Below are 132,858 nucleotides of genomic sequence, written 5' to 3'. Positions count from 1 at the left end.
AGACTAAGACAGGTCAAGTCCACTTCAATATTGATGCACCTGGATGCTGAATACCTGCATTTGAATCAGAAATGGTTGACATTAAGTACACTTTATCCAGAGTGACAGACGCCGTGTTGTGCATATTTTTTCAGGCCTGTGTCATAACTACATCACATTAACCTCACCCAATATGTAGCTACTAAAATATGGGACAAATTGCACACCATTAACAATTTTATTAAAAAAGTATTACAATAAAACCCATTAAAGCAAACATTGACTGTACAAAGCTGTTTCACATGGTACAGGTATAAATATTGAAGCCCCACACAGAGATGCAGTGCCAATCCAAACTTTTGCTTGGGACAGATACACATTTTAAATGTCTAAAAATGCCAGTGTTGTCAGGAAGATGTTGGAATGGCTTCAAACAAATGCCTTTCAATCTGCTGTTGATAACATGAAATATCAATGGGGATGCTGAATACTTCATTACAAAATAAGGCACCATTCTCCAACACATCTTCACACAGAACTCGACCTGCAAATGACACAAAACCAGAAACAAATGACTTCCAAAACTGAGTTTACCCCCCCCAACTCGATGGAGAAAACCTCAGTACGATGAAAAGCATGTCGACACAGGAATGAACTAAAGGCCGACCAAAAGTGGTTTCTGTACTGTAGTCCAGGATGAGGATTGTGCTCTAACAGACATGCATAGTGGAGGATAATCCATTATACTTATGACTGGTAGCACCACTTCTATAGGAAATTCAATTTGATGTTGTACAAAAACATTGCAGGAGGGAGGTGTTGATGGTTGCTTGGTTCCAATACAAACCATTCTATCCATGTGATATTTCCACAGCTACGGAATCACTTTTTTTGAGTGGGAGATTCATAACAATGAGTTATCCTTTTGGCAGCATACTACTGCTGTATATGGGAGCAATTTTAATTTCATATAATTTATCCAAAGCGGCTTACAGTTAAAATCCATTCTGTATGGGGTCCTTGCCCTATAAATCAGGTGTTGGAAATCATTTTGCCCCGGGCCAGATGGTCTTTGCCAAAGTCCGGATGACCATACAAAAAATGTGTTATTAGAATTGGCTGCTTGTTTGACTATGACTACATTAACTGTAGTGGGAGGAGAAAATATTAGATCATATTTTGAATCTAATAGTCAACATTTTTATAAATTATTGTTAGTTTCAAGGATTTACACTACATGCTGTTTGTTACCTTGGAAACACCTTTTCCCCAGAATAAAACCCATTCATGATGTTTATACAAACATCACATTTCAAATAGATTACTTATTATGCAAACATAACCTGCATATTATATTTACGTATACAAAACCACTTTCAAACGTTACTGGGCCAAATAGAAAAGTGAGGATATTTAGCATGATGTGTGAGGTGTGCTTGTAGGATTCATCCCTTTCAGAGGGAAATTGTCTATAGCCTGCTTATAGGAAGCAGAAGCTTCATGAAATCCTGACATTGACAGGGCCATGATATGTAATGGACCAATCTGGCGGTCACGCTGTGGAGAGCTCCACCCCACTGTCACACACTCCGCTGTCCTCCCATCCGTCCAGCTTCAGATCACACACACGTTCTGAGACACCCAGCAACACAAAGAGAGAGAGATAAGGGGGATTAAGAGCAGGGGACTTCTTATCCAAGATTATTCTATTGAAATCACATAAGGTATAACGGCGGTTGTTTTTGAGCTTACCTAGGAGTTTTGTGGTGCTTTGGGGAGCCTGTTCTGCTTCACACAGTGCCCCCTCAAGTACTGTCAAAGCAGAGCAGTTCCCTACAGTCCTGAGTCCCTCCAAAAGGTCCTTGACCTTTCCTCCAGACACCTACAGACGGTGGCATAGAAGTGTAACGTATCAAGTTGTCACGTGCACAACTATAGTTAAATGCCTTTCTTGCAAGAGCTTATCCCAACAATGGAGTAATCCATATCAGTAGTACTATAAAATAAAGTAGAACAAACGAGAAATAGAGAGCAAGAAAGTAAGTAAGCTATATACAGGGCCAGTTCCAACACCAATAAAATACATACAGATAGATAGATAGAGGTAGATATGTATGTATAGGGGTAAGGTGACTATGCATCAGGATATATGATACAGATTAACAGCAGTGTAAATTATGATTGTGAGTGTGTGTAGAGTCAGTATAAATGTGTGTACATGTTATGTGTGTGTGTTGGTGTGTCAGTGTGCGTGAGTGTGTACAGTCCTGTGAGTGTGTATAAAGACAGTGCAAAAATGTAAATAAAAAAGTGTCAACTCAGACAGTTAAAAGTGGCTACATGGACAATGTAGCAGTTTTATGGCTTGGGGATAGAAGCTGTTCAGGAGCTTGTTGGTGTCAGACTTCATGCACCGGTACCGCTTGCCGTGCAGAAGCAGAGAGAACATTATGGCTTGGGTGGCTGGATTCTAACGATTTTCTGGGCCTTCCTTTCACACTGCCTGATACCGAGGTCCTGTACAGCAGGGAGCTGAGCCCCAGTGATGTACTGGGCTGTCCGCTGTATCACACCCGCCGTGATTGAGAGTCCCAAAGGGCGGCGCACAATTGGCCCAACGTCGTAAGGGTTTGGCCGGGGTAGGCCGTCATTGTAAATAAGAATTCGTTCTTAACTGACTTGACTAGTTAAATGAAGGTTAAATAAATACAAAAGATTTTTCAAAGATTTGGACACCGAAAAACTTGAAGCTCTCGACCGGCTCAACTGCAGCCTCGTCGATGTGGATGGGGGCGTGCTCACCGCCAGTTTCCTGTAGTCCCCGATCAGCTTCTTGGTCTTACTGACGTTGAGGGAGAGGTTGTTGTCCCGGCCCCACAGATCACTGACCTCCTTCCTGTAGGCTGTCTCATCGTCGCCGGTGATCAGACCTACCACCGTCGTGTCGTCAGCAAACTTGATGATAGAGTTGGAGTTGTGCGTGGTCACCCAGTCGTGGATGAACAGGGAGTACAGGAGGGTACTAAGCACCACCCCTGTGGTCCCCATGTTGAGGGTCAGCGTGACAGAGGTGATGTTGCCTACCCTCACCACCCGTAAGGGTGGTGGTTTTAAATGCTAGTAAAACTAAGTGCATGCTTTCAACCGATTGCTGCCCACACCCTCCCGCCCGACTAGCATCACTACTCTGGACAGTTCTGACTTAGAATATGTGGACAATTACAAATACCTAGGTGTCTGGTTAGACTAAACTCTCCTTCCAGACTCACATTAAGCATCTCCAATCCAAAATTAAATCTAGAATTGGCTTCCTATTTCGCAACAAAGCATCCTTCACTCATGCTGCCAAACATACCCTCGTAAAACTGACCATCCTACCGATCCCTGACTTCGGCGATGTAATTTACAAAATAGCCTCAGACACTCTACTCAGCAAATTGGATGCAGTCTATCACAGTGCCATCGGTTTTGGTCACCAAAGCCCCATTTACTACCCACCACTGCGACCTGTATGCTCTCGTTGGCTGGCCCTCACTACATATTCGTCGCTAAACCCACTGGCTCCAGGTCATCTATAAGTCTTTGCTAGGTAAAGCCCCGCCTCAGCTCACTGGTCACCAAAGCAAAGCCCACCCGTAGCACTCGTTCCAGCAGGTATATTTCACTGGTCATCCCCTAAGCCAACACTTTCTATTGGCCGCCTTTCCTTCCAGTTCCCTGCTGCCAATGACTGGAATGAATTGCAAAAAATCACTGAAGCTGGAGACTTATATCTCCCTCTCTAACTTTAAGCATCAGCTGTCAGAGCAGCTTACCGATCACTGTACCTGTACACAGCCCATCTGTAAATAGCACACCCAACTACCTCATCCTCATATTATTACTTACCCTCTCGATCTTTTGCACCCCAGTATCTCTAATTGCACATCTATCACTCCAGTGTTAATGCTAAATTGTAATTATGTCGCCTCTATGGCCAATTTATTGCCTTACCTCCCTGCTCTTCTACATTTGCACACACTGTACATAGATTTTTCTATTGTGTTATTGACTGTATATGTTTGTTTGTGTGTAACTGGGTGTTATTGTTTGTGTCGCACTGCTTTGCTTTATCTTGGCCAGGTCGCAGTTGTAAAATGAGAACTTGTTCTAAACTGGCCTACCTGGTTAAATAAAGGTGAAATAAATCAAAATAAAAGGAAGTCCAGGATCCAGTTGCAGAGGAAGGTGCTCAGTCCCAGGGTTCTAAGCTTGGTGATGAGCTTGGATGGGACTATGGTGTTGAATGCTGAACTGTAGTGTATGAAAAGCATTTCCACATAGGTATTCCTCTTATTTAGGTGGGTGAGGGCAGTGTGGAATGGAATTGAGATTGCGTTGTCTATGGATCAGTTGGGGCGGGTCCAGGGTGTCTGGGATGATGGAGTTGATGTGTCCCATGACCAGCCTTTCAAAGCACTTCATGATTACAGATGTGAGTGCTATTGGGTGGTAATCATTGTGGCATGAAGCCTTACGAGTTCTGGAATGATGGCGGTCTCCTGAGACGTGGGGAATAAAGGCTGGGTCAAGGAGAGGTAGGACATGACCGTGAATATGCCTGCCAGCTGTTATGCGCATCCACTGAGTACGCGTCCTGGAATACCGTCCGGCCCCGCGGCCTTAAGTGTTGACCGGATTAAAGATCACGCCGGCCTCGGAGAGCGAGATCACCCAGTCCCCTGGCTCGCTGGAGGCTCTGACGCACGGCATCATTCAACAATTGAGTCAAAATTCAATCGAAGTGTTGAAAAAAAAAGTCCCCAAATTTCCATGAGAACATATTCATTCACTTTCTGTTCTGATTTTAATTTAAGGTGGGAGAAATCTGATCAAGAAAGAGGACAGACTATGAAAGTGAAATTTCAATCTTACAATGGCTGTGTGACTCACAAGCCCTTATATTTCCCCCTCATGTCTTTGCTTATGGTTGGGATAGTGTGTGTGTGTGACCTCGTAGCTGTCCAGCAGCGTGCTTGCGGGGGAGGAGCTGAGTCTGAAGGCGCTGTTGAGGATGCCCAGGCCCAGTATGTGTGCCAGGCTTTCCCAGCCACCCTCCGGGCACTCCAGGGCCTGGCATAGTGCCCGCTTTGTGTCTGAGCCCAGGCTCTGCATGTCACCTACAGAAATATGACATTGTTGTACTCCACAGTGGACAAGAACCAAGATGAGACAGCAGGAGAACCCTATGGCTTAAGCTGTAGAGACTACAATGAAGGGGCTTGTTTAAACTGAAGTGCGTGTGCCAACCTTGAGGGGGGACGAAGACGTCGGTCTCTGGCTTGTACTCTTTTCCATTCAGGATTTCCAACACCTAGAAGTACAAGGAAGAGAGAGAATATTTAGCGAACGTTCCAGTTGATCAAAGGTCAATTCTTCAACTTTTGAATTCATACACCAGTAGTTTCGAACAGTCATAAAATGACTTTCATAGTAAAACATTTAAGTGTGAGAAAGGACTGTAGCAATATTAGTCAGCTGAGTGATATGTGACCATAGAAGAACATTGAGGTTAATGACAAACACGGAACCCACCTCAGGAGTGGCAGCCATGTTGAGAGGAGTTGTCCCTGGGATGTAGCCTTCGTCCTCCTCTTCCTCATCCACACAGCAGTCATGCTCTCTGAAGAACAGGGGCTCAAAGTTTTCTTTGTGAGGATCGGCACCTAGACATGAAAAGATTGATGAAGTCATTTCTATCTTTGAGCTCGGACTATATTATAAAAAGGGTCAGTTACAGAGCAAACATCAAGACAGTCATCAAATTGAGACATTTGCAGAAAGGGGACAGTTTGAAGAAGCGTAGTCCCACCTGCAGCCATGAGGAGAGCGGTCAGCTTGACAGAGCCCCGCCCTGTGGCTGTATGGAGAGGGCTGGAACCGTTGTAGGTGCAGCAGTCCACATTAGCATTCCCCTAGGGAGAAAGAGAACACTGTCAACACACACATCTTACGCCCACGACCATCGACCCTCACAAGGAAAGGGCTACTTGGGTTGTGTTAGTTTGACTATACTAAACATACTCTAGGTCTCCCATCCAGGTATTGACCAGCCCCAACTCTGTTTATTCTCAAGATGCCAGCAGAAAGATGCAGGGTGGTAGGTATGGATGTAGGCAAGGCTTCTATGATATATACCTCCAGTAGCAGGCAGCCTGCCAGGGAGATGTTGTCCTGCTCAGTGGCCAGATGGAGCGCCGTGCGGCCGCAGCTCCTCTCCTGGACCTCCACACTGCCCCCGCTCACTAGGAGGTCCCTGAGGGAAGACAGGCTGTTGGCCAGCACAGCCAGGTGGAGGGAGCACAGTCCTGGAGGATAAAATCACTGTCATACTCCAGTGGACTCTTCACAATGTACTGTGTGTGTGTGTGTGTCTGTGTGTTGTACCTGCTGCGTTGGGGAGGTCCACTAGTTCCACTATCTCTCTGTGTCTCAGTAGAAATCCCACCATACCTCCCTCCTCCTGCTGGGCGGCCAGGTGAAGAGCTGTGTTTCCGTGGCGATCAGACAGAGTGACATCAGCCCCAGCCAATAAGAGGGCCTCAGCTGCCGCCTTCTGCTGTGTTATTACCGCTAGGTGCAAAGGAGTCTGGTATAGAGGGACAAATATGGGGTTCTGATTTTACTACCTCAGATCACCACAGAATATTTTTTTTATTTTACCTTTATTTAACTAGGCAAGTCAGTTAAGAACAAATTCTTGTCCGTGTGTGTTTGTTACCTGGTAGAGGTTGTTCCTCATGTTGAGGACCTCCTCTCCAGGCAGGGCAGAGAGGACCTGGGCTAGACTCCTGACTGCGTCTGTCTGGCTGTGGATCACCCCCAGATGGAGACCACTGGAGAAACAGAGGATAAGCCCAGATTGGCATGTGCTACTGGAGAAATTATGCCACATTTCAGGGCTAGATATCCTATTGGCATCAATGCAAAACTCAATGCAGATGGACACAAAATGGAGGCAAATGAATGCAGATAGAAAAGTTTGAAAAATGCATGGACAGTTATATTTCCATTAAAATTAGGTCTGAAGTGATAGGAGAGGGGACGTACGTGTCACCGTTCTCGTCCTGAGCAGTCATGAGCTGGCGCTGTGGAGCCAGCAGGTAGCTGACGTCACCAGTGACGGCGTACTGGAAGAGGGCTTCAGCCTGCCTCTCAGCAACATCCACCAGCCTGGCCTCCAGCACACACTCTGTACACAAACATAAAAACACTGTCATTGACTGGATACACAACACCCTGGCTTCCAACACACTGTCACACACAGACACCCTGCAGTGGTCTGCTCCCTGAGGCACTGACTCACTCTGGCTAATCACTTTACAAACGTCTCGGTTGACCTCACCTCCAGTCCTGTCCCCTGGTCCTAGCTCCACACCGGCCCCTCTCTCCTCACTCGTCTCCCCAGCAGAGGCATCCTCTGACTTGGCTCGGACCCCCACCACTGCCCCTGAGGCCGGGTCATCATCCATGTCGCTGTCATCACCACTGTCCTCCGCTCTGCCTTGTGGAGCTGTGTTGAGAGGGAACATGGGTTGAGCTTCATTCCTATCCTGAACTGAAACAGAATTGATCTCTAAAACCTGGAAAACAGACAAGCACACTCACCATGTTTAATTCCCGCCCCGCCACCACTCATGCCAGGGGAAAAGCCAGAGCTGTAGCTGGTGCCGTAATTACTGTAGGTGGAATAGCCCTGGAAGAAACCTAAAATATAATCAAAAGTTGTTATTTTAGCCTGAATAGACAATAAAGCTTTTGAAAATGGTACTTCATCTTGTGTTTAGGACTTTTATGAGACATTACCCATTTGAAGTTGACATGGCTTGTCTCGTTCACCTTAAAATAATATTTCATTACATTTATTCAGTTTTGTAAAAATGAATGATTTATAAGAAACATGTTTGTTGTACCTCCTCCTCCCCCTGTAGCGGGACCCCCCCCCCCTGGTCCACGGTACAGGCCCCCTGCGCCACCGTGGCCGCTGTAGTCCTGGAAGTTAGGCAGGGTCTTCTGTCTCTTCCTCTGAACCTCTTCCTTATCTGAGGATGAAGACCAGGGGCAAGACGGGCGGATTGACTTGACAGAATAATGGGTTATGTTCAATTTGAAGAATGGCACAAACTACAGTGGGTTGGGATGGAGGCCAGCATGCACACGGGGTCTCCAGGTAGTGGTCTGGGGGTGTTTCAGACCGGCTCACCTATGATCTGCGGGTGGTAGGTGAAGGGCTTGGGCTCGCTCGTCTCATTGTCCGATTTACGCTTCAGCTGCACAAACACCGAGGTGGGTTTCTGGAGGTTCAGGTCTCTGTATTTGGGGGTCTTGAAAACAATGGCAAACTGTGGAAGGGGAAGGGGGTGGAGATTTTACTCATGGTTAGGTTATTGTATTGTTACAGGGGAGGAAATGTAAAATACAGGAGAGGAAATGGACTTCATTGGCAACTTATGTGTCACTGACCTGTCGGTGGACATCGGTGGGGGAGAAGTCTCCAAAGGCCTCCCATGTCAGCCCTGTCTCGTCATCCTCATAGAAGCGCACCTGGATGTCATCTGTCGCGACAGGGGAAAGATACACTGTCACAACACCACCTTCAAACTAGGAGTAAAGTAATAAACAGGCGATGTGAAAGATATCGGAAGATAATACAAGTTCACTAGAAAAAAAATCACTTATTTTTTATCTAAACTAACAAGTATGTACATAAAGCCTTCAAGTGTTGCAGGGTATCTTTCACGTTTCATCGGTCATGGAACAAAAAGGATGTCAACGTCTTTCCAAGGAAACCAGGAAATGGTGACACACATCTCCAGACGGAAGTATTTGAATATCTCAGAGAAACGTTTTGACTGCACTGTACACTCTCTCGACAAGGAAACTCCGGTCTTAGGAAAGCTACTGTGTGCGCAGGCATCTGTTCCAACCCAACACTAATACACCTATTTCAAACAATCATTGAAAATCGTGGTCTTCAGTATGGATTGTTTGAATCAAGTGTGTTAGTGCTTGGCTGGAAGAAAAGCCTGAAGGACAGGAATAGGATATCACTGATTGAGTCTGATAAGCATGATGCACAGTGAGGTAGAATTATTGGAGACTGGAGATGAGGCTCTTTGTTTGGAAGTCAAACAGCAGAGCCCAACAGAGACATGAACTTCTGTCCCAAGAGAGGATCTTTCATTCCAGGGTTGTTGACATTCTGCCAACCGACCAACGCAGAATGTTTTTAAGAAAACATAGCGAGAACGACAATAGGCCACTACAACTCTCTTCCTCTTCCCACATTTGCATAACAGATGGGGAATTCCCTGAGGTTGGAAAAGCAGGCCGGAGGACTTCCTTCATGAGTAGTACAGTGTGATGAATGATGATGTCAGATAGAGACATGTACCGGGTTGATTTTAAGAGCCAGCTAGATAATGCTTCAGACAACACGTTGACAATTAGATCTTCATGATAAAGTTGTCTTGATAAATCACACTTGGGAGAATAGATGGTACAACCATGGCGCCTGCATCTTACACCGGTTTCACACTATCGTGCTGACCAAAACGGTACCGGCTCAGATATTTTCCTTTCCAGCAACTATGGTGGATGCGTAATCGTGCCAGCGCAGTACAGCTCGGCTCAAGGTTGACTCAGCTGTGGAGTGTGAAAAAGGAACTAGGGTACCTTTCTGAACCTTGTCACAGAGCAGGTAGACCTCCTCTCCTCCAGTCACACAGCCAGCTGTTCGATCCATCCGCACTATCTTCAGGTTAGACGCATTTGGAGCTTCTGCAGACAGGACAAGGGAATAGAGAGATGGTCAAAAGGGTCAACTCAGATCTTCTGTTTAGTGCAAGCAGAATTACATTTATATTTATTGACAGCTAATAGGTAACTAAAAAAAAAGGTATTCTTTGTGGTGCATCATCCCTATTGGATGCCTTGCAAATCCTTGAAATTGCCCTTTGTTAACAAATTTCAGACCACCATTTTGTTTGTTTCTTTTCAAAATCTTTTCTAATTTCAAGAAACCCCAGACACCCCAAATGTGAAGAAGAAAAGACTTGACATACACAAACTGTGTGGATGCTTTCACGCAGTAAAGGGCTGGCATCATGAAATGAAAAGTGGATGCCTAGTTTCAGCCTTGGAGAGGAAGCCGAGTGACAAATGTGATGTAGAGGAAGATACCCGCACAGAGCTACGCAAATGAAACCAGGGCACACAGATCTGGTTTAATTTCAATACATCTGTATAACTCTGAATAAAAACATGAATTCAGTGATACACTGCATAAAGGCACGAGAGCGGTTCTATTCATTTGTTCAAACAATAGTCCCTTCCGGAGTTTCATTAAAGCTGAGGCACTTGGTCTTATAGCTACTGGGTTGCATGTAGCCTGATATGGTGTGTTCCTATGGTGAGGTGAGGGATCTTTGTCCTAAGATGGACTTAGAGAAGGGTAATGGACCACCCTTCACTGGTAATGTAAAGAATAAACAACGGTGGACCACAGAGAGTTCTTATTGGGTCATGGCTAAAGACTGTTTTAGCTAGCTAGTTAGCTAGCTAGCTAGTCATTGTTTTGTTGGGGTCAGAGTGCACTGGAAAGCGCAGCACAAACGGCCAAATCCTAACTTGAGTTCAAACCACTTTAGCTAGACTTTTGCATTAATCATGCATTGACATCAATGGGAGAATTGAGTTGCATATGCAAATGTTAGAAACATTTGGTGGAATTGGCGCTAAGTGACTATGTGGCTGTTAGTGACTTACTGCTGTCGAAGATGGGGTCTGATATGACGGGGTCCAGTCTACGGGAGAAGCCCCCGTCACTGTCTGGGAGGAAGGCTGTGAACATGAGGCGCACCACGCTCAGGTCCATCTCTTTAGCCTGGTAGGACGCTGCGCTGCTGATCAGGTTTCTCTGGTGATCTGAACACACACAAAGGTTGAATGAAGCAGGCAATGCATAAATCCACATACAGTTCCTTCAGTAAGACTTTTTCCACATTTTGTTGTTACAAAGGGTTAAAATGGATGCCAACAATGTACACAAAATACTCTGTAATGTCAAAGTGGAAGGATTTTTTTTAACAAATAAAAATAAAACACTAAAGATATCTTAGATAAGTATTCACACCACCGGGTCAATACACGTTAGAAACACCTTTGGCAGTGATTACAGCAGTGAGTCTTTTTGGGTAAGTCTCTAAGAGCTTTCCACACCTGGATTGTGCAATATTTGCCCATTATTCTTTTAAAAATTCTTTAAGCTCTGTCAAGTTTGGTTGTTGATCATTGCTAGACCGCCATTTTCAGGTATTGCCATAGATTTTCAAGCAGATAAGTCAAAACTGTAACTTGGCCACTCAGGAACATTCAACGTCGTCTTGGTAAGTAACTGTAGATTTGGCTTTGTGTTTTAGTGTCATTGAAAAACTCCCAGTTCTTGCCGACGACAAGCATATCCATAGCATGATGCAGCCACCACCATGTTTGGAAAGATGAAGAGTGGTATTCATTGATGTGTTGTGTTGGATTTTCCCCAAATATAACACTTTGTATTCGGGACAAAAAGTAAATTCCTTTGCCACATTGTTTTACAGTATTACTTTAGTGCCTTGTTGCAAACAGGATGCATGTTTTGGAATATTTGTTTTATTCTGTATAGGCTTCCTTCTTTTCACTGTCAATTTAGGTTAGTATTTTGGAGTAACTACAATGTTGGTGATCCATCCTCAGTTTTCTCTGTATCTGTTTTAAAGTCACCATTGGCCTCAGTGAAATCCCTGAACGGTTTCCTTCCTCTCCGGCAACTGAGTTAGGAAGGGCGCCTGTATCTTTGTAGTGACTAGATGTATTGCTACACCATCCAAAGCCTAATTAACAGCTTCACCATGCGCAAAGAGATATTCAGTGTCTGCTATTTATTTTTTTAACCAATGCAGTGCCCTTCTTTGTGAGGCATTGGAAAACCTCCCTGGTCTTTGTGGTTGAATCTGTGCTTGAAATTCACTACTCGACTGAGGGACCTTACAGATAATTGTATGTGTGGGGTACAGAGATGGGGTAGTCATAATAAAAATCCCGTTAACCGCTATTATTGCACACAGAGTGAGTCCATGCAACTTATTATGTGATTTGTTAAGCAACTATTTTAGGCTTGCCATAACAAAGAGGTTATATACTTTTAACTCAAGACATTACAGCTTTTCATTTTGAATTAATTTGAAAACATTTCTAAAATCACAATTTCACTTTGACATTATAGGGTATTATGTGTGGATCAGTGACACAAAAATCACAATTTAATCAAATGTTATATTCAGACTGTCACACAACTAAATGTCAAAAAAGTCAAGGGGTGTGAATACTTTCTGAAAGCACTGTATGCAAAACAAAAAATATTCTTAGTGTTCTGCAGAAAGATAGTGATTCAGTCCATTGTCTTAAAAGGTGACTAACCAGTGAGCTCTCGGGGGATGCGGAACTCTCCCTGGAAGGCGTCCATCTCGGGGTGGATGACGATACCACAGTTGTAGCCCATTCTGTAAGCCTCAGACATACGGTCCTCCAGTGTCTTACTCACATTCTTCTTGGTCACATGGAGGATGCCCAAGTTGGGGAAACTGTCACATGGAGTTATTGATTAATATGTGGTATGTTTTTAACCTCTTACGCTTGTGGAAATTGGCCTATGGATATGGCCAAATTGAAATGTTTCTAATAGAACTATGAAAAGCATATTCATGACCATGGTAGCAATTGAAAAATAACAATTTGGAGATTATGGGGAAAATATTAGACCACAGGTGAGGACACAACAGTTCAGCTTACAATACTGAATCCAAACATTACACTGTTGATTTTATGTGCATTTTACATTTACTGTACTTTTCACAGCATTTGTCAATGATTACAAGGATTTGAGTGGAGGTCTAGCTGGCTTCTCCAAGTGGTCACACACCTCTCTAAACTGTGCACAGTTCCCAAGTCATTTCAAAGCACTTTTATGACTCAAGGAAAGAACCTTCAACTATAAGGTGCTTTTCCCCCCATTCTTTTCTTGCTCTCCTATCTTTGCCATTGAGGAACTGAAGCGAGCACACTTGTAGTTTTTTTATTTCGAACACTGCCGTGTCCCCACCATCACAAAATTACTGTTGTTGTTTACGCAATCCAAAAACATTCCATTATAAAAATCACAATTTGGGTCAGGTGGGCATCATTTGAAAGCGTATTATATTGCCAACATGGCTAGCTAAATTATAAAATAGGATCTTACAGTGTTAGGCTTTCAAAAGGCACTTCAGAAACATAGCAATTTTGGTGTGTATAGAAAGGAGTCATTAGTGCATTCAGGTGCTTGTACCCAATAAGACAAATATAGGCTCATTCTCTTCAGGACAACCCAGGCTATAAAGCATGTAATCTTTCTAACTGTGGATCAAACATAATTCTAAACGTTGATACTGTAAATGGCATGACTCCTCGATTTAAAGCATTTCCCTCAGTCAGACAACAACAAATGTGCAAAAGTTGCCCAATTTGCGGGAGGGATGGGGGCATTTCTTGTCACGCGCGGTGTTCAAGTTTATAATGGCTGTCAGTCAAAAGCTTTGACATCATGTATAGCATGTTACTGTACAGCCACTGCACTCTAATTTAGGCACTTATCAATGACAAAATCTGCCATTTCAACCTGTATACAGGTTGACACAGGCTGTTAATGGGAAGGGCTACGTAAACATGCAAGATAACACCACAACAACGTACCTTCAGGTTAGATGGGGAAACCCTAAGTCAGAAATCTCATCACTACATAGGATCTCAAAGGAAGGACCTATAATCAGTGTATAGGAAGTCCTGACATGTCTGCAATGTTGTCAATAAGTAAGCATATTAAAACCTGTTGAATGTACCGGTAAGCTAACTGGTATGTGTGCGTGTCAACTAGAGAGAGAATGGTGGAAACAAACACCTGATGCTGGAGTCTTTGGGCTGTAGGTCTGCGATGCAGATGCCCTTGTCACACTGCTTGCCCACCAGACTGTGGGCATGGAGGTGGGCATCTTTAGAGTTGGTCACCAGCTGTACCACCACACGTGCCAACCCCTGGTAGTTACAGATCTGCAAAGAGGGAGACAAACACTTTTTAGACCAGATATTAGAACTACAGCCCCGGGAGCCAGACTGATAGTGATTCTCACACACACCACACACACACACACACACACACACACACACACACACACACACACACACACACACACGCATCGAAAAAACTGTTGAAAATGCCAGTCCAAATGGTAAACAATATCTGACTGATGAATCGACCAAATGAAAACATGAAGGATGGATGAAAACAGTGTTCCACATGGCTCAAATTTTGACACTCGCGGTTAGGGTAGCTTGGGAACCTCAGTCTTTGCACACTTTTTAAATAAGTGACCAGAGTTATTTTTTATTAAACAACAGTGAAAGGTCGAGTTTTCAGCCAAAGATCCCATCCAATCCGAAACGCCATACCGTCACAGAAAACCCCTCAGTAAAATGGTTAATAAACATTACTTGGCACGAAAGGTCCCATAAGAATCTATTTTGTATTTTCCCAAATTCTGTTTTAAGTTTTTATTTTCATGGTTTGGGATTTTTTTCAGTTTTTTACTCTCAATATTACAATTATTCATAGAGAAACAACGAAAATTGATGTTGAGTCCATGTCGATGCTTAAATTACATCAGAAGACCATTTTTTAGGTCTGGAATTTTCTTAATTTTTTCCCGAATTCCCCTTTAATTGCACATCTAGAAACAAAGGAATGTGTTGGCCTAGCAAAATTTATACTGTTAGGCCTACTGCTGAAGCACATGTCATGACAGAGTTAGCAAAACAATCAGCACCCAATTGATAGAAATAATCCTGGATTAACATTTAATTGAGAATGTTTTTAGGGAAAGTCTGTCTACCCACAAGACGGTTATCATTAGCATCGCTAACTGGCTACATATAGAGTGGTAGACAAACGCGCAACCAAAGACAGAGGGGGGCAATATTGCTGAAATTAATTGGCAGATATTGTGTTTGGCTTTTTAAACCCACAGTGGCTAACCAGGGGTGGGATAATGTCACTGTGGCTTTGATTGGATAGCTCACGCGATCATTGGTTACTTTGTTTGACATTTTGCGATGGAACACGTGAAAAAAATGCATGTATTGCAGAACTGATTGGCGAGCTACTCGTAGGTGGGCTGCGAGCTACTGGTAGCTCTACCTGTTGGAGAATCCTGCTGTAGACGAATGCCACTGAACTAGGCCTCCACTTCGCCTCTTTCTGGTTCCCCGAGACAAAATTGGCCTACATACAAAACCAACACAATTCCTAGAAACAGCACGTGCCGTTAGACGCAGTAGCCAGCGGGTGAACCTGAAGAACACATTTTGAATTTGCCTAGGCCTACCTAGAAAAGTCTCTAGCTGCTCTTGAACTCAAATGTCTCTTTCCTCAACCCTGTCCTTAGCCACAGCACATACACTACCGTTCAAAAAGTTTGTGGTCACTTAGAAATTGCCTTGTTTTTGAAAGAAAAACATTTTTTTTTGGTCCATTAAAATAACATCAAATTGATCAGAAATACAGTGTAGACATTGTTAACGTTGTAAATGACTATTGTAGCTGGAAACCGCAGATTTTTTATGGAATATCTACATAGGCCCATTATCAGCAACCATCACTCCTGTTTTCCAATGGCACGTTGTTAGCTAATCCAAGTTTATCATTTTAAAAGGCTAATTGATCATTAGAAAACCCTTTTGCAATTATGTTAGCACAGCTGAAAACTGTCGTTCTGATTAAAGAATCAATAAAATTGGCCTTCTTTAGACTAGTTGAGTATCTGGAGCATAACCATTTGTGGGTTTGATTACAGGCTCAAAATGGCCAGAAACAAAGGACTTTCTAATGAAACTCGTCAGTTTATTCTTGTTCTGAGAAATTAAGGCTATTCCATGCAAGAAATTGCCAAGAAACTGAAGATCTCATACAACGCTGTGTCCTACTCCCTTCACAGAACAGTGCAAACTGTCTCTAACCAGAATAGAAAGAGGAGTGGGAGGCCCTGGTGCACAACTGAGCAAGAGGACAAGTACATTAAAGTGTCTAGTTTGAGAAACAAATGCCTCACACGTCCTCAACTGGCAGCTTCATTAAATAGAACCCGCAAAACACCAGTCTCAACGTCAACAGTGAAGAGGCGACTCCAGGATGCTGGCCTTCTAGGCAGAGTTCCTCTGTCCAGTGTCTGTGTTCTTTTGCCCATCTTAATCTTTTCTTTTTATTGGCCAGTCTGAGATATGGCTTTTTCTTTGCAACTCTGCCTAGAAGGCCAGCATCCCGGAGTCGCCTCTTCACTGTTGACGTTGAGACTGGTGTTTAAAAGGCGAATTGATCATTAGAGGACATTTCTAAGTGACCCCAAACTTTTGAACGGTAGTGTACATATACGGTTTTCTAGAATATAAGGACTAGAATACAACTCCTCCCTTGGTTACCTATTTGGGTTATAGCCAGACTGCTACGCGCTCTCCTGCTTACATAGTATGGTAGTGTGGTGTTTTGTGTAAGGAAATACAATTTTGTAAAATCTAAAATGTGCTCTCAGGGTTGACTCTTAGCCTGTGCAGCTAGTTCATTCATAACGACTTAATGACTAAATTACTGAAATGTAAAAGTAAGGATTTGACTGGCTGGCTGAGTAGGCTCAGTTAGGAGCTGGAGTGTGATGGTCACTGTGTTGTGTGTGTCATGTGGTTATTCAGACCCTTTCTCCACGGGGAAAATGAGTCTCTCTTGCGTCAACAAAAAACACACATACAATCACACGCAACAAGCAATCAAAATGGTTGAAGATGCCAGTTCAAATGGTCAACAATATCTGAGTGATGAATCGACCAAATGAAAACATGAAGGAAAGGACGGATGAAAACAGTGTTCCACATGGCTCAAGTTGACACTCAGGGTTAGGGTAGGTTGGGAACCTCAGTCTTTGCACACTTCTTCATACGCCACCAGATCTATTTTCAAACTATGGTAAAAGGTCAAGTTCAGCTAAAGATTCCCAACCAATCCAAAACTCTTCGGTTTACCCATCACGGGAAACCCCACAGCTTACCCATCAACAATTCTTCACAGAAAAGAGAATGTGCATTTCTCTTCAGTGATCAGATATGCATTTCATGCAGTTGAATCACTTTCTATGACACACAGACCAATGTCTCACAGAGTTCTGTTCTGACTAAAAGAAAGCCGACATAGATAGATCTAACAATAGAATGTAAACAACATGCTTGATCTGTCAAAGGCTGATAACATTAATTCAATACAGCAACAATGATGCATCAATTAAATGATTAACTCTGGGAGTGACTTATGTATGCTATGAGCTTATGGATATCAACACATGTAATGGACACAGGAGGAGGTAAAAGTATGCCATCTAACCACTTTGAAATCTTACACATGCTTCCTTGTCAAAATGAATAATACACTGTAGACCAGGGTTTCCCAAACTCAGTCCTGGGCCCCCTCCCCCCAACCCCCCGGGTGCACATTTTGGTTTTTGCCTTAGGACTACAGAGCTGATTCAAATAATGAAAGTTTGATGAGGAGTTGGTTATTTGAATCAACCGTGTAGCGCTAGGGAGAAAAGCAACACGTGTACCGGGGGGGGGCCCAGGACCGAGTTTGGGAAACCCGCTGTCGACGAATGCCACTGAACTAGGCCTCCACTTCGCCTCTTTCTGGTTCCCCGAGACAAAATTGGCCTACATACAAAACCAACCCAGTTCCTAAAAACAGCACATGCCGTTAGGTGCAGTAGCCAGAGGGTGAGACTGAAAAACACATTTTGAAGTTGTCTACCCAGAAAAGGCTCTCTAGCCTGCTCTTGCGCTCAAATTTATTTTTCCTCAAACCCGTCGAGAGCCACAGCATATACATATCCAGCTTTCTAGAATATAAGGACTAGAATATAACTCCTCCCTTGGTTACCTATTTGAGTTATCTTACAAGGTGAAAAGTGAGGCTGCAGTGAGAATGCTATTGTGTTGTCCTTGTCTTGCAGATCAGATTCAATTTAAAATTGCCCCTCTTGGGATGGATGCAAGCACTGACTTGTGGAGAACTCAGACATTCTGTACTGTCGCCTCATATGAAACATTTGATCTCAATCCCAAAGGCTAGAGTATAGAGTCATATTAAAAGCTTTAGCTTCACCGTCCAAATAAATACATAGGGGAGCATATATGTTGCACAGAAACAGAACTCATTTATCAATGTACTGTGTGTCTTCTTTGTACAGATGCACAACATAGACAGTGGGCTACATGTGCCTGCACAACCTCTAGAACAGGTTTGAGAGACAATACTTTCTTCGCTCTGAGGCAGTCGTTTCATGTCTGAGTCTGTCTGAGATCGTGGGGGCGAGCTGAAAATACTGTTTCCTGTCGGAGACGCCACTCAACAGTTCCTAGTAATTACCCCTATGACACAGGAGGAAATTCCCAAAAGGCTTGAAACAAAGTAAATGGCAGGTCAGATTTATATACCTGTTTTCAAACACCAAATTTTCAAAAATGTGCTCTCAGGGTTATTGGCTCTTAGCCTGTGCAGCTAGTTCATTCATAACGACTTAATGACCAAATTACTGAAACATAAAGGTAAGGACTTGACTGGCTGGCTGGCTGAGTGACAGGCTCAGTTAGGAGTTGGAGAGTTAGGAGTTGGAGTGTTACTATCACAAAGGTTCAAATGTATTTAAAGAAAAGCACTCTACGCAAACGAGAGGTTGGAGAAAGTGACAACAGTACTCCTGCTACTCGAAGAAAATATGTGGAGACACGAGAAGAGGGGATTTCCCAGAGTTTAGTCTGAACATTGTTCAAATTGTCTAAGATAAATTCATATTTGTGGTGTGTGAGTGAGAGAATGGATATATTTGCATGCCATGAACGGATTTCTCTCAGGGGCCTGTAAATGTTAGTTTGAAATACAAGCGGAACTGATCATAACTTTTTCCGTTTATACGCAACAACAAAAAATATTACATCTCAAACACATGAGACAGAAAATTCCAAGGAATCGCAAGCAGAATTCCTACTTCTGCTTGTTCAGTTGGAGGATCAAAGGAAGAGGTCCTCCCGAGTGGCGCAAGAACTGCATCGCAGTGCTAGCTACGTTACTACAGATCCTGGTTCGATCCCTGGCTGTGTCGCAGCCAGCCGTGACCGGGAGCCCATGAGGCAGCGCGCAATTGGCCGGCTGGGTTGTCTAGAAACTCCTGTGGCGGGCCGGGTGCAATGCACACTGACACGGTCGCCAGGTGGACGGTGTTTCCTCCGACACGTTGGTGCGGCTGGCTTCCGGGTTAAGTGGGCATTGTGTCAAGAAGCAGTGTGGCTTGGCGGGGTCGTGTTTCGGAGGACGCACGGCTCTTGACCTTCGTCTCTCCTGAGTCTGTAAGGGAGTTGCAGCAACGGGACAAGACTAACTACCAATTGGATACCATGAAATTTGGGAGAAAAAGGGGTAGAAAACATGATAATAAAGGATGGAAGGAAGGTGTGAAGGACAGACAGCAGACAATGAGAGAACAGAACGAATAAAATAAAGGAGGGGAGGAGAGAAATAACTAAGGAAAGAAAGGAAGAAGGTAGGATGGAAAGCATGAAGGAAGAAAGGAAGGAAATTATGACATAAGGAAGGACATGTTGGTGGAACTTACCTTGATATTGGGATAGGACTTTCTGTTCTTCTCACTAGAGGCCCCTGGTAGCCCGCCATGAGAGGGTCCCTCACAGCCATAACGAAACCTGAAGCCCCGCTAGAATAGACATAGAATACCTTTAATGACACTCAACTGAACACTTTTCAATACCACTTTGAAATGTGATTAAATTCCATTTTTGAGTCTAGCTTGTTTATGTAGCCTGTGGTGTAACTGAGAGAAGGAGCACAATGAAGAAAAGGGTTACCTGTTTAGGCTGTTCAATGATTTGGAGGTAGGGTCCATCTGCTGTAACTAAGAACAAATAAACAATGGTTTACGTTAGTTTTACAGCAGGACTGGCCAACCCTCCTCCTGGAGAGCTTCTGTACTGGGTGTGCATACAGGCTTTTGTTCCAGGCCTGCTCTAACATACCCGATTTTTCTAATTAATGAGCTGCCAGTGAGAACATTGATTAGCGGAATCAGGTGTTAGAGTGGCGCTGGAACAAAACCCTGCACAGCCAGTAGCCTAGCTCTCCAGGACCTTCCCTCTACTAAACAAACATATTACTTTTCCCCAGGTGCTGTGGTAGAGGATGTATTTTAAGTCAGATAAGAAGCAACACTGACAAAAGGTGTGAACCTTTTAGGAATGGGGGCCAGGTCTATCTTCCGTGTCAACAAAACACCTTCTGCTCTCTGTCTCAGAACATCTTCCTCCTCAAACAACTACGCCTCTTCCCCTTCCTGCCTAATGCAGGGCCCGCTGCCTAAGCCACATCCTCCTACTGACATAACCTCAATCAAGAACCTCATCTGCCAAATGATGTTCGCCTTCAGATCTCTATAGAACAGACAACCTTCACCCGGACATTAAAATGTGACATTTTCCTTCAGCTCTAAGAATGGAGCATGTCTTGATCCATACTTGTAAGATGAATGAAGTAGCTTATCGGGTATGTCCATTCATCTAGACTGCTCTTGAATATGCCAGTTCTGGGTACAGAGATGGGTATCCCCCAAGAAAGTAGTAATAAAAGAGATGTATTTTATATAGCTCTTTTCATTACAAACAACAATCTCAAAGTCGCTTTGAATACAAAAACAACTGTAGGGATCTTGCTGTTCACGGTTGACGGTCTTTCACAGCTTCATATGTCTGGGCAGTTCAAAAAGGCAGACAGCAGCATTAACTTGAACCTTATTTGCCCATTCCCACAACCACTAGTCTTGCATAAAGATCCACTACTAGTCTCACTTAAACCTTGGTTTTACAACAGCCCTCTTGAGACCAAAGGAGAAGTGAAAGCACAGAGAAGGAGAAGTACGCTTTATGTCTACATTACAACTCTGCAATATCATGACATCATGAAACTGAGTTTAGAAAAACAACTTTTTCCATAATAGAACAGAGGTGGCAAGGAAGAGCTTACTCTTGACAGTGAAAGCACTCTCCAATTTTAGGATACCACTGGCATTCATTAAATTACATCTTTAGTTAGGCCTATTTCACCTCTATTTGGGTATAAAGGCCTAAACCATGGGGCATATCTGAAGGGGACAGATGGGTACAGGTAATCAATATAGCTCATAATGGGTTTATAAAGGGGGTCATGACTTCTTACCTGTCCGGAGTGAGTTGGAGTGTGACATGGGAGAGAAATTCAGAGGATCCCATAGTGGATCTATGTCAAAGTTGTACTACAAGAAAAGACAAGAGAGAACAAGGACATTGAAATCTAATTTCACTGACAAATGTAGAAAGGTATGACTAACATCTATGAAAGAGATACTGGCAAACCTATGTCAGATGAAGAGACATCTTTAGCCACCGTGTTAACCTCTCCTTTAATATGTGCTATATGTTTATAGGGAAATCGATTTATGGTTAAAACTCGGTGACAAAAGATATAGCCTAGAATGAATATATGACAAATACAGAGATTCAGTGTCGACATAGCGTGGACATGAAACACCTAGCTTACCGGTTGGTGAGGTAGGTAAGGCTCCTCTTCTGCCATGGTGTCTGAGAGAGAAGACAAAGACCTTGAGAAAAGTCATGGCTTATAAAGCAATAGTGCACATATGGATATTACATACAGATATATCAAAATTAATTACCGGAATTAAAGAGGTCATTGATTTCCTGCATCTGACCCAATCTCAAATGTGGCCTGATTAAACAGTTCTCGTTACATTTGGATTTGCTACTGGTAATGCTCTGTGCATAAACCACTTAGCTAACTAGCCAGTTCAAGTTTAATAGCTAACTAAAACAAGTGTCAAGATAAGAGAGTACTGCTTTAGCTAATTTAAGTACATTTTCCAATAGCCCCATAATGACTAAATAAAGAAGAGCAAACTGGCTTTATTGGCTTTACTTAGCTAACTAGCTAGCTACTTCATTGTTTGATTGTGGCTAGCATACATGCTAGTTGATTAAACTATTTTAGTTGGCTAGCATACATGCTAGCTGGCTAATAAAGAGGAAGTGGACAAGGCTAGCTACCTAACTAACTTGGTAGCAAAGTTATACCAGCTAACGGTAGCTAAGCTAACTATCAATAAACTTTCTAAATTAGTTACTCATTAAATTCAAACATTGTAGCCAATGCTTACCTTAGGTCACAAATGCGATTCCTACATCAACATAAAAGTCCAAGGCAATGGCAGTCCCAATCCAATCAGTTGAGTCGAGTTTTGCACATTATTGCGCCATGCTTGCGACCTGAACTCATTTGACCTAATCAAACATTGATAGTATCTATGGTAAATTGTTCATATTACACACAACTTGTTTGCGTCAATAAACGAACATGAAATATGTCAGTACTAGCTAACAACAAAGGACATCGACTTATACAGTTGTTCAGACACTTGACTTCCCCACTAGAAATTTCACAGCGGTCAAGTGAGCCGACACTCTCACTCCTGAATTTTGATGCGCGAATACACAACACTTTAGGGTATCACGTGTTTTCTGAAACTGAGTAGGATGCACTTTCATGCACAGATGGAGACGATAGATAAAACAATTTAGAAAAAATAAATGGAGACGATAGCTACAAATCATTCCAAGCAAACCGTTTGAAGCACACTTATTCAATCTTCCATAATCAAAATGATCAAATTTCTCGCTTTATCAAAACTTTCTTTGATATCCCGTGTAGAGTAAGGCTGCAGAAGCTGCAGTAGCCCAGCGGGGGTGCTGTTTAAACAAATGTTCAATTGTGAAAGCAAAATGTGTTTACAGTCATGACGTACAAACACAGTGCATACACACACAGTTTCACAGCAAGATCTAAGTGAGCTTGATGTTTTTCTTTGTATTTCATTAAAGAGAGTTTAGAATTTTGTTTAAAGTGTTAAATAACTACATTTGTTTGATCTATCCTCAACAAAATTGTATCTTTATAAACCATACAATGCCAGCTACAAGATTGGAAAAATACATTTACTGTATATTACAGTGACATTTTTTTGAGTTTGTAATTCAATTTTAACACAGTAAAAATGGATGGTAAACATTTTGTGACGAGTGCCACTAGTATATCAGTAATACAGTGTGATTAACATGGCGCACCATTACTTCCTTGTGATGTTGGGGGAGAATTTGAAGAAGGTGAGAAGAAAGGAGGATGTACACCATTGTAGCCAATTAACAGAAGAGGAGCAGAAGAGACTCCAACCTGAAGAGAGAACCAACTCACTGTACAGGGTTAGATTTGTTTTCAAACTATAACATATATCATTTCATTAAATTAATACAAATTCTTTAAAAAGATTTAAATTAAGTCAGTCAAAAATTATTATTGATCAACTAGTAGCACACGTGACAACATTTTTACCATCCATTTTTACTGTGTTACAGTTGAATTAGAATCCCTCAAAGTTCATTATAATAGGACAAAACAAGTATTTTTCCCATGTTGGAACTGGCATAATATGAGCATGTTATGCTTTGCGATATTGATGACAATGGATGATTGATCTACTAGTGGCTCACATGTGACAAAACATCTTTAAACTGGCATAATATGGGCATCGTATGGTATGCAACAGTCATCACACTGGATTAATTATCTACTAGTGGCTCACATCTCAAAATATGTTTACCAGACATTTTGTCTGTGGAAAACTTGAGTTATATACCCTCAAAGTTCACTTTAATATACTGAGTATACAAAACATTTCCATGACATAGACTGACCAGGTGAATCCAGGTGAAAACTATAATCCCTTATTGATGTCACGTGTTAAATCCACTTCACTCAGTGTAGATGAAGGGCAGGAGACAGGTTAAAGAAGGATTTTTAAGGGATATGGATTGTGTATGTGTGCGGGGTGAATGGGCAAGACAAAAGATGTATGTGCCTTTGAACGGGATATGGTAGTAGGTGCCAGGCGCACCGGTTTGAGTGTGTCAAGAACTGCAGCGCTGCTGGGTTTTTCACTCTCAACAGTTTTCCGTGTGTATCAAGAATGGTCCACAACCCAAAGGACATCCAGCCAATTTGACACAACTGTGGGAAGCATTGGAGTCAACATTGGCCAGCATCCCTGTGGAACGCTTTCAACACCTTGTAGAGTCCATGCCACGACGGATGATTCTGAGGGCAATGTGGGTGCATCAATATTAGGAAGGTGTTCCTAATGTTTTGTACATTCAGTGTAGAATAACCAATTATTTTAAGCAATATTTTAAACTGGCATAAAATGGTCATCACCCTGGATTTATGATCTACTAGTGTCACACATAAAAAATTAAAAAAGTATACCAACCATTTTTACAGCTATTTTATATATATTTTTTACATAGGCGTCATCAAAGTTCACTGTAATATAACTATACTGAACAAAGATATAAATGCAACATGTAAAGTGTTGGTCCCATGTTTCATGAGCTGAAATAAAAGTTCCCAGAAATGTTCCATACGTCCAAAAATATTATTTATCTCAAATGTTGTGCACAAATGTATTTACATCCCTGTTAGTGAGCATTTCTCCTTTGCCAAGATAATCCATCCACCTGACAGGTGTAGCATATCAAGAAGCTGATTAAACAGCATGATCATTACACAGGTGCACCTTGTGCTGGGGGCAATAAAAGGCTACTCTAAAATCTGCACTTTTGTCACACAACACAATGTCACAGCAGTCTCAAGTTTTGAGGGAGCGTGCAATCGTCTGAGACCAGCCACCCGGACAGCTGATGAAACTGAGGAGTATTTCTGTCTGTAATAAAGCCCTTTTGTGGGGAAAAACTCATTCTGATTGTCTGGACATGACTCCTAAGTTTTATTTAATTTTATTTCACCTTTATTTAACTAGGCAAGTCAGTTAAGAACAAATTCTAAGTGGGTGGTCCTGTACCCTCCCAGGCCACCCATGGATGCACCCCTGCCCAGTCATGTGAAATCCATAGATTAGGGCCTAATACATTTATTCCAATTGACTGATTTCCTTATATGAACTGTAACTCAGTAAAATCGTTGAAAATGCTGCATGTTACATTTATATTTTTGTTCAATACTTTCAAAAATGATACAGATAAAGAATGTGGGACAGATCAACTAAATGTAGTTATTTAACACTAAACATAATTATATAATTCATCTTTAATGAAACACAAAGAAAACATATTAAGCTCAATTAGATCTTGCTCTGTGTGTGTGTGTGTGTGTGTGTGTGTGTGTGTGTGTGTGTGTGTGTGTGTGTGTGTGTGTGTGTGTGTGTGTGTGTGTGTGTGTGTGTGTATATATATATATTATGTCATGACTGTAAACACGTCTTGCTTTCACAATTGAACATTTTCTAAACAGCACGCTTGTTAGGCTACTGCAGCCTCTCGCTACCCGTGATATCAAAGTACATTTTCAAAAGGAGCAAAAGTGAAATAAACGATTTGGTATAATTTTGATTATGGAAGATTGAATATCTGTGCTTCAAACTGTTTGATTGGAATGATTTGTAGCTATTGTCTATCTGCTCTATCCTTACAAGAAAATACGCGATGCCGTAAAGTGTTGGGTATTCGCGCACCAAATTCAGGAGGAAGCTAAGCGCAGATAGCTTGACTGCTGCCGCGTTCAAAAAAACTTGGAGCTCGGAATTCAAAACGTGGAAATCTCAGAATTCCGTGCGTTCAAGATAACGGGAATCGCGAGAAAAAAACGAGCTCCGATTGGGGAAATTTGGTTTGAACGGTCATCCAACTCGAACTTCCAAGTCGGGAACTCGGGCCTCTTTCTAGAGCTCAGACTTTCCGACGTTAAGATCACTGACGTCATGATTTGACCTCGGTTTTCTTTCGAGTTCCCACTTGTGTTGAACGCACCATGCGTTTTTCGCGTGTCGGCTCACTTGACCGCAGTGAAATACCCAGTGACGTAGCAGTATATTCAACTTCTTTGCAATCTGTAATCATCAGTCCAAAACAGTTGCAACGAGTTTCCCTCCCGTTTCGTTCTGTTTAAGAAAGTTTTTGCAAAATAATCGGCGTAATGAATAACCCCCTGTTCTATATTTAAAAGGGGAGATAAGGATGCTCCTAACTGTTACAGGCCTATTTCTATTTTGTCCTGTTTATCAAAAGTGTTGGCAAAACTTGTCAATAATCAACTGACTGGCTTTCTTGATGTCTATAGTATTCTCTCGGGTATGCAATCTGGTTTCCGATCAGGTTATGGATGTGTCACTGAAAAAGGTCCTCAATGATGTCACCATTGCCCTTGATTCTAAGCAATGTTGTGCTGCTATTTTTATCGACTTGGCCAAAGCTTTTGATACGGTAGACCATTCCATTCTTGTGGGCCGGCTAAGGAGTATTGGTGTCTCTGAGGGGTCTTTGGCTTGGTTTGCGAACTACCTCTCTTAAATAGTGCAGTGTATAAAGTCAGAAAATCTGCTGTCTCAGTCACTGCCTGTCACCAAGGGAGTACCCCAAGGCTCAATCCTAGGCCCCACGCTCTTCCCTAATTTACATCAACAACATAGCTCAGGCAGTAGGCAGCTCTCTCATCCATTTATATGCAGATGATAGTCTTATACTCAGCTGGCACCTCCCCGGATGTTGTGTTAAATGCTCTACAACAAAGCTTTCTTAGTGTCCAACAAAGTTTCTCTACCCATAACCTTGTTCTGAACACCTCCAAAACAAAGGTCATGTGGTTTGGTAAGAAGAATGCCTCTGTCCCCACAGGTGTTTTTACTGCCTCTGAGGGTGTAGGGCTTGAGGTAGTCACCTCATACAAGTACTTGGGTGTATGGCTAGACGGTACACTGTCCTTCTCTCAGCACATATCAAAGCTGCAGGCTAAAGTTAAATCTAGACTTGGTTTCCTCTATCATAATCACTCTTCTTTCACCCCTGCTGCCAAACTAACCCTGATTCAGATGACCATCCTTCCCATGCTAGATTACGGAGACATAATTTATAGATCGGCAGGTAAGGGTGCTCTCGAGCGGCTAGATGTTCTTTACCATTCGGCCATCAGATTTGCCACCAATGCTCCTTATAGGACACATCACTGCACTCTATACTCCTCTGTAAACTGGTCATCTCTGTATACCCGTCACAAGACCCACTGGTTGATGCTTATTTATAAAACCCTCTTAGGCCTCACTCCCCCCTATCTGAGATATCTAGTGCAGCCCTCATCCTCCACATGCAACACTCGTTCTGCCAGTCACATTCTGTTAAAGGTTAAGCACACACATCCCTGGGTTGCTCCTCTTTTCAGTTCGCTGCAGCTAGCGACTGGAACGAGCTGCAACAACACTCAAACTGCACAGTTTTATCTCAATCTCTTCATTCAAAGACTCAATCACGGACACTCTTACTGACAGTTGTGGCTGCTTTGTGTGACGTATTATTGTCTCTACCTTCTTGCACTTTGTGCTGTTGTCTGTGCCCAATAATGTTTGTACCATGTTTTGTGCTACTACAATGTTGTTGCTACCATGTTGTTGTTATGTTGTGTTGCTGCCATGCTGTGTTGTCATGTGTTGCTGCCTTGCTATGTTGCTGTCTTAGGTCTCTCTTTATGTAGTGTTGTGTTGTTTCTTGTCGTGATGTGTGTTTTGTCCTATATATATATTTTATTTATTTTTAATACCAGCGCCGTCCCCGCAGGAGGCCTTTTGCCTTTTGGTAGGCCGTCATTGTAAATAAGAATTTGTTCTTAACTGACTTAAATTAAGGTTAAATAAAAAATGAAATACATATATCTATCGTAGCACCTGCCCCCTGGTGACCATTACGTAGTATGGTAAAGCTGGGATGTTAAGTAACAACATTTTACATTACATTTTAGTAATTTAGCAGACGCTCTTATCCAGAGCGACTTCCAGTTAGTAGTGAGTGCATACATTAGTGACAGAAGAGAGAAAAAATACATATTAGAATTCATTTCCTGCAATTCTACACATTTTGCCATGGGGCTTAGAGAATTTTTTAGCAATTCTACTTATTTTGCCATGGGATGGAGAGAAATGTTTGCCATTTTTAATATATGAGTGAGAGTGACTAACAAAATCAATGGAGGCCCCTGGTTGGTAATTGAAACATGATTACTACACATGTAGATAGATTGATAAAGTGGTCTAGACAGCTGAACATTTTTAGCTGACCTGGCTAATTGAGTGACTGTCAGTGACTGACATAACAAGAAACTAACTGCTGATGCGCAACCACATTTTGAAATTGCACCTTGTGTACTGTTCTAACTCTCAAAGTTGAGACCCTGACTGAGTTTGAGTTTTTTGGGGGCTAATTGATCTGCGCGCCTACAAAAGGGGGGCCTCGCCAGGCAGCCAGTTGCCCAACAAAGCCTGAGCAACATGACAAAGAAATGGCATTCACTTTCCAGCACTTATACGTTTGCTACTATCTGGTACCAAATTATTTTCTACTTGATGCAATGTAAAATACCTGGTGATTTCAGTACCGTAAAAAGTGCAACCCATTTCTCCCTTGTAGTATTCGACCCAGACATGACTTCCCAACTACAATAAAAACTCAGGTACAATAATACATAAGATGTCCCGTTTATTGATTTTATTTTAACTGGACACAATTGTTACACAGTATCTTTTCATATATCTTTAGTTATTTTCACATATATCTTTAGATTTAGTTTTTTAAACATCAGAGTAACCAAACTTAACACCTAAAAGCATCTGTAAAACAATACATTTAGTGCAATTTACAGTTCAAACTAAAAACAGCTTTTGTCTGCAAAAATATACATATTTATTCATTTAGCTTTTAACTCCCATTGAGACTTGGTAAAAGCGTAAAATACCTTCTATTACGGCAAATCAAATAAAAACACAGAATTGACAACATAAGTCATCTATAGGCACATTAGCTCAAAATGGTCTAAAAATGCCTAGATGAAGATATTCAATCACTGCACCAGCAGGAGTGGACCACACATGTTAAACACTTTGACACACAGGTAATACCACCAAGGTTCTAGAAGCACTTGAATGAGGCACCACGTGGAGTTTAGGTCTAATGACACCACAGAACGACACTTTGGCCTGAAGTTTCATCGCACAGCAACAGGCACAAATGATGCAGAAGCTGTAAACTTACTACGGTATACACATAAGCGACATTCAACACAAAACAGTACCTTGGGCATTGACGCAATGCTGTTATGGAGTTTTCAGTGCGGCAACATTGAGGAGAAATAAAAAATGTATTAAAATAATGGCACTTTTTAGGGCAAACACAAAAATGTTATGATTGATAGCCATCAAACTGTGTGCTGATGCATTTGCCAGCAATCAGTCATCACTTCTTCCATGTCTTTTCAAGTCATCCCTTGGTGTGGACATTCTTCCGTCTTATGAGAGGGGTGAAAGGGGCATTCCTATTGGAGCATTATCTTTGGAGTGGATTGCTTTTGGTGATGGAGTTATTGTGTGACTAAACCATCACAGCAATGGTTGTAAAAGACTGTCTATCCCAATGAGCACTGCAAAACAGAGATGACCACTGACACCAAAGACAGATACCAAAGACACTTATTGATCTAAAACCAATCCTTGTCTTCACATACTGTATACACAGAAACACTTTATGCCTCTAAATGGAATAAACATGGACAATCTCATATTACAGCTAAACAGCACTATGTTTACTCCCATTTTTCTTTTACACAGGATGTTGACTGTATATGCACTTCACAACACAATAGCTGTGTCCCCTCAGTCTAAAATGGGTTCATGTCCTTGTCATAAGTCTCTATGGTATATGGCAAGGAAAGGAAGGGGACACAAGGAAAGGAAGCCATTACGAGGATTGGAACAAGGTCAATGAGGAACCACAGGTGAAATCACCACAGTTGGTGTGTCTAATGGGACCCAACTGTCTAGGACCCTATTCATTCAAGCCCAGTTAGCTGTCAATGCACCTTGGAAATACTGTGCTTTCACAAATACTTTCACACTGCTTTAAAGGACTACAGATTCTGACTCACCCACAACACCAGCTTACCAGCTTTGATTGAATAGGGCCCGAAGCTGCTAGTGGAGTGAAAGATTCAAACGCTTTGCTACACACTAGCACCAAGTCACAAAAGTGAGTCAACTTAGAATCAATCAAATACTGTTCCGGCGACATCACGTGCTGGAGTATAAAAAATGAGATCCTCCTTCAAATGAAGGAGTCATTTCATGACTGCATTTCTTGTAAATTTTACATCACCAGGAATGCGGACTAAGTGCTGACAACAAGAGAACAAGCACTCAGGCGTACCATCTCTACTATGGATGAAACATGACCTCCAGGCCAAGCAAATGACTGGAGAAATCCAACAGAAGTCTCTCTAGTTTATAATGTAGATTTAGGGTTGGCTGGTGGTCTCCTCCCTGCATTCATTCCATCAGCTACAAAAAATGAGCAGCAACAGAGATATGTAGGACAACGAATGGAGTGCAACATTCATGATTCCATTCAAACCCAATGATACTTATGTTTGGAATACATTTGTGAGGCATTAAGTGAAGGTGAGTACTTGTTCTGCAGCGAGGGTGACTGCTACAGAGACAGGTTATAAACAATAGGAGGAACTTGGCTATAGACTTGAGTATGCACTAACTGAATGTTAAGATGGGAGTGTGTTTGTCTGTGCGGATGTACATATTTCTGAGGCTACTGTCGTAAGTCTCCACTTGGAATATCGATTTTCCTCAAAGTATTACAACTGAATGAAACATGTACGTATGAAATAACATGTAATGTCTCACATGCACTTCCTAGAATTGTTATTGAGTGGCCAGTGGGGTTTAGGCAAATAGTGAGTTTTTTTCACTCTAATATATTACACGTAAGCATTTTGACCTTGGTAAGTTGTTGTTTTACATTAATACTAGTACTTTGTAAAATCAAATACTAAACTATTTGTCAAGTACTAGACTATTTGTCAAGTAGTAAGAGACTATTTGTGAAGTAGTAGGCTATTTGTGAAGTAGTAGCCTATTTGTGAAGTAGTAGCCTATTTGTGAAGTTGTAGATCATTTGTCAAGTAGTAGACTATTTGACGTTAATCCAGCAAGCAGCTTGATGTCTGAACTTTAAAAAAGCAACAATTACACTTTATTTTACCGTCTGGTATTTACTTTGATATTACACGGTAACACAGTAATTACATGTTGTTCATAAACACCTCTCGGTTTCTTGGGGACTCATTGTAACCATCTGGTACCAAAAGCTATAGTACCAGATAATACCACGGCCAATTGTTACAATGTATTTGTCTCTGATAAAAACCAGGTCATACCAAATCTGAAGGACTGCAAAAATAAAACAAACTAACAAATCAGACAGGAAGCTAATCTGAATGATCTTAACTGGGGAAACCGAACCCAACAGCGGTGAAATGGATCAGCAGTAAGATGAGAATGAGAGGGACTGCTAAATGCTTGTGATATCTCCTCCTTTATCAATGTAACACTCCAGGAGCTGACAGTGCTAGCTACGCAAACCATCTGAGAGCCTATGGGGCACACGGGCCCCTGCCACAGCTGTTTAGAGCAGCCAACAGGCCACCATGCTCACATGGTGACACCAAGGAGCAGGTGTTAGGGGGGGGGACGTCAGTGTCCCCCATCGCTGGACGAAGGGCTTTCGGATCGCCTCTCTTTCAGGCTGGCAGGCTGCTTCTTCTGTTTGTGTTTGGACTTCCTCAGCATCCGTACCTGAACACAGCATCAAGGACACGATGGCTTAACAGCGCTTGACTTTATAGATAGGCATGGGAGATTTGCAACCATGGTGAAGGACACCACAGTAAAGTTGTAACTATTTGCCCCATTTAGTAGCAAAAAACGGTTACCTTTGGGCCTGCTGCAGATATGATGATATTTCCAGGGGCCTGGATCCAGGGCTCTCCATCCACCTGCACAGGGATGGGCTTGGTCACTGTGATACGCACGTAGTTGCCCTGGGCGAGACGGATCCCAGAGCGCATGCCGCCCTGCACCTGGCCCTGGACCACACAACACAGATATATCTGTATACAAACCGCATTCGTGGTATCCTGATGTTAACGCTGTACACTGGAGAAAAGGTTCTGAAACACTGGGATCATTTTTAGCACTGATCTCTCTCTTCTCTGTGGTATCAGGACATACATGGTACTCAACAGAGTAAGGGCAGTAGGTGATGAACTCACCATGTGCACTACCCCGGTCACCCCCACCACTTCCAGCATGCCATCATCAATGCGGGGTTTCCCGTAGCGCGAGTCACCCTCTGATCCCCACAGGTCTGCCCCAGAGCCCCAGCTGAACACACACACACACACACACACGCAGTTGTAAGTACTGACTGTGTTTCAGATCGTTATGTACTTTTAGGTTTGAGTGGGTAAGGGGACCGTGTGAGGTCATTCTTCTTCATGAGCATGCATCTTGAAGTGAATGTCATGCGTCATGAGTGTCTGACTGTCAGCCGCGTGTAGAGTTTAACCCTGTGTGTTTTTGTGTGTATTTCCTACCTGGGGATGTTTAGGAAGATGAGGCCTTCTATGCTGGGCAGTTCCACGTCTTGTTTGTCCACCTGCAGTTTAAGGTCCTTGTGAAGGTTCCGCGTGTGGCTCAGCTTCTGCAGACCCGCCTTCAGGTACACACCTTTGTTATGGAACCTACATACCACAGGAGGTTGGTGGCACCTTAATTGGGGAGGATGGGCTAGTGGTAATGGCTGGGGCGGAATTAGTGGAATGGTATCAAATAAATCAAACATGGTTTCCATGTGTTTGATGCCATTCCATTCGCGCCGTCCCAGACATTATTATGAGCCGTCCTCCCCTCAGCAGCCTCCACTGCTACACACACACACACAACAAGGATAAGTCGTTTTGGGGATGTTCTCTTTTTTGAGACATTTTAAAGCAACTTCTTACTGGAGGTGGTCTCCTACCTGCTGTTGAACTTTCCTGGTTCTTCTTCACGGGCATGGTGGAAGTCCAAACTGAGCTCAGCATCGATTCCCAGGCCAAAATAATTGTTCATCTGCACTATCTGCAACAAGGGAGACCACCAGTAAATGAATGATCATGACGACCAGCACGCCCATGCATCAACTGAATAGATCTCTTGGCATTATAGTTATGATTCAAATTATAACTATTGCCATTGTTATCTGCATTCATCTGATTGTACCTTTGGTGGTTCCAGGAAGCCGTTCTCCTTGCCATCCTCTGTGACTTCCTGTGCATCCAGCAGGATGGTCCAGCGGTCCATCTGCACCTCCTCTGCCTCGTCTACAGACACAAGGATGTGGTGGGGGTCCTCTCCGCTGTAGCCCGCCCCCCAGCGCAGTATCCGCGCCAGGTCATTACCTGATGGAAGGCATTGGGGGGGAGAAGATATTGGGGGAAATAAAATCAAATAATTAAACTACTGATGTACGCTGATTAAAGCTAATCTATGCACACTACAGTGATCAGAAGAGAAGGGTGTGTCCTCTCACCTGTGCCCAGTGGGACAATACCAATGGGGGGCTCGGGACAGACCAGCTTGTGTCGGACGGCCTCCAGGACCCCCAGGACCCAGCCCACCGTCCCATCTCCCCCACACACCAAAACCCTGAAGCGGGGTACCTCTCTAAACGTGTGCAGTCTGTGGAGGATAGAAAAAAAGAATATAAAAAAGAGATAAGGTGTTTATTTCATTGGTTAGAATTATAGCCTAGTAAGCTAGTTAGATATATCTCTTACATAAATAATAATTTTTCTATTATTTTCTACAACATATATATTTAAAGTCAATCATGTGTTCGCTGGTTGGCTAATTTCTTTGTTTCCGTGTCATGGCTAACAAACAATCATAGTAGAAAGAAAACTCCTTCCAAAGACCTTGTGGAAAAAAACATTGCACAACACAGACCCCCGTCTACAAACACAACAGCTCTGATGTCACACTGCTGAATGAGGCTAACCACCATTTGTCTCACCCAGGCAACGGTCCCCCGTTGGTCATGTCAAACACTTGGTGGGGGTTGAGAAGCTTCCGGAAGCCGTAGAGAAGCTCTTGGCCCTTCAGCCCGCCGCTCTTGGGGTTGACAAACACCAGTAGGGGCGAGCCACCTTTGGGCAACTTGTTGTGCTGCAGGGGAGTTACAACAGCAGCAATGTCAATGGAGTAAAGCAAGCCAGCTTCTTTAAAAAGTTCAGGTCACGTAAATGACACATTCAATTGGGATCTGGAATTGTTTACTTCAAATTGATGCAGAATTACCATGATCTCTGGTATGACTAGGGAGGTCAGCTGCTGGTTGCTGACAGACGTGTCTTTGGCTAACATGTAGATCCTCTCAGCCTCAGAGAAGCACGATATCTGCACCACTACTGCACCTACAACTCAGACAGAAAGCAAACCTCAGGATGTGATGTTGCATAACAAGCACTGTAAATAGGACCTCTCATATAGCCCAGACTGGCACACATTCAATGTTATGATGACATTTAGTACTTTGGATGTATTGCACCAAACATTCTCCACAAATAAATGGTTTATTATAATAAAGACATCACAAGATAAATGGCTGTGGGCCATACAGCAGGCTTTATATAAATGGCCCATTTAGCTCTAGGGAAGTGGCAGCTGCAGTGGGACACTCACAGTCAGTAAGAAAGAGGCTTATGTAACACTGAATGGGGCAGGATCCTGCTGCAGTGGCCTGCGGCAACAGAGGAGCGACTTGAGCAGTGTCAAGCAGGGACACACAACCCAGAACAGACCGTCTGTTTCAGAGCCAACTAAAGCTTGTGTGTCCTGAATGGGGATGATGTGGAATGAGGGCACAGGGAGGGGGACAGGGAGGGGATTGTGGGGAGAAAAGAGTGGGATGAGATGGAGGGGGGTGGAAAAGGGAAGGTGGTGCTCCACTGGCTGTTTCCATGGCGACATACCCACCTTGGCTCCCGTAAACATGTGTGATGGTGACCAAGTGACCTAAGGAGCAGATTCACATCTAGTTAGTTAACAGTCTTAATCACATTTCAATCAACTATACTCCATTTCAAGGGAAATGTTCAGGAGGATTTCTGGGGTATAGCTGAACAACACTGAATACTGTGGGATTCCGTCCGTTTTAATTCTAGAAAAGGAGCAGCATGGTGATGCGATGTGTGTAGACTCACTCTTGATAGCTAAGTGCTCCTGTAGCAGGTCGGTATATTCCTCCTTGCTCAGTTGTACAGGCAGTCCCTCTAGCAGCAGGTTGACCTGCACAACCTGCTTCCTGCTCTCCACTATGTAGAAACGGGTCTGGTTCATCTGCCTTAGGGAGATCTGTCAGAAACAAAAATACACAGATAAACACCCCTGTTCATAAACACCTACACACACATACGGTGCATTCGGAAAGTATTCAGACCCCTTGACCTTTTCCACATTTTGTAATGTTATGCACACCCAATCACCCATAAACTTAAATGTCAGGTTGAAGTTCCTCATACCTTCCTTATCTCCTGCAGTTTGTACAGCAGCAGCTCCTGGCCTGTCAGCCCTTGTCTCTGAACTGAATGTAGAGAGAGAAAGAACACAACCCGTCAGTGAACTTTGATAAGATACAGTAATGAAGGCATATAAACAGAGTATGACACTTGCTATGTAAAAACCCAGCCTTGGTGTATAGGTCTGCCACCTCCCTGTTTCCTGTTTCCTGACCTTGCTTACTGCCCATGTAAACCTCCACAAGGCTGAAGCTTGACGGGTCTTCGTCCTGGAGAAAAGAGCATCACCAAACAAGAGTATTGAACGAGGGTTGTCATTAACAGATACGTTTATACAGTCAGAGCAATGGAGTCTCTAGTACAACCATTAATTGCAACTTCCGTGAACAATATTAGTGCCAAGGTATGTGCCAAGCTGCAGTTAAGGTGGACTGGGTGTGTTATGTTGGAGACCTGCTGGTAAGCTGTACCTGTCTTCCCAGTTGAGTGAGGACCTCCTTAATGACAGAATCCACTGTGCTGTTCTTGGAGATGGAGATGGATATGTACGCCACACCAACCCTGTAAACAGAGCCAGGCAGTAGAGATGGGAGATAGAGGTATGGTATAAGGGCAACTTTTACCATGGGAACAACTCATTAGGCATCAGCAAAGGATTTGGTCAAAAAGTAATGCACTTTTAGGGAATAGTCATTTGAGATTTGCCCAATGACTAAGTATTGTCCCGCTGCAGTACTCACTTGAGCCAGCCAGCATAAACCTTGAGGACCTCTGTGTCCTGGGGTTTGGCCCTTAGAAGCCACACCTCGGGCACATTCTCCTTAAAGATGGCCTTTTCGTCAGGGGTGCCGTTACGGTTGAGGATGTCATTGCTGTGTAGAGCCTGCTGGCCGTTGTCTTGGAGCTCGTAGTCCAGCGAGTCATCTGGGATGTAGAAGGTCCTCAACGCTGACTCCTGCAGACAGGGATTAGATCAGTGATCATCCTCCTGGAGAGACCTACTGGGAGTGCAGGCTTTGACACACCTGACCTGATTCTAATGACCAGTAGTACTTAAACACTTCGCATAGTCAGTGGTGGAAAAAGTACCCAATTGTCAGTAAAGTAAAGATACCTTAATCGAAAACAACTCAAGTAAAAGTGAAAGTCACCCATTAAAATACTACTTGAGTAAAAGTCTAAAAGTATTTGGTATATACTTAAGTATCGAAAGCAAATGTAATTGCTAAAATATACTGAAGTATCAAAAGTAAAAGTATAAATCATTTAAAATTAAGCAAACCAGACAACATCATTTTCTTGTTTTTTAAATTTATGGATAGCCAGGGGCACATTCCAACACTCAGACCTCATTAACGAACAAAGATTTAGTGAGTCCGCCAGTTAAGAGGCCGTGGGGATGACCAGGGATGTTCTCTTGATACAGGCGTGAAAAGTACATTATATTCATTTGGATTGTAGTGAAGTAAAAGTTGTCAAAATTATAAATAGTAAAGTACAGATATGAAGAAAAAAAACTACTTAAGTAATACTTTAAAGTATTTTTACTTAAGTATTTAACACTACTGCTGACCAGCTGAACATCAGGACCTTGGCAATTTGTAAGTCGCTCTGGATAAGAGCGTCTGCTAAATGACTTAAATGTAAATGTAAATGAATCAGGTTTGACAGAGCAGGGCTAAAGGCTGCATACACAGAAGATATCCAGGAAGGAGTGGTGGGAGAAAATAAATGCACTCTAAAAACAATGAATCACTTGATGCCAGAAAAAAGCAGAAATAATCCAGTGTTAATCCGGTTTTAGGGAATGGGCAGAATCTCACCACCACCTCCTCATTCTTGGTTATCCGAGGAATGGAGACCAAACGAAAGTGGCTGCGCTTGACTGCATCATCCCCATCAAACACCTTGAGAACCTGCTTCCCTGCAGTTTGTAAAAAAACACTCTTTAGACAAACGTGGGAAATTCTACATGTATGGACCTGTATAATTAGGATTAGGATAGATTACTAAGCATTAGCAAATGCTGAACATTGGGAGCGTTAGGACCCGTTAGCTCAGTGTCATGCTCCAAATAGCGCACACAGGTAAAGCAACACAAAATACAGTACCAGTCAAACGTTTGGACACACCTACTCATTCAAGGGTTTTTCTTTATTTGTACTATTTTCTACATTGTAGAATAATAGTGAAGACATTAAATACTATGAAATAACACATATGGAATCATGTAGTAAGCAAAAAAGTGTTAAACAAATCAGAATAGATTTTAGATTCTTCAAAGTAGCCAGCCTTTGCCTTGATGACAGCTTTGCACACTCTTGGCATTCTCTCAACTAGCTTCACCTGGAATGCTTTTACAACAGTCTTGAAGGAGTTCCCACATATGCTGAGCACTTGTTGGCTGCTTTTCCTTCGCTCTGCGGTCCAACTCATGCCAAACCATCTCAATTGGGTTGAGGTCGGGTGATTGTGGAGACCAGGTCATCTGATGCAGCACTCCATCACTCTCTTTCTTGGTCAAATAGCCCTTACACAGCGGTTGGAACCAAAAATCTCAAATTTGGACTCATCAGACCAAAGGACAGATTTTTACTGGTCTAATGTCCATTGCTCGTGTTTCTTGGCCCAAACAAGTCTCTTCTTATTATGTGTGTCCTTTAGTAATGGTTTCTTTGCAGCAATTCGACCATGAACGTCTGATTCACGCAGTCTCCTCTGAACAGTTGATGTTGAGATGTGTCTGCTACTTGAACTGTGTGAAGCCTTTATTTGGGCTGCAATTTCTGAGGCTGGTAACTCTAATGAACTTCTCCTCTGCAGCAGAGGTAACTCTGGGTCTTCCTTTCCTGTGGCGGTCCTCATGAGAGCCAGTTTCATCATAGCGCTTGATAGTTTTTGCGACTGCACTTGAAGAAACGTTCAAAGTTCTTGACATTTTCCGGATTGACTGAACTTCATGTCTTAAAGTAATGATGGACTGTCGTTTCTCTTTGCTTATTTGAGCTGAGCTGTTCTTGCCATAAAATAGACTTGGTCTTTTACCAAATATAGCTATCTTCTGTATACCATCCCTACCTTATCACAACACAACTGACTGGCTCAAACACATTAAGGAAAGAAATTCCACAAATTAACTTCTAACAAGGCACACCTGTTAATTGAAATGCATTCCAGGTGACTACCTCATGAAGCTGGTTGAGAGAATGCCAAGAGTGTGCAAAGATGTTATCAAGGCAAAGGGTGGCTACTTAAACAAATCTAAATATATTTTAGATTCTTCTAACAATTCTTTGCTTACTACATGTTTCCATATGTGTTATTTCATAGTTTTGATGTCTTCACTACTATTCTGCAATGTAGAAAATAGTAAAAATATAGAAAAACATTGGAATGAGTACAGTTGAAGTCGGAAGTTTACATACACTTAGGTTGGAGTCATTGAATCTTGTTTTTCAACCACTCCACAAATTTCTTGTTAACAAACTATAGTTTTGGCAAGACATATACTTTGTGCATGACACAAGTAATTTTTCCAACAATTGTTTACAGACAGATTATTTCACTTATAATTCACTGTATCACAATTCCAGTGGGTCGGAAGTACACTAAGTTTACTGTGCTTTTAAACAGCTTGGAAAAGTCCAGAAAATTATGTCATGGCTTTAGAAGCTTCTGATGGGCTAATTGACATCATTTGAGTCAATTGGAGTGGAGGTGTACCTGTGGATGCATTTCAAGGCCTACCTTCAAACTCAGTGCCTCTTTGCTTGACATCATGGGAAAATCAAAAGAAATCAGCCAAGACCTCAGAAAAGAAATTGTAGACCTCCACAAGTCTGGTTCATCCTTGGGAGCAATTTTCAAATGCCTAAAGGTACCACGTTCATCTGTACAAATAATAGTACGCAAGTATAAACACCATGGTACCACGCAGCCATCATACCGCTCAGGAAGGAGATGCGTTCTGTCTCCTAGAGATGAACGTACTTTGGTGCGAAAAGTGCAAATCAATCCCAGAACAGCAAAGGACCTTGTGAAGATGCTGGAGGAAACAGGTACAAAAGTATCTATATCCACAGTAAAACGAGTCCTATATCGACATAACCTGAAAGGCCGCTCAGCAAGGAAGAAGCCACTGCTCCAAAACCGCCATAAAAAAGCCAGACTACGGTTTGCAACTGCACATGGGGACAAAGATCGTACTTTTTGGAAAAATGTCCTCTGGTCCGATGAAACAAAAACAGAACTGTTTGGCCATAATGACCATCATTATGTTTGGAGGAAAAAGGGGGAGGCTTGCAAGCCGAAGAACACCTTCCCAACCGTGAAGCACGGCGGTGGCAGCATCATGTTGTGGGGGTGCGTTGCTGCAGGAGGGACTGGTGCATTTCACAGTATAGATGGCATCATGAGGGAGGAAAATTATGTGGCTATATTGAAGCAACATCTCAAGACATCAGTCAGGAAGTTAAAGCTTGGTCGCAAATGGGTCTTCCTGTCGCGACTCCCGCCGAAGTCGGCTCCTCTCCTTTAATTTTGTCTTGTTTTTCCGCACACCTGTTTTACATCCCCTCATCACTCTACGTGTATATTATCCTCTGTTCCCCCCCATGTCTGTGTGTGTAATTGTTCGTTACGTGTCATGTGTGATGCTTCATGCTGTTTTTTCGGCAGGTCTTGTTTGGTACCCGTGGTATTGTATGCTGTACATTATTTGTGTGACGAGTGCGCTATTCGCTTTTGCCTTTGGCGGGAGTGTCGTTACGCAGTTGCGTCCGACTGTTTTCCTTCTGCCAAATAAAGTGTGCCTGTTCACTCATCTCTGCTCTCCTGCACCCGACTTCAGTTTACCAGTTGCGCACACTCTTGACACTTCCAAATGGACAATGACCCCAAGCATACTTCCAAAGTTGTGGCAAAATGGCTTAAGGACAACAAAGTCAAGGTATTGGAGTGGCCATCACAAAGCCCTGACCTCAATCTTATAGAAAATGAGTGGGCAGAACTGAAAAAGCATGTGCGAGCAAGGAGGCCTAGAAACCTGACTCAGTTACACCAGCTCTGTCAGGAGGAATGGGCCAAAATTCACCCAACTTATTGTGGGAAGTTGTGGAAGGCTACCCGAAATGTTTGACCCAAGTTAAACAATTTAAAGGCACTGCTACCAAATACTAATTGAGTGCATGTAAACTTCTGACCCACTGGGAATGTGATGAAAAAAATAAAAGCTGAAATAAATCATTCTCTCTACTATTATTCTGACATTTCACATTATTAAAATAAAGTGGTGATCCTAACTGACCTAAGACAGGGAATTTTTACCAGGATTAAATGTCAGGAATTGTGAAAAACTGAGTTTAAATGTATTTGGCTCAGGTGTATGTAAACTTCCGACTTCAACTGTAGGTGTGTCCAAACTTTTGACTGGTACAGTAACTTCTTACAGAAACGTTAGGGACTCTCTTATATAGATGAAACATGGGAATAATTGTAAAGGTTTTGATGTGACTTCAATGATCACAGGGAAACATTACTGGCCAAATACACAATGTGACAACTTATCCTGTACCTACCTGAATCCGCTGTGGTTGCCGGCTGGCTCTCCTTTGTAGTTGCTGGAATCTGGGTGTCAACTTCATCCAAGTTATCTGATGAAGCAAAAGTCTAAGTATAGGTACGTGAAGGCAAACAATGAGGAAATAGAATGAACGTTGCATTTGTTTTCCCACATAGTTTACACACGAGTGAAACATGGAATGCCTTTTTAATTTCAAAGTCAAGCAGTTTATCGTTGCTCATCTTGCTTGACAAATGACTAGTGCATCTTGTCTGACCTAGAACAAGAGACCAATGACAAGTTGACACTTGCTAAAAGGCAGACGTCATTCCTAACAGCCGAGATGCCAAAGTAAGAATGTTTACAAAGGGACAGAAAAGTTGACTGTGTGGTATTGTCAGAGAATGAATTAGGCCTAGTTCTCACATTTTCAGAACAGAAACTCAGCCATTCAGTTACAGTGCCTTTGGAAAGTATTCAGACCCCTTGACTTTTTCACATTGTTACATTACAGCCTTATTCTAAAATGGATTAAATCGTTTTTTCTCCCCTCATCAATCTACACACAATACCCCATAATGACAAAGCAAAAACAGAAATGTTTGCAAATATACAAAGACATTTTAAAAACTGTGATCAGACCCTTTACTCAGTACTTTATTGAAGCACTTTTGGCAGAGATTACAGCCTTGATTGAGTCTTGTTGGGTATGACGCTACAAGCTTGGCACACCTGTATTTGGAGATTCTTCTCTGCAGATCCTCTCAGGTTGGATGGGGATCGTCGCTGCACAGCTATTTTCAGGTCTATCCAGAGATCGGGTTCAAGTCCGGGCTCTGGCTGGGCCTCTCAAAGACATTCAGAGACTTGTTCCAAACCCCTCCTGCGTCATCTTGGCTGTGTTCTTAGGGTCGCTATCCTGTTGGAAGGTGAACCTGCTCAGACTGTGGCTTTTATCAAGGATCTCTGTGCTTTGCTCCGTTCATCTTTCCCTTGATCCGGACTAGTCTCCCAGTCCCTGCCGCTAAAAAACATCCCCACAGCATGATGCTGCCACCACCATGCTTCACTGTAGGGATGGTGCCAGGTTTCCTCCAGATGTGATGCTTGGCATTTAGGCCAAAGAGTTCAAGCTTGGTTTTATCAGACCAGAGAATCTTGTTTCGCATGTTCTGAGTGTCTTTAGGTGCCAACCGAAAGGCTGCTGGATCGAATCCCCGAGCTGACAAGGTAAGAATCTGTCATTCTGCCCCTGAGCAAGGCAGTTAACCCACTGTTCCCCGGGCGCCGAAGACGTGGATGTCGATTTTGGCAGCCCCCCGCACCTCTCTGATTCAGAGGGGTTGGGTTAAATGCGGAAGAAGCATTTAGTTGTACAACTGACTAGGTATCCCTTTAATTAAGGAGTGGCTTCCGTCTGGCCACTCTACCATAAAGCCCTGATTGGTAGAGTGCTGCAGAGATGGTTGTCCTTCTGGAAGTTTCTCCCATCTCCACAGAGGAACTCTGGAGCTCAGTCAGAGTGACCATCGGTTTCTTGGTGACCTCTCTGACCAAAGCCCTTCTCCCTCGATTGCTCAGTTTGGCCGGGCAGCCAGCTCTTGGAAGAGTCTTGGGGATTCCAAACTTCTTCCATTTAAGAATGATGGAGATCTATGTGTTTCCTAGGGGCCTTTCAAAGCTGCAGAAATGTTTTGGTACCCTCCCCCAGGTCTGTGCCTCAACACAATCCTGTCTTGGAGCTCTACAGATAATTCCTTCGACCTCATGGCTTGGTTTTTGCTCTGACATGCACTGTCAACTGTGGGACCTTATATAGACAGGTGTGTGCCTTTCCAAATCATGTCCAATCAATTGAATATACCACAGGTGGACTCCAAGTTGTAGAAACATCTCAAGGATGATCAATGGAAACAGGATTCAATTTCAAGTCTCATAGCAAAGGGTCTGAATACTTGTGTAAATAAGGTATGTTTTTATTTTTAATGAATTTTCAAAACTTTTGAAATACCAGTTTTTGCTTTGTTATTATTGGGTATTATGTGTAGATTGATGAGGATTTTATTTATTTATTTAAGCCATTTTAGAGAAGCTGTAACGTAACAAAATGTGGAAAAAGTCAAGGGGTCTTAATACTTTCCAAATGCACTGTATATCTTATTACTTTCTTAATTGGCTTTCCAATGTGTATATTTTGTGTGTACACTGTCTATATTCGTTTGTATGGTAATGTTTGAGTGTGAAACAGTTGCTTAGAGGATGTGGCTTTGGGTATGGGGTGGGGAGGGTCAATGGATGGTGGAGACCAATGTTCCCTCAAATTTTTTCAGCACTGAGCAAATTTCAGGTCTGCTGAGCGCAAAGTTGAAGGTTGTGAAAATTCTGTGCAACTTCCAGCGCGCGTTTACTGTTATCACTGAGGCTGTACCTGCTTTAAGTTACAGTTTTAACAGTGGCCAAGTAGCCTACTGTGGCTATTTGGTCATAATGTAGGTCTACCAGAGTGGCCTACCATCAAAACAATAGAGAAAATGTAAATCTGAAGCCATTCTTGTGATTGTGACTTTGCCATTGTAATTGTTTGTAAGCTTGTGTAGTCTAAAATGAATCTATGATCGTATGCTATCCATTTGTTTTTTGTATGCTGTTTGTATGCCATTTTAATATTTGAGAATTAACCAATGATATTAGGCCATTCTTGGCCATGATTACAGACACCTGTGTGTCTTTTGACACTATAAAAACGAGTCATCCCGCAGTGTTTGTGATCATACCCTGATGAAGACAGCTTGGCTGTCGAAACGTTGGTAATTCCATTTTTGCATCTGAGCTCCTAGAGTGTGCGGCTCTCCTTTATTTTCAAGTTTTCTACTCCGCTACCCAGCACCTCGCCTTTATAGGTGTGCGTTTATTTTTCTTCTAGATCATAATGTAGGACTACCAGAGTGGCCTACCATCAAAACAATAGAGAAAATGTATCCCACAACATTTTAACATTGAAATAGCTGTTCTATCGTTCAGCCTACAGTAGCAGCCAATGTGTTGTGTTCAATGTAGGCCTACATTCCATGAGACTTTGGAAAAATACATGCAGGGCTTGACATGAACCTGTTAATCCACTTGTCCTGAACATTTTGTTGTGTGATGCAAGAAACCACTTTACAAAATAAAATAAATCATTATTCCCATACCATTATTACAGAGAATCCGACAAATGATGCTACCCTCTGCCTATTGGCTCCTTTGCTTACTCAAGCCTGTCTGTCTTAAAAATACAACACTACCCCTTTAAGACAAACAAAAATCTCTTTACCTGACTCGCTTTCAAAGATGTCTAGAAATGTACACATTTAGTGCTCTTGTAGAACTATGCAAAATGTCTTGAATAGTTTGTTTTGTTTCGGTATGTTGCATTGAAAGCTGCTAATATTGCGTTGAGTCGATCACAATTGCCACAGTAAAGGGAAACGCTGATAGTGCTAGCAGGGAAAACTCTAGAACAGTGGCCACCAACCTTTAATGAGTCAAAACGCAAGCCGAGATTGACCGCTCAGATTGTTTTTTAACATGACTTAAAAAACGTAAGCCTATGCAACATTAACCAATTAAAAACAGTACTGTAGCAATGAAGTTTGTGCAGTAAGCTATAGGCCCAATACATTATCACCACATATTGGCTTTGCCAATGCATTGTTTTTTTGAAACTGGGGGCTGATGATCACCCGATGCAGTTCTTGTATTACTTGTGAAGCACAGCTGAGTGAGCATACATTTAAATAATTAGCTTTTTATTTTACTGGGCTGATGGTGGCTGCATCTGATAGTCAGTCTCAGTGGAGGGAGAGAGCAGAAGACTGAGGGTCCTCCACTGACACTGACCAAAAAGGGACACCGAAACTCGAGTCGGACCGCATTATTTCTGCTTCATGGACAAATTCATGTTGTTGCTCTTATGAACAGAGAAAGTGAAATATTCCTCGATATTAAAAAACACCCAAGCTGCTAATAATAACAACAATGCAAGCCTATAGATACACTTTCCTACTCATTCTAAAAGTTGTGACAGTGCTGAGTAAGAACTTAAACATGAACTCACTCACACACACAGCAGCTCTTTGCTGTATTCATTGACAGTCTCTCTCTAGTCATGGTTTTAAACATTTTGAAATCTCACAGTATCAACTTTGCTGTAGCTTTTTATTTATTTATTTATTTTATTTAACTAGGCAAGCCAGTTAAGAACAAATTCTTATTTACAATGACAGCCTACTGGGGAACAGTGGATTAACTGTCTTGTTCAGGAGTAGAACGACAGATTTTTACCTTGTCAGCTCGGGGATTCTATCCAGCAACCTTTCTGTTACTGGCCCAATGCTCTAACCACTAGGCTACCTGCCGCCCCAGGTATGCCTGCTACGTTACTGCAGACACAGTAATCTGAGCCATCTGATTGGCTAGCGGTAGGCCTGTAGTGCACTTGATTTGCTCTCCAGGCCTGTCGGGAAGGCAGAGTTTGTACCTTCAGACACATGAAATGGTCCAAAATGGCAACAGTTCGCCTAACCGGCGCGCAGCGCAGCTGAATCACATGCACCTACCGCCAACAGCCTGAGACGGAAAAAATATATAAATAGGAACACAGGACTTTATCATTGTTTTTTTACAGAAATGTTTGGTGATCAACTACAAAGGCCTTGGAGATCGACCGGTCGATCGCGACGACCGGTTGGTGACCACTGCTCTACAAAGTTGAGTGAAGTTCGCAGCTTAGAGGGAACATTGGTGGAGAACACCAGCTTACCCAGTTCATTCTGGCAGCTCTCAGAGATGCGGTAGCAGTGCATCTTGCTGAAGTTCCGTGAGCATATACGCACGCAAGCGGGGTGAAGGAGCATGCTACGTAGCCGTCCTAGGCCACACTCTGGAGGCACAATGACATAACAGGCAGCGTGTGTCTGCAAAGGATGAAACAAATGCATTATTAACTATAGTTGTTCTTTAGTGGCGGTACTTTTGTTGTCGTTTTGAGGCTTACCGTCATACCACACCACTCGCACCGCATCCCCGCCAGGACGTCCGAGGAGCCACAGGTGCGTCGGCAGACCTCACAGCGTGCACCTGAGGGGATGTTTCCCTCCCGCCAGTGGTGGTGAAGCGTATCCTAGGACAAGAAGAGTGAAAAGGAGACGGAGAGAGAGGTGGTTCAAAAAGCAATAAGTGAATTAGTCACCACATTGGAATACACTCATTATCCTGCTAGATTTGCTTTAATGTAGATCTGGCTGGACCAAACATATTTGATATTGCTCAGCACAGCAGTAATTTCTCTCACATCGTTTCAGTGTGCTTGCTCATGGAAAGCTTTGTCACAAGACGATTCCTCCCCTGACCGAGGCAGGTTATCAGTGTTAAAGCTGGCCACTCTACCATAAAGGCTTGATTGGTGGAGTGCTGCAGAGATGGTGGTCCTTCTGGAAGGTTCTCCCATCTCCACAAAGGAACTCTGGAGCTCTGTCAGAATGACCATCGGGTTCTTTGTCACCTCCCTGACCAAGGCCCTTCTCCCCTGATTGCTCAGTTTGGCTGGGCGGCCAGCTCTAAGAAGAGTCTTGGTGGTTCCAAACTTCTTCCATTTAAGAATGATGGAGGCCACTGTGTTCTCTGGGAACCTTTAAAGAACTCAGAACGGGCTGTTCTGTTAACATTCTTGCGACATCAAAGGATGTTTTGTGCACCCTGATACAAACATTATATGAATGTCAGCACAACTGATCAGTTTTAGTGTTTTGGGAACCTCTTTCTTGTCATATCCCCACAATGTTCCCACAACCTAAAGACAATTTTAAACATACAAATGTATTTCTGGGAACATTCTTGCACCATCAGGCCAATGTTTTTTTTTACCTATTAGAAACATTGTAATCATCAGCACAACTGGATTGTTGTTTGTGTTTTTGGAACATATATTTTGTTATGTCCCCACAATGTTCCCACCAGACTGCTCCTACAACCTAATGAAACATTCTGGGAACATTTAAAGAATAGACAAAATGTGTTCTGGGAATGTTCTTGCAACGTCAGGTTGCAAACATTGTATAATCATCAGCAGAACTGGACTGTTTTTGTGTTATGATAACATTTGCAGCAACTTAATAAATGTTCTGGGAACTTTCAAAAGAACCAATTTTGTTTTGCTGGATTAACTTTAAATGAAAAAGGTGTGAACACAATGCACCTTTAAGACAGAAGGCGTGGAATACTTACAAAGTCCTGACTCCCATCCTGGTGGCAGAGACGACAGTCACCACAACTGAATGCAGCACATTCCGAGTGGGCATGCAGCTCACAAACTGAAACCGAAAACAGAGGTTATATTACTTTTCACTACTACTAAGTCACTACTATGACTGATGGACCAGCTCCCAGTTAGATTTCCCCCAAGGAAGTTTAAATACAGTGTGAATGTCATGTACGAAAATGTATGCACTCACTACTTACTGTAAGTTGCTCTGGATAAGAGTGTCTGCTAAATGACTAAAATGTAAAAGTACATTCCCCTACTACTGCAGTTTGATTTGAGATAACATGTTAAATATGAGGTGACAGTACAGAATGTTACCTTTTATTTTAGGGTATTTTCATAAATATCTGATTTACTGTTTAGAAATTAAAGCACTTTATATATCTTTATAGACAAATTCACTTATAGTGTATTAAAGTAATCAAAAGTTGAGTATTTAGTCCCATATTCCTAGCATGCAATGACTACATCAAGCTTGTGACTTTACAAACTCATTGGATGCATTTGCAGTTTGTTTTGGATGTATTTTGGGTTATGTTTTGCCCCATAGGAACTGAATGATGGCTGGAGTAATTTTCTTTCTAAGTGAGTAGATAAGATGTTTCTGAACACTTCTAAATCAACCCTGATATTGCCATGATTAAGAAAAATCATGAATAATGACGAGTGAGAAAGTTACAGAGGCTACAACAAAGCATGCTAACCTCTCACCATTACCAAGGATGGGGGAGATAACATTTTTGGGAGGTATATGATCTTCGCCCCTCTAACTTTCTCACTCAGGCCTTCCGAGTGGCGCAGTGGTCGTAGTGCACTGCATCATAGCGCTTGAGCTGTCACTACAGCCCCGGGTTTGATCCCAGGCTGTGTTACAGCCGGCCGTGACCGGGAGACCCATGCTGCGGCGCACAATTGGCCCAGCGCCGCTCGGGTTAGGGGAGGGTCTAGCCGGCCGGGATTTCCTCGTCTCATCACGCTCTAGCGACTCCTTTTGGCGGGCCGGGCACCTGCAAGCTGATTTCGATCGCCAGGTAGACGGTGTTTCCTCCAACACATTGATGCGGCTGGCTTCTGGGTTAAGCAAGCAGTGTGTCAAGAAGCAGTGCGGCTTGGCAGGGTCGTGTTTCAGAGGACACATGGCTCTCGACCTTCGCCTGTTGTGGAGTTGCAATGGGACAAGACTAACTACCAATTTGATATCACGAGAATTGGGGAGAAAAAAAATGGATAAATGTACAAAAATAATGGTAGCATAATTATCCATAATCATGGTAGCAGTGGCGACCCGTTATTCAGGGCAGGTGGGTTTTGAGCCCAACCGGTTCAGTTTAGTATTTTTTGTTGTTGCCTGTTTTGCATGTTATTTTGGCATTCATTGATGTCACATATCAGCTTGCAAATAATGTTTAAAAAAATTATAATAGACTTAATAAAGCTGCATACAAACATGGTCTCTTTCTTGAGTAAGGCAGCTCCAAAATGCAGGTGTTTCAGCCCAGCTCAGTGCTTTTTGTGGTGGTGGGGCAGCCAGCGAAAATACAGAGCGTAGGGGTTGGTAATCTTCTTTAGTTGCGGCGTGATTGGCTCAGTGTTCTGTCACACACGGGGACTCTACAGGTAGAGCTAGGAAGTTCAAGCCCCCTTGGGTGCTGCCATAGATTTACATTAGAAGTCGCTGTCCAAGAAGGCTTAAGGACATTGGCCACAGATAAAATGACGTCAAATCACATTATATCTACCATAGCTTTGATTGGACTGATCATGTCAACATCATACTTTCACAATCTTACCTAGCTAGCTAGACAAGCAGTCATCATCATGAATCACGTTGACAATCTACAGGCAAATCGTTTTCAATCCTCGTCATATGAAGAGAAATTATAGATAAATCGTATTGGTGGTCATTTGCCATAAATATTACACAACAAGTCGGAAATTCAACAATGAGTGGTTTGGAAGGAATCAACGGCTAACTGCAAGCATTGCAAAACAATCACTATTTTGCTTCCCCTGCCTGCTATTTGGTGGAGAGGATGTGTGGTCCAAGTCTGGGTTTTAGGATTTAAAACATCTCTCTGAAAGGGTCTCTTTTCCAAGCTTAAAATGATAAACATTCACATTGGTCATGCTGTCAGTCCAGCATGACTTATGCCGCGTTCAAAACAACTGGAAACTTGGAACTGGGAAAGCTCATACTTCATTGCTTCACTCTGAAAAAAAACAAGCTCTGACTGGGAAAACACATTTTGAACGGTCATCCAACTCTGAATTCCATGTAGGGAACTCGGACCTCTTTCTAGAGCTCCGACGTCATGATTCAACCTTGTTTTTTTTCTCCAGAGTTCTCAGTTGTCTTGAAAGCACCATAAATCCAGAGAATGCCAGACTGTGACAAAGTTGGATGACAAAGTTTGCCCACAAGAAGGACCGCCGCACCAAGTTCAAGTGAGCACAGCACAATAACGGTGAGTCCAAAAATGTCTTGTATGTTGCTGCATAAATTAAGTAATTTGCCAGGGAGATATGTACAGTCGTGGCCAAAAGTTTTGAGAATGACACAAATATTAATTTTCCCAAAGTCTGCTGCCTCAGTTTGTATGATGGCAATTTGCATATACTCCAGAATGTTATGAAGAGTGATCAGATGAATTGCAAAGTCCCTCTTTACCATGCAAATGAACTGAATCCCCCCCAAAAACATTTCCACTGCATTTCAGCCCTGCCACAAAAGGACCAGCTGACATCATGTCAGTGATTCTCTCGTTAACACAGGTGTGAGTGTTGACGAGGACAAGGCTGGAGATCACTCTGTCATGCTGATTGAGTTCGAATAACAGACTGGAAGCTTCAAAAGGAGGGTGGTGCTTGGAATCATTGTTCTTCCTCTGTCAACCATGGTTACCTTCAAGGAAACACGTGCCGTCATCATTGCTTTGCACAAAAAGGGCTTCACAGGCAAGGATATTGCTGCCAGTAAGATTGCACCTAAATCAACCATTTATCGGATCATCAAGAACTTCAAGGAGAGCGGTTCAATTGTTGTGAAGAAGGCTTCAGGGCGCCCAAGAAAGTCCAACAAGCGCCAGGACCGTCTTCTAAAGTTTATTCAGCTGCGGGATCGGGGCACCACCAGTACAGAGCTTGCTCAGGAATGGCAGCAGGCAGGTGTGAGTGCATCTGCACATACAGTGAGGCGAAGACCTTTAGAGGATGGCCTGGTGTCAGGAAGGGCAGCAAAGAAGCCACTTCTCTCCAGGAAAAACATCAGGGACAGACTTGATATTCTGCAAAAGGTACAGGGATTGGACTGCTGAGGACTAGGGTAAAGTAATTTATTCTGACGAATTCCCTTTCCGATTGTTTGGGGCATCCGTAAAAAAGCTTGTCCGGAGAAGACAAGGGGAGCGCTACCATCAGTCCTGTGTCATGCCAACAGTAAAGCATCCTGAGACCATTCACGTGTGGGGTTGCTTCTCAGCCAAGGGAGTGGGCTCACTCACAATTTGGCCTAAGAACACAGCCATGAATAAAGAATGGTACCAACACATCCTCCGAGAGCAACTTCTCCCAACCATCCAGGAACAGTTTGGTGACGAACAATGCCTTTTCCAGCATGATGGAGTACCTTGCCATGAGGCAAAAGTGATAACTAAGTGGCTCGGGGAACAAAACATCAATATTTTGGGTCCATGGCCAGGAAACTCCCCAGACCTTAATCCCATTGAGAATTTGTGGTCAATCCTCAAGAGGTGGGTGTTGTATCTGTATTTTGAAATAGGCTACCACCACTACAACAGAAGCTGTGGTGTCACTTATTGTGCATACTGTTACCAACAACAACTGACAGACTCCAAGCATTGATTGTGCAAGAATGGATGTGGCCCAGAAGTTAATGACAGCATGCCAGGGCGGATTGCAGAGGTCTTGAAAAAGAAGGGTCAACACTACAAATATTGACTCTTTGCATCAACTTCATGTAATTGTCAATTACAGCTTGCCTCTTATCCGGTCATCGTGCCCTTATGCCATAGTTTGTACATCTCAATTGTTTTATTGCTTATATAGTTCTCTCTCATTAGTATCTTATTCATCATTTTAGGCAATGTTGGAATTATTTCATTGTTTTGCTTAGTTTGTGTACCATAATTAGCTCATGTGCTTTTCTTAAAACTTCTTATGGATACGTGGGACGGTAACGTCCCACCTGGCCAACATCCGGTGAAATGGCAGAGCGCCAAATTCAAATTAAATTACTATAAATATTAAACTTTCATGAAATCAAAAGTGTAATACATCAAAATAAAGCTTAACTTGTTGTTAATCCAGCCAAGGTGACAGATTTCAAAAAGGCTTTACGGCGAAAGCAAACCATGCGATTATCTGAGGACAGCGTCCAGCACACAAATGCATAACAAATCATTTTCAACCAGGGAGTTGCGACACAAAAGTCAGAAATAGCGATATAATATATGCCTTACCTTTGAAGATCTTCTTCTGTTGGCACTCCAAAATGTCCCAGTTACATTACAAATGGTCATTTTGTTCAATAATGTCCTTCTTTATATCCATAAAAACTCAGTTTAGCTGGCGCGCTTCAGTCAATAATCCACTCGCTTTCCCTCCTTCAAAATGCATACAAAATGAATCCCAAACGTTACCAATAAACTTATCCAAACAAGTCAATCAACGTTTATAATCAAACCTTAATACGCAAATTAAACAATAAAATGTAAGACGGAGAATCGTTATTGTCTTTAACGGAGATAAACAAAAAGAACGCACTCTCTCAGCCATGCGCTTGGAAACAATACAGCCAAAATGGGAGCCACTTAGAAAAACTACAACTTCTCCCTAATTTTCCCAAAAAACAGCCTGAAACTCTTTATAAAGACTGTTGACATCTAGTGGAAGCCCTAGGAACTGCAATCGGGGACGATTTCGCCCTATTATAAAAGTACCAGTCATTGAAATCAGTGGTATGCTGAATTCTTTATTATTTTGTCCTCTGGGTTTCACGTGCCATTTCAGTTCTGTTATACTCACAGACATTATTTTAACAGTTTTAGAAACTTTAGAGTGTTTACTATCCAAATCTACCAATTATATGCATATCCTAACTTCTGGGCCTGAGTAGCAGGCAGTTTACTTTGGGCACGCTTTTCATCCAGACGTCAAAATACCGCCCACATCCCAAAGAAGTTAAGGAGGAGGGGACACTATATAATGTTCTTGGGTCTGTAACCATGTTTGCCAGTGACAGTCTCTTCCCATTCAAATATCGTTTTTTCTCAAATATCGTTTTTTCAACAAAAAGTTCAGTAATATACCCATGTAATTCCAGTTGATTTTGCGAGGGTTGTTTTGTTTGCGCAATGTGCTGTCATTGCGTCAGTATATTGTCTATAAAAGTAGATCCTCGTGATTGTATTTTCCTTCCTTTTTAGACCACATAGGCCTATTCAAATAATACAATGTTGTGTAGTGGCTTTGCTGGCATGCATCTAAAAAAACATGGTTGAATTTGCCCCACCAAGATTTACATGCTAAAATCACCACTGGGTAGCATCCACATTCATGTAGATGTGTTCACAAACATCAATTCTTACTAGCAATAAAAATGACACAATACATTATTCTCCATTCACTTCCTATTGGACTAAACAATGCGAAACACAACCAAACAAGCTGTAAATGCATTCAACCAGTTTATAGAGTTACAAGCTTGATGCAGACATTGTGTGCAAGGTACATGTGACCAAATACTAAACTTTTGACTACTTTAATACCCTATAAGTGAAATGTGTCCAAATACTTATGTCATCTTCAAATAGAGGACTAAATATATTAAGTGCTTTAATTTCTAAACTGTAAATCAGATATGTATGAAGGTGACATTCTGTACTGTCGCCTCATATGAAACATTTGATTTCAAATCCAAAATGCTGGAGTATAGAGCCATATGTAATATTTTAGCATCACTCTTTAAATACATATGGAGGGGAGTGTTATTAAAATCTACTTTGGGTGTGTACATGTGTGTTTACTGTCCAATGTAGCTTATGTACACATACGTTGAGGTTTAGCTTCCATATGCAACATCATGACCTGCACACTTCTACGAAGTAAATATGCAACACCTTGGCCGTACGTTGCAAGTACATTGTGCCATTGGTCGCATATACACTGTCTGTTGTGAAAGCTCTTGAAAACCAACCTTCACAGCGAATGGCTGTGTTTCCCTCCAGATGTTTTCGACACACACAGCAGAATCTCTTTTTCTGCCCTGCTGGACCAAAGCAATGGGCGACAGGGACCTGGAGTTCACAAATGGACAAAAAAGGAATATGCACACTTCTACGAAATAAACATTCAACACTTTGGTCATACGTTGCAAGTACATTGTGCCATTGGTCGCATATACACTGTCTGTTGTGAAAGCTCTTGAAACCATGCATAGATTGTTGGGCAAGCATACACTAACCACAATCACAAGCAGCGATAGAGCAGTTTAACTTTCTGCTGTCACTCACCCGCACCAGCGTCGGGGCCATACATGAACACGCAGTCCTCACAGTCTTCAGGCACTTCTCATGGCACATAAAGTTACATACTAGGAGTGGGAGGAGACACCAGACAACAGAGTCAGTCAACTAGTCAATTCATCCTTGGAGCATCAGTAACTAGGCTTTCCAAAGTCCCATTCATTTCTTGTAATGAGATTTTGGTGTTACACTGTCTATAAACTACCTTTGTATTGGCTAATGTCTTGTAAATGCATTAGTAATGCCTTCACCCAATAATGCATTACAATATTTTCTAAGCATTCGTAATAGTCTTTATAGATTGGCAATTCTATGGTAACCAAGTGACACTGAGGCTCAGATTTTTTACTTTAAATTGTATGCCAAACAAAAACCAATTATTGCTCAATTTAAAAAATAAAAATAAATGAGTAAATGTGTTTTTGTATAATGTTCTGTGAAAATTGTTAAAAGTGGTCCTTGTGTATATAGTTGTATGCTTTGTTTAACTTTGCAATCATTGTTGTTGTTGTTTTTAAGTGAAAATCTGATTCTCGGTGTCACCCAGATGCAAACAGTCATGATGCATTACAATAGATCTACTCTAGAAAGTGCTACTGAAACGGGTTCCTGACAAGGTTTTGGCTCGGGCCTATATGTTGAAAGGAGCAGTGGTTCGTCACAACCGGGCACACACTGCTTGAACCAGGCAATAAGCAGCCCTATAGACCTGAGATATTATGGGCTTGGGCTAGATGGCATAGTAACAAGTGTTCTAATAAGACAAGCTGTCTAACAACAAGAGTGCATGATCGCATCCACCTTCACGGAGGCGACATGCAGTCTATGCTTCACATTTGACACATTAGCAAATAGGCTGTTACAGCATTTAAGAAGGCACATGAGTCTATAATCTAGCACCACTGTAGCATTATAAACATTTCTTATGCCATGTCTAGGGTGTTTAGCTTTTTTTTGCTCTCGCGCATCCAGTCCCCTGTTGCCATGCCGACCAGTTAAAGTGTATCACGATTTGACTGCAGCTAATTGCGCAACAGAGACTTTGCATTTCCCCTCGTTCGCTCTGCCTGGTAACACTGGGTGCTGTCCATCAGTCTTATGCAATGCTGCTGTGCTGTCCCCATGCTTCAGTGTAAGGCTAGGCATTGCTTTGTTTCCTATATGTTTTTTCACATGTTCATAGGACATACATTTTCAGATGTCAACCATGATGGACATCATGGAGTAAAGGAGAGGGACTTTACTGAATTGACATTCATTGATAGCATCCTAATGCCAGTCTGTGCATGATAATGGCATTGGTCTACAGGCTGCAGTTTAACATTTTTACACACACAAATGTATTGGACACAGCGACAAGGCCTCTTTCACACACACACACACACACACACACACGTTACTACACACATACAGCTCTTCCTCTCGCCTACGACACGCACACAAACTGCCATCTGGGTGAGTACTGCTCTATGACCATGCCATACTGTACATTGCGACAATATCTAGAACCTATAAGCATTACGTCAACCAAAATGCTTCACTTTGTGAATTCAACAATTCAAGGAAAATTCCCCAATGTCAAGCACATTTTACATTTCAGTTGAGCCGTTTCAACTCAACTGGTCTGGTCAAGTGAAGAAACAAAAACAAATGTCACGTCTCATGTAAACCAACCTACCTTCACAAATGAATCCGATAAGACCCCATATGAAATCACTGCAGTTGTGGCAGAACGTTGGTTTGGTGAGAGTCACTTTCCTAAAACAATGTCCGGGTGCACTGACATGGTACCTTGAGCGAGACCCAGGGGATTGTTGTGCCTTTTTCCTCCCGGACAGGGGGCTTGCGCTTGGGCTTTCCATGATGGAATTCTCATTCTTCGTTCGAGTGCTGTTTGCCATCGTAACTGTGCACCACAAGGGTCGTGTAAAATGAACACGTAGCTAGGGTGTTTGAGTGAAAATATGTTTCCGCTGCCAAGCGGCAAAACCAGCGAGCTCCAGCTACGTTATGCCCAACCGCCGTGTCATTACACTTTGGAGCCAGTGGTGCCAGCTGCTGCTGGAGCTATAGCGGTCATGAAGTTAGCTAACAACAATAGACATGGCATTGCAAAAATAAAAAAAATAAAAACATAAGTCTTGAATGATCCAGAAAGATGGTTAATTGACAAAACACTCAGTCTTGTGGCTCGTCACCAGGAAACATGAAAAATAAGCTTACTAGCTAACTTAACGTTAGCAAAACGCTACATTTGCTCGCAAAACAAATTAAAGGCAAGCAAGAAAGCAAGTTCAAAGAAAATCTATCAAAGCAACAAGTGTCAATCTAAATAATTAGCGACTTAAATTGCTAACTAAATTGGTTGTTTTTATCCTGCTCCGTTTTTCTTTTGCAGCTTTTACACATCAGCTGCTAGCTACTTCCGCCCGCAGTTTTCATAGTTGTTGCAGCGGTTTTCATCCGCCCTCACACGGTTGGCCCTTACAGCGCCCAGACATGATGAGTGAGTGACCAGCATCAGAGAATATTCAACGCAAATGAAGGACAGCACAAACAGAAAAGTCCTTGCGGGGCTCCTGCAGCCATCTCGACCTTAACGCGCCAGCAACCCTATTGCCCTAACAACTAATTGTGCAGTTCTCAAGATTATAAAAATTACATGTTTTACAACGCAATAAACTCTTGGCTGTTATTCACTAGCCTACTTGTATTGCCCATAATCTTTTGGCATGCGGCATTTCACCTACCACTGGTCACCAGTATTGTAATGACCTGACTAGATTATAAAGGAACAATTGTCCAGACAGAGGTTTATTAACCCAACTTCACACGCACTGTTTGGCCGTTGCCCACGCCAAATAAATGAAGGATACCCTATAAAACAACCGTGACCTTCTCTTGTGAAGGCCAGCCATAAGAGAGAGAACAATAGCTAAACCTGGTCTTAACTTCCAATGCTCCATCCCCCTGCCCAACCCCCCTCCACGCTACTCCGCTAACCACCAGGATGCCCTGCATCAGAACATTCCAGGCATTCTCGTGATTGGCAGATAGCAGGTTGATTGGCATGGCGGACCCCGCGAACACTGGGTACTGGTAAGTACAACACAACCAACTAATAGCATAACACATAACAACACACAGCTGTCTGTGCGGGTTGCTACAGTATTATACTTATCCGTGGTCAAACGAATTGGTGGAAACCTGACAAAATGTATAACCTATCAACTCAAAAGTAAAGTGCATGGGTGTCCTTCATCATAAACCCCAATGGGCCTCTTTCTGCCTTTCTTATCGTCCCTGGCATTCAATTCATCAGTCAACCAACTCTTGAACATAGGCCGGTTATTTTTATTTTTTTACCTTTATTTAACTAGGCAAGTCAGTTTAGAACAAATTCTTATTTTCATTGACGGCCTAGGAACAGTGGATTAACTGCCTTGTTCAGGGGCAGAACGACAGATTTTACCTTGTCAGGTCGGGGATTCGATCGGGGATTCGACCTATCGGTTACAAGTCCAACGCTCTAACCACTAGGCTACCTGCTGCCACCTAGTGGTATTTAGGTGAAAATACATGTGACAATTCACATTACATGAACACAGTGCAATTTATAAACCTTGGCTTGAAATTATGTCACTGGGGATAGCTAAGAGCATGCAGATCAAGAAGTGGAAATCCAGGGCCCAGATTTTCAAAACATTTACACTCAAAATTAAAGTGGAAAAACACACTACAGGCTGATCCAACTTTGATGTAATGTCCTTAAAACAAGTCAAAATGAGGCTCAGTAGTGTGTGTGGCCTCCACGTGCCTGTATGACCTCCCTACAACGCCTGGGCATGCTCCTGATGAGGTGGCGGATGGTCTCCTGAGGGATCTCCTCCCAGACCTGGACTAAAGCATCCGCCAACTCCTGGACAGTCTGTGGTGCAACGTGGCGTTGGTGGATGGAGCGAGACATGATGTCCCAGATGTGCTCAATTGGATTCAGGTCTGGGGAACGGGCGGGCCAGTCCATAGCATCAATGCCTTCCTCTTGCAGGAACTGCTGACACACTCCAGCCACATGAGGTCTAGCATAGTCTTGCATTAGGAGGAACCCAGGGCCAACCGCACCAGCATATGGTCTCACAAGGGGTCTGAGGATCTCATCTCGGTACCTAATGTCAGTCAAACTACATCTGACGAGCAAATGGAGGGCTGTGCGGCCCCCCAAAGAAATGCCACCCCACACCATGACTGACCCACCACCAAACCGGTCATGCTGGAGGATGTTGTAGGCAGCAGAACGTTCTCCACGGCATCTCCAGACTCTGTCACGTCTGTCACGTGCTCAGTGTGAACCTGCTTTCATCTGTGAAGAGCACAGGGCGCCAGTGGCGAATTTGCCAATCTTGGTGTTCTCTGGCAAATGCCAAACGTCTTGCACGGTGTTGGGCTGTAAGCACAACCCCCACCTGTGGACGTCGGGCCCTCATACCACCCTCATGGAGTCTGTTTCTGACCGTTTGAGCAGACACATGCACATTTGTGGCCTGCTGGAGGTCATTTTGCAGGGCTCTGGCAGTGCTCCTCCTGCTCCTCCTTGCACAAAGGCAGAGGTAGCGGTCCTGCTGCTGGGTTGTTGCCCTCCTACGACCTCCTCCACGTCTCCTGATGTACTGGCCTGTCTCCCGGTAGCACCTCCATGCTCTGGACACTACGCTGACAGACACAGCAAACCTTCTTGCCACAGCTCGCATTGATGTGCCATCCTGGATGAGCTGCACTACCTGAGCCACTTGTGTGGGTTGTAGACTCCGTGTCATGCTACCACTAGAGTGAACGCACCGCCAGCATTCAAAAGTGACCAAAACATCAGCCAGGAAGCATAGGAACTGAGAAGTGGTCTGTGGTCCCCACCTGCAGAACCACTCCTTTATTGGGGGTGTCTTGCTAATTGCCTATAATTTCCACCTGTTGTCTATTCCATTTGCACAACAGCATGTGAAATTTATTGTCAATCAGTGTTGCTTCCTAAGTGGACAATTTGATTTCACAGAAGTGTGATTGACTTGGAGTTACATTGTGTTGTTTAAGTGTTCCCTTTATTTTTTTGAGCAGTGTATACATTTCTAAACTGAAGGGGAACACAATTGAATGGGGGCTCAGGATTAAGACTAAGCCGTTCTGCCAGTCACATTCTGTTAAAGGTCTCCAAAGCACACACATCCCTGGGTCGCTCCTCTTTTCAGTTCGCTGCAGCTAGCAACTGGAACGGGCTGCAACAAACACTCAAACTGGACTGTTTTATCTCAATCTCTTCATTCAAAGACTCAATCGTGGACACTCTTACTGACAGTTGTGGCTGCTTTGTATGATGTATTGTTGTCTCTACCTTCTTGACCTTTGTGCTGTTGACTTTGCCCAATAATGTTTGTACCATGTCTTTGTGCTGCTACTATATTTATATTGTTTTTTTTTTTTTAATCCCAGGCCCCCGTCCCCGCAGGCCTTTTGGTAGGCCGTCATTGTAAATAATAATTTGTTCTTAACTGACTTGCCCAGTTAAATAAAGGCTAAATAAAAAAGACAACACATGATCATTTTAATCTGGATTAAATGTTTTCAAAAACTGGGCCCTGGTGACCAGTTTTGAGAGGAATATGAACTCATTTGTATTCTATTGTAGGCCTACCTGTACTAAACAAAAAATATAAATACATGTAAAGTGTTGGTACCATGTTTCATGAGCTGAAATAAAACATCCCAGAAATGTTCTATATAAGCACAAAAAGCTTTTGTGCACAAATGTATTTACATCCCTATTAGTGAGCATTTCTCCTTTGCAAAGATAATCCATCCACTTGACAGGTGTGGCATTTCAAGAAGCTGATTAAATAGCATGATCATTACACAGGTGCACCTTGTGCTGGGGACAATAAAAGGCCACTGAAATGTGCAGTTTTGTCACACAACACATTGCCACAGATGTCTCATGTTTTGAGGGAGCATGCAATTGGCATGCTGACTGCAGGAATGTCCACCAAAGCTGTTTCCAGATAATTTGTTTATTTCTCTACCATAAGCTGCCTACGTTGTTTTAGAGAATTTGGCAGTACATCCAACTGGCCTCACAACCGCAGACCACGTGTAACCACGCCAGTCCAGGTCCTCCACATCCGGCTTCTTCACCTGTGGAATTGTCTGAGACCAGCCACCCGGACAGCTGACGAAACTGTATTTCTGTCTGTAATAAAGCCATTCTGTGGGGAAAAACACATGGGTGGCTCAGGCCCACGCATGACTGCACCCCTGCCCAGTCGTGAAATCCATAGATTAGGGCCTAATGAATTTATTTCCTTATATGAACTGTAATTCAGTAAAATCATTGAAATTGTTGCAGGTTTTCGTCCAGTATACATACGGTTATACTAAACTGAGAAAATAGGTGAGGCATAGACCCAACAGGTCTCAACCAATGATTTATACTGTATATACAGGGAATTTGGAAAGTATTCAGACCCCTTCCTCCACATTTTGTTACATTACAGCCTTATTCTAAAATGGATTAATATATTCCCCCCCCCCCCCCATCTACACACAATACCACAATGACGAAGCAAAAACAGGTTGACATTTTTGCACATTTTAAAAACAGAAATACCTTATTTACATAAGTATGCAGACCCTTTGCTATAAAACTCAAAATTAAGCTCAAGTGCATCCTGTTTCCATTGATCATCCTTGATGTTTCTACAACTTGGGAGTCCACCTGTGGTAAATTTAATTGATTGGACATGATTTAGAAAGACACACTCCTGTCTATATAAGGTCTCACAGTTGACAGTGCATGTCAGAGCAGAAACCAAACCATGAGGTTGAAGGAATTTGTCAAGGCACAGATCTGGGGAAGGGTACCAAACAAGTTCTATAGCATTGAAGGTTCCCAACAACAGTGGCCTCCATCGTTCTTAAATGGAAGAAGTTTGGAACCCCCAAGACTTTTTGTAGAGCTGTCTGCCAGGAACATTTTGCAATCAGGGGAGAAGGGCCTTGGTCAGGGAGGTGACCAAGAACCTGATTGTCACCAGAGCTCCAGCCTTCCTCTGTGGAGATGGGAAAACCTTCAAGGACAACCATCTCTGCAGCACTCCACCAATCAGGCCTTTATGGTATAATGGCCAGACGAAAGCCACTCCTCAGTAAAAGGCACGACAGCCCGTTTGAAGTTTGCCACAAGGCACCTAAAGGACTCAGAACATGAAACAAGATTCTCTGGTCTGACAAAACCAAGATGTAACTCTTTGGCCTGAATGCCAAGTGTCACATCTGGAGGAAACCTGGCACCCTACAGTGAAGCATGGTGGCAGGATCATGCTGTGGGGATGTTTTTCAAGCAGCAGGGACTGCGAGACTACAGTCAAGATCAAAGGAAAGATGAATAGAGCAAAGTACAGAGATATCCTTGATAAACTGTTTCAGAGCACTCAAGACCTCAGACTGGGGACAAAGGTCACCTTCCAACAGAACAACCCTAAGCACACAGACAAGCATCGGGACAAGTCTTAACGTCCTTGAGTGGCCCAACCAGAGCCCAAGCTCCCCATCCAATCTGACAGAGCATGGGAGAAACTCCCCAAACACAGCTGTGCCAAGCTTGTAGCGTCATAACCAAGACTCAAGGCTATAATCATTGCTAAAGGTGCAGCAAAGTACTCAGTCAAGGGTCTGAATACCTACATAAATGTTTCTGGAATACATCGTCTCTAAACCTTTTTTTGCTTTGGGGTATTGTGCATTTTTTTTATTCAATTTTAGAAGGCTGTAAAGCAAGAAGTGAATAAAGTCCAGGGGTCTGAATACACATACCATTTGACCTCTAATCACCATTAAGTAATTTACATTTTAGTCATTTAGCAGATGCTCTTATCCAGAGCGACTTACAGTAGTGAATGCATACATTTTCCCCGTACTGGTCCCCCGTGGGAATCGAACCCACAACCCTGGCATTGCAAACACCATGCTCTACCAACTGAGCCACACGGGAGCAGATTTTTACCTTGTCGGCTCGGGGGTTCGATCTAGCAACCTTTTGGTTACTGGCCCAAAGTTCTAACCACTAGGCTACCTGCCACCCCCTTTACATTACCCATGTCTTATTGAATGACAAGCAAAATGGAAAAAAAAGTTGAACTACTTTTTTTTTTTTTATTGCAAGTGAACCAAACAAACAGGTACAGCTGAAGGTTGCCAGATACAGGAAATGTGAAGAAACTAGTCAGAGGTTTTAAAAGGAAAAAACAATTTAAGCCATCTCCTCTTCACCCAACTCCTCTTCAAACTCTCCCTCATCTTCTGCAGTGGCATCTTGGTACTGCTGGTACTCAGACACCAGATCATTCATGTTGCTCTCTGCCTCGGTGAACTCCATCTCATCCATGCCCTCTCCGGTGTACCAATGGAGGAAAGCTTTACGGCGGAACATAGCTGTGAACTGCTCAGAGATGCGCTTGAACAGCTCCTGGATGGCAGTGCTGTTGCCGATGAAGGTGGCGGCCATCTTGAGGCCACGGGGAGGAATGTCACAGACTGCTGTCTTGACGTTGTTTGGGATCCATTCAACGAAGTAGCTGCTGTTCTTGTTCTGTACGTTCAGCATCTGCTCGTCCACCTCTTTCATGGACATGCGCCCGCGGAAGACTGCGGCTACGGTAAGATAGCGTCCGTGGCGGGGATCGCAGGCTGCCATCATGTTCTTAGAGTCAAACATCTGCTGAGTGAGCTCTGGAACTGTCAGGGCTCTGTACTGCTGGCTTCCCCTGCTGGTGAGAGGTGCAAAGCCGGGCATGAAGAAGTGGAGACGGGGGAAAGGCACCATGTTGACTGCCAGTTTGCGCAGGTCGGCGTTGAGCTGGCCGGGGAAGCGGAGACAGGTGGTGACCCCACTCATGGTGGCAGACACCAGGTGGTTGAGGTCTCCGTAGGTGGGTGTGGTGAGTTTAAGGGTACGGAAGCAGATGTCGTAGAGCGCCTCGTTGTCGATGCAGTAGGTCTCGTCTGTGTTCTCTACCAGCTGGTGGACTGAGAGGGTGGCGTTGTAGGGCTCCACCACGGTGTCTGATACTTTAGGGGAGGGCACCACACTAAAAGTGTTCATGATGCGATCAGGGTACTCTTCACGGATCTTGCTGATGAGCAGGGTGCCCATGCCAGAGCCAGTTCCACCTCCCAGGGAGTGGGTGAGCTGGAAGCCCTGGAGGCAGTCACAGCTCTCAGCTTCCTTCCTCACTACATCCAAGACAGAGTCAACTAGCTCTGCACCCTCAGTGTAGTGGCCCTTTGCCCAGTTGTTACCAGCGCCACTCTGACCTGGAATGGACAAAAGTAGGACGTCACTGCAAAGATGAGATGTTATGGAAAAACTGAGCCCTGGTGATTGATTGTGCAAACACTAAAGTCAGGGATGACAAAGCAAATTAAGCGACATGGAAACCCTTTGTTTCACGTAACCAATGCCGACAGTTTGTCTCTGGTGACTGTAGTCAGGTAATTAAGGTGTACTGTAGTAACATGCAACGAATCCAGGCACAGATAACATCCAAGCTGATTTATAGTCAAACTGCCAAGAGTTTCTTACCGAAGACAAAGTTGTCAGGCCTGAAGATCTGACCAAATGGTCCAGATCTCACAGAGTCCATGGTCCCAGGCTCCAAGTCCACAAGCACTGCACGTGGCACATACTTTCCACCTGAAATGACAACACAAGAGCACTTAAAATAAATTGACATCCTTTCAAAACCCATTCTACCACAATTATAATAGTAACTAGGACATGAATTTTGTATAGCCAGAGTTGGACAATGGCCAGATTAAAAGACCAAATGTGGATCATTACATCACACAACCTAACTCACCTGAAGCTTCATTGTAGTACACATTAATCCTTTCCAGCTGAAGATCACTGTCCCCATGGTAACTTCCAGTGGGGTCAATGCCATGCTCATCACTGATCACCTCCCAGAACTAAAGACAAAGCATGCATTTTGATAAGTCTGAAAATGTATAGTCAATTCAGTTAAGATATTTACAATCTAATTAAATAAAAGCAAACACATTTTTGAAAAAAAATAAAAAGAGTAATCGGCTTTGTTGCTTCATTCAAGTACTACATCAAAAAACAAAATGGTTTCCAAAGTTGGCACCATTTTAAATCATCGATTTTTTTGCGGTGTCTTATTGTTAAAATGGACAAAAAAATTAAAAAAAAAAAAAAAAGGGGAAATAGTGCTCGATGTATTAGAAAAAACAAATATGCATATGTAAACCTAAACTATAATAGTTGCAGTGAGCGCGAGCAGGTTTTAGCGCACCAGGCTGAACAAGACAACCAGCCATATTACAACTGCGCGCGCTGATTCAACGCGGGGCGGCCAACACCCTTGAATTAGACTCCCTGCGTCGATCTGAAGGTTTGCCCCGTTAACAAGTTGATGCCTCTTCAAAAATCATTGGACTTGTTGGAACAAACGGGAAGGAAAATAATAAATTAAGGGGATGTGATATTTTCCGCCAAACAATAATTGAGCCAACCAAGAGCAAAAAGTGACCACATTGTTTTCAATCCAAGACATACCATTTTAAAAGTGCCCAATAGTTACATTTTCTCGGGCACAATTTGAAATATAATGAATACAATATAGCGTGGTCGTAGACTATTTTTAAACAAATCATACTTCTAAACCCAATCAAAAGACATGGATTTAAAAGCCTAAAGTGTACAAACCTTAGCGCCAATTTGATTACCGCACTGCCCAGCTTGTAAATGAACAATCTCCCTCATTTTGTTCGTAGAGTAAACTTAGTCTACTTTCAAGGAGTTCCTTCTTTGAGCGGCTACAATCGTCAAACTGTTGCTCCAGAGTAAATTTGTTAGGTCATGCTCTAAATTCGCGTCAATTTATAGCAATCCTATTGGTCCATTTGGTCGCAGTACCCGCGTTGTAAGCGACGTGATTGGTGGAATTCTGATCAGAAACGCTACGATATCACGTGTCTTAATAGAATGAATATTATAGGACCATAAAGAATGAAGTGGGAATAAAAGTAATGGCTACAGTAGAATACATCTTGGCCTCCAGATTGTAAATTGCATTAGGTTTAGCATATTATCAAAAGTCTAGCATGTCATCGCGACAGAATTCATTCGTTCAAGTGTGTAGCATTCAATCTGAATTTTTGTATCACGAAACATATCTCCACTAATAAGGGAGAAATAATCAATAGCCATATTTATATAATTTCACCTTTGATTTGGTCAATTTTCGTGGAGGCATAACGCAGGGAACGAGTTACGGTTATTTTACATTTTTGGACTCTTGCTGAAGTCTTTACATGCAATCTTCAAGACAGTCTTCTAATTTATAAGAGTTATAAATCACGTATCATTGTTCACGTTAAAAGGTTCCACATCATATCAGTTATTTTTTAAAGTCTGCAACATTACCCTAACCATTGTCAGGCTGAAATCTCAGATAGACCTACTTGTGGGTTGTGTTGGGTCCCTTCCCTCTACCTTGATTATGAGATACATACTGTACCAGTGAAAAGATTGGACACCTACCCATTCAAGGGTTTTTCTTTATTTTTACTATTTTCTACATAGAACAATAGTGAAGACATCAAAACTATGAAATAACACCATTTTTTTTTTACACAAAACAAAATATATTTTAGATTCTTGAAAGTTGCCACTCTACCTTGACAGCTTTGCACACTCTTGGCATTCTCTCAACCAGCTTCGCCTGAAATGCTTTTCCAACAGTCTTGAAGAGTTCCAACACATGCTGAGCACTTGTTGGCTGCTTTTCCTTCACTTTGCGGTCCAACTCATCACAAACCATCTCAATTGGGTTGAGGTCAGGTGATCGTGGAGGCCAGGTCATCTGATGCAGCACTCCATCACTCTTTCTTGGTCAAATAGCCTTTACACAGCCTGTGGGTTGTGTTGGGTCATTTTCCTGTTGAAAAACAAATTATAGTCCCACTAAGTGCAAACCAGATGAGATGGTGTATCTCTGCAGAATGCTGTGGTAGCCATGCTGGTTAAGTGTGCCTTGAATTCTAAATAAATCACTGAGTGTCACCAGCAAACCAGCACTACACCTCCTCCTACTACACATGTGGAGATCCTCCGTTCACCTACTCTGAGTCTCACAAAGACACAGCAGTTGGAACTAAAAATCTCAAATTTGGACTCATCAGACCAAAGGACAGATTTCCACCGGTCTAATGTCCATTGCTCGTGTTTCTTGGCTCAAGCAAATCTCTTCTTATTGTTGTCCTTTAGTAGTGGTTTCTTTGCAGCAATTCAACCATGAAGGCCTGATTCACGCAGTCTCCTCTGAACAGTTGATTTTGAGATGTGTCTGTTACTTGAACTGTGTGAAGCATTAATTTGGGCTGCAATTTCTGAGGCTGGTAACTCTAATGAACTTCTCCTCTACAGCAGAGGTAACTCTGGGTCTTCCTTTCCTGTGGCGGTCCTCACGAGAGACAGTTTCATCATAGAGCTTGATGGTTTTTGCGGCTGCACTTTCAAAGTTCCTGACATTTTACGCATTGACTGACCTTCTTGTCTTAAAGTAATGATGGACTGTCGTTTCTCTTTGCTTATTTGAGCTGTTCTTGCCATAATATGGACTTTGTCTTTTACCAAATAGGGTTATCTTCCGTTTCCCACCCCTACCTTGTCACAACACAACTGATTGGCTCAAATGCATTAAGGAAAGGAATTCCACACATGAACAAGGAACACCTGTTAATTGAAATGCATTCCAGGTGACTACCTCAAGAAGCTGGTTGAATAGAATGCCAAGAGTATGCAAAGCTGTTATCAAGACAAAGGGTGGCTACTTTAAATCTCAAATATATTTTGATTTGTTTAACACTTTTTTGGTTACTACATGATTCCATGTGTTACTTCATAGTTTTGACATCTTCACAATTATTCTACAACACTGACAAACACAAAAATAAAGAAAATCCCTTGAATGAGGAGGTGTGTCCAAACTTTTGACTGGTACTGTACATCCACGACATGATACTGCCACGGTGCCTGGCCCATAACGGAGCAGATGTCTGTTGGTGACGTATTGTGTTAGTGGCCTACTTCCCAAAGAACTGTAGGAGAGCGAATCAGAACAGCTGAAGGGGGTCTCGGCCCTATGATCCTGCTGTATAGACGCTAATGATACACTCCCTGCGCCACAAAACCCTGGGCCTCAGGGCAGGAGGAGGCCACGCCTACACAAGTATAACTCCTCTATCTCATATTGTTTCATCTGACTATTAAACATTTGTCAGCAACCCTTTATTTGTAGATGCTCTACAGACGATGAGTAACATTTCAACTATTCACTTACTCTAGCTCTAACCTTAACCCTTATTCTAAACTTCACCCTAAGCTTAGCAAGCAGTTGCTTAACAGATAGTTTGTTATAGTTGGGTTTCTGACTTGACAATCCCCAACAGTTATACACATGTATTTACTCTTTTGTAAAATTGGATTTTATGACTAATTGAGTCATGCCAGGGTAAATCCAAAGAGGAATTGTGATTCTAGCCAAGTCAATCTCCTGCATTTATAAATTATGAAATTTATTAACTTTAAAAGTTCATACTGCAGAAACAAGTACTGTCGAATCATAATGAACCTACGAGCTGATGTGGCTTCTCTGAAAGCAGAGCAAGATGGACTTTGTTATCATAACCTCGGCCATTATAAAAACGAATGAGATGTTTTATGGTCACTGGGTCTTAATACAAATTGTTATCAAAATAATATTTTTGCTGGGAGAAAGAATTAAAAATACACATGCATGATTTCCATGCAAGCAAATAAAAAATAAAGAAAATCCATTGAAGTCTTCAGAAGGTTTTCCTCCAGTACGTGTGGCTCAACAAAAACCCTCTGTTCAACTCTCCATACACTCTTGTACAATTATTGTCTGTACAATTATTTGATTTTAACAAACATCATTCCTAACACATTTCCCAGCGATCAGATCTTGTTCAGAGGTTGTCGTCCTGCTCCAGTCCATGCTTCTCGATGTAGCGTCTAGAGGAAAGGAAGGCGGGAACAACTAACAGAGTTGACAGGTGGACAATAACGACGAGTGTAAAATGTAAGGCCAAATGTGTCAATTTTATGGGTGGGTGAAATTAAAATCAATCCAAGACTGAATAGCAGCTTTGATCTCACCTTCTTGCAAACTCATACATGGCCTCCTTCCTCTCTTGTAGGGACATGTGTCGGTCTACTGGCGATTTCCCAAAAGACTTGGCAGCAGGCTATGGGTCAAAATCAACAAAATCTGACTATACAGCAAGCTCCTGATAAATAGAATAGTGTAGCAAGATGATACCTCAATTACTTTGCTGGCAAGGTAATAACCACTGAGGGTACAAAAACATTAGGAACACCTTCCCAATATTGAGTTGCACCCCCTTTTGCCCTCAGAACAGCCTCAATTCATCAGGACATGGACTCTACTTGGTGTTGAATGCATTCCACAGGGATGCTGGCCCATGTTGACTCCAATGCTTCCCACAGTTGTGTCAAGTTGGCTGGATGTCCTTTGGGTGGTGGACCATTCTTGATACACACAGGAAACTGTTGAGCGTGAAAAACCCAGGAGTGTTGCAGTTCTTGACACACTCAAACCGGTGCACCTGGCACCTACTACTATACACCATTTAAATGCATTTAAATATTTTGTCTTGCCCATTCACCCTTTGAATGGCACACATTCACAATCCATGTCTCAATTGTCTCAAGGCTTAAAAATCCTTCTTTAACCTGTCTCCTCCCCTTCATCTACATTGATTGAAGTGGATTTAACAAGTGACATCAATAAGGGATCATAGCTTTCACCTGTTCAGTCTGTCATGGAAAGAGCAGGTGTTCCTAATGTTTTGTACATTCAGTGTAGACTACCAGTAGACTTAAGACATCATTTAGATGATTGGCAAACCTTAATGGTGGGAGCAGGTGTAGCTGAAACGGAGAGGGACCTCCAGGATGGGCCTGGTGCAGATGTGGCTCCGCCTGTGGCCTCCAATGGAAACTCCTCAGTGCTCTCCAGCAGGTTAGTGATAGTGGTATCCACGCAGTTGGTTTGCACTGTACAAAGGGTAAGGGAAAAGGTTTGGGAAACGCTGCATGCTACTGTGCCTTTTTCTCCCATTGATCCTAATGCAAACTCCATTGGTAACACTTTACCTGAAACCCAGTGTCATAACACATTACGACAGTAGTAACCATGTCATAGCAGTTGACAACCTGTCATAATATGGTCATAACACTGTCATAACCCATATATTTACACCAGTTGTGACATATATTGCACTATTGTATGGCTGGTTATGACACCTACATAAGAATGTTTCATTTGAATAAAGCTTTCGGTTGAAAGTTTGTTTCTTAAATCCTTTGTTGTAATGAACTATTTACGGTCATGTTTTTTCATTTGATTTTAAATAACTTGTAGAAAACACTTTGACACTGTCAAGAAGCATTATGACCATCATAACTATATAAACCAGATAGGCCTATCACGTACATGCCCTTATATCAGTCATCAGTCAAAAAGAGGGTGTCTTGTCCTGCTCCTGAAATCTGCTCCTGTATTCGTCCCAGTCATCAGCAACAGAGCATTGGGGTAGGCGCATGTCTGACATCAACGTGTGCAGTTACAATGATAACTTAATATGGTTAAACAATTTTTTAAAGCATATAACATAAACATAATGTTGACAAGTAGGCTATGGTGTAATGGAATTGCCTTCTGTAGGTTTTTACACACTTATGTACTGACTTGCCTAGTTAAAGGTTAAATAAAAAATGTAGGTGTCATAACCAGCCATAAAATAACACAATATATGTCACAACAGGTCTAAATATGCATCATGATAGTGTTATGATCGTATTTTAAAACAGGTTGACCTTGTCATAACGCGTTATGGCACTGGTTTCAAGTCAAGTATTACCACTCCATTTCACAATGAAATGCACATGCGACTTGAATTGGTGCACTGCTCGTCACCATTTCAAATTCTCTGTCACTGCACTGGAAATGCAAAGCGGAAATGAAGGATTGGCGTACCCAGGTCTCTGGTGATGACGCCGAGGGGGATGTCAGGCAGAACCTCCTTCACCTGCTGGGCCATCCTGCTGATCCTGAGCTCCTCCACCCCAGAGCTGCGGACCATGAAGCCCATAGGAGGTGGTCTGGCACCCAAATCTGGACACAGACAGCAGCAAATACACACCATCACTGACGGTCCCAACCACCTCCAAGTGAGCATAACTTGCACCAAGACCATGCTGTAAGAGGAGCTTTGTCAGGGAAGGTTTCTCCAGGGCTCTTACTTGAGGTTGTAGTGTGTGGTGCAACGTGCCGTTTCCTTTTCACGTGCTCGGCTTTGTCTGCTTTGGTAATCTGTGTTGAGACCACGCCGAGCTCGGTGGCTAGGAGCTGAAAATGGACAGCACAAAGACCAATCAGAGGACAATCGAATAACCACTCGCTTAAGTGTTCCATATCATTGAGAATTTTGTAATATCACAAGCTCAGAGCCTGGAATTGGGTGCTTTGTGATAACTTGCAATATGCATTATCCTTCAATAAGATACATACTGGTTTTGTTGGATACAATGTGGGCATTAGGGAACAGAAGGCGTTGCAGAACAAGTGTGTAAGATTTTATACCCCTTGGATTTTGTTGGCAAACTCTTGAACGGATTCTTCGTCTTGTCTCGACACAGGGGGGAGCCATCTGTGAAAGTAAACGAAACAGGATCTCTACAAGCTTTGTGAGCAGTGATAGTAAACTTAAACTTACCCCTTGATGTAAACTTGCTTCTACCTCTAATCAAGCTGATTGAAAAGTTATGACAACACACAGTCGCTAGTGAAAGTCTACATACCGCTTGCATAGTCTTCACATTTTACTGCCTTAAAATGAAATAAAGGGATTCAATTGGATTCCTTTCCTACCGATCTACACAACCTACTCCACATTTTCAAAGTGAAAGAAAAATTATAGAAAATGGTTCTAATTAATAAAAAAAACCGAAATGTATTGATTGCGTTCGTCTTCACCTGCCCCAGAGTTAATACTTGGTGGAAGCACCTTTGGCAGCCATTACAGCTGTGAATCATTTTGAATCAGATTCTACCAACCTTGCACCACCTTTGGGCAACGTAAAGCCATTGTTTTTGTCAAAATTGCTCAAGCTAAGTAAATAAGGTTGGGGATCATTGATGGACAGTAATATTCCAACCTCGTCTCTGACTTTCAAGCAGATTTAAGTCAGGACTGAGAATGAACCATTCAAGAACACTGAACACATATTGGTCTATACCAGGGTTACGTTTTCAGAAGACCACAACAGGGTTTCCTTTAACTTTTTATTTGGGCTTTGCTCTTTTCATATTTATTTTGATCCTGACAAACTCCACAGTCCCTGCCGGTGACAAGCATACCCATAACATGATGCTGTCAATATTTTAAAATACAGAAGATTGCATTCACCCCACATTACTGGCCTTTAAAAAAAAAAAAAACACTTCAAATCATCCATTCTGTTTGCAACACGGCCATTAAGTAATACTGCAAGACAACACGGCAAAGAAATTTGCCATTTAGGGACTGGGGAGTTTGTCAGGATCAAAATAAATATGAAAGGAGCATACCAGTTTTATTTTTCCGTGGGACAATTACACGTTAATGCCAAAGACGCACCAGAATGGCTTCAAGAGATGTTGAGTGTTCCTGAGTGGTCAAGTCTCAGTCCTGACTTAAATGTGCATGCAAATCAGAGACAAGGTTTGAAAATTGCTTTCTATCAATGACTCCCAACCAAACTGAGCTCGAGACATTTCGACCAAAGTATTCATACCCCTTTACTTATTCCACATTTTGTTGTGTTACAGCCTGAATTCAAAATAGATACATTTATTTTTTTCTCTCAACCATCTACACACAATACCCCATGACAGTGAAAACATGCGTTTTTAGAAATGTTAGCGAAATTATTGACAATTAAATACAGTAATGTCTCTACATAGGTATTCACACCTCTGAGTCAATACATGTTAGAATCACCTTTGGCAGCGATTACAGCTGCGAGTCTTTCTGGGTAAGTCTCTAAGAGACTTGCACACCTGGATTGTATAATATTGGCACATTATTATTATTATTATTTCTGTCAAATTGGTTATTGATCATTGCTGGACAACCATTTTCAGGTCTTGCCATAGCTTTTCAAGGTGATTTAAGTCAAAACTAACCCGGCCACTCAGGAACAGTCACCGTTTTCTTGGTAAGCAACTCCAGTGTAGATTTGGCGTTGTGTTTTAGGTTATTGTCCTGCGGAAAGGTAAATTAATATCCCAGTGTCTGGTGGAAAGCAGACTGAAGTAGGTTTTCATCTAGGATTTTGCCTGTGCTTAGCTCCATTATGTTTATTTTTTTAACCTGAAAAACTACCTAGTCCATAATGACTACAAGCATACCCATAACATGATGCATCTACTGTACCATTATGCTTAAATATGGAGAGTGGTACTTTTTTTATTGGATTTTCCCCAAACATAACACTTTGAATTCAGGACAGAAAGTTACTTGCTTTGCCACATATGAAGGCAAAATTAGTTTAGTGTCTTGTTGCAAACAGGATGCATGTTTTGGAATATTTTTTTTATTCGGCACAGGCTTCCTTCTTTTCATTCTGTCAGTTAGGCTAGTATTATGGAGTAACTACAATGTTGTTGATCTATCCTCAGTTCTCCTATCAAAGCCATTAAAGTGTGTAACTGTTTAGTTACCGTCGGCCTCCCTGAGGGGTTTCCTTCGTCTCCGGAAACGGAGTTAGGAAGGACGCTTGTATCTTTGTAGTGACTGTGTACAGATCAATAAGAATTTGTTCGTAACTGACTTACCTAGTTAAATAAAGGTTAAAATTATTATTATTATTTAAATACACCATCCGAAGTGTAATTAATAACTTCACAATGGTCAAAGGGATATTCAATGTGTGCTTTGTTCATTTTTACCCATCTACCAATACATGCCCTTCTTAGCGAGACCTCCCTGGTCTTTGTGGTCGAATCTGTGTTTGAAATTCACTTCTTGACTGAGGGACCTTACAGATAATTGTATGTGTAGTGTACAGAGATGAGGTAGTCATTCAAAAATCATGTTAAATACATTTATTGCACACAGAATGAGTCCATGCAACTTATTATGTGACTTGTTATGCACAGTTTTACTCCTGAAATGATTTAGGCTTGCTATAACAAAGGGGTTGAATTCTTATTGACGCAAGCTAATTTCTTTTATACCCATCTACCAATAGGTGCCCTTCTTTGCGAGGCACACCTTGGTGTTCGAATCCGTGTTTGAAATTCACTGTTTGTCTGAGGGACCTTACAGATAATTGTATGTGTGTGGGTACAGAGATGAGGTAGTCATTCAAAAACTGTACTGTATGTTGACCTAAGGGTTGTGCATAGTTGGTAGAATCTTATTGAATATGATTCACAGCTATAATGGCTGCCAAAGGTGTTTCCACCAAGTATTAACTCTGGGGGGGTGAAGACATATCCAATTGTTTTTTATTATTAATTTGGAAAATGTTATATTATTTCATTTAGGAAATGTGGAGTAGGATGTTTAGATCTGTAGGAAAAAAATCCAATGTAATCCCTTAAGATTTCATTTTAAGGCAGCAAAATGTGAAGTGTGTTGACTTTCACTAGGAATTGTACTGCTGACGCTGACTAAACATTAACTCTGAAATGGCAAGAGCGTCACATATCTAGGACAAACCACTGCTAATTCTAAGGGGATTTTTTAATGAGTAATGGAGTGGACTTTAAGGACAAATAAAAGTTGTCAAATATCAATTCTACACTATTACAAGGTCCAACCAGAACCCGGAAAATGACAAGTAGTAAGAGACAGTAATTATTTAGTACCTTACATGGTACACTGTACATGGGACGAAAAAGGTCCACAACAGTTCTGTCAGCCAGAAGGAGTCTGGCGTGCTCTGGAGAAAGAGGAACAAACTGCATTAGCGCTTTCATTACAGGAAATCCTCTGCATGTGTCTGACAGAAATATGTTAAGACTGATAGTGACAAATCAACAACACAAAATCATATTTAGTCTACCAGCGGTGTGCAAAACAATTTTACAGGTCTTCCTATGGACTGTTGGACAAATTGATGGCTTGATCAACTCTAATATACGAGTGGTGTTTCAAAAAATAAAAACTATAAAGGAAATAATGTCACACTTTCTTAGAATTTCTATAAAAATGACGTTTAGTGTGGAACTTGCTCCTCCCATTTAAATGCACACCCACTTATCTACCATATATTACGAGTCTATTCAACAAGACTGAAGAAACAACAGTTGTCTTCCCTTGAAAGCCCAACTCTTTAAAACAAAAACTTTCACCAAATGTATATTGCTAAATATGCCACATTGCTTTTAAAATATGACAAAGAGGCAGTTTAGTTTTGATCGTATTACCAGAGCTAGAAAAGGTCTCTTCACTTGCAAGGCCATAGGCTGAATGGAATCAGTCAAGGAGAAAGGCCAGGAGCTGAGGGAGAGAAAACAGGTTGATTTGCTCAGTAGCTCTTAGCACCAGTAATACACGGGCAGTACAGAGGCAGCCTATAGCAGTGTTGGCATTCTGCTCAGGACAGATTCTCCTCTAATCACCTGCTAATAAATCACTAACCATTTAAGTTGCTAATAGCAATAGTTCTCTGTCCTACTGGTGAAAACTAGAAAATGTATTTGTGATGGCGAGAGTGGGGTAAGTAGTATATATATATAGCTCAAAAAAATAAAGGGAACACTAAAATAACACATCCTAGATCTGAGTGAATGAAATAATCTTATTAAATACTTTTTTCTTTACATAGTTGAATGTGCTGACAACAAAATCACACAAAAACAATCAATGGAAATCCAATTTATCAACCCATGGAGGTCTGGATTTGGAGTCACACTCAAAATTAAAGTGGAAAACAACACTACAGGCTGATCCAACTTTGATGTAATGTCCTTAAAACAAGTCAAAATGAGGCTCAGTAGTGCGTGTGGCCTCCACGTGCCTGTATGACCTCCCTACAACGCCTGGGCATGCTCCTGATGAGGTGGCGGATGGTTTCCTGAGGGATCTCCTCCCAGACCTGGACTAAAGCACCCGCCAACTCCTGGACAGTCTGTGGTGCAACGTGGCGTTGGTGGATGGAGCGAGACATGATGTCCCAGATGTGCGCAATTGGATTCAGTTCTGGGGAACGGGCGGGCCAGTCCATAGCATCAATGCCTTCCTCTTGCAGGAACTGCTGACACACTCCAGCAACATGAGGTCTAGCATTGTCTTGCATTAGGAGGAACCCAGGGCCAACCGCACCAGCATATGGTCTCACAAGGGGTCTGAGGATCTCATCTCGGTACCTAATGGCAGTTAGGCTACCTCTGGCGAGCACATGGAGGGCTGTGCGGCCCCCCAAAGAAATGCCACCCCACACCATGACTGACCCACCGCCAAACCGGTCAAGCTGGAGGATGTTGCAGGCAGCAGAACGTTCTCCACGGCGTCTCCAGACTCTGTCACATGTGCTCAGTGTGAACCTGCTTTCATCTGTGAAGAGCACTGGGCGCCAGTGGCGAATTTGCCAATCTTGGTGTTCTCTGGCAAATGCCAAACGTCCTGCACGGTGTTGGGCTGTAAGCACAACCCCCACCTGTGGACGTCGGGCCCTCATACCAGTCTCATGGAGTCTGTTTCTGACCGTTTGAGCAGACATGTACATTTGTGGCCTGCTGGAGGTCATTTTGCAGGGCTCTGGCAGTGCTCCTCCTTGCACAAAGGCGGAGGTAGCGGTCCCTGCTGCTGGGTTGTTGCCCTCCTACGGCCTCCTCCACGTCTCCTGATGTACTGGCCTGTCTCCTGGTAGCGCCTCCATGCTCTGGACACTATGCTGACAGACACAGCAAACCTTCTTGCCACAGCTCGCATTGATGTGCCATCCTGGATGAGCTGCACTACCTGAGCCACTTGTGTGGGTTGTAGACTCCGTCTCATGCTACCACTAGAGTGAAAGCACCGCCAGCATTCAAAAGTGACCAAAACATCAGCCAGGAAGCATAGGAACTGAGAAGTCGTCTGTGGTCACCACCTGCAGAACCACTCCTTTATTGGGGGTGTCTTGCTAATTGCCTATAATTTCCTATTCCATTGTCTATTTGTTGTCTATTCCATTTGCACAAAAGCATGTGAAACTTATTGTCAATCAGTGTTGCTTCCTAAGTGGACAGTTTGATTTCACAGAAGTGTGATTGACTTGGAGTTACATTGTGTTGTTTAAGTGTTCCCTTTATTTTTTTGAGCAGTGTGTGTGTTGTGTGTGTATATATATATATATATACACACACACACACTTTTTTTACATTCAGCATCACTATGTCAAGGGAAATGTAGTGTTCTTTGTAACAAAGATATCTACAAATATTTCAGGATGTTGTATCCCTGGAAATAATCATAATTAATGTAAACATAACAGTTTAAAAAAGTTATTCTCTTGGCACAACTTACCCCTGGTGTGGGGTAAGCTGAGCATAGGGACAGGGTATGTTGAGCCGCCTTGGGGTAAGTGGGTGGTTGTGTCCTTTGACAAAGGGTGATGGTGCTGGTTGGTCAAAGTTGAATTCATGGAATGGGGGTGTGGTATATCGTATATCTTAAATGTATGCCTACATTCAGATATAGAGCTCTCTGTTCAATATCACTTACCCTTCCATTTCTTGACAAGTTGTCTGGGACAGGTATGTGGTTTCGATGTGCCAATTTGTAGGCTAGTTCTTTGCATTTGAAGCTACTAAGACCATGAAACTGATCCGCAAGATTCTTGATATGTTTAGCAAGCTCAGACTCCATGTCATCAGATAAGACCTTGTGTGCCTCTGCTACTCTGTCATAGCCTCTCTTTCATACAGGTACATGTTTGTTTTCTTTTTTTTGTCAATGCATCTCTTTACTGTCAATTCAGTCTATTTGTTCATCCTTTGCTGCTGCTTGAATGGACATCTTCCCTTCTCTTACTTCCTTCCTTGGCTGCTCTCTCAAGAACCTCAAGGGGGGCTAGACTCCTGCTTGTTTTACATTTGTATACACGGGGCATGATGATGTCTGCTCTGTAACAATAAAAATACAATATCTTGAGTTCATATGCATGACACATTGCAAAAATATTATGCATATAACTGACAAAATGTAATCATAATTCTTATGGGGTACGGTAGCCATTGGCTCACTGTACCCCAAGGCAAAAATGTTGATTATATTAGCCCACAAAAAAGGTACAAGGATGTACTTTCATGCTAGGTTTAGGACCTCATATTGTAGTTTATAGAGACCCTAGGCCTTGATGACTCTCAGTTCCATTACACATAAAAGTAATTGGACGAAGGCGTCTTCTGCACAGGGAATTTTTGTTAAGAGCCCCGGCGCTCGGTCTGAACATTAACACGCATTGCTTGTGGTACGGTTTAAGAAGCATAAGGACCATATCTTTCATATAAGCGAGAACTAATTTTCTAAAAACAAAAAGGTTAAAATTTATACACACCTTTATAGGGTTAGTGTTCCCGCACGGCCATATCTCCATGTTACAGCGCTTGTTTACGGAAAACAGAGGAGAGCACCTGTGTTAATTAGCCATCTAGCGTGCTCCAAACGCCTGTGTGTAAGCTTAACTCTGGAAGTGTAGTGGAAGTGTAGTTGTCTGATGTATGTATAGCTGTATGGAGCAGTGCAAAACTGCTACAGTAAGTGTATATTTCTTATTTGAATGATCCTTCCTCGCTAATGAAAGATAAGGGTCATATGTTTAGAAAGCCGTATCGCAAGCGATGATTATTGACATTTCTAAACGTTAAAACACAGCGTGGGGATTGTAGTTTACATGAGCCAGTCGTGGGCGAAGCTAACCGCTGAGAACTGTAGGGAGAAGGCAGAATGCCACCTAGAGTTTGAATACTAGTAGAGACCCCAACTGATGTATAAATCAATCTTAAAATGATCTACTTTGGTTTAGATTAGGGGTGCATATCTGTCAATTTTGCTGCCGACTATACGACCCTCATTAACCGGCCAAATAACAGTAAATAAAAATTCCTAAACAGTAAAATTGCGTGACCAACAGAAATTATTATGTATGCATACAAGGAATTAACATGTTTCATTAAGTGCGCACCTAATGCGAGTGGTTCCATGTGACAGAGATTAAAATCTTGGCTACAAATTTAGAAAGAAGAGAATCTAATAGCAACAACTAGGATGAGTTGCTAATATGACTAGGACTGTTCGTTTGATTCCGGAGAATGAAGGAAAGTTGATATGAAAACCAACAGGAGAGAAATGCTGGTTTATGGCATGAGGAATTCTATTAAATAATTGCCTCCACGTTTCTACGGTTGGATTTTCACTAGGCTAATTTGAAGCAAGGTAAGACATGCCTCATTTACAGTAAAGTAAAACTTTCAGGATTTAAACAATTATACTGCCTCAAGCTCACAATACATTGTACTGCCTCAAGCTCACAATACAAAGTGGTGGCTGACGCGCTGATAGCCTGCCTACTGTTGACTATAGCCTTTGCACTCGAATGGTAAATGGGAGACGTGCTTTAATTACGAGTTGAGATTGAGAAATAAAAATAGCTCTTTAAATCGTGACCATCAAAACAGTTAACATGCGATTGCATTTAGAATAGTCATTTGTTGCACAATGACTGGGCTTCCAAAAACACGTTTCACTCCAGTAGTCTACAGGCTTTATGAGGAGCTACTCTCGTGCTGTCTGACAGATGGTAGGCTATTCCGCTCTTCAAACTAGGCTCTGTACGCATGTGATAAATAACATACATGATGACTAACGAAAACAGACGCCGATTTAATTCCACTAATGAAAATACACACGCCGATTTAATTCCACTAAATAATGCAAATGCACCTATAGACCGATAAGCATGACCGGTCAAATGTATTTTCGGCGGCTAACCAATGAACACAGCGTTTCCCAAACTTGATCTTTGGGACCCCATGGGGTTCATGGCTTTAGTTGTTTGTGCTAACACTACACAGCTGATTCACATCAACAAAGCTTGATGATTAGTTGATTATTTGAATCAGCTGTGTAGTGGTAGGGCAAAAACCAAAATGTGCACCCCTTGGGGTCCAGAGGACAGAGTTTGGGAAACCCCGAATTAACGGTTAACATCAATCACTTAAACACAAGCATCATGAAACCTATAACTTAAATTAATTGGACTTTATGAAAATCCGTTTTTTGGACCAAACTTGCTTACCACTTTTCCCATGTGGCTTCTTCCTTCACAGACTGAATGAAATGACCTCTTCCTAAATATTTGGTCACATTATTAATTTTGTGTATGGTTTCCTAGAAACAAAGGGTGGCTCAACTAACCCTTAGGCTCAACTTACCCCACTCTCCCCTATACAAAGAGGGCAGATAGATTCTTTGTTTTTGATTATTTGTCTTAAGCATAGGATAAACCCCATAGAAAGCATTGATATGCACATGATGCTTTAAGCATCGACCGATTATGATTTTTCAACGCCGATACCGATTATTGGAGAACCAAAAAAAAAACAGTTGATGCCGATTAATCGGCCGATTTTTGCAATTGTATTTATTTATTTGTAATAATGACATTTACAACAATACTGAATGAACACTTATTTTAACTTAATATAATACATCAATAAAATCAATTTAGCATCAAATAAATAATGAAACATGTTCAATTTGGTTTAAATAATGCAAAAACAAAGTGTTGGAGAAGAAAGTAAAAGTGCAATATGTGCCATGTAAAAAAGCTAACGTTTAAGTTCCTTGCTCAGAACATGAGAACATATGAAAGCTGGTGGTTCCTTTTAACATGAGTCTTCAATATTCCCAGGTAAGATGTTTTAGGTTGTAGTTATTATAGGACTATTTCTCTATATACGATTTGCATTTCATATACCTTTGACTATTGGATGTTCTTATAGGAACTTTAGTATTGCCAGTGTAGCAATATAGCTTCCGTCCCTCTCCTCGCTCCTACCTGGGCTCGAACCAGGAACACATCGACAACAGCCACCCTCGAAGCAGCGTTACCCATGTAGAGGAAGGGAAAAAACTACTCCAAGTCTCAGAGCGAGTGATGTTTGAAACGCTATTAGCGCGCACCCGGCTAACTAGCTAGCCATTTCATATCGGTTATACCAGCCTAATCTTGGGAGTTGACAGGCTTGAAGTCATAAACAGCGCAATGCATTGCGAAGGGCTGCTGGCAAAACGCACGAAAGTGCTATTTTGAATGAACGCTTACGAGCCTGCTGGTGCCTACCATCGCTCAGTCAGACTGCTCTATCAAATCATAGACTTAATTATAACATAATAACACAGAAACACGAGCCTTAGGTCATTAATATGGTCGAATCCGGAAACAATCATCTCGAAAACAAAACGTTATTCCTGTTACATTGCACAACCTTCAGTGTTATGTCATAATTACTTAAAATTCTGGCAAATTAGTTCGCAACGAGCCAGGCGGCCCAAACTGTTGCATATACTCTGACTGCGTGCAATGAACGCAAAATGACACCATTTCACCTGGTTAATATTGCCTGCTAACCTGGATTACTTTTAGCTAAATATGCAGGTTTAAAAATATATACTTCTGTGTATTGATTTTAAGAAAGGCATTGATGTTTATGGTTAGGTACAGTCGTGCAACGATTGTGCTTTTTTCGCAAATGCGCTTTTGTTAAATCATCCCCTGTTTGGCGAAGTCGGCTGTCTTTGTTAGGAAGAAATAGTCTTCACAGTTCGCAACGAGCCAGACGGCCCAAACTGCTGCATATACCCTGACTCTGTTTGCAAGAGAAGTGACACATTTTCCCTAGTTAAAAGAAATTCATGTTAGCAGGCAACATTAACTAAATATGCAGGTTTAAAAATATATACTTGTGTATTGATTTTAAGAAAGGCATTGATGTTTATGGTTGGAGCAACGTGAACCTAAGCGATTATATGCAACGCAGGACAGGCTAGATAAACTAGTAATATCATCAACCATGTGTAGTTAACTAGTGATTATGATTGATTGATTGTTTTTTTATAAGATAAGTTTAATGCTAGCTAGCAACTTACCTTAGCTTCTTACTGCATTCGCGTAACCTCGTGGAGTGCAATGTAAAGCAGGTGGTTAGAGCGTTGGACTAGTTAACCGTAAGGTTGCAAGATTGAATCCCTGAGCTGACAAGGTAAAAATCTGTCATTCTGCCCCTGAACAAGGCAGTTAACCCACCGTTCCTAGGCCGTCATTGAAAATAAGAATGTGTTCTTAACTGACTTGCCTAGTTAAATAAAGGTCTAAAAAAATAAATAATGTAATAATATATATATATTTTATTTTTTAATATTTTTATATATATATACATATATATATTTTTTTTAATCGGCCAAATCGGCATCCAAAAATACCGATTTCCGATTGTTATGAAAACTTGAAATCGGCCCTAATTAATCGGCCATTCCGATTAATCGGTCGACCTCTAGCAGTGATACTCTTGGTTTTAAGAAACCAACTTCAAAAACAAATAGAGTGACAGACAGAACTCAATACACTTGAGGACAGGAAAAATGCAGTGTATTGTGACTCACCTGAACTTGAGCAGGCCAGCGCGCCCATTGGTTGTGTCCTCCTCAGGGAAGAGGAGCAGGGGCAGAGTTCCTGGAGAGGAGCAGTATCTCCTGAGGGACTCCATCTCATCCTGGCCCGATATGGCACCCAGCTCCATAAAGCCTCTGGCCCAACACACGAAGCCCGCAGAGTCCTCCAGCATGGGCTGAGCAGAGGAGCACAGGTCACATGACAAGGTCAAAATAAATAAACACTGGTTGATGGCCAACGGTTGAGTCAATGCAGCTGCATCTCTAGACAGAGATCTTTGTTCGGTTGGGCAAGCACAACTCCAGGAGCTCAAAATGCAACACTATAAATAGCTTCACTTCATCAACCAAAATACTCACTGTATTGCACGAGGTCAGAAGATTGACAATGTTGTGGTCAAACTGGGTCACGTGATTGCAAATGTACAGTTTTGTGCTTTTGTCTCTTAAACGTGGGCTGTTCTGTCTCACGTGCATACCAAGGACTGAGGACATTACTCTCACAATGAATCTGGAACAGGAAGAAGGCTTTGAGTTATATTCCGTAAGCACGAAACAGGAGAATATGTTTTGAAACTGAGAAATACTACATGAACTCTAAGGCGGCAGGTAGCCTAGTGGTTGGAGCGTTGGACCAGTAACTGAAAGATTGCTGGATCGAATCCCCAAGCTGACATCTGTCATTCTGCCCCTGAACAAGGCAGTTAACCCACTGTTCCCCGGTAGGCCGTCATTGTAAATAAGATTTTTTTCTTAACTGACTTGCCTAGTTAAATAAAGGTTCCATTTAAAAAACTATTCCAAATCTGCCAATACTTCCCACAATTGGCTCCTCCAAATGTGCACTCTTCTTCCCATATTGGGAGAAGCCAATTGTTGCAGTCTAGTCAGATGTTGGTTTTATTATAAGCAGGAAGTCAGCCCAAGGTGTATGATGACATTATATTGCTGAGTCAACCTTCAACTGTTAGTCAATAATGCAAAACTACCCTTACCTTCTAGCAAGACTGTCTGGGAGTGCACAGCTCACCAAAAACACATGTGCACCTACGAAGATTCGTAGTAACATCAAACACAGGCCAACTGGAGAGTAAAGCAATACCAGCAACAGGACCAGTCCATCGTTTGGCAACCTGTTTAAAACACAGATTTTCAGTGTGGTCATGGTCAAGCAGAATATTCCGAGTCCAATCGGACAGATTAAAAATTAGCAAGATTATAAAACAGCTAATGTCAGTTGGCTAAACGTGTTAAGAATAACAGCTGCATCGTGTTGCTTAGATGGCTACTAACTAGCAAACTAATGTTACTTATTGATACTAATCAAGATACTAGCTAACTAGTTAGCTAACGTCGTTCATAACAATACTGATATATTTTGGGCTAATTTTGCTACCTAACAAGCTAAATGGAAGGCAAGAAGACTGTGACCTAGCTAGCTACTAGCCAGAGCCGATTATGATCAGCCAAGACTATGGAAAATGTTTGCTATGGGAGTACTGATAAGCTAATTTATCTAGCTGCTAGTTAGCTAACGTTAGATACTTGTCTTGACAACAACACATCTTGTTCTTACCGCTGGAAGTCAAACATCTGTTCTATTCCTTGAGATTCCATTATTTCACCTTATCTGTCGGTTGAGTAAGTTATTTACACGGGTTACGTTCCTGCATACTAGCTAGCTAATCAAACGTATACACTAATTCCAAACGATAAAAAGGTAAAACTGGCAACAGCTCGTTAGCTCATGTTGTAGCTGGCTAAAGTGTCCAGTTAGTCTACCTGGGGCGCCATGTTGAACGCTAGAAAGAGCAGAATAGTGACGTTTTCCCACCACTTCCGGTTCCTTCTTTTTCGTTAGCGTTTGACACACCAAAAATGGTCACCACAAGCTGGAAAGGGCTAAGGAAAACAGTCACCATATTCAACTTGCTCCTGTATCGTTATTTTCATGTTTTGTGATATCTCTGAGGAAAAATGGGTGGTACACCATCTCCAGTGGTGTAAAGTACTTAAGTAAAAATACTTTAAAGTACTACTTAAGTCGTTTTTTTTCTCTCAAAACAACTAGAAAATGATGCCCTCTGGTTTGCTTTATATAAAGAATTTGAAATTATAATATTTTACTTTTGATACTTAAGTCTATTTTAGCAATTACATTTACTTTTGATACTTAAGTGTATTTAAAACCAAATACTTTTACTCAAGTAGTATTTTACTGGGTGACTCACTTTTATTTTAGTCATTTTCTATTAAGGTATCTTAACTTTTACTCAAGAATGACAATTGGGTACGTTTTCCACCACTAACCATCTCTGAGGGTGCTACAACGTCATGCACAACAGTGCAGTTAGCTACCTAGCTATTCCAAATTTCTGGAAGCTAGCTATTCCCAATTTCTGGAAGCTAGCTGTTCCCAATTTCTGGAAGCTGGCTAAGCTAGCCTACTTTCTATTTGCATGTCTTGACTGGATGGCTTGTTTTTCTGCCTCTTCTGTTGCTAACTATGTATTTCCTGTGTAATGACCTTTACAAAGGAAACATTTGCAGGCACAAGGTGTCCTGAACCTGCATGCAAAAACACTGCTGGGACAGTGTCACTGCCAATCATACCATTCTGCCTACCCCAGCTTGATCTCCAAAGTCTCCAAAACAGAGTGTACCACTGGCAGCACATGGGAAACTGTGAGGATCCAGGTAATGGCAGCTATGAGGAGGATGCACAATGTCAAAGATTGTCTATTATATTGACAAGATATTAGTGCAGGGATGTGCAAATGGGCATTTGGCCCCCTTTTGTAGGACAGCAGACCAAAAAATGAAAGTGTCTTATTTTTTTAGGAACTCAGTTGAGTATCAACTTACTATTGAGAGTTAGAATAATAGAATATACAAGGTGTAATTTCGAAATTTGGTTGCGCATCAGCAGTCACTCAATTAGCCCATGTTAGTTGTACGCAGACCCACGAGCCCCTCATGATGAGTTTTGTTTTTTGTGGCCCCCACACACATCAAAGTTTCCCATCCCTGTATTAGAGTGACCGCTCTAACAATGGAAGTACATGTCCTCAAAGATGGAAGGCAGGTGGGAGGAAGCGAAATCAGGTGGGACCATTCTAGCCAAAGAGAGGGAATATGTATGCCAGCCATTTTTATATATATATATATATATATATATATATATATATATATATATATATATATATATATATATATATAGAGAGAGAGAGAGACTCATCTTTGTATCTGTACTATTATAGTGTCTGTGACAGCATGGGCAGAACCATTGAGGCTGTCTCCATTTTAAAGTAGTACATTTTCTTGTTCATTGGCTGATTGCTCCCAATTCATAGGAATCCCCACCCAGTTGACTACTTTAAAATGGTGGAAGCCCTTGATGACAATGTCCATGCTGAAACGTCTTATTGGATATCCATGATGAGACCTCTATCTATCTCTATGACAACAGGCAAAACTCCAATATCAAGTTGTTTTCAGGTAAGTTGCCAAAATGCCACGTGCGTCCACTTATGTCTGTGCATTTGTAACAACCTAACCATTACAAAACTTCTATTCAATCAAATAAGCCTCACGTAGCAAATTATAGTTTTTTTTGTTTGACCAAATTCGACAGTCTCTCATTAGCTAGGTAACAGTGTCTAGGTTTCCATCCACTTGGCGACAGATTTTCATGCAAATATTCTAAAATCTGCATAAAACTATATTCTCCCACCAGAGGGGTGTTTGCATCAAACTGACATTTATTGCGGAAAAAGGCTTTGCTTGGTGACATAGTGCACATAACAATAATTGTTGCGGTTAAATTCCCATGTAGCGAATAAAAAATAGAAGTTAAATGGGTTTCCATCGCATTTTCAACTCTACTGATATTTTTTTCTCGGTATACAGTGCAGTTGTAGCTTACATTATGAAATTATTATGGACAAAAGAGCAACATTTTTGGTTGTTTTTGTGATCAAGTTATTATTTTTTTGTTTGACAAACAAACAAAACACAAACCAAGAGACATTTCCCCCCCCCCCCTCATATGCACAAAAAGCTTATTTCTCTCAAATTGTGTGCAATTGTGTTTACATCCCTGTTAGTGAGCATTTCTTGTTTGCCAAGATAATCCATCCATCTGACAGGCTGTGGCATATCAACATGCTGATTAAACTGCATGATTATTACACAGGTGCACCTTGCGCTTGAGACAGTAAAAGGCCACTCTTAAATATGCAGTTTAGTCACACAAATGTGCCAGGTGTACCCTGGGTGCAGAGCATACAGACAGAGGTTGAGTTTATCTGGAAAAGTTGTTTAGGAGTTGCATAACTCATGTGGGCAAAATTGTAGTGAGTCATTTGGGTTCCTGATGAGAATATGATGTTGGACCAGACAGTACTCCAGTTAATATCTACTGCTGGTATATTTTTGTTCCATTTTTAATAGATTGGTAATATGTTGGTTTGAGTAGGAATAGGAATATATACCAGTCGAAAACAGCACGTTCGGGACAAGGTAGCGCGTCCTGTTCACCGGACGCGCTACCTTGTCTCGAACATGCTGTTTTTGACTCTCTCTCTCTACCGCACCTGCTGTCTCTAACTCTGAATGATCGGCTATGAAAAGCCAACTGAACATTTACTCCTGAGGTGCTGACCGTTGCACCCTCTACAGCTACTGTGATTATTATTATTTGACCCTGCTGGTCATCCATGAACGTTTGAACATCTTGGTCATGTTCTGTTATAATCTCCACCCGGCACAGCCAGAAGAGGACTGGCCTCCTCTCAGAGCCTGGTTCCTCTCTAGGATTCCTCCTAGGTTCCTGCCTTTCTAGGGAGTTTTTCCTAGCCACTGTGCATCTACATCTGCATTGCTTGCTGTTTGGGGTTTTAGGCTGGGTTTCTGTATAGCACTTTGTGACATCGGCTGATGTAAAAATGGCTTTATAAATACATTTGATTGATATATATAATTTGGAGACTGCCCTTACCCTAGCTATTATTATTTTGTGTATAGGATGAGATGATCAGATCCCCAACGTACTCCATAAGCACTTAGAGCAGAACGAAGCTGCAAATAAAATAAAAATTAAACCCAGGCAGATCGTATTGCCTTTTCATGTCTTGGAACGCATGTAGGTTTCAACTCTCCACAATGTCAGAGAGAGTATGAATTCCCCCCTCACTCCAAGCTGGAAAACATATAGGCTGGCCACCCAAAATGAGACTGTCATTATTAAACGATGGCATATTTTTTTTATTGAACCTTTATTTAACTAGGCAAGTCAGTTAAAAACAAATTCTTATTTACAATGACCAAAAGGCCTCCTGCGGGGACAGGGGCTGGGATTAAAAATAAATAATATGGGGGTGATTAATAATATATTTGCAATTGTTCCCCATTGAACGCCATACTGTAAGCATTTGCGTGATGATAGGGTCAAAGGTGAGTTTAGCTTTTTTGATTGAGATGTTGAAATATACCAGATCTTGGAGCCTGTACGGCTTTGATATATTCTCCTCCAGGGGGCGCCAGGCCACTGGGTCTAAACCACACACGTAGTGGGCGCAGAATAAATACACGTTTTATTTGTCAAACGGCAGCCAAGCGTCGATCATAATGTCACCAGAATAAGACACACGATATTTATTGAAAAGATGCATCAAGCTCATCATTGTTAGCCACCCTGTGAAGTTCATCACAACATATTTAATCTGTAGCCTAATAAACTGCATGCTTTCCTGAGTTCCTGGGAGGACCGCACAACATATCATTGGTAACTCCAAGTTTAGTTCGATATTATTGTTATTATATAAATAGTTGTGCATAAAGGCTTTCCACCGCCATTTCTCGCATACCTAATTTTACCGACAAAAAATATCCCACCTTATCTAGAATATTTTTGTTGTTGTCTACATTTGGAAAGTTCACTGACAAATTCGCTGTTTCTATCCGGATTGTCGTGACATTTTGTTTCCGACATGTTACTTTACTCAGATTTTGGGCGGAGTAATCAAATGAAATTATGTTGGGCATATACACATGTTTAGCAGATGTTAATGCGAGTGTAGTGAAATGCTTGTGCTTCAGGTTCCAACAGTGCAGAAATATCTAACAATTCCCCAACAACTACGTAATACACACAAATCTAAAAGGGTGAATGAGATATGTACATTTTAAATATATGGATGAGCGGCATAGGAAAGGTGCAACTAGATATCATATGCATATACTGTATTATATACTATGAGTAATGTAAGATATGTAAACATTATTAAAGTGAAATTGTTTAAAGTGACTAGTGATCCATTTGTTAAAGTGGCCAGTGATTGGGTCTCTATGTAGGCAGCAGCCTACATAGATTGCTGTTTAGCAGTCTGATGGCCTTGAGATAGAAGCTATTTTTCAGTCTCTCGGTCACAGCTTTAATGCGCCTGTACTGACCTCGCCTTTTGGATGGTAGCGGTGTGAACAGGCAGTGGCTCCAGTGGTTGTTGTCTTTGATAATCTTTTTTGCCTTCCTGTGACATCGGGTGCTATAGGTGTCATGGAGGGCAGTTAGTTTGCCCCCGGTGATGCGTTGTGCAGACCACACTACCCTCTGGAGAGCCTTCTGGTTGAGGGCAGAGCAGTTGCCATACCAGGCTATGATACAGCCTGACAGGATGCTCTCTCGACAGGATGTGGATCTGTAGAAGCCAAATTTCTTCAGCCTCCTGAGGTTGAAGAGGCGCTGTTGTGCCTTCTTCACCACACTGTCTGTGTGGGTGGACCATTTAAGTTTGTCATTGATGTGTACACCGAGGAACTTAAACTTTCCACTTTCTCCACTGCTTTCCCTTCGATGTAGATAGGGGGGTGCTCCCTTTGCTGTTTCCTGAAGTCCACGATCATCTCCTTTGTTTTGTTGACGTTGAGTGAGAGGTTGTTTTTCTGACACAACACTCCGAGTGCCCTCACCTCCTCCTTGTAGACTGTCTCGTCGTTGTTGGTAATCAAGCCCACTACTGTTGTGTCGTCTGCAAACTTGATTGAGTTGGAGGCGTGCATGGCCATGCAGTCGTGGGTGAACAGGGAGTACAGGAGGGGGCTGAGCACGCACCCTTGTGGGGCCCCAGTGTTGAGGGTCAGCGAGGTGGAGATGTTGTTTCCTACCTTCACCACCTGGTGGCGGCCTGTCAGAAAGTCCTGGACCCAATTGCACAGGGTGGGGTTGAGACCCAGGGCCTCCAGCTTGATGATGAGCTTGGAGGGTACTATGGTGTTGAATGCTGAGCTGTCAGTGAACAGCATTCTTACATAGGTATTCCTCTTATCCAGATGGGATAGGGCAGTGTGATGGCGGTTGCATCGTATGTGGACCTGTTAGGGCAGTATGCAAACTGAAGTGGGTCTAGGGTGCCTAGTAAGGTGGAGGTGATATGATCCTTGACTAGTCTCTCAAAGCACTTCATGATGACAGAAGTGAGTGCTACGGGGCAGTAGTCATTTACAATTGAAGTCGGAAGTTTACACACACTTAGGTTGAGGTCATTAAAATTCGTTTTTTCAACCACTCCACAAATTTCCTGTTAACAAACTATAGTTTTGGCAAGTCGGTTAGGACATCTACTTTGTGCATGACACAAGTAATTTTTCCAACAATTGTTTACAGACAGATTATTTCACTTACAATTCACTGTATCACAATTCCAGTGGGTCAGAAGTTTACATACACTAAGTTGACTGTGCCTTTAAACAGCTTGGAAAATTCCAGAAAATTATGTCATGGCTTTAGAAGCTTCTGATAGGCTAATTTACATCATTTGAGTCAATTGGAGGTGTACCTGTGGATGTATTTCAAGGCCTACCTTTAAACTCAGTGCCTCTTTGCTTGACATCATGGGAAAATCAAAAGAAATCAGCCAAGACCTCAGAAAACAAATTGTAGACCTCCACAAGTCTGGTTCATCCTTGGGAGCAATTTCCAAACGCCTGAAGGTACCACGCTCATCTGTACAAACAACAGTACGCAAGTATAAACACCATGGGACCACGCAGCTGTCATACCGCTCAGGAAGGAGACGAGTTCTGTCTCATAGAGATGAATGTACTTTGGTGCGAAAAGTGCAAATCAATCCCAGAACAACAGCAGACCTTGTGAAGATGCTGGAGGAAATTAGTACAACGGTATCTATATCCACAGTAAAACAAGTCCTATATCGACATAACCTGAAAGGCCGCTCAGCAAGGAAGAAGCCACTGCTCCAAAACCGCCATAAAAAAAGCCAGACTACGGTTTGCAACTGCACATGGGGACAAAGATCGTACTTTTTTGAGAAATGTCCTCTGGTCTGATGAAACAAAAATAGAACTGTTTGGCCATCATGTTGTGGGGGTCCTTTGCTGCAGGCGGGACTGGTGCACTTCACAAAATAGATGGCATCATGAGGGAGGAAAATTATGTGGATATATTGAAGCAACATCTCAAGACATCAGTCATAAAGTTGAAGCTTGGTCGCAAATGGGTCTTCCAAACGGACAATGACCACAAGCGTACTTCCAAAGTTGTGGCAAAATGGCTTAAGGACAAAGTCAAGGTATTGGAGTGGCCATCACAAAGCCCTGACGTCAATCCTATAGAAAATTTGTGGGCAGAACTGAAAAAGCGTGTGCGAGCAAGGAGGCCTACAAACCCGACTCGGTTACACCAGCTCTGTCAGGAGGAATGGGCCAAATTTCACCCAACTTATTGTGGGAAGCTTGTGAAAGGCTACCCGAAACGTTTGACCCGGGGTTAATCAATTTAAAGGCAATGTTACCAAATACTAATTGAGTGCATGTAAACTTCTGACCCACTGGGAATGTGATGAAATAAATAAAAGCTGAAATAAATCATTCTCTCTACTATTATTCTGACATTTCACATTCTTAAAATAAAGCGGTGATCCTAACTGACCTAAAAACAGGGAATTTTTACTAGGATTAAATGTCAGGAATTGTGAAAAACTGAGATTAAATGTATTTGGCTAAGGTGTATGTGAACTTCCGACTTCAACTGTAGTTCAGTTACCTTTGCCTTCTTGGGTACAGGAACAATTGTGGCCATCTTGAAGCATGTGGGGACAGCAGACTGGGATAGGGAGCGATTTGAATATATCCGTAAACACACCAGCCAGTAAAACCTATTACTTCCTTTCTGACAATGTCCAATATGTATGGGTGGTTCCATTTTTGTTTTTAGCACTTTTTGACCACACTCCTTTTGATTTCAACAAACTTTCCATACTCTTTCTTATCTTATATATAATATGTATGTTGTGTTTTAACCGATGGCGGTCACAAGACAAACACCTCAGATGATGTAAAATAGGGTCTAAGCTACAAGAAATGCGGAAGATGAAAACGAATCTGAGTTTGACCTTAAAGGTTAAATTACAATTCTTATTAAAAAACCTTTTTTTTCAACTCAACCGTTTTATATTTTCCAGTGATGCAGACATGGATTTCTCATCGTATGGTGGTGTATGCAAAATGGGTCAACTTTGGGCACCTTTATCTCCTGAATGTGTAGGGATTCAGGTTCAAAAAGTCACTTTCTGACCACTTCCACCATAGGCAAATATGTATGGAAAGTTTTGTTCAAATGAAAAGGGGTGCGATTCAAATCAAATGGAACAACCCATATGCATAGTCATAATCATCTACTGATCTCTAGCTTCATTGACTTTTTGGATTGAAATCTAACAATTTGCTGTAATTGTTCTGCTTTTCTCTATTCAACAGGCTCCTCTGCTGTCAAAGAGAGAGAGGAGGATCTCAAGCAGTGACAAGCTGGTGAATGTCTTATAGGACCTACTAGGATCCCATGGTGAGAGATGGACTGAGGATCTGAGAAGATATGCATCACAGTTGCCAGCGCCACAGAGACTTGGTGCTCTTAGGGGAAAAACACTTTTTCTCAGCCAGTATGGAAGAAAACAGGTATGCTATAGTATAGCATACAAACTGTTATCTGTAGATCATATTGATACAGGCCTAATTTTATGTTTTGTGTGGGTTTAGTGTGTGTTTATTCCAATGCATCTGTTACAGGTCCAGATTTGTGGCCAGCAGTGGCCCAAGCACTGGGTGCAGAACATTTGGCAAAGATAGCTTGAATATCCAAGGATGGATTCAGAACTCCGGTAGTGACCATGCTAGTTGGAGAGGACAGCTGGGTGACACATGTAGACAACAATATCAGGTAATGACTCCTTTAACCCTTTCAATGACATTACTACATTACTACCAGTATTCTTTAAAAAAAGAAATGGTACCAGAAGTGTTACTTTGTAGTCTCAAGGGAATAGTTGCATGTTATGTACTCCTTGTCCAATTGTTTTGTCATGGTTTACAACTTTCTTTGAGGGATGAGTTTGATGTGACCAGGTGCATGTTCTCTGCTGGCAACATCACAGAGAAGCTCAGGGTTGCCTCATTCAACTGCAGTGGGGAGACTGTGGTGGATTTATATGCAGGTAAGAAAATACATCTTGTATATATCTGTGTATATTGTCCATGAACTACAGAAAAGATTCATAATCTATGCATAATTTAGCACTATAGGATTACATTGTTATTCCTTATATTGTTATTTTTTATTAGGTATTGGCTACTTCACTATCCCATTCTTGGTGCATGCGGGGGCTAGCCATGTTCATGCTTGTGAGTGGAACCCAGATGCCGTGGAAGCCCTGCAGAGAAACTTGGGAGTTAAATGGAGTGTGGCATCACTGCACCGACCACAACAGAGACAACCGGCAAGTAAGGAACAACATCTTTATACTGGAGATCAGAAATCAACCAGTTTATGTGATCTGAGAATAATCGTTTTGGGTGTTTTTTCCAGCTCCCATTGTGTAACCTGGCTGACCGGGTGAATTTGGGTCTTATACCCAGCTCTGCAGATGGCTGGCCTGTTGCCTGTCGACTACTGAGGAAAAGGACCGGTGGCATGTTGCATATTCACCAGAATGTTACCGCACCACATCATATTACAGACTGTGACACTTCCTCTGTTCCTGTCATGGAGAGAGTGGACATTTCTGGAGGAGACATTACATTACATTACATTTACATTTAAGTCATTTAGCAGACGCTCTTATCCAGAGCGACTTACAAATTGGTGCATTCACCTTATGATATCCAGTGGAACAACCACTTTACAATAGTGCTTCTAAATCTTTTAAGGGGGGGTTAGAAGGATTACTTTATCCTATCCTAGGTATTCCTTAAAGAGGTGGGGTTTCAGGTGTCTCCGGAAGGTGGTGATTGACTCCGCTGTCCTGGCGTCGTGAGGGAGCTTGTTCCACCATTGGGGTGCCAGAGCAGCGAACAGTTTTGACTGGGCTGAGCGGGAACTGTGCTTCCTCAGAGGTAGGGGGGCCAGCAGGCCAGAGATGGATGAACGCAGTGCCCTTGTTTGGGTGTAGGGCCTGATCAGAGCCTGAAGGTATGGAGGTGCTGTTCCCTTCACAGTAGGCAATCACCATGGTCTTGTAGCAGATGCGAGCTTCAACTGGAAGCCAGTGGAGAGAGCGGAGGAGCGGGGTGACGTGAGAGAACTTGGGAAGGTTGAACACCAGACGGGCTGCGGCGTTCTGGATGAGTTGTAGGGGTTTAATGGCACAGGCAGGGAGCCCAGCCAACAGCGAGTTGCAGTAATCCAGACGGGAGATGACAAGTGCCTGGATTAGGACCTGCGCCGCTTCCTGTGTGAGGCAGGGTCGTACTCTGCGAATGTTGTAGAGCATGAACCTACAGGATCGGGTCACCGCCTTGATGTTAGTGGAGAACGACAGGGTGTTGTCCAGGATCACGCCAAGGTTCTTAACACTCTGGGAGGAGGACACAAGGGAGTTATCAACCGTGATGGCGAGATCATGGAACGGGCAGTCCTTCCCCGGGAGGAAGAGCAGTTCCGTCTTGCCGAGGTTCAGCTTGAGCTGGTGATCCGTCATCCACACTGATATGTCTGACAGACATGCAGAGATGCGATTCGCCGCCTGGTTATCAGAAGGGGGAAAGGAGAAGATTAATTGTGTGTCGTCTGCATAGCAATGATAGGAGAGACCATGTGAGGATATGACAGAGCCAAGTGACTTGGTGTATAGCGAGAATAGGAGAGGGCCTAGAACAGAGCCCTGGGGGACACCAGTGGTGAGAGCGCATGGTGCGGAGACAGATTCTCGCCACGCCACCTGGTAGGAGCGACCTGTCAGATAGGACGCAATCCAAGCGTGGGCCGCGCCGGAGATGCCCAACTCGGAGAGGGTGGAGAGGAGGATCTGATGGTTCACAGTATCAAAGGCAGCAGATAGATCTAGAAGGATGAGAGCAGAGGAGAGAGAGTTAGCTTTAGCAGTGCGGAGAGCCTCCGTGACACAGAGAAGAGCAGTCTCAGTTGAATGCCCAGTCTTGAAACCTGACTGATTAGGATCAAGAAGGTCATTCTGAGAGAGATAGCAGGAGAGCTGGCCAAGGACGGCACGTTCAAGAGTTTTGGAGAGAAAAGAAAGAAGGGATACTGGTCTGTAGTTGTTGACATCGGAGGGAGACCCAGAAGAGGTGTCTCCTAAGGGGAGTGACAGAGAAGTTTGGGGTGCCTGGACAAAGGACACAGCCATCCACATTGCCTCTCTACTGCAGGACATCACTGGGGGACCATGCAGGACTGGCGTCCAGCACATTGAGCATGTCAAGTCATACACACCCCACATTCACCATATAGTACTATTCTTAGAATGCAGGCCACTATGAGGAGACAAAAGACAGGACTGTAGCATGACTCTTATTTGTGTAGTCGTACCAGTGGCGGACTGGGACCAAAAATCGCCACTTTCTAACACCCTGGCCCATTTTTTCCCCCCCTTGAGGCCCCCATTATTAGCAAGATAATGAGAATCTTGCGCTAAAACCCCAAATTAGACAGGCCCACTAGGCTAAAAATGGACTAGTCCATCTGGTGTACTCTGCCATTTGTGGCTATTAATAAATTGTTGCACACTAATTTAAATGAATCATAATTGGTTTATACAATGTGAAAATGAAACTGTTGTTTACCGGTTGTTGTACAACTGATTTTACAAATGTTTATACATGCAATGACTGTGGTTGCTTTGTGTGATGTATTGTTGTCTCTACCTTCTTGCACTTTGTGCTGTTGTCTATGCTCAGTAATGTTTGTTCCATGTTTTGTGCTGCTGCCATGTTGTTGTCATGTTGTGTTGCTACCATGCTGTTGTCATGTGTTGCTGCCATACTATGTTGTTGTCTTTGGTCTCTCTTTAAGTTGTGTTGTCACTCTTGTGTGTGTTTTGTCCTATATTTGCATTTCTTACAAACATTTTTTATCCCAGCCCCATCCCCGCAGGAGGCCTTTTGGTAGACTGTCATTGTAAATAAAAATGTGTTCTTAACTGACTTGCCTAGTTAAATAAAAATGACTGACTTGCCAAATACAGTAGCCTGTATGATGCCTCTCCAGGGACACATTTGTAAAATGTCTTTATTAATATTGTAACCATAGGATTAAATATTACTGTATAATCACACACACAAAAATGTTTTTTTTCTTTAATAGCTAACTATTGAAATTCTCTTGATTTACTAAAGCCAAACATTTTGAATTGCTTGAGGTTAAAGCGAACATGTATAAGGACTCCCACATCACTGTAGTCGGCTGCTACAGACCGCCCTCGGCTTTGGGAGACGCACTAAACTCTCTTTCTGATGTCCTGCACAAGCTAAATGACTCTGAATTCATTCTTTTAGATTTGAACTGGGAAATGCTTACATCTGTATCGGACTCTTTTAAAGATCTGTGTGACTCTCTGAATCTTGCTCAATTAATGTGCCTACAAGACCGAATCCCAGAGCACCTAACAAATCAACGCTATTGGACATTATTCTAACAAATACCCCTCACAAATACACATCGACTGGGATATTCTGTAATTATGTCAGTAATCACTGTGAAATTGCTTGTGTTAAAAATACAAAAATGACCAAAGCCAAACCACGTTATATTTTTAAAAGAAATTTTAGACAGTTTGATGAGCAAGCGTTCTTACATGATCTGTACCATAATATGACAGAGTAAGTCTGATTCCCGATGTTGACACTGCCTGGGACTATTTTTATATGAAATTTGTGTCGATTTGTGATAAGCATGCCCCTGTGAAGAAATTTAGATTCGGTGGAAGGGACAATCCCTGGTTTTCAGATAACTTGGCAGAATTAATTAGAAAGAGAAATATCTCTTGGGCTCAAGCTAGACATACAAATGCTCCTGTTGCCTGGGCCTCCTTCAGAGCGATAAGAAACAAATGCATAGGATTGATCAGGAAGTCCAAATCATATTTCTATTTAAATGCAGTCACAGAGAACCTAAACAACCCTACCAAGTTCTGGAAGCTAATCAAATCAGTGTCAGGTTCTAATGTATCCTCTGGCCTTCCTGACCATTTAATGATGGATTCTAATGAAGTGAAGGATAAAGCAGATATTGTAGGGGTTTTCAACAAGCACTTCATATCTGCCAGTTCAGTTGTTGATAATGGTGGGGCCCAGGCCTCTAATGTAAGCTCTGTTAGTCAACTATGATATAGGCCCTCTGCCTTAGGCCTTTTCTCTCTGTAATTGATTATGGTGACTTGTTGTATATGCATGCAACCTCCTCCGTCTTACAGAGACTGGACTCTGTTTATCATGCATCCTTGCGCTTTATTACAAATGCGAAGTCACTCACCCACCATTGCACATTGTACCAAATGGTAGGTTGGACCTCACTTTATATGCGCATAAAGATACATTTGTATGTGTTTATCTACAAAGCCCTTTTGGGTAAACTCGCTCTTTACCTCTAGTCTAGTCTCCTTCACCACCAGTAGTTACCATACCCGGTCTGCTAGGTGGTTGCTACTTTTATAGTCCCCAGGACATTCACAGTATTAGGCAAGACTGTCTTCTCTTCTTGTGCACCAGAAGCATGGAATAGTCTACAATCCATGCTTCATCTAGATATGTTAGTGTCACTGAATGAATTTAAAATGTTGACGGGAGACTCTGTTACAGAGAAGTGTAAATGTTTTTTTTTAGGCTGGATCATGTTGTTGTATTGTTGTATGTTTTAATTATGTAATGTATTGATTGTTGCTGCCTTCAAGGTCTCCCTTGAAAAAGAGACTGGGTCTCAATGGGCTTTTCCTGGTTAAAGAAATAAAATTGTGCATTTTTGACACTCATTATTTCCATAGTACTCGACATAATACATTATTTACAAAATTATTTGAAAGGGGTTTGATTATTTACTTGTGGAAACTATTGGTAATAATAATAATGGAAATAATAATGAATTGGCACTGCTTCTGCCGTTCTCAGAGAATTAGGGAAATAGAGCAGAGGAAATGCACCTGTTGCGGAAAAATTGTGTACCTCTGCCGCACCACCGCTGTCACAACCGTTCCATATCTTCCGGGATTTTAGGTTTCTAACCACCAACGCTGAAAGTCAAGTTTCAGAATACAGGAAGGAGAGACGGGGAGGTAGACTGGGAAGGAGTCAAGACGACACATTGCTGCAAAGGGTAGAGAGGTACGTTGAGTTTGTCGTGATTCATTCTGATCTATAACATGCATTCAAACTGTTATATTTAATTACAGTTTAAATGAAAGTTATTTTACGCACAACAGTTAATTGCTGAAGACGTCTTCCTGATACGGGAAACCTCTCTTTGGAATTCTTTACTATACTCCATTCATCAACATTGCGCAGAAACTATATGCCACTTGTTTTGCCCGCTATCAGTCTGCTCTAAAACGCGCCTATAATCTCTTTTTTTTTTTACGTCCTCCCTTCCTGGATTGTGGAAATAAAGTGGTGAATTGATTCGGATCACAGTCGGAGTAAAGTTTGCGTTTTTTTTCAAGGTAATTAAACAATCTGGACTGTTGCTAAAATACCTTTTATCTAACATGAACTATATGTGCGTTCACTCATTCAGATGCATTTCTTATGTCGGGTTGTCTTCAGATCATGTGTGATGATAAACAACTCTCCTTTTTTCAAAACTGGATGTGTTGCCAACACTAAACATTAAATCCATTAAATTGTTTAAGCTACATTTTGTTTTGTTGTACCCTATAGCCCTACTTTATTTTTTAGATATTACAAGCCGAGCCAAATAACCATTTGCCCAATAAGGTGACGACAGATTTTGTTATACATTCCATATTGAGTAACTGTCCAGGAAATTGCACATACTATACTATTCTCATGGATTGTTCAATTGGAATTCATTTTTTTATATATAGCCTATAAACACAAAATTCCCCGAAAAAGCACTTTTAGTGGAGATTTTCCTACAACCACATAATTCCAACTAACGTTGCTATTCATACAATTTCCTTGACATAAACAGCCTTCTGAACTGAGCTGCCCTACAGGTATTGTACACTACTCAAGCGTGAGTCGATTAGCCTCAAGCGTTCAAACAATGACGAAGTTTCCTCCCCAACGAGTGACATAGCATAGCACAACAACCCTGTGCTAGTGACCTTTTGAATGCTAATGATTGAAATCAAGAAGTGTGTTTTTCCTGTTTCTTCAACTCATTCTCAACATTATTCAACGTCTTCTGAGGCGCTGGACTCAACTGGAGCTTGAAGCTCATGACTGGAACATGGCCGATGACAGGCTTGATGTCAGGATTAAACAAATGGTATAACCAGTGCTTTCCACCCGCCGTTCTGTGTCCTTAGAGGGTGGGACCCTGCGATAATGCTGAGCTCGTGTTGTTTTTTCCTTTCCTGTTCCCATTCCTCCAAGCAACCTTTCACCCGGACAGAGAGGTTCCCTATGGGGTTTAAAAACACAAGGATCCTATTAGTCCTACTTTATCATTCCCAATACTGTATATGTGTGTGCCAGTGTCTGTCAAAATAAGATTAGCTGGAGACTATTTTCCCACGTTCTTTGCTATTTTACCATAGGATGACATGATGAAATAAAAAGGCTATCTTTATGTAAAACATGTTGATTTATGTTTGTGTCAGACTCTAAAAGCACAAGATCTACTTTGAGAAATATGCCGGCCTGTTTTCTTTCCCTGCAAAAGATTTTCTACATTATGTCATTTTTATTTATTTAACCTGTATTTAACTAGGCAAGTCAGTTAAGAACAAATTCTTATTTACAATGACAGCCTACCCCGGCACTGCTGAGCCAATTGTGCGCCGCCCTATGGGACTCCCAATCACGGCCAGATAAGATTCAGCCTGGATTTGAACCAGGGACTGTAGTGACGCCTCTTGCACTGAGTGAGATGCAGTGCCTTAGACCGCTGCGCCACTCAGGCATAGTACAAAGTTATAGGCTTAGTTTGTTGTAGGTAGGTGTTATAGTTTGGTGTTTAATCCAGTGGGATTGACACAGTACTGTACGTCCTGGTGTGAAATGCTAGGGAGATTTATATCGTCCACTAGTCCACCTCTACCCTGTTCTGTCTGCAGCACGGTCATCTCAGGGTGTTGGCTCTAAGCTAGATCACTGTGCTGTCTGTCTGCTTGTCAGCTCCATCTCCCTTATTACCCAGCCAACTCCAGCAAGGCAGAGTCAGAGGCTTTTGACGGGCTGGCACTGTGGCAGCAGCAGCCTCTCTGCATGGAGGCTCGCTAGAGGAGGGGAAAGGTCACACCATCCATTAACACACTCCTTTGTCTGTCTGTCTGTCTATCACTTTATCCTATTGCCTGGTATGGCAACTGCTCGGCATCTGACCGTAAGGCGCTACAGAGGGTAGTGAGTACGGCCCAGTACATCACTGGGGCCAAGCTTCCTGCCATCCAGGACCTATATACTAAGCGATGTCAGAAGAAGGCCTCAAAAATTGTCAGAGACTCCAGTCACTCAAGTCATAGACTGTTTTTTCTGATACCGCACAGCAACCGGTACTGGAGCGCCAAGTCTAGGACCAAAAGGCTCCTTAACAGCTTCTACCCCCAAAACATGACTGCTGAACAATTAATCAAACAGTCCCAGGATTATTTGTTTTGTACGCTGCTGCTGTTTATCTATGCATAGTCACATCACTCCTACCTCCATGTACAAATTACCTCGACTAACCTGTACCCCGCACGTTGACTCGGTACCGGTACCCCCTTTATATAGCCTCTTTATTGTTACTTTTTAAAATAATTTGTCACTTTAGTTTATTTGGTACATATTTTCTTAACTCTTTCTTGAACTGCACTGTTGGTTAAGGGCTTGTAAGTACGCATTTCACGGTTAGGTCTGCACTTGTTGTATTCTGCGCATGTGATAAAGTTTGATTTGAGATACACTATATAGCGGTAACTCACCTAACTGTTCTAGCTTCGCCCTCGCGGGTGCTAGCAAGCATGTCAGGTAGGGCTACGTATCAGCAACCATTGTCAGCCAATCTAGTGGGGGCTGGAAGCTATGGTGAGCTTTGATTGGTTACTCGTGCAGCAACGTCGGAAAAGGTTTGCGTAAAGTTCAGGTTCCCCAACTTTAGTCCCGCCCTATTCAGCTCCCTGGCCCATACTTGCTTCGCCCAACAGTCCCTGCCCACTCCGCTTCTCACCACTTTCCTTCCATTGAAAATCATTTGTGAAGCCGTTGTTTCACCGTGCGATGGTGTCTAGTGTCACGTCCCGTCAGGCGTGAGCTTCATGTCGAAATCTGGAAAATAATAATTTTATGCTCGAGTAGCGCATGCCTCTCGTGGAGCCAGCGCGCTCATGCTCTGCAAAAGTTGCGTGTCTGATGTAGCAGGCCAGTAAAACATAATATCCTGCCTGTTTAAGTTCTGCGTGTAAACTATTTTCCCATTTTTTTCAGGCAACCAAAATATACGGTTGACTTGGCCAATGAGAAAGTGCCTTTCTGACTTTAAAGTCCATTTTTGTGAACGGTATCAAATAGTGATTAATCATTTGCAAAAAAAAACGGTTTTATATGGTCTACGAGAGTTTTTCTAATTGGGTCACAGAGTTTTAACTCCTGGAAAAATGTATTGCCTTGTAGGGAGGATGAACTGCTGCTCTTTAATTACTTGTTACTTTTATTTATTCTTCTTATCCGTATGTTTTTAAACTGCCTTGTTGGTTAGGGGCTCTAAGTAAGCATTTCACTCTAAGGTCTACACTTGTTGTATTCGGCATTTGTGACTAATAAAATTTGATTTGAAAACCCTGTCAAACTGCAGCAACCTTGTATTTGTTCATATGTATTCTATTTTAAAACTAGACTAACAGGGGAGACAAAGAGACAGCTGTGATTGGACAATATAACTAACAGGGCAGTGCTTGCTATATGCAGGGTTGCATCATGTAGGCCCAGCGATGGGAATGGGCGGTGCCCAATTAAAAAAAAATTATAACCCTGTGTAAGCCTATAATTAAAAAGTTACACAGGCTAGACTGTGTTAATGCACATGTCATCACTATTTGTTCATTTGATTAATTCCAGTCACAAATTTTCGGATTAAAAAGGTCTAGGTAGCTTAGCCGACAGAAGTTTTGAATATTCAAATGTTCTCTTAACAGAAATAAATTGGCGTAGGCTATACCGCTTCGTTTCGCTGGCCAGATGGGACCGGGCACATAGGCCTCCAGCTGATCAGACTGATTCAGCATGTCAGATCGCTTATGTTTAGGTGTAGGCTCTTACTGTAGAGAGTGTTTGCTTGTGTCTGTCGGAAGTGAGTTATTTTCCCGTTTGCTAAACGGAAGGAAAGTGTTCTGCTTTCTGTAGACATGCGCCAAGCCCGACCTTTGATTACTTTGAATCTGATTAGTCAAGACACACACGCATATCCAAGATGCTGTAGCAGTCAGACGTCTTTTGTCTTCGTCTTGTCGTGTCCCGTGTATATATATTCATGTATCTTTTTTCTTCGCATATATTTATTTTTATTAACCCCAACTTCAACATACTCTCCTGCAACCTGCCTCACCCAATGTGCTCTGAACCTATTCACCTGGATCATCGCAGCTAGCTAGATGCTATCCGATTGGCTTCTCCTGGCTAATGTCCCTGTCCCAAAGCAAGCACCAATTAGCCTGGAGCTAGCCTGTGCTAGGCCCATCTCCCGGCTAGCTGAAGAGGACCATCAGCCACTCATTGGGCTACAATACCTATTTTGCCAATTGGCCTGGACCCCTTTTATTGCCGATCCGGAGCCCCGCCGATCCATCACGACTGGACTACCGACATAATCTGCCCGAGGGTTTTTTCAACTGGCTCCTTCGTCACGACGTCCCCTGAATGCCCATCTGCTAGCCTGCTAGCCGTGGCCCGCTAGCTGACTAGAGAATACCGGACTTTTAGCTTAAGTGGTCCATCAGTCAATTTCTTGGGCTACTATACCTATTTTGCCGATTGGCCTGGACTCTTTTGCTACACGGACCCCTGCTGATCCATCACGACTGGTCTGCCAACATAACCGTATGAGGGGGCTACAACAACAGACCTCTTCCGTTGCGACGTCCCTCTAAGGCCCTTATGCTAGCCCTGGACCGCTAGCTGTCTGAATTGCCGTGTCTCCAGCCTGTCCAGCTACTCATTGGACCCTATGAACACTCGGCTATGCATGCCTCTCCCTAAAGCCAATATGCCTTGTCCATTACTGTTTTGTTAGAGATTGTCTTATTTCACTGTAGAGCCTCCAGCCCTGCTCAATATGCCTCAGCTAACCCTCTTGTCCCACCTCCCACACATGCGGTGACCTCACCTGGTTTAATTGATGTCTCTAGAGAAAATACCTCTCTCATCGTCCCTCAATGCCTAGGTCTACCGCAACTGTATTCACATCCTACCATACCTTTGTCTGTACATTATGCATTGAAGCTATTCTACCACACCCAGAAACCTTTTACTCTCTTTCCCAAACGTACTAGACGACCAGTTCTTATAGCCCTTAGCCGTACCCTTATCCTACTCCTCCGGTGATGTAGAGGTTCATCCAGGCCCTGCAGTGCCTAGCTCCATTCCCATTCCCCAGGCCCTCTCATTTGTTGACTTCTGTAACCGTAAAAGCCTTGGTTTCATGCATGTTAACATTAGAAGCCTCCTCCCTAAGCCAACCCGGATGTCCTAGCTGTGTCTGAATCCAGGCTTAGGAAGGCCACCAAAAACCCTGAAATGTTCATCCCTAACTATAACATTTTCCTACAAGATAGAACTGCCAAAGGGGGCGGAGTTAGACTGCAGAGTTCTGTCTTACTATCCAGGTCTGGGCCCAAACAATTTGAGCTTCTACTTTTAAAAATCCACCTTTCCAGAAACAAGTCTCACACTGTTGCTGCTTGCTATAGACCACCTTCTGCCCCCAGCTGTGCCCTGGACACCATATGTGAATTGATTGCCCCCCATCTATCTTTAGAGCTCATGCTGCTAGGTGACCTAAACTGGGACAAGTTTAACACCCCGGCCATCCTACAATCTAAGCTTGATGCCCTCAATCTCACATAAATTATCAATGACCCTACCAGGAACAACCCCAAATCTGTAAACACAGGCACCCTCATAGATATCATCCTAACCAACCTGCCCTCCAAATACACCTCTGCTGTCTTCAACCAGGATCTCAGCGATCACTGCTTCATTGCTTGCATCTGTAATGGGTCTGTAGTCAAACGACCACCCCCCCATCACTGTCAGATGCTCCCTAAAATACTTCAGCGAGCAGGCCTTTCTAATCGACCTGGCCCGGGTATCCTGGAAGGATATTGACCTCATTCCATCAGTAGAAGATGCCTTGTTATTCTTTAAAAGTGCTTTCCTCACAATCTTAAATAAGCATGCCCCTTTCAAAAAAATGTTGAACCAGGAACAGATATAGCCCATGGTTCACTCCAGACCTGACTGCCCTTGACCAGCACAAAAACCTCCTGTGGCGTACGGCATTAGCATCAAATAGCCCCCGCGATATGCAACTTTTCAGGGAAGTTAGGAACCAATATACACAGACAGTTAGGAAAGCAAAGGCTAGCTTTTTCAAACAGAAATTTGCATCCTGCAGCACAAACTCGAAAAGGTTCTGGGACACTTAAGTCCATGGAGAATAAGAGCACCTCCTCCCAGCTGCCCACTGCACTGAGGCTAGGAAACACTGTCACCACCAATAAATCCATGATAATTGAGAATTTCAATAAGCATTTTTCTACGGCTGGCCATGCTTTCCACCTGGCCACCCCTACCCTGGACAACAGCCCTGCACCCCCCACAGCAACTTGCCCAAGCCTCCCCCATTTCTCCTTTGCCCAAATCCAGATAGCTGATGTTCTGAAAGAGCTGCAAAATCTGGACCCCTACAAATTAGCAGGGCTAGACAATCTGGACCCTCTCTTCCTAAAATTATCTGCCAAAATTGTTGCAACCCCTATTACTAGCCTGTTCAACCTCTTTCGTATCGTCTGAGATCTCCAAAGATTGGAAAGCTGCAGCGGTCATCCCCCTCTTCAAAGGGGAAGACACCCTAGACCCAAACTGCTACAGTCCTATATCTATCCTACCCTGCCTTTCTAATATCTTTCAAAGCCAAGTTAACAAACAGATCACCGACCATTTTGAATCCCACCGTACCTTCTCCGCTATGCAGTCTGGTGTCCGAGCTGGTCATGGGTGCACCTCAGCCACACTCAAGGTTCTAAACGATATCATAACTGCCATCGATAAGAGACAATACTGTGCAGCTGTATTCGACCTGGCCAAGGCTTTCGACTCTGTCAATCACCACATTCTTATCGGCAGACTCAGTAGCCTTGGTTTCTCAAACGATTGCGTCGCCTGGTTCACCAACTACTTCTATGATAGAGTTCAGTGTGTCAAATCGGAGGGCCTGTTGTCCGAACCTCTGGCAGTCTCTATGGGGGTGCCACAGGATTCAATTCTCGGGCCGACTCTCTTCTCTGTGTATGCATCAATGTTGTTGCTCTTGCTGCTGGTGATTCTCTTATCCACCTCTACGCAGACGACACCATTCCAGACAAGCTTCAATGCCATACAACGCTCCTTCCGGGGCCTCGAACTGCTCTTAAATGCTAGTAAAACTAAATGCATGCTCTTCAACCGATCGCTGCTCGAACCTGCCTGCCCCTGCCTGCCCGTCCAGCATCACTACTCTGGGCAGTTCTGACTTAGAACATGTGGACAACTGCAAATACCTAGGTGTCTGGTTAGACTGTAAACTCTCCTGTCAGACTCACATTAAGCATCTCCAATCCAAAATGAAATCTAGAATCGGCTTCCTATTTCTCAATAAAGCATCCTTCACTCATGCTGCCAAACATACCCTCGTAAAACTGACTATCCTACCGATCCTTGCCTTCGGCGATGTCATTTACAAAATAGCCTCCCAACACTCTACTCAGCATATTGGATGCAGTCTATCGCAGTGCCATCCGCTTTGTCACCAAAGCCCCATATACTACCCACCACTACGACCTGTATGCTCTCGTTGGCTGGCCCTCGTTTCATATTCATCGCCAAACCCACTGGCTCCAGGTCATCTATAAGTCTTTGCTAGGTAAAGCCACACCTTATCTCAGCTCACTGGTCACCATAGCAGCACCCACTCGTAGCATGCGCTCCAGCAGGTATATTTCACGGGTCACCCCCAAAGCCAACATCTCCTTTGGCCGCCTTTCCTTACAGTTTTCTGCTGGAAGGAATTGCAAAAGTCACTGAAGCTGGAGACTCATATCTCCCTCACTAACTTTAAGCACCAGCTGTCAGAGCAGCTCACAGATCACTGCACCTGTACATAACCCATCTTTAAATAGCCCATCCAACTACCTCATCCCCATACTCTTATTATTATTATTTTTTTTTGCTCCTTTGCACCCCAGTATCTGTACTTGCACATTCATCTTCTGCACATCTATCACTCCAGTGCTTAATTGCTAAATTGTAATTATTTTGCCACCATGGCCTATTTATTGCCTACCTCCCTTATCTTACCTCATTTGCACACACTATGTATGTATGTATGTATGTATGTATGTATGTATGTATGTATGTATGTATGTATGTATGTATGTATGTATGTATGTATGTATGTATGTATGTATGTATGTATGTTGACTATGTGTAACTCTGTGTTGTTGTTAGATCAAAGCAGTGTGACCATCATGGCCAGGTCGCAGTTGTAAATGAGAACTTGTTCTCAACTAGACTACCTTGTTAAATTAAGGTAAAATAAAAAACACACAGACAAACTGCAGCACTCTGATAAGAAGCACATAGTCCCTGTTTTCAACGCTTTTGCGTACATTTTTTTATTACACCAAATCAAAAGTGCTGTGGTAAATGCCTGCTCGCCACCCGTTTGCCGGCGTTCCTGCCTGTACTGTTTACTGCTCTCTACCTGTCTCCGTCCTCTCCCCTCACAGCAAGCCCTCCGCTCATGGGTTCGCTACCTGTCTCCGTCCTCTCCCCTCACAGCAAGCCCTCCGCTCATGGGTTTGCTACCTGTCTCCGTCCTCTCCCCTCACAGCAAGCCCTCCGCTCATGGGTTCGCTACCTGTCTCCGTCCTCTCCCCTCATAGCAAGCCCTCCACTGTTTGAACACACTCTCTCTCCTGCAGGGGTCCACTGTCATGCTGTGTTCTGTCTGAGTAGCCTGCACCTTTAGGTGAGGTCGTGGCTTATGTACTGAAAGTGGCGCCTCCATCAAATGGACTTTAGCTGGGGATAAAGAAGCCTGTGTCAGTTTTACTCCATCTTCAGTGCTGCTGATGTTTGGGATTAGATGGGATTTAGACTGGTTTTCGCTGTGATCAAATCACATTTTATTGCTCACATACACGTGATTAGCAGATGTTATTGCGGGTGTAGCGAAATGCTTGTGCTTCTAGCTCCGAAAGTGCAGTAATATCTAACAAATTACACAACATATACACACAAATCTAAGTAGGAATGAATTAAGACTATATACAGTTGAAGTCGGAAGTTTACATACACTTAGGTTGGAGTCATTAAAACTAAGTTTTCAAACACTCCACAAATGTCTTGTTAACAAACTATAGTTTTGGCAAGTCAGTTAGGACATCTACTTTGTCCATGACACAAGTAATTTTTCCAACAATTGTTTACAGACAGATTATTTCACTTATAATTCACTGTATCACAATTCCAGTGGGTCAGATGTTTACATACACTAAATTGACTGTGCCTTTAAACAGCTTGGAAAATTCCAGAAAATGATGTCATGGCTTTAGATGCTTCTGGTAGGCTAATTGACATCATTTGAGTCAATTGGAGGTGTACCTGTGGATGCATTTCAAGGCCTATCTTCAAACTCAGTGCCTCTTTGCTTGACATCATGGGAAAATCAAAAGAAATCAGCCAAGACCTCAGGGAAAAAAATGGTAGACCTCCACAAGTCTGGTTCATCCTTGGGAGCAGTTTCCAAACGCCTGAAGGTACCAGGTTAATCTGTACAAACAATAGTACGCAAGTATAAACACCATGGGACGACGCAGCAATCATACCGCTTAGGAAGGAGACGCGTTCTGTCTCCTAGAGATGAACATAAAATGAGTCCTATATCGACATAACCTGATAGGCCGCTCAGCAAGGAAGAAGCCACTGCTCCAAACCCGCCATAAAAAAGCCAGACTACGGTTTGCAACTGCACATGGAGACCAAGATCGTACTTTTTGGAGATATGTGAATATGTTGAAGCAACATCTCAAGACCTCAGTCAGGAAGCTAAAGCATGGTCGCAAATGGGTCTTCCAAACGGACAATGACCCCAAGCATACTTCCAAAGTTGTCGCAAAATGGCTTAAGGACAACAAAGTCAAGGTATTGGAGTGGCCATCACAAAGCCCTGACCTCATCCTATAGAAAATTTGTGGGCAGAACTGAAAAAGCTTGTGCGAGCAAGGGGGCCTACAAACCTGACTCAGTTATACCAGCTCTGTCAGGAGGAATGGGCCAAAATTCACCCAACTTATTGTGGGAAGCTTGTGAAAGGCTACCCAAAACGTTTGACCCAAGTTAAACAATTTTAAAGGCAATGTTGCCAAATACGATTTCAGTGTATGTAAACTTCTGACCCACTGGGTATGTGATGAAAGAAATACAAGCTGAAATAAATAATTCTCTCTACTATTATTCTGACATTTTACATTCTTAAAATAAAGTGGTGATCCTAACTGACCTAAGACAGGGAATTGTTATGAGGATTAAATGTCAGGAATTGTGGAAAAACTGAGTTTACATACACCTTAGCCAAATACATTTAAACTTCTGACTTCAACTGTACATATGGACGAGCGATGTCAGAGCGGAACGGACTAAGGTAGAATAGTATAGAAATTAACAGTATATACATATGAGAAGTAATGCAAGCTATGTAAGCATTATTAAGTGAATGAGATACTGTAGAATAGTATAGAAAACAGTATATACACATGAGATGAGTAATACCAGATATGTAAACACAGGGAAGGAAGACGTTGGTTAGACCCTCGCCTGTTGGTCTTGGTGTCAGTAAACATTGTTAAGTGAGTAAGATACTGTAGAATAATATAGAATTCTACGGTATCTAGTATGACATCATGAGAGTGATTTTTAAATGGTAGCTACAGTGCTTGGTAAAGCAGGAGAAAAGCATTTTCAGGCATAAAGGACAACTTATAGAGAGATAAAATCACATGTTCCCATTTCATGCCTTCTGAACTCAGCCCTGGTCTGCTCTTTGGCTAGCAGGAGTCTGTCTGGTCTAGGCTGACTATCCCTGAGGAGGTTAGTCTGGGACGGAGGTGCCATGCCACAGGCTGCAGACATGATCAACATGGCCTTCCTGACCGACTCGGAGCGGGAGCTGATCCTGGAGGTGTTGCGGCGGGACGAGGAGCTGAGGCAGACCGAGGAGCAGCGTGTCCGGTGAGAACTCTCCTCCCCAGCTGCATCTCAATAGTCCTAAAGTGGCTTCCTCCTCACCTTGTCTCATTTCCTTTTTTCTGCACAGATCTGAAAAAACAGGACAGGTGAAAGCAATACAGTGGATGCTGGTGGGAATTTATCTTTCACCTCATCGGCTTAGTATTTCACATCAGTGCAGATGAAGGAGGAAGTCACTTTTAGACTTTCAACATCCAGTTAGGCAAAGATTTCAACACCGACACCAACAGGCAAGGGTCTAACCAACGTTTTCCTTCCCTGTGTTTCAGCAAGCTAAAGACAGAGCTGCTGGACATAAAGAGGAAGGGGGCCAAGCGCAGCAGTGGGAGGTACAGTGAGCGCAGCTGCGGTCGCTGCCAGGAACCACTGGGTCGACTGTCTGCCAGCTCCAGCCAATGTAGGGCATGTAAACACCAAGTGTGCCGCAACTGCCGCGCAGTGCGCCCCAATGGATCCTGGCTGTGCAGTGTGTGTGCCAAAGAGGCGTAAGAGTCCCATTTCTCTGTACTGTATGTTACCCCACCCTGTCCTTTAGCATGACCAGGATCCCTTTGTTTGGAGGAAATCTATATGCAAAGCGTGATATCATATGTTTTAAAGCATCTCGCTGTAGAATGCTGCTCGAGGAGAGAACAAGGATTTAAGCGGGTTTACATGATGTGGATCCGCTATGCATATCTGTTGCATTCTAAACTGGTGTCGAATTTTGTCTATTTTGACAACAGTGCAGAGTTTTTGCAATGTCAGCATGTTACTCTTCGGGTTTGGTCCATATATTTGATCCATGATGTGTTAACGTGGTGGTAACAATGTGTGGTGTGACTTTCTCCAGTGATCTAAAGAAGTGCACTGGAGACTGGTTTTATGACCAGCGAGTCAACCGCTTCTCCACCACCCCTGGACACGACATAGTGAGAGCTTCCCTCAAAAAGAGGTCCCCATGTGAGTCCAGGAAACTGATGTGGGCATTGCTCTGTTCAGTTGGAAACTTAAAAACTCTCACTTCTGGTACAGAATGAAATGTCAATGTTGTGACAGCATAGGAATTATCCTAATTCCTCTACTCAGTTTCAATATTGATACGTGGGAAGCTCCATTACTGCATAGCTTTTGTTCATGTACTTTTTGAATTGCACTTCCTACAAATGCAATCAAAAGTAATTTATTCCCTGTCTGAATGAATGAATGAAGCCACTGACAGCATGTTACCAGTTGTCTGTCATGCTAAAGCTCTGTGTTCTGTTTTAGTGAGGAAGAGGGAGACCATGGGAGAGCAACTGTTGAAGAGTACAGAGTTGAAACCCGGCCAGCCGACCATCCCTGTTCCCCGACCCAGACTGATGGACCTAGCGGCCTCCAACAAGTAGTGAGTCCTCTTTATATCTGGGGGGACAACACAGGCGTCACCATCATTAGAGTGTGACACAGTTACTGTCATATGTGGATGGAGTTTGAACTCAGTAGAACTTTGACACTGTTATTTTCACAGCCCGCCAGACAAAGTTTCAGAAGAACCAGTGGCAGTTGAGAAGAAGCCACAGCACCAGCGCAGTGACACTAAATCTGCAGAGAAAGCCAGCCTGAACACTGTCAGGACAGAGACGGAGCCCTCTCTTGGGACTCCTTTCTTACCAACGTAAGTCTACATCCCAAAAAATAGGCCTATGGCATTAGCGCTACATGCTAACGAGACTTCTATTGGGATGCATCCTCATTATGAATGGTGTTTATGATCCAGGAAGAAGAAGAGCACAGGTCGGTCCAGTCCAGCAGGTTCCAGTGTGTCCAGTATTCCAGTCAAAGTAGAAAGCACAGGTAGCCACAGCTCCAACTTAGACACGGTGAGTTTACACATCTATCAGGTGTTGGGATTAGTTACATTTCAGCACAGTCAAATTGGGAAGTAAAAAGTCCACTTGGTAAAAAATGGAATTGACCCTAACCCTGTCATCCTCATGTCTCCAGCCAATACATATTATACTGTCACACCTGACTGTAACCCCTGTCTCTTTCCATAGTCCTCCATAGTGAATCGTCGTAGTGTAAGTCCCTGCACAGGGTCTGTCTTATTGGAAGACGACGGGCTTTTCAAGAAGAGCGTCAGACAAGGTCAGAAACCCTCTGGTGAGACTCTTGTGTGTCGGTCGTCTCAGTAGTTCTGATTCCCAAGCTATAATTAAATAATGTTCTTTTTAAGGGCTTCAGGCCTGCTTGAGTAAATGAAGACATGCTCATTTAATGTCTTCATGGGTTTCAATCAGAATTCACATCTGTGCTGGACCTGCGTAAGGAAGTATCGGAGGGCTCTATGGGTGACAGAAGCAAGTCTGTGCCTGGTCTCAATGTGCCGGTGAGCAGAAGCCCACTTCCTCATAATACACTGAGGCATAATGGTTCACTATACTATAAAATACTTCTTAGTATTGATGAGAAATGCAGTTGCGTTGTCTTTTACATGAGTTCAAATGTGCTTGTTGACATTGCAGGATGACGAGGAGGATGATGAGGACATTGATAACTTGGTGAGCATCCATAGAAAGACAGTGGGCTCAAGTACCTCAAATCTTCGCGGCTCCAAGGTAAATGCATGTGATTCTCACTTATCTTATTTTCATATGTTCTAGTTAGTGTGTGTGATGCCAGTTTTAGTCCCTGAAGATATTTTTAGAAACAGAATTGATAAGGCAACCACACAACTTTTTTGAGACAATTCAGGATATCCTTGTTCGTGTGTTGAGCTGCTGCCTAATTAAGTTACCATGGCAACAAAGGCTCAAGCTCAAAAATGCCTCAGGGCAGGAAAATTTGACTGTGACCTGACTTTAATTGTCACAGTTTCAGCCTCGTTTGTGTGCCTTTCCAGGAACAAGTTTGTTTCTTGATTGGATATGCTACGTTTACCTTTCTCATCCAGGTTGTAGAATTGTATCCAATATCAATGCAGTTGAACTACCTACTAACAGCTACTTGGTGAATTGTGTGTGTGTCCACCGCAGAGTACACTGGGGAGTCTGATGAGTATTTACAGTGAGGCAGGAGATTATGACTGCGTGGAGGTGAGCGGGGACATCGTGTTCTCTCTCAGCTACGATGACACCACCCATAGCCTGGCCGTCCTCGTCAAGGAGTGCCGCTCGCTGGCCCACGGGGACGCCACACGCCAGCGTTCCAACCCGTGAGTGTCCTCTCGGGACTAGGGTCTAATAGTTGTCTCAGTAGGAAATGATGGGTGCATCTCAATAGTGTTAAGATGCTTCTTCCTTTTGTTTCCTCTCCTTCATATCCCCCCCATCTGAAAACACAGGATGGATAAAAGTAATGGTTGACGCCTATCTGGAATTGTATTTCAACTAAGCTGTTTTACACTATTCGGATGCATTATATCATTGCCAACAGTGAGAGTACACCCCCACTCCTTAAAGTGATGACAGTAGATGAGCAGCGCTGTAGAAAATGATTCCCAGTAATCCTGTTGTTTACTCTAAACACACACTTCAGTGTTATTACTGTATGACATAACGTAGATCATCTTAGATAAGACCCTGTCCTGTTTACAACATTTTCGATGTACCCAGAGGTCATTATCAGAGTTCCAAAGGGAAGATTTTACATTTAATTCAACAGAATAAAAATGATAAATGTTATTCTGGAAATGTAAGCAGACATTTTTTGTAGTCAAAATAGTTTATCAGTATTGAAGGTAGGGCTATGATGATACCAGTCCTAATTGTAGGACTATTAATATTAATTTGAACTCTTTTTAAAGGGGCAGTGTACTTAAAAACCTGGCTTTACAGTTGTTTTGATGATACACTGTGAGGGTGAAAATAACACAGACATTTTGAAAATTATGATAGTGCCTTTTTGTGTAAGAGCTATTTGAAAATGCCTGGAATTTCAGCCTTTTCAGGTAGTATGAAACTTTTGGCCCCTATCATGACATCACAATGTGATTGATTATAATACACTAATGACTGTTCATCTGGCTAAGGGGGTGGGCTCTAGACATCATATCAGCCAATCAGGGCTTGGCATGTAAATGCATTCAAATTTGAGTGAGAATTTCAAGGGCCAAAGGAGGCTCAGGGAAATGAATGATGAAACATATATTTTGGAGTTATTTTCATTAAATAAACACACACAGTGATTTGACATATAGTGATGATTTAAAAAATACAATTACCAAGATTGCATGGGGGCTTTAACGTGTTGAAAAATATAATTCTCCTGTTGTTTTGTCCTGCAGGTATGTCAAGTGCTATCTTCTCCCTGACAAGTCTCGCACGGGTAAAAAGAAAACCAGCATCAAACGAAACACAGTGGACCCCACCTACAATGAGACCCTAAAGGTGATGGACTCTCTGGAACTGCAGTAGAATTAGATGGACACTGATGAACCTGGGCTGTGGACAAATCCCTTATTACTTGTCTGGCTCAATGGCTGGTCATTAAGTCGATAATGCCTCCACCTTCACTAGGCAGTAAGATTGATGTTGACATTCAAGATAAAGAGTTTATTGCTTTCAGTAAACGGCAAACAAATATTGATTTTGTTTCTGCCCTTTTTTAATTCACTGAGTATACAGAACAGGGAACTCGGATGTGAAGGCCAGAGAGGGTGGAAGGAGAAACTCTAAAGATGTTGTTTCACGGATCAGTGAGGGAAGGGTTTGATGTTGACATTGTCCTGCCACTCCCTCACACTTTTTCCCTTCTCCTCCAGTTCTCCATCAGTCGCTCCCAGGTGCTCACTCGTTCCCTCCAGCTCTCTGTCTGGCACCATGACCGCTTGGGCCGTAATGCCTTCCTGGGAGAGGTAGAGGTACCTCTGGACTGCAGGGACCTTGACAGCCAACACGAGGAGTGTGTGGCGCTCATGGGAAAAGTAAGCCTGAGTAGTCGCCATCATCACTAGGGCTCACAGTTGTTCCTGATCAGGTTTCATGGTTGGAACAAACTCCAGGCCCTGCACAATCATTTAAATGTATTTCTAATCTACAGTATACATTACTAACCTGTAGTCTAGTGGTTTTACCTCGACTGTTCTTCTCTTCATAGGCATCACCACTGCAGTCCTCTGCCTTCTCTCAGTACAAAGGAGAACTGGTGATTTCCCTGAAGTATGTCTCGACTAAGAAACCACCCACCGAGAAGACTAAAGGTAGGACTGCCAGTGTCGACAGAACAGAGGAACAGAAAAGCTCAGTCGGCACTGTCTGTGTTTCAAATCCTTACCAGTGGCTGTCTGACACCATTATCCCCCCCCCTAGGCAAGACTCTTTCTCTAGGCAACAAGTCAAAGACGGAGGAGGGAGGGGAATTGCACGTCTTGATCAAAGAGGCCAAGAACCTGACGGCAATGAAAGCAGGGGACACGTCGGATTCCTTTGTGAAAGGGTTAGCTTTTGGCATATCACTTTAAATCCTCACATTCACTCGGAGATGATGAATTTCTTCTGTTTCATCATTCTCACTCAGGAGATGGTGCAACTCCCACTCATTTTAATAAAAATACATACTTTATTGATTACTAGAATTAAAAACATTGTTCAGCCACCTAGCCTTCATCAAAATGTAATAGTTTTCACACATTATGCTTTTAACCCTAGATACTTGTTGCCATCGAAGTCCAAGTCCACTAAGAGGAAGACTCCGGTGGTGAAGAAGACTCTGAACCCTCACTACGACCACACATTTGTGTACAAAGACCTGACCCTGGACCAGCTGAGTAAGATGTGTCTGGAGCTGACTGTGTGGGACCGGGAGGCCATCTCCAGTAATGACTTCCTGGGTGGGGTTCGACTCGGCACAGGTAATGACACAACACCTTGTTGATTTATGGAGGGGAAGTGTTATGGTAGGGAAGTAACCATCGGCAGTATTGCTCTTCCGTTTTTAAATATTTGATTCAATATTTATCATTCTGTTGCAGGTCACCTATTTTGCCGATGTTAAAGTTGGTAGTAAAGAAAAGCTACCTCAGAGGTCAAACATCTAATAGGGAACGGGGGATACCTAGTCAGTTGTACAACTGAATGCATTCAACTGAAATGTGTTTCTGCATTTACCCAACCCCTCTGAATCAGAGAGGTGCAGGGGGCTGCCTTAATTGACATCCACGTTATCGGCGCCCGGGGAACAGTGGGTTAACTGCCTTGCTCAGGGGCAGAACGACAGATTTTTACCTTGTCAGCTCAGGGATTTGATTCAGCAGGTTACTGGCCCAATGCTCCTGCCTGCCAGGCTACCTCCTCTGGTGTTACCCCCTCTGGTGATAGGCAGTCGGCCCATCATTAAAATCGCTTCAAAAGCAGTGAAATCTCAAATCTCACACTATGCTCAGGGCTCCTGATTGTGTGGACAGGTCAGACCTACTTTAGTTCACTGCATTTCTGTTGCCCTACTTTTCAGCCACACTGAAGGTTGGCAAGGAGGAAGTGGAGGCGGACTCAACAGGGGAGGAGGTGTCTCTGTGGCAGAAGATGATGCAATACCCTGACTCGTGGGCAGAGGGCTCTCTTCCATTACGCTCCTCTATGGGCAAGAACAAGAGCAAGTGAGGACTCCACCTCATAACCTGAGAGAAGAGCAATTGACAAAGGGCAATCCCTCAACTTTTTATCACCATTATTATCTGTAACCAAAAGACTATCACAGCTGTGTCTAACTGCAAGCACCAAAAAAAAAAGTGCTTTTGAAAGCATATATAGTAAATTCATCTGAGGTCTTCAGGTATTTGCTAGCAGAAATATGAAATGATACGTTTGAATGCAAGGTTGTGTGTTTAATCATGCAAATGCTTTTTAAAATCATAAACCGCACTAACCAAAGAGTTGATCAAATTCAACAACTCATGTTTAATTGACATTTGTTTCACATATTTCTTCAAGCTAAATTCCATCCATGATCAGAAAACCATTTAATTATTAACTATGGTGCTTCATGGGGGTTGCCGGGTTTTCAGTTTCAGGCTGAATCTCTGTTGCACTCGAAGGCACTGAAAAATGGTGTCCATTTTTGGTCCATATCATATTTTGTGTGGTGCTTCATGGCAATCAAATGAAAACTACTGTACCTGTGATAGGGATGTCAAGCATGTGGTACATTGAAATATGTATGTAAATATGATCAGTTGCACTAAAAGTGACCCATTTTTATTTCTCAACCTCTATCCTCTTATTTATAGTCTTGAAAGTAAATGTCATTATCTTTCATACTGTAACTTGAGTCAAGTTTGCTTCTACTATGGCTCACAGGCACCTAAAATGGGGAGGACAGGATCGTGGTAATGACTGGAGCGAAATAAGTGGAATGGTATCAAATACATCAAACGCATGGTTTGATGCCATTCCACTCTCTCCGTTCTAGCCGTTATTATGAGCCATCCTCCCCTCAGCAGCCTCCACTGCTATGACTGTATCAAATATTTTATTCATTCACCTAATAAATATGTGAAATGCCTAAACCTGTAATCATCCACGTTTGTTACAGTGCAGTATGGGTAGTGAAGTAAAAAAGATACGTACATACGTTTCTATACTTTTAGACCTGTAAAAACAGGCTACCGCTAAATCTATCAGATCATTATCTATCAGCCAGTGGAAACATTTCACTACCAGAGCTGTTACCTGCTTGTTTCTCTTTCTATTCTGGGCTACCCCGGTGTCCATGATTGTATCTCTACATAGCAAAGCTTTTTCCTCTGCGCTATCTACATAAGTGTCTGACCTCCCCAAACCACTGTCTTAGTCACAGTAGTCTCTGTGCAACTCCAGCCGACGTCGTTCTTCTTCATCCAACAGGTTATCGTCGATGTATGAGAAGAGCTCATCGGATGTGGTGGGAGTGATGAATCTCTCGTGGTCCAAACCATCCTTGTCCAACAGCACCATGTTGAAGTAGGATCTGGAGATCCGGAAAGCCTGCCTGTACAACACACAGCACCAGATAACCATTTAGTGTCAAGTCAGTGATGGTGTATTTGATTGCCTGAAGATGGAGTGCAGCCAAGATGATTATGCGAGATCCCCTTACCTCAGACCCTCGATGACCTCAGTGTCCAGGTGGCGTCCCTTGATGCGGCCCACTTCTCGAGGGGGGGAACCTAGCAGCTCAATCACCGTCACTTGTCGTAGGTCCAGACCACAATCTGCCTTCTAGGCATGAAAACACCCCAAGCATGGTCACAATCATAAAAACAAGCTGCTTATATTTCATTTGTATTAAATCCCGTAGTAGCTAGCAGTGGCGCTCTCTTGTGGAAGCCTTACCTTCCACATAGTCCTTCGTTCCTAAGGAAAAGTAAGTTGAGTGCAAAATTTCCCTCACTAGCAGATAATGCCCTAACCATCCAGCTGTCTTTCTGGGCGTGTATGACATTGCAAACGACTTTAAAGGTGAGTCGAGACTAACAGATCTATAGATCACCCTGCCTCCTAAAGAACTACTCAATATAGATCAGTCGGTCCATTTACCAATGACACATTACGGTTCTGGCGCTGTTGAATACAGTCTCTTGACTCACCTGCACCATAAGGTTCTGGAGCTTGTAGTCTCCATGGGCTACGTTAGGTGCTGACACAATCAGAAGCCTCCTCTTGTCATAGAACTGGTCCAGGAGGGCAGATGCTGTGTTCACATCTGTTTTAAACTCCATTGCTACATGCGTGCGCACACAATAAAAAAAACAGTGTATTGTTGGTGTAATCACTTTACATGTATGGGTTAAATTGCGAACACAACAAACCAGATGGTCTTTCAGAAGGTAATTCTCTGTCATTGGCTCTCAATACTAACTGACACACTCGGCGGGGGCCTCAGTCCAGCTGCGGTCGAACTGGCAGACTCGGCTGGAGGTCCCCCGCCTCTCATGGCCCCCGTCACAGTGGTACTCGCACACCGCCCCGTAGTTGTTCCCATCAGAGTCACAGGTGAGGTAACCATGGAGAGGGGTCTTGAGGACTGGACACCTCCTGACTGGGGGGAGAGAGAGCAGAGCCTGTATTCACAAAGTAATTGCTGATCTATGTTCAGTTATGTCGTTTAGATCGTAATAAGTAAAATCATATGGACAGGGGGGACCTGATCCTGGATCAGCACTCCTACTCTGAGATGCTATGTGAATAAGGGCCCAAAGCAACCATCTTTGAACAGTACACACTAACAGTACTGAAATATGATGACTCTTGGATGTCTATAAAGGGTTTATAGAAGTTCTCCATAAGGGAAATATGATTGATTGTCTATGAATGGAATTAGATTTATACTCAGTAAAAAATAATTTAGTATTTAGTTGCATGATGAAATGTATCAATTGAACGTTGAATGTCTGTTTGTGTAATGTGTTTGTCCTGTAAGTACGGGTTTTGCTCTAGTCCAAATGTCAGGTCATTGCGTCTGACATTGACAGTGATGTCTTACCCTCAACCCGAACAATGAACTTGCAGGCAGCCCTGTTCCCGGCTTGGTCGTGTGCTGTGTACCGGATAATGTTTATCCCCTCTTTAAAGTTGGTATCTGGCCGCTGGCCTATCAGCATTACACTGCAAACAGACACAAAAAAACACACGTTTCACCTCCAGATAAAGCAAAGGGGAAGAAGAGGAGAGGGGAAAAGGCAGTAAAAAAGGACTGACATACTCTAATGTTTTATCAGCAGTATCCGTGGCAACCGGCGGGTCCCAGGACACTCTGGCGGTTAGTTTCCCAGGCTCTGCGACCTTCACCCGGGACATGGGACACTTTATTTTTGGAGGATCATGATCTGAAACAACATCAGTTTGGTAAACCAGTGAAGAACAATAATATATACTTTTTTTTGTTAAATGTTAACATCTGTTGGTCTTGGTCAACTGAATCAATTCCTCTTGAGGGAAGGGAACTTTGAAGATTAGAAATATGTTTTGGTCTTGAGTCAAAGACGAAAGAAGGAAATGAAACGTGGAAAGAGAGGCACTAGATGAGTATCTATCTGTGTTGTGTTTGTGTTGTGGGAGACATGCCCATGGGAAGCTGCCCTGGCCTATGAAAGAAACAAACAAACATATGCTTGCAATCATTAAGGACTGGGGAGTTTTTGAGGATAAAAAATAAATGGAATAGAGCTAAGCAAAGGCAAAATCCAAGAGGAAAACCTGGCTCAGTCTGCTTTCCACCAGACACTGGGAGATGAATCCACCTTTCAGCAGGACAATAACCTAAAACACCAAGGCCAAATCTACATAAGAGTTGCTTACCAAGAAGAGAGTGAATGCTGCTGAGTTACAGTTTTGACTTTAATATGCTTGAAAATATATGGAAAGACTTGAAAATGGTTGTCTAGCAATGATCAACAACCAATTTGACAGAGCTTGAAGAATTTTGAAAATAATATTGTACAATCCAGGTGTGCAAAGCTCTTAGAGACTTACCCAGAAAGACTCACAGCTGTAATCGCTGCCAAAGCTGATTCCTAACATGTATTGACTCGGGTGTGAATGCTTATGTAAATGAGATATTTCTGTATTTTATCTTTCAATACATTTTCAAACATTTCTAAAGATGTGTTTTCACTTTGTCATTATGGGGTACTGTGTGTATATTGGTGAGAGAAAAAATAGATATAATCTATTTTGAATTCAGGCTGCAACACAACAAAATACGGAATAAGTCAAGGTGAATACTTTCTGGAGGCACTGTGTAGGCTGTACCTTCACAGATGGGCTCTGCCCCACTCCAGGACCCCCTATCCAGACAGGTGCGAGAGTGGTCCCCCTCGATCCGGTACCCCGGCTCACAGATGTAATCACACCTGGAGTCCACCATGTATCCCTGGGTGCAGTGGTACGTGCCGTGCCAGATCAGGTGCAGCGTGTTGCAACGAACCTCTGTGGAGTCAACACACCATAGTCAAAAAGAGATACAAATTACTCCTATGGAGGTTTTTCTAAAGAAAACTTAGGTCCTTTTTCATTAACAATAGATGACATGTATCTGTCTGTATTCAGCCTGTACTCACGGCGGCAGTGACTGGTCCCAGACCAACGGCGATTGGGCATACACTGCACAGAGGTTCTGCCCAGCAGCTTGTAGCCACGGTCACAGGTCATCTCACAGCGGGTGCCCAGGGTGCTGCGGTAGTTCCCTCCACGGGGGGAGTGGCAGGTCACATCCCCATTTGCCAGGCTCAAAAAGTGACACCATCTTGGATCTGCATCGAAACAACACTGTTTAATCACACACTGGAACACAGCGCCAAGACCAGTGTGCTACAGACCCAATTGACATCAAGAGATACTGATTTCAAAACAGTGATGTGGGGTACGTAGATTTCCAATTCAGTGTAAGTGTCCACTTACATTATGACAAGCTTATTCCAAATGTTAATGTTGTGACTGTGTGGTTCTCCTTACTTACTCCTGTAGTCCAGTCGGGGAGTATAGTACTCCTCCTCTGGAACAACCTCATTGTAGCTGCTGTGCAGTGTGGTTCCAGAGCCTGAAACTAATGACAGACTTATTAGCTCTGATCAGTCATAGCAACAAGGCATAAAACAAAATAAAACCATTTGTTAGCCACTAATGTAGTTATGGACTATACTTATGGCTATACTCGGCCTTGTCTCAGGATGGTAAGTTGGTGGTTGAAGATATCCCTCTAGTGGTGTGGGGGCTGTGCTTTGGCAAAGTGGGTGGGGTTATATCCTGCCTGTTTGGCCCTGTCCGGGGGTATCATCGGATGTGGCCACAGTGTCTCCTGACCCGTCCTGTCTCAGCCTCCAGTATTTATGCTGCAGTAGTTTATGTGTCGGGGGACTAGGGTCAGTCTGTTATATCTGGAGTATTTCTCCTGTCTTATCCGGTGTCCTGTGTGAATTTAAGTATGCTCTCTCTAATTCTCTCTTCCTCTCTCTCGGAGGACCTGAGCCCTAGGACCATGCCCCAGGACTACCTGGCATGATGACTCCTTGCTGTCCCCAGTCCACCTGGCCGTGCTGCTGCTCCAGTTTCAACTGTTCTGCCTGCGGCTATGGAACCCTGACCTGTTCGCCGGATGTGCTACCTGTCCCAGACCTGCTGTTTTCAACTCTCTAGAGACACCAGGAGCGGTAGAGATACTCTCAATGATCGGCTATGAAAAGCCAACTGGCATTTACTCCTGAGGTGCTGACCTGTTGCACCCTTGACAACTACTGTGATTATTATTATTTGACCATGCTGGTCATTTATGAACATTTGAACATCTTGGCCATGTTCTGTTATAATCTCCACCCGGCACAGCCAGAAGAGGACTGGCCACCCCTCATAGCCTGGTTCCTCTCTAGGTTTCTTCCTAGGTTTTGGCCTTTCAAGGGAGTTCTTCCCAGCCACCGTGCTTCTACACCTGCATTGCTTGCTGTTTGGGTTTTTAGGCTGGGTTTCTGTACAGCACTTTGAGATATCAGCTGATGTAAGAAGGGCTATATAAATACATTTGATTTGATTTGATGGACAATATGTATTGTTCTTTCCCACTCATAAACCTACTTTTGTATTTATTTGCTTATTTGTGATGAATATCAAATGATTTTGATGTAGAACATGAAGAGTGGAACATAGGTCCCGGAGAGAAAGTATTTTGGCATGCTAATGGTTTTTCCACAAAGTCTCAGTTCCGCACAACCTGGTTTCTGGTCCGTTCCTGAACCAGCTTCCTATTTAACACCTGGATTTCCAATAAGGGAAATAAAAATAATAAAAAAAACTCTCCAGGGGTTTGGATCCAAAACTGAAGTCCAGTCAAACCAGTATGTCTCTGACAAAAGACTGACTTTCTAGTTGGCTGACGTTTCATTTATCGCAGCGTAAAAGTGTTTAGCATCACATGGAAGTAAAAGGTAATAGTAAAGAGTGTAGGGAAATGACTTAACTGGGCACACATTTCTGAATGTGCACTGAAATCATGACACGTGAAGCAGATGAAGCTGGCAAGCAGAAGTCCCCTACTCCATTTTGAATGTAATTACTAGTTAGTACTGGGTCTAAAGCTGTTAACATCTCTTTTTGCCTACTTAGCACTACACTGTATCTTTAAACCAAGGAGCTGAATCTAACTTTCCATACAGTAGGTCTCCCTTAACACCCTCATTCTTTCCCCTCACTTGTGGTCTAGCCTATTTCACGAACATAATCCCTTGAAGGATATTTATAAGGGACTCTACCGTTAAGAAAGAGGGCTGCCAGATTTTAGTTTTTTTTGAGCTGAGTATTATCCCTGAGTATTTGTAACAACAAATTGGTTCAGATATTAGAATAGCTTGCCCAGCCTACAGGGGTAGTTAATGTGTAATTACTTTTAATTTAGACCAATAAATTCAATTCATGGTGACACAACTCAAAAAAGTTTCTAATGTTAGTAATTTGGGCACTTGCAATAAACTGCTAAACTTCCACTGGAAGAAGTTACAATGATGTTACAACACTTTTCATCAAATGCCTTGTTTCTAGTCTGACTCTGAATAACATATAAACATGCCAGTAGATTTCTATCACCCGAGTATCCCTCATGTTAGCAAATCCAAGTGAGGATAATCTTTAAATTTACTGTCTATAAACAGACTCTTCGGTATTCAAGATAGTTTACATTTCAGCAGCAGTTGTACAATAAAATATAAACATCAACTTTATAGTTAAACATGTTCCAACCATTCTACAATCAACAATCATTATGCAGTGATGGAAATCCTTTGCAACATGTCTCATCATGGTAGACATTAGTAGTCAAACACCTCTTCATCCTAACAGCCTATTTTCCATTATAGCACTAATGCAGGCGGCTGCTGTGGCCGCCTGATGACGGTGAGGTTGTAAAAAGGCAGACTCTGACAGAACGTGCATCACAGTGAGGCCCGCCTGGCACACGTCCAACAGCTCCCAGTGAGACGGTTACTTTACCAGGAAGACATGCAATGACCACTGCAGGGAGAACATCCTGCAGGGAGAACATCCAGCTAGGAGAAATGAGTCATATTGGAGGGGGTGGATTTCACAAGCCCACTATTCACTGCAGTCCAACTGTACTTCAATGGATATATTCTCATGCTGAGGATTAGAAAGACCATTCCCAATTAGCAACCGTTGTATTTCAGTTGGAGAAATGGTAAATGACGAGAACGTGTGATAATAGCAATGGTGAGACATAGCCAGAATCAATCCATTAGCCGACTAGATTTTCGCTTTGTTATCAACTGGCAGTAGGTATGAGTTTGGGTGGATCTGAGGTGACTCAAATCACTGTCTTAAATTAGGGCCTTGACACAGCTGGTCCATGCACACTCAGTCATTTGTCTGTGATTGGAGTTGTAATTACAGGGGTCTGAAAGAGGGTGACATACCCAACATCAGATAACAAACACAGGTAACTACAGTGAGGACTTCTATTCACCTCCAAAATGTATTTATTCATGACAAAATGCATAGATGGCATATTTGGGCTTCTTTGCTCTCTCCTTTTTAACTGAAAAAGAATGTTACAAGAGTGGATGAGTTTATTTTCAGGAAATACCCCATGCTCTCTTTGTATTCTGTCAGTTCCCTCTAAAGATTCCACTACAGCTGCTTTCTCTTTACTGCCCTATAACTGTGGTAATGGAGGTATGTCCTCACTCCCCATTGCATGGACTGTATCATGGACCATAGATGAGACTGACAAGGCAAGCATTTGTCTCTCCTGGCATTAATGATTTTATAGTAGCTTACAAAAGTATAGTTTGAGAGTGTCCAAATCATAACTGATTATGCAACATCAGGTATAGAATAACATGTGCATACATGTTGTACATCAAAGCTAATGCAAAGTTTAAACCGTGAGTAAAGAAACATATTAATAGCCTAAGTCAAAGTGCAGTATATCTAAATCTTACCTTCATTGTGTCCCAGCAGCTCTCTAATAAAGGTCAGCGTGAAGAGGAAAAGGATGTTGAATCGTGACATGCCAACACGGTCTTGAAGCGCAAATATTCAGATTAAAGGTGGTTCGACTGGGCATCTACTGTTGCCAAGGTGGAGACCATTGACCAACATACAGCGCAGAAAATTTGAAGGCAACAATGAAAGCGTCAATTCATTGTTTTTTTACTGACAAAATCATTAGCGTTGTTTTTGTTATATCTCTATAAACCAAGAATAATCCCACCAACGCTCCAGACAAACCAGCCTTGCGCCAATTTTTACTGACAAAGTCCTCCTCGTTTATCACATTTACTGTTCGAGAGGTTACCGCTAGGAGGCGTTGTTGGACTACTTATAAGGGGTACCATAAAGGGCTATGATGCAGCCCTAACCCACCAGTGGTTAATAAATAATTATATTAATGTTTGCACTAAAATCGATAGGAATTCGCAATGGATTTCCTGTATTCTGAGTAAACCAAGGAGAGATGTTCAAATCCACCTACTGAAATAAATCATATTTCAACATTTAATCAAAATGCATAATCCTTTTTGCAGCTGTAGGATATTGAAACTGTCAATCATGTTGCTGACCGCACACTAGACCAAACAACAAACGACGTAAAAAAATCATAATAGCGTGTTCTGCCGACTGGTTGGCTAACTGCACACGCAAGAGGGACAAATAAATGATACATTAAATCGCCAATCAGCGATTGAAACAGCGTTCAACCAGTTCGCAGCAAGTCGGACGTGTTAGTTCCGGACATGATATTTCCGGCAAAAGTCACAATAACAACATTTCTATTAAAAACCCACAGGCTGCTGATGCCGATAGCCTACTAGTGTCTGCCTTGGTTTTATGAGATAAAACCCTGCGTTTTCACCCCGATGACTGTACGAATTTTTTGTGTGTTTAAAGGGGAAATGTGCAGTTGCTTCATCCATTTTTGGACTTCTGAATTAATGATATTTGCCCATTTGATTCTTGAATAATATAACGTATAAATGACCCATGAGCTTAGTTCAACTGTTGCACCCAATCAGAACCCAAAATATAAGCTTGTTTCACTCCAATGTTTTTAAACAAATTAATGTAAACAAAAACTATACCACCTCAAAACTATAATTTTGATATCATGGATGGTAAGTCCTGGCATCCATAGTTATATCTATGAATTTGAGAGTGGTTGCATTTCTCCAGCCCCATCCCTCAGCGTTTTACCGAAACGGGTGAGGAAAAACGCTTTGTTATTGCTGCACGTGTATAGCGTCATTACTCTTGTATCTTGTAGCATTTGTATTTGTCATGTGTATACTGTCTCATCCGATTAGCCACAACGGACGTTTCCTCGGTGAAAAATTAAGTTATTATATTCTGTTCTATTATATTATTTTGGAACATCATAAATACAAGCGAATATAAAACTTCCCATAAATCCTAGGAAATGTACTTTTTCCTCACAGGAAAGTGAATCTGGATCAGTGACGACACTTCCCTTCTCCTTGGATTCTGTGATTTGTCGACAAAAGTTTTCCAGCAAGACGTTGTGGAAGTGTTTTTTTTTCTCTCTCGCTTTGTAACAACGATACTTTTTGATTGCCAATTTCTGCGAAATAGACATAATGTCTCCCCCATCAAGAAGGCTTCAAACTAAGCCAGTGATTACATGTCTCAAGACCTTTCTTATATCTTACAGTCTCATATTTTGGGTAAGTGTTGACTTGTAAATAACTGATGCAAGCAAGCTACGGTAACAATGGGCTAAATTAGCGGCGATGCCAACATATCCAATTGGAATTTACAAACGAATAACGTAAGGCTTTGGCTGAAACTTAAGGACTCGAGTTATTGGAAATAAAACATTATTTCCCCGTGATAGTTAGAAAACACTGTTGGAAAAGAATCACTTAATTGTTGGATATAGCGAAGTCTCGAGCTACTTTACATTATTTATGCGCAGATGGTGCTGTGAAAGTTGTGCGTTTCTCCAACCGCGACAACGTTGCAAAGCCACGTTACATAGTTTTTTTTTGAGAGTTGCAGCCCGCGAGTATAGGCTCGCGAGTGGCGCAGCGGTCTAAGGCACTGCATCTCAGTGTTAGAGGCGTAACTACAGACCCTGGTTCAATCACGGTCTGTATCACAACCTGCCATGATCGGGAGTCCTATAGGGCGGCGCACAATTGGCCCAGCGTCGTTAGGGTTTGGCCGGTGTAGGCCGATATTGTCAAATAAGAATTTGTTCTTAACTGACTTGCCTGCTTAAATAAAGGTCGAATAAAATAAAAAAACGTTTAAAGGTTTGATTGCGGGGATCGTGGTGACATTCGTAGACAAATTGTCAGATGTTGGGAACGACTATTCGAAGTTAGGCCTGGTTGTTGATTGAGATACAACCAAAGACAGCCGGCACTCTTACTAAATAACTATTATGATCTCAATTTTTTTTTTTGCAGTACTTTTAGGTAAACATATTTATTTTTAGCAGATTGGCGTCAAAGATCGTTAGCCAGCTCACATTTTCTAACAGCTTTCTTGACAAATGTTGTGTAAATTTAATCTGTCAATGGTGTTAATTCACAGTTTATATTATTCTATCTACGCCATTAATCAAACGTGGCTTTTATGGGTTCAAAGTTCATGACAACACATCTGTCATTTATTGCTATATGGAGAGTGATCTGTATAATTCATGGTCCGATGGACTGATGACTGCAGTCCATGAGTATATGACTCTGGTAAAAGTAAGGGATATTATACAAAGGAAGATACTGAGCTCACTGATGTGAGACCATGGGCTATTATTGGTTGTGTCAGTGAGGGGTGCTGGGTTAAATCAAATTCTATGCGAGTGTAGCGAAATACTTATGCTTTTAGATCTGACAGTGCAGTATTATCTAACAAGTAATATCTAACAATTCCACAACAAAACCTAATAGACACAATCTAGTAAAGGGATGAGAATATATAAGTATAAAATATATGGATGAGCAGTGACAGAGCAGCTAAGATGCAATAGATAGTGAAGGATACAGTATATACATGTGAGATATGTAAACGTTCTTAAAGTGGCATTATTAAAGTGACTAGCGTTCCATTTATTAAAGTGGCCAATGATATCAAGTCTGTAGGTAGGCAGCCGCCTGTCTGTGCTAGTGGTGACTGTTTAACAATCTGATGGCCTTGAGATTGAAAAACAGCTTCTATCTCTCTGCCCCAGCTTTGATGCACCTGTACTGACCTCGCCTTCTGGATGGAAGTGGGGTGAACGGGCAGTGGTTCGGGTGGTTGTTGTCCTTGATGATCTTTTTTGCCTTCCTGTGACATTGGGTGTTGTAGGTGTCCTGGAGGGCAGGTAGTTTGCCCCCCGTGATGTGTTGTGCAGACCTCAGTACCCTCTGGAGAGCCCTACGGTTGTGGGTGGTGCAGTTGCCGTACCAGGTGGTGATACAGCCCGACAGGATGCTCTCAATTGTGCACCCGTAGAAGTTAGTGAGGGTTTTTGGTGACAAGCCAAAAAATGTTCTGCCTCCTGTTGCGCCTTCACCACGCTATATGTGTGCGTGGACCATTTCAGTTTGTCGGTGATATGTACACAGAAGAACTTAAAACGTTCCACTTTCTCCACTACTGTCCCGTCGATGTGGATAGGGTGGTGCTCCCTCTGCTGTTTCCTGAAGTCCACGATCATCTCTTTTTGTTTTGCTGACATTGAGTGAGAGGTTATTTTCCTGACACCACACTCCGAGGACCCTCACCTCCTCCCTGTAGGCCGTCTCGTCGTTGTTGGTAATCAAGCCTACCACTGTAGTGTCGTCTGCAAACTTGATGATTGACTTGGAGGCGTGCATGGCCACGCAGTCATGGGTGAACAGGGAGTACAGGAGAGGGCTGAGAACGCACCCTTGTGAGGCCCCAGTGTTGAGGGTAAGCGGAGTGGAGATGTTGTTTCTTACCTTCACCACCTGGGGCGGCCCGTCAGGAAGTCCTGGACCCAGTTGCACAGGGCGGGGTCGAGACCCAGGGTCTTAAGCTTAATGATTAGTTTGGAGGGTACTATGGTGTTGAATGCTGAGCTGTAGTCAATGAACAGCATTCTTACATAGGTATTCCTCTTGTCCAAATGGGTTAGGGTAGTGTGATGCCGATTGCATCGTCTGTGGACCTATTGGGGTGGTAAGCAAATTGAAGTGGGTCTAGGGTGGCAGGTAAGGTGGAGGTGATATGATCCTTAACTAGTCTCTCAAAGCACTTCATGATGACCGATGAGTGCTACAGGGCGATAGTCATTTAGTTCAACCTTAGCTTTCTTGGGAACAGGAACAGTGGTAGCCATCTTGACGCATGTGGGGACCGCGGACTGGGATAGGGATCGATTGAATATCAATCCCTTTTGATAGTCCGTGTAAGTTCCATGTTGACTTTCCCTTCCTGTTGTAGGCATTTATACCAACTTCAAAGCTTTTTCAGATGTGTACTGGCCCCTGACATCACACTGAGCTCAATAAAATTGTTAGGTGTATAATTAAGAGGGTTGTTTTTTTCCCCCCTTTAAATCTTGAGTTTGTGTCAGAACTAGGTCAAACCTCTGAAACATCCCCTAGGGACATTACCTGAGATTGGAGCTGACTGTCTGTGCTTTCTCCCAGTTTACAGGGGTTATCCTTCTGGCAGTTGGAGTATGGGGGAAGGTGAGCCTGGAAGCTTATTTCCAGCTGGCCTCTGAGAAGAGCACCAATGCACCATATGTCCTCATCGGGACTGGAGCCATCATCATCATTTTTGGCCTGTTTGGTTGCTTCGCTACATGCCGCGGTAGCCCATGGATGCTGAAGCTGGTCAGTTACACTGTGATGTGTTACATTTTGTATTTGCACATTCTCCTCAAATGTTTGTCTTTGTTGTATGTTAATTGATGCGTTGTTTCTCTCCCCTCAGTATGCCATGTTCCTGGTGCTGGTGTTCGTAGCTGAGTTTGTGGCCGGCATCTCTGGCTTCTTATTCAGACATGAGGTGAGATGTTAGTTCAAAAGTAGTGTTCCCACATCTAGCAATTTAGTGCTGGGTACAAATATAAGTAATGGAAATATCTGTGCACTGAGGGATGTTCTCATATAGTTTACTGCACCGTCTGGAAGACGTTCAGGTCGAAACGTTGCGGTGAACTGTAGATGAGCATACACCAGAGTGCAGGTACTTCTGAGGTGACTTACAATACACTTGACATTACTGTAGGGTTCAGTTGGCCACAAATCAAACCCAGTTAATGTTTGGTTTCTTGCAGATAAAGGCTGTATTAGGTGGTGCCTATAAAGACGCTGTGACCAACTACAATACCACTGACCCCAAAAGCTCTGCGGTTGACACCATCCAGAAGACTGTAAGTGGTATTATGTTATTCAGTGCGAAGCCTAACTGTGTTTTTGGTTCCTTTGCAAATAACACAAAACATGCTGTTCAGAGAAATGGCAGCTGAATTTGATCAAAGACCCTGTAGAAGTGTTGCTATAAACAACTTCTACAGTACAGATGGTCACGCTTCACCATCTGTTTTCAGAGTTGCATAGAGCTTGTTGGTATTGTATTAGGTTATGATCCTCCTCCACCATTATTGAATAACTCATTGATGTACAATAGAACCACCTTTTAACATGATCTGATTTAGTATGATTTAGTATCCCTGCACATTGTAAATTTGGCACTGACCCTGAAACTTTTTTATTTTTATTTTTTTTAATAATACTATAGCTACTGAGCCTGTATATAGCTACTGAGCCTGTATATAGCTACTGAGCCTGTATATAGCTACTGAGCCTGTATATAGCTACTGAGCCTGTATATAGCTACTGAGCCTGTATATAGCTACTGAGCCTGTATATAGCTACTGAGCCTGTATATAGCTTCTGAGCCTGGAACTGAGCCTGGAACTGAGCCTGTATATAGCTACTGAGCCTGTATATAGCTACTGAGCCTGTATATAGCTACCTGAGCCTGGCTATGTAGCTACTGAGCCTGTATGTAGCTACTGAGCCTGTATGTAGCTACTGAGCCTGTATGTAGCTACTGAGGCCTATATGTAGCTACTGAGCCTGTATGTAGCTACTGAGCCTGTATGTAGCTACTGAGCCTGTATGTAGCTTGCTTAATTTCTCATGTTCTTAGCTCATGTGTTTCTGTTCTACTTGACTTTTTTTGATAAAAACATGTATAGTACTACCAATATTGATTTCTGAATTGTTGGGAAAGAGCAAGCACGCAAAGTAATTTCACTGTACTTGTGCACGTGACATTGAAACTTGATTTGTCCACATGGCTAAGTCAACCATAGAATTAGGAATTAGAAGTTAACATTGTTATTTCCTCTTGATAATTAGTAAATGTGTTTTTTGTGCAGTTGCACTGCTGTGGAGTGGAAAGTTATAAGGACTGGAACACAACAAAGTACTTCAAAGACCAAGGCATCCCTGAGAGCTGTTGCAAAGAGGACGCTGTCTGCACTGTCGAGGACCTCAAGGACCTTGACAAGGCTCGCGACTTTGTGTATGACACGGTGAGAGCACTGCCGCATATCATTATCAATCATATCATACAGAATTATGTCAGAGCTTTGGTTCATAGTTTACCAGTCTTTTAGACTAAGTATTGCCAGTCCAGTATGCGTAATGAACAGCTATAACCTTGAGAAACCATATTTAAAAAGTTTTTATTTTCCTTCTGCTTAACATGTTTTAGGGCTGCTTCTCGAAGGTGACCACTTTGATGGAGTCTAACCTGGGAATCATTGCCGGAATATCTTTTGGAATTGCATTCTTCCAGGTACATCCATTGAAGAGCCTTTATTTGATATTGGCCTGTAGGCATAATAATCTATAGGGGAAAAAATATACAATGTTATTACCAGTAACATGGATCTTGAAATGTTGTGAGATCATCAAGGAAATATAGATTACATTTTTTTTTATATACATGAATTGAGTGCATGTCAATTTTGTCTTCACATCCTAATTGAAACTCTTTAACTTTCTGCCTAGCTCATTGGGGTGTTCTTGGCCTGCTGCTTGTCTCGATACATCACCAACAACCAGTACGAGATGGTCTAGCAGTGTCCTTTCACAGGTAGTACCCTACATGGACTAGTACTGTGGGATCCCATGCCTCATATTGTTATTGAAGTCATGTCTTTAGAGTGCCCAAAATGTAAATGTTATTGTCATATAGCACACTATACTGGAACCCCTATACTTGGTTTGGTCACTTAAGTTGCTGTGTACCAGCTTTTTGGTTCTCCCTCTACGGACGAGAGCATTTTCATGTAAGGAAATGCCTACCTCTGCACATCAGATATAGTATTCATTACCTAGGAAGGTGATCATGTTGACATGTAGTACAGTATATCAGTAATATGCTCAACAGTTGAGTAAGACCAGTGGCTGAAATCCCCAACCTGATGTAACATTGATTATTGTTACATCAGGTTAATTTCATATTTTCTTTTTAAACAACAACTGCATTGTTGGTTGAAAGGGCTTGTAAGTAAGCATTTCACTGTAAGGTCTACACCTGTTGTATTTGGCACATGTGACAATACAATTAGATTATTCATGCACCAATCAAACTCATGGGAATTTTAATGACTACAACCCTTCTAACATGTCATTTTCATTTTTTTTTTTTTTTTTGCAGGTCACTAATGGGCAGGTCATGATGCACACTGACTCAAAGGGAAAGTAGTTTTAATCATTGGGCTATGTATAATGGTTCTGTCATTTCAGAATACACTCTCGCTGACACTCACTTTTCCATGGCAACCAGACTGAAGGGAAAAAGTTATTGGAAACCATAAGGGATCTATTTCTGCAGTTCTCCATCATCGATTTGATTAAGCTTTGTCTTGTTAAGACTAGTGGAATATAGTTTATTGTGCTTGACTGTTCATTTGGTATTCACAGACTTTATAAATGTAATATTTTTCATTCATTGTCTGTTTAATGTTATTATACATGACATATGTATTGCAATTTTTTTTGGTGAGCTTAGCCAAAATATTCATGTTATGTCCATATTCATTTCATTCTCCATCATAAATGCTGCTGTCATATTCTAGTTATATGGCATCTTGTGGTTAAAGTGATCTTACTGTAGTCTGTTATTTTCATGATCAGCATTACAGTGACTGTAGTAGTGACAGATTAGGCCATCTGTAACACCACAGTAACTTCCATCCATCTCTTCTGTGGAGACAAGGAGAAAAGTATTGGAAGTTGTGTAGTAGCCTTTGCGGGTAGAGGGATGGATTGCATGCTGTAGACACTTAGTTAATAGAGAAGAGAACAATTATACACCACCATGATTCTCGTGGGAACGAAAAGGTGTTTTATAAGCCTTTCATGTTATTTACTGTAACTTTTGTGTGCAAGTCTTGTTCACGTTTTCCAAAAATATGCATTTCCTCAGATGAAAATAATTGTCAGTGTTAATGGTTGTTGATTTGTGGAAACCGCATGTAAAAATAATTGAAAAAAAAATAAAGGAACCTGAACTCTTTAAAACAACTGGGTCGCATTCGAATGAGACTGATTTTCTAGGCCTACCTTGTGTTTTAAAAAATATATATATTGAAGGAAAAGGCGTGAACTGAATATACCTGGGGTGTTTTCACTAGGACCGGAACGATATGGGTAGGGGCCTACCTGACCTCATCAAATAGAAAGTCTTTTGCGTTGCAAAATGGTTTCCAGTGACTATCCCATATGGACACAGTTACTGCATGAGCTGTGTGACATACTGTTGGAATGGAGAGGATTTAAACGGTATCTACAGCTGCCCTGAGTGCAGAAATGCATTCAACCCAAGGCCTGTGCTGAAGAAAAATGTTATGATGGTGGGGGCTATGGAGACACTAATGACCAGTCTCCCAAGTTTCTTCTCAAGTCGACTGTTATGCTAGACCTGGACGACGACGAGTGGGATTTCTGCCTTAGTAAGAAACAAAAAGTTGTTAAGTC

General features: G+C 42.5%; 8 protein-coding genes across 16 annotated transcripts; 3 read left to right on the top strand and 5 right to left on the bottom strand.

Annotated features, from left to right (window-relative positions):
- Positions 1-1,081: 1,081 nt before the first annotated feature.
- On the bottom strand, positions 1,082-22,684 carry LOC106611703 (nuclear factor NF-kappa-B p105 subunit). Of its 2 annotated transcripts, none has more exons than XM_014212190.3 (24): positions 22,398-22,684; positions 21,764-21,804; positions 21,404-21,479; positions 20,044-20,090; positions 19,794-19,892; positions 13,994-14,142; positions 12,478-12,641; positions 10,786-10,944; positions 9,694-9,798; positions 8,482-8,573; positions 8,222-8,360; positions 7,932-8,060; positions 7,627-7,725; positions 7,364-7,531; positions 7,069-7,210; positions 6,740-6,854; positions 6,406-6,607; positions 6,157-6,326; positions 5,831-5,933; positions 5,554-5,684; positions 5,269-5,332; positions 4,972-5,138; positions 1,732-1,861; positions 1,082-1,611 (listed from the first exon to the last, which is right to left on the bottom strand). In XM_014212190.3, the coding sequence occupies exons 2-24, from the start codon at positions 21,797-21,799 to the stop codon at positions 1,532-1,534; spliced, it is 2,766 nt and encodes a 921-aa protein (XP_014067665.3). In that variant the 5' UTR covers positions 21,800-21,804; positions 22,398-22,684; the 3' UTR covers positions 1,082-1,531. The 2 variants fall into 2 exon arrangements, with proteins under 2 accessions (XP_014067665.3, XP_045579896.2); XM_045723940.2 differs by having other exon boundaries at positions 21,764-21,824; positions 22,398-22,650.
- A 6,126-nt stretch (positions 22,685-28,810) lies between these two features.
- LOC106611706 (diacylglycerol kinase theta) lies at positions 28,811-56,792 on the bottom strand. 2 transcript variants are annotated; one of them, XM_045723939.2, is made up of 23 exons: positions 55,834-56,792; positions 54,144-54,223; positions 53,828-53,927; positions 47,577-47,662; positions 46,348-46,473; positions 46,114-46,267; positions 41,329-41,403; positions 37,582-37,676; positions 36,493-36,707; positions 36,223-36,313; positions 35,967-36,021; positions 35,756-35,817; positions 35,438-35,588; positions 35,211-35,249; positions 34,533-34,648; positions 34,249-34,400; positions 33,766-33,914; positions 33,456-33,634; positions 33,214-33,314; positions 32,789-32,935; positions 32,465-32,576; positions 32,126-32,278; positions 28,811-31,988 (listed from the first exon to the last, which is right to left on the bottom strand). In XM_045723939.2, exons 1-23 carry the CDS (start codon positions 56,054-56,056, stop codon positions 31,887-31,889), a joined length of 2,763 nt encoding a protein of 920 aa, XP_045579895.1. In that variant the 5' UTR covers positions 56,057-56,792; the 3' UTR covers positions 28,811-31,886. The 2 variants fall into 2 exon arrangements, with proteins under 2 accessions (XP_045579895.1, XP_014067670.2); XM_014212195.3 differs by having other exon boundaries at positions 37,576-37,676; positions 55,834-56,790.
- A 5,539-nt stretch (positions 56,793-62,331) lies between these two features.
- tbb2c (Tubulin beta-2C chain) lies at positions 62,332-65,159 on the bottom strand. Of its 2 annotated transcripts, NM_001140841.2 has the most exon segments (5): positions 62,347-62,577; positions 63,436-63,512; positions 63,781-63,891; positions 64,058-64,166; positions 64,927-65,052. In NM_001140841.2, coding segments are annotated over 5 exon segments (483 nt in total). In that variant the 5' UTR covers positions 64,984-65,052; the 3' UTR covers positions 62,347-62,448.
- A 2,619-nt stretch (positions 65,160-67,778) lies between these two features.
- Positions 67,779-83,770, bottom strand: aup1 (ancient ubiquitous protein 1). The gene is made up of 12 exons (NM_001140332.1): positions 83,554-83,770; positions 82,973-83,110; positions 82,338-82,488; positions 81,969-82,153; positions 74,747-74,819; positions 74,186-74,259; positions 70,913-70,979; positions 70,573-70,678; positions 70,307-70,444; positions 69,176-69,324; positions 68,404-68,492; positions 67,779-68,259 (listed from the first exon to the last, which is right to left on the bottom strand). Exons 1-12 carry the CDS (start codon positions 83,592-83,594, stop codon positions 68,214-68,216), a joined length of 1,257 nt encoding a protein of 418 aa, NP_001133804.1. The 5' UTR covers positions 83,595-83,770; the 3' UTR covers positions 67,779-68,213.
- Positions 83,771-84,256: 486 nt separating this feature from the next.
- On the top strand, positions 84,257-95,005 carry LOC106611794 (tRNA wybutosine-synthesizing protein 2 homolog). The gene is given in 9 exon segments (XM_014212382.3): positions 84,257-84,267; positions 84,515-84,543; positions 84,546-84,674; positions 92,061-92,211; positions 92,376-92,485; positions 92,613-92,716; positions 92,718-92,771; positions 92,857-93,030; positions 94,560-95,005. Coding segments are annotated over 9 exon segments (969 nt in total). The 3' UTR covers positions 94,767-95,005.
- Positions 95,006-97,462: 2,457 nt separating this feature from the next.
- Positions 97,463-116,409, top strand: LOC106611707 (synaptotagmin-like protein 4). Of its 4 annotated transcripts, none has more exons than XM_014212200.3 (17): positions 97,463-97,601; positions 108,750-108,926; positions 109,214-109,429; positions 109,777-109,886; positions 110,193-110,310; positions 110,434-110,580; positions 110,683-110,785; positions 110,963-111,053; positions 111,206-111,294; positions 111,431-111,523; positions 111,941-112,119; positions 113,191-113,293; positions 113,668-113,829; positions 114,003-114,105; positions 114,215-114,341; positions 114,554-114,756; positions 115,356-116,409. In XM_014212200.3, the coding sequence occupies exons 2-17, from the start codon at positions 108,808-108,810 to the stop codon at positions 115,502-115,504; spliced, it is 2,112 nt and encodes a 703-aa protein (XP_014067675.1). In that variant the 5' UTR covers positions 97,463-97,601; positions 108,750-108,807; the 3' UTR covers positions 115,505-116,409. The 4 variants fall into 4 exon arrangements, with proteins under 4 accessions (XP_014067675.1, XP_014067672.1, XP_014067673.1 ...); XM_014212197.3 differs by having other exon boundaries at positions 110,963-111,068; XM_014212198.3 differs by having other exon boundaries at positions 97,494-97,601; positions 108,747-108,926; positions 110,963-111,068.
- On the bottom strand, positions 115,782-125,135 carry LOC106611708 (sushi-repeat containing protein X-linked 2). Of its 2 annotated transcripts, none has more exons than XM_014212203.3 (10): positions 123,823-125,135; positions 120,339-120,425; positions 119,941-120,132; positions 119,633-119,809; positions 118,584-118,707; positions 118,365-118,486; positions 117,741-117,920; positions 117,469-117,602; positions 116,979-117,100; positions 115,782-116,870 (listed from the first exon to the last, which is right to left on the bottom strand). In XM_014212203.3, the coding sequence occupies exons 1-10, from the start codon at positions 123,890-123,892 to the stop codon at positions 116,690-116,692; spliced, it is 1,389 nt and encodes a 462-aa protein (XP_014067678.2). In that variant the 5' UTR covers positions 123,893-125,135; the 3' UTR covers positions 115,782-116,689. The 2 variants fall into 2 exon arrangements, with proteins under 2 accessions (XP_014067678.2, XP_014067679.2); XM_014212204.3 differs by having other exon boundaries at positions 116,979-117,097.
- A 138-nt stretch (positions 125,136-125,273) lies between these two features.
- tspan6 (tetraspanin 6) lies at positions 125,274-132,405 on the top strand. 2 transcript variants are annotated; one of them, XM_014212158.3, is made up of 8 exons: positions 125,274-125,562; positions 128,503-128,691; positions 128,792-128,866; positions 129,138-129,233; positions 130,248-130,403; positions 130,586-130,669; positions 130,885-130,969; positions 131,626-132,405. In XM_014212158.3, the coding sequence occupies exons 1-7, from the start codon at positions 125,476-125,478 to the stop codon at positions 130,951-130,953; spliced, it is 756 nt and encodes a 251-aa protein (XP_014067633.1). In that variant the 5' UTR covers positions 125,274-125,475; the 3' UTR covers positions 130,954-130,969; positions 131,626-132,405. The 2 variants fall into 2 exon arrangements, with proteins under 2 accessions (XP_014067633.1, NP_001135033.1); NM_001141561.2 differs by having other exon boundaries at positions 125,408-125,562; positions 131,537-132,398.
- The last annotated feature ends 453 nt before the right edge of the window (positions 132,406-132,858 follow it).

This window comes from Salmo salar, chromosome 09 (assembly GCF_965601325.2).
Source record: "Salmo salar chromosome 09, fSalSal1, whole genome shotgun sequence".
In the NCBI taxonomy this organism is placed as follows: Eukaryota; Metazoa; Chordata; class Actinopteri; order Salmoniformes; family Salmonidae; genus Salmo; species Salmo salar.
This window is presented reverse-complemented; position numbering and strand designations above follow the sequence as displayed.

Coding starts and splice junctions, on each gene's coding strand:
- LOC106611703 (XM_014212190.3), bottom strand. CDS start 21,799: ATGGCAGAAGAGGAGCCTTACCTACCTCACCAACCG. Junction 20,091..21,403: donor CTCCAACTCACTCCGGACAG/GTAAGAAGTCAT, acceptor ATTTGTTCTTAG/TTACAGCAGATGGACCCTAC. Junction 5,333..5,553: donor ACATGGCTGCCACTCCTGAG/GTGGGTTCCGTG, acceptor TTGTACTTCTAG/GTGTTGGAAATCCTGAATGG.
- LOC106611706 (XM_014212195.3), bottom strand. CDS start 56,056: ATGGCAAACAGCACTCGAACGAAGAATGAGAATTCCATCATGGAAAGC. Junction 33,915..34,248: donor AACGGGGGACCGTTGCCTGG/GTGAGACAAATG, acceptor TATCCTCCACAG/ACTGCACACGTTTAGAGAGG. Junction 33,315..33,455: donor GCTTCCTGGAACCACCAAAG/GTACAATCAGAT, acceptor CCCTTGTTGCAG/ATAGTGCAGATGAACAATTA.
- tbb2c (XM_014212152.3), bottom strand. CDS start 64,983: ATGAGGGAGATTGTTCATTTACAAGCTGGGCAGTGCGGTAATCAAATT. Junction 64,167..64,926: donor GTAATCAAATTGGCGCTAAG/GTTTGTACACTT, acceptor CTTTGTCTTTAG/TTCTGGGAGGTGATCAGTGA. Junction 63,513..63,780: donor GCCTGACAACTTTGTCTTCG/GTAAGAAACTCT, acceptor TGTCCATTCCAG/GTCAGAGTGGCGCTGGTAAC.
- aup1 (NM_001140332.1), bottom strand. CDS start 83,594: ATGGAATCTCAAGGAATAGAACAGATGTTTGACTTCCAGCG. Junction 82,154..82,337: donor TTCTGACCTCGTGCAATACA/GTGAGTATTTTG, acceptor TCCTCTGCTCAG/CCCATGCTGGAGGACTCTGC. Junction 68,493..69,175: donor CACCTGCTCCCACCATTAAG/GTTTGCCAATCA, acceptor TTTGACCCATAG/CCTGCTGCCAAGTCTTTTGG.
- LOC106611707 (XM_014212197.3), top strand. CDS start 108,808: ATGCCACAGGCTGCAGACATGATCAACATGGCCTTCCTGACCGACTCG. Junction 111,295..111,430: donor TGCCTGGTCTCAATGTGCCG/GTGAGCAGAAGC, acceptor TTGACATTGCAG/GATGACGAGGAGGATGATGA. Junction 112,120..113,190: donor ACACGCCAGCGTTCCAACCC/GTGAGTGTCCTC, acceptor TTTGTCCTGCAG/GTATGTCAAGTGCTATCTTC.
- LOC106611708 (XM_014212203.3), bottom strand. CDS start 123,892: ATGTCACGATTCAACATCCTTTTCCTCTTCACGCTGACCTTTATTAGA. Junction 119,810..119,940: donor TGGGACCAGTCACTGCCGCC/GTGAGTACAGGC, acceptor TTGACTCCACAG/AGGTTCGTTGCAACACGCTG. Junction 117,921..118,364: donor GTTCATTGTTCGGGTTGAGG/GTAAGACATCAC, acceptor CTCTCCCCCCAG/TCAGGAGGTGTCCAGTCCTC.
- tspan6 (XM_014212158.3), top strand. CDS start 125,476: ATGTCTCCCCCATCAAGAAGGCTTCAAACTAAGCCAGTGATTACATGT. Junction 129,234..130,247: donor TTGACACCATCCAGAAGACT/GTAAGTGGTATT, acceptor TTTTTTGTGCAG/TTGCACTGCTGTGGAGTGGA. Junction 130,670..130,884: donor TTGGAATTGCATTCTTCCAG/GTACATCCATTG, acceptor CTTTCTGCCTAG/CTCATTGGGGTGTTCTTGGC.